At 35.3% G+C, this 120078-nt stretch overlaps 8 protein-coding genes, 3 long non-coding RNA genes and 1 other non-coding gene across 13 annotated transcripts; 8 read left to right on the top strand and 4 right to left on the bottom strand.

Moving 5' to 3' along the window:
• Positions 1–13935: 13935 nt before the first annotated feature.
• On the bottom strand, positions 13936–15088 carry LOC112005815 (F-box protein At5g03100). Its single transcript, XM_065780268.1, has 3 exons — positions 14627–15088; positions 14029–14574; positions 13936–13941 (listed from the first exon to the last, which is right to left on the bottom strand). The coding sequence occupies exons 1-3, from the start codon at positions 15086–15088 to the stop codon at positions 13936–13938; spliced, it is 1014 nt and encodes a 337-aa protein (XP_065636340.1).
• A 24469-nt stretch (positions 15089–39557) lies between these two features.
• Positions 39558–47823, top strand: LOC112019548 (putative F-box protein At1g49610). Its single transcript, XM_024052068.2, has 3 exons — positions 39558–40744; positions 46562–46741; positions 47323–47823. Exons 1-3 carry the CDS (start codon positions 39656–39658, stop codon positions 47665–47667), a joined length of 1614 nt encoding a protein of 537 aa, XP_023907836.1. The 5' UTR covers positions 39558–39655; the 3' UTR covers positions 47668–47823.
• Positions 47824–50367: 2544 nt separating this feature from the next.
• TRNAD-GUC (transfer RNA aspartic acid (anticodon GUC)) lies at positions 50368–50439 on the top strand. Its single transcript has one exon. It is a non-coding gene; the product is annotated as a tRNA-Asp (tRNA).
• Positions 50440–50611: 172 nt separating this feature from the next.
• Positions 50612–62880, top strand: LOC112019542 (anaphase-promoting complex subunit 4). The gene is made up of 19 exons (XM_065780251.1): positions 50612–50954; positions 51085–51196; positions 51527–51618; positions 52349–52432; positions 52844–53083; positions 53845–53925; positions 55407–55558; positions 55663–55823; positions 55915–56015; positions 56119–56193; positions 56750–56929; positions 57961–58043; positions 58129–58227; positions 58969–59073; positions 59410–59548; positions 60173–60400; positions 60488–60637; positions 61192–61273; positions 62648–62880. Exons 1-19 carry the CDS (start codon positions 50886–50888, stop codon positions 62740–62742), a joined length of 2328 nt encoding a protein of 775 aa, XP_065636323.1. The 5' UTR covers positions 50612–50885; the 3' UTR covers positions 62743–62880.
• A 421-nt stretch (positions 62881–63301) lies between these two features.
• Positions 63302–69957, bottom strand: LOC112019534 (calmodulin-binding protein 60 B). Its single transcript, XM_024052051.2, has 8 exons — positions 69374–69957; positions 67841–67916; positions 67372–67430; positions 66225–66718; positions 65863–66023; positions 65577–65780; positions 64947–65187; positions 63302–64498 (listed from the first exon to the last, which is right to left on the bottom strand). The coding sequence occupies exons 1-8, from the start codon at positions 69484–69486 to the stop codon at positions 63948–63950; spliced, it is 1899 nt and encodes a 632-aa protein (XP_023907819.1). The 5' UTR covers positions 69487–69957; the 3' UTR covers positions 63302–63947.
• A 6343-nt stretch (positions 69958–76300) lies between these two features.
• On the bottom strand, positions 76301–79713 carry LOC112019543 (uncharacterized). The gene is made up of 4 exons (XM_024052062.2): positions 79643–79713; positions 78941–79046; positions 77397–77520; positions 76301–76932 (listed from the first exon to the last, which is right to left on the bottom strand). The coding sequence occupies exons 1-4, from the start codon at positions 79711–79713 to the stop codon at positions 76679–76681; spliced, it is 555 nt and encodes a 184-aa protein (XP_023907830.1). The 3' UTR covers positions 76301–76678.
• Positions 79714–80417: 704 nt separating this feature from the next.
• Positions 80418–84223, bottom strand: LOC112019532 (ribosomal RNA-processing protein 17). Its single transcript, XM_024052049.2, has 4 exons — positions 84057–84223; positions 83841–83946; positions 81315–81438; positions 80418–80842 (listed from the first exon to the last, which is right to left on the bottom strand). The coding sequence occupies exons 1-4, from the start codon at positions 84173–84175 to the stop codon at positions 80589–80591; spliced, it is 603 nt and encodes a 200-aa protein (XP_023907817.1). The 5' UTR covers positions 84176–84223; the 3' UTR covers positions 80418–80588.
• Positions 84224–90366: 6143 nt separating this feature from the next.
• On the top strand, positions 90367–91599 carry LOC136070372 (uncharacterized). 2 transcript variants are annotated; one of them, XR_010631629.1, is made up of 3 exons: positions 90367–90727; positions 91093–91166; positions 91305–91599. It is a non-coding gene; the product is annotated as an uncharacterized LOC136070372 (long non-coding RNA). The 2 variants fall into 2 exon arrangements; XR_010631630.1 differs by having other exon boundaries at positions 91093–91183.
• A 2534-nt stretch (positions 91600–94133) lies between these two features.
• Positions 94134–94875, top strand: LOC136070371 (uncharacterized). The gene is made up of 3 exons (XR_010631628.1): positions 94134–94191; positions 94428–94484; positions 94641–94875. It is a non-coding gene; the product is annotated as an uncharacterized LOC136070371 (long non-coding RNA).
• A 181-nt stretch (positions 94876–95056) lies between these two features.
• Positions 95057–96000, top strand: LOC136070370 (uncharacterized). The gene is made up of 3 exons (XR_010631627.1): positions 95057–95236; positions 95669–95737; positions 95818–96000. It is a non-coding gene; the product is annotated as an uncharacterized LOC136070370 (long non-coding RNA).
• Positions 96001–96412: 412 nt separating this feature from the next.
• On the top strand, positions 96413–99623 carry LOC111997724 (uncharacterized). Its single transcript, XM_065780247.1, has 6 exons — positions 96413–96960; positions 97057–97132; positions 97764–97836; positions 98115–98198; positions 98371–98487; positions 99277–99623. The coding sequence occupies exons 2-6, from the start codon at positions 97059–97061 to the stop codon at positions 99403–99405; spliced, it is 477 nt and encodes a 158-aa protein (XP_065636319.1). The 5' UTR covers positions 96413–96960; positions 97057–97058; the 3' UTR covers positions 99406–99623.
• A 7529-nt stretch (positions 99624–107152) lies between these two features.
• Positions 107153–110614, top strand: LOC111996580 (F-box/kelch-repeat protein At3g06240). Its single transcript, XM_065780267.1, has 2 exons — positions 107153–107185; positions 107283–110614. Exons 1-2 carry the CDS (start codon positions 107153–107155, stop codon positions 108156–108158), a joined length of 909 nt encoding a protein of 302 aa, XP_065636339.1. The 3' UTR covers positions 108159–110614.
• The last annotated feature ends 9464 nt before the right edge of the window (positions 110615–120078 follow it).

Raw genomic sequence — 120078 nt, 5'->3', positions numbered from 1 at the left:
ACTGTCTTTTTTATATGTTTCTTTGAGGTTGAGAGAAAAGAGGCTTGGTGGTTGATATTTTATAGTGTTATTTCTAATTAGTCTGAAACAATTTTGCAACCTTTCTCATTCTCATGGAATGTCACTCTAGGCCTGGAGTGATGCTTCTCGTGACATGATATTTTGGCTTTGAATACAAACAAAATGTTATGATAATCGTTTGCACGCTGGCTCAGTTGACTGACTCAAGCATTGCAATTTGCAAAAATCAAACATTAATTGTTTGGTTTTGATATATCACGCATAAAATCACACCCCGAAGCAAAAATTCAACAATAATGTGAAAAAATAAAAATAAAATAACCCCATATAATTTTTCTTGTTTCACTGCAAAATTTGAGAACATCACACTATATATCCTCGTTATATTTTTGCATCTCTCTTTCTTGCTACTGTTGTGAAACTTACATAGATCATGCTAAGAAATTTATTGCTAATTATAAGCACCATGCAACTCTTGGGTACGTAGAGAGAAACTCTCTCCCCCTCAGTAGGAGCTTTTCCCTCTTGCCTAGTACAAGTCCTCTCTCCCTCTTCCTTTACCTTTTTTCTTAGTCTTAGTAGCTTTTAAGGTTTGATTTAACTCCATCAACTTTGGATCAAACCTTCACTGGGGGCTTTTAGCATCTACAACTCTTTACAGAAGGGATCGAAGTTTTCTCCTTCTCATCCACATGATTGGACCTCACAAGGTGTGTGCGCGAGCCTTCAAGCTCTCTCACAGAACTGCTTGGATGTTGGGTTCTGATCAAACACTTGTAGATATGGGAATAATGGCTTTCAAGGTTAGGTTCAAGTCTGGGTTTCAAATGGAGCGGCTTCTTCTCTTTTGTTTTATTTGTGGTGTTCTGGGTCTTGGTGAGTCTGTTTGCTTCAAGTATTTTGGGGGTTGGACCAGGAAAAGCTATGGTTTCATGGAGGTTTTTGAGAATCATAGAGTTGCTAGCTGTGGTGGGCCGGGGGAAGAAAGTTTGAAGGAAGTCACCGGTGTTCAGATTCTGGGGGTTGCTTGTCAGGTGTGGCTGGGTCCGGAGCATGCGCACTTAATAGCTTTGTCAAATTACACAAGTTCCAACAGCACCTTCAGCACCTTGAGCCCAACACCCTCCTCAACTGTGCACTCTCATGATTCCCAAGGGTCTTCTGTGAAGGGTAAGATTGTAATTGTCAAGGTCCCAAGTTTGGGCTCTCCATTATTTGCATCTGGGGCCCACTTTTCACCCAGCCCGTTTTCCACAAATAACCCCTCTCCTTTCAATGGGCTCACCAATTTCCCTTTATGCCCACAGAGGGGGCTATTAAAAAGGGTTGATGGAGCCCAAGGAAAGAAAGCTCAAAATTTTAATATGCAAACACAAGTTTAGTGCTGGGCTCCCGAGTCCATTGGGGAGAGTGAGGTGTAGTTTGCTGTTGTTTTTCCTCCCAGTTGTGTATGCTCTCTCAGTTGTACTTCTGTTTTCAGTATTAATGAATATTTCATATAATTATCAAAAAAAAAAAAAAAAAACTCTTGGGTACGTAGATAACGTTTTGTTATATAGATGATGATGCTTAAGTAAACTGTTCTTTGGTAATAGATGATGACTCTGGAAGATGACAAATCGGAGACTAGTACCAAACTTGCTGAGGCTGCAGCTGAAGATGCTGGGAAGAAGCTGATGACTTGAGCTTAGGGTGTCACGGCCACTTCATCAGTTTCTCTGTGTGCTTAATTGTCTATAATTTCAATGTTTTCAGGCAGTTGTGTATGGCACTTTGATAGTGCATGCATGTGAAATATGAATAGTTCTTGATGATGCCGAAAATCTCACCAGTGAGTTGCACGATACTTGTACGCTCAAAATGACACCTGCACAACAAAAAGAAAAGACCTAATAGAGAGCACCGGTGTGGTGCCGGCCAAATACCCTCCGAAGGTCAAGTTAGATCTTCTTTCAACTCTAGAGTGCTAGAGAGGGGTCAATTATGCGTACCTTGGTTTGTGAGGGTATTGGGGTTTTTATAGTAGTAGTGGATGGACCTTTCTTTCTTGGAGTAGAAGTCTTTTCCTTATAGGAATCCTTATGAGCGTAGATTGCGGAATCCTTTCCTTATAGGACTCTGATACTGGGCGTGGAATACAAGCAACTTCCCTATTACCTATGCGTGGTGACCAAGTCATGGTTTTCACAGATCCGTCGGTCTTGAAACCGTCAGCTTGCATTCTCCCTTCAGCCAAGTTGGCGTCAGCTTCTCGCTGAGTAGCCCAGGCGCTTCGAATCGCCGTCAGTTAGACCTGGAGCATTCAAACCGTCGGTTTGTCCTGATCTAGTCAGCATGCCTTCTTTCGTTACGTTAGCCCAAAAACGTCCGTCGCGACTGACCCGTCAGCTGACGGTTTGTCCTGATCTAGTCAGCATGCCTTCTTTCGTTACGTTAGCCCAAAAACGTCCGTCGCGACTGACCCGTCAGCCAAAATGTGAGCTGACGGGTTAAGCTCACGGCACCTGCTATAATTCTTCCATGTCAGTTCTGATGTAATGGTGGTCGTAGTGATTCTAGTGAAGACCCTTTCAAATGCGCCAGAGGCGTTGGTGTGTCCTAGTAAGTATCCCTAGCAAGGACTTGAGAAATCCCTTAGCCTACCTACACCTAATTCTTAATTTTTCTATTTTTGCTTGCAATAAATCCTGAATCTGTTGAAACAAACAACTACCTAAAATTCAGAAAAACTAATTGATGTCTTAGTATGATGATAAGAAGTAATTATCAAGAATGGAAATCATTGGTTGAAACTATCTCTAAAAATAATAACAATAATAATAACAGCCCAAGATTTCCAGACTTGCTTTGTAATGCATTCGCAAGGTTCTGTTTCTGTTTCGGCGGAAGAAGGTTCTTTGACAGGGCCGAAAATGCTTAAGACAAGCTAGTATATATTTGGGCCTTTTTGTAATGAAAATGATGGTAGGCCCAAGTTTCTTCTGAAACTAGTGAAGCCTAGACTAGTCTAGAGTGTGCAGTCTTGATATGGGCTTTGAGGTTGGATATTGAGATGGATATAGTTGGCACTAGTCCAGCTTCTAATACTTACTCGGCCCACCCACAAGTCCACCTGGGATTACCTAGCTCAGCCTACCCAATTCCAAAGAACAATCAAGTTGAATCAAACAATTGCACTTTTACCTGCTTGATGTGATTACAGGTTGATTGATGACTTTTGCAAGTTTTGATTTGGTTTTTTTATTTTTTATTTTTTTGTATATATTTTTTTAGATACAAGATAGAAATTCTACTCTAATTTAATTTAAGTGTATATATTTGTGAAACTCTCTCCTGGAGACTTGAACCCCCACTCTTACTTTCCATACCCCACAAGTACTTATTTTTGTGGAGTGATCACTACCTTAATTAAGAGAAATTTTAAGATTAATGGAGAAGATGCTAGTAATTGGGACCGGACTTGGTTTAGATCTAGTGCATCTAGTGCACTAGACCTAGTTAGATAGTGACACGTGTCCAAAAGTGGACATATGTCATCATCTCAACAGGTTTAGTACTACTGGATTTAAGCCTAACCCATTGTGACCTATGCAAAAGCAAGAGAATTAAAATTCAAAGTTAACACGTACCAAACCTAAATGACTAAAGTCCAAGTGAAATCCAATGCTACTTAGTTCTAGGAAATTAAGTAATTGATAACTATGCTAAGATTTTTTGTTAATAAAACAAATTGATGCCTAAACAATTTAAGCAATAATTAGATTGATGGCTAAGTAAACATACTAAACATCAAATGAGCCCAATGATAATGCATTAATGATAAAATAAAATAAAATGATTATGTACTAAATACTAAATTAAACTTGTATATATAAAAAAAAAATTAAAGTAACATATTATAAGGAATAACTTATTGGCACGGTCATTTTCTAAAGCCCTACAAAGTAAGAGAATTTAATTACTAATGAACTACAATTAAAAGTGAATGATTTTTGTATAAGCAAGTTTATCAGCAGAGAGTGGTGTCCATTTCTTATAAATTCCTCTATTTATACTTGAGATCCTTAATGGTTAGCGGCAATTATTTCATCACGTGTGTCTCTCTCTTTAGACTTGAATGACACTTGGTGTGATTCTTGTTGTTGCTTGTAAGTTGCCTGTAACTTCTAGGGTTGTTTTGATTGTTTTATGTACTACTGCTAAATTTGAAAACTACCACATATATTCATGATTTTAAAAATAAGACCGCCTGGTTATACTTCGAACCAAACACCGATCGGGTATAGTTTTTATACAAAATTAGAAAATCATAAAAATACTACTATCATTTATGTCCCACTCTAATCTAACTTTTATTTTATTTTTTTAATAAGTTAGATTTTAGTTTTTGTAATACATTTAACTTAAAAGTTATTCATTTTTATTAATTTTTTTTAATAAATACTATGCAAAGGTACCATTTTTTTATTACTTTTATTGCCATTTTTTTTTATTACTTTTATTGGGTCGTACCACCGCCTTTAGGACTTGAAGGATATGTAGAATGCAATGAATTTGAAGTGATCAAGTGCAAAAAAGTAACCAAATGCGAAAGTATAACTATACAAAGAATTTAATAACAAATTTCACATAGGCTAATGTGACAGTTTGTAATTGGTGTGCCATAAAGTAATGATAGCAGTAGTCATTGAATATAATATTTGAACAAAGTTATAAAATTTGTTGTGCATGTATCATTGCTCAACTAAATCATTTGGTTGTAAAGCACTTTATAGCATCGATCCCTATCAACGAAGTCGTAGCTAAGATGTCTAGCCGACCAAAAAAACAAAAAAGGAAGGACAAAGGCAATTGACAATCGGCCTAAGCCACACGGACCCATAGTATTAGTACCTCAAAAGCTTATTACCTTTTCCATTCCATGTCGACTATCCGAGCTCTAGAAAATTTGCCGTGATCACAAGCTGTAACAATCACATGATGGGCTTTTGTTACTATAGTATATTCCTTTTTTAAAAGTTTATTCAGCCACCCCCAAAATTTTTTTTTCTTGTACCTTTGAGCTCCATGGCAATTTTTAGACCACATGACAAGGGTTTTAATTAACTTGAGATTGAATAATCAAAACCGGTTTTGAACTGGACCAGAAAAAAAAAGTTTGTCGTGCTAATTACTTTGTTTGGCTAAACTTTCATCTACACACTTTATATCCACGCTCAAGTTTAATGTTTATCCACGACAGAGGAAACTTTGTCAGTATTATCTACGCATGAACTCCAATCCAATATAGAAAGTTTTTGCCTTCTAGAATTAATATACGAACTAATACTATCAAGAATGTTTCAGAACTTTTTTTTTTTTAAAAAAAAGAATGTTTCTGAACTCATCTTTGCTTTCTTTATTAGCTAGGCAATTTTTAGACTACAATTATATAAAAATACCTAACATATTCCTGATGGGGGTGTCAAAAGATTTTAATGGCTAACAAACACATCAAACGTTATATTAGATTTTGTTAGCCATTAATATAACCCTCGAAGTGTTTGCTAGAACTAAAGTAACCCCTGAAGTGTATACTAAAACATTGTTTGTTTGCAATTATAATCCACAAAGAAAAGACAATTTCTTAGCATACGCTTTTTAAGTTTTAATAACTTGCACACACAGAACAAACTTTCTTAGAACACAATCTATTCCATTCAACTAACTAGCCGATGTCTAGCATGATGCATGTATGCACTACAAATTCATTTAGAAGATTTTAATAAAAAAATATTTTACTACTTAGGTGTAATACTCGTTACGTGTTGTAATATTTAGGAAATTAATTCAAATTATACAACATGCCTTGCAAAGAAGATAAATGTAAATTTTTATTGTTATTATAATTAGGAATATGAACTTATTTCTTAAGTGAATTGAAAAATATTTAATTTATTTCCACTATGTGAAGTACACAATAATTTTTTTATATTGTCGATTGAACGTCTTCTTAAATCATTATTATTATTATTTTTTGCTTGAATATATATCAATTGTTGTCAAGTAATGAAACTCAAGCAAAAATACCATATTTTTAATCAATTGTTTCTCATATAAATTTCTCCTCCTCAAAAAAAAAAAAAAAAAAAAAACTATGAAATTTGTTTTATATAAATATTTAGATATAATTAAAAAGTAAAATAAATGTACTAATCCATTAAACCGTTTTTAATGACATAGCACAAATTTAGGCTACTACAACTTTGATAGTTTTTTTTTTTTTTGATACACAACTTTGATTGTTGATTTATAAATACATATATATATATATATAGATGTATGTGTGTATGTATGTATGTTATTCAAATGAGTTGAAATATGTAAGTTATTGATAGAAGATCACATTGCCTTTTTATTTCTAAATTTTTTAAAAGTTAGTGTACAAATCAAATAGTAATGACATGAATCCCTCTTCCTCATTGTAACTATCAAATTATCCAAAAAAAAGTAAATAACATTGGTTTGACATGCATTTTTTTTCACGTGTGTATTAAGAATGTACATAATCCAATACCATGATTTTAAATATATAACCTCATTAAAAGTTATTGAGTATTGTAACGTTTTGTATTAAATAGTAAACAACGTTTGTTTGATATGAAATTTGACATGCTTGTTTTTTTTGTTAAGGATAATGAGAATATATGTCATCCAACACCATGATTTTAAATATATTAAACTAGTTAAAATTATTAAGTGATGTAACCTTTGTATTAATAGTAAATAACATTTGTTTAGCATGAAATTAGACATGTGTATTTTTTTTTACATGGGTATTAAGAATAATAAGTACGTAAATAATCCGAAACCATAATTTTAAATATTAAATCAATCAAAAGTTATTGAGTGGTATACACTTAGATTAGGATAGAGTAGAAATTTTATCTTCATATATTAAAAAAAAAAGTTATTGAGTGATATAAACATTAACAAAAAGTTACACCAGTTGGTCATATATATATACACTAGTTGGTCATATATATATATATATATATAGAGAGAGAGAGAGAGAGAGAGAGAGAGAGAGAGAGAGAGAGAGAGAGAGAGAGAGAGAGAGAGAGAGAGAACTGTATAAACTACTTATATTTATATATAAATTTTGTATTATTATTATTATTATTATTATTGTAGCGATGAAAGGCCCAGATAAGGATATTAGGCCGTGGGCCGCACCCGAGGAGACAAGGAGCTCGAGGACAGATAAGTTTTAGAGAGATAAGTAAGTTATTGGGATGAGGAGATGTCTGGTCATAATAAACAGGTAATGCTGTTCGAGGAGCCACCCTTCCTCGACCAGCAGAGTGGCAGCCTGAAATCCAACCACCCATCAAGTACTAGGCAATGGGCAACCATGCTTGGGATGATAAGCTTTAGAGAGAAGTGAGTCAATAGAGAATTGAGAAATATCTGGGAAGAAAGCTTGCTACTACCACATTGAATGTTCTGCACTTAACCAACTAGCCACATTAATGTGGAGTGATACCGGAATAGTGACTTCTAGCCTCACAGCTACCACAAAGACTTTAGGAAGGTGCTGATGGAACAAGTATCACGGGATTAGCAATCTGATCTACACGTGGACAGCTAAGATGAAAAAAGAAAAAGGGGTATAAAAGGAGGAGGATTCCATTACAAGAAGGGGCATGAGAAAACCAGAAAAGAAATGACTGTGTAGCCAAGAACTTGAATATATTTGTATAAGTTTGAGAGAAATATAGAAGAACATACGATCCTCAGACCTGACAGAGGAGTATTTTTCCCTTCAAATTGTTTGTCTTATTCATTCTTATACCAACTATCCTACTATGATCTATATTTAACTTATTGAACATTCATTAACAAGCCCACTCTCTAACAAATTTATTGTTTTGGACTTATTGGGCCACTGTCCAAATCTTTGGGCTGTTGATTAACCGCGTCCTTACAATTGGCACCATTTATGGAAATTTGACATTCTTGAGCTTGTTCAATCATGGTGGGTTCAAGGCCAAACTGAGAAGAATCTTTGGGATCACAATGTCAAGATCATCTTCTTAATCTTGAACGAAGGAAAGATCGTTAGGTTAGTGTGCACACAACTTATACCAGCAGGAGTCATTCTAGAAGTGAGAGTCAGTGTCTTATGGGGAGGATACTAGAAACTTGCAATTGGAGATAGATCATTTACGAAGGAAGTTATGTTGTAAGCAAAGGAGGGGGACTCCATCGAGCTTAGGGTCTCAATTTGATGATGATGACAATTATAGACTCAGATCAAGAACTCCTCACAGCGAGTCTTTCTCTTATAATAAAGAGTGTTATTATAGGCGAAGGAGTAGAAGCTCGGCCTATAGGGCTTAGGAATGACGCTATGAGCAAGGCTTTGCGTCAAATCTCAAAATCACCGTTTACACGGAGGATTGAGAGGGCAATGCTTCCTCGGTGATTCACGCAGCCAATGTTTACCATGTATAATGGTAGGACGAACCGATGAAGCATGTCAGTCATTTTAACCAAAGAATGGTGTTCACTTGAGGAATGAGGCCTTAAAGTGCATAGTATTCTCGTCCAGTTTAGGGCCTGTGGCAATGAGATGGTTTGATGGACTGGAGGAGGCCTCCATCAACTCCTTTCAAGAGCTTACTAGGGCATTTGAGGCTTGATTTGTTACATGCAGCAAAGTCCCTCGTCCTTTGGATTCCTTGCTATCCATGACAATGAGAAAGGGGGAGACTTTAAAGACTTACTCTGATAGATATTGGGAAATGTTAATGAGATAGATGGAGACTTTGAGGATGTGGTTGTAAAGACCTTTAAGGTTGGCTTTTGTGCTGAGCACGAATTAAGGAAGTCCTTGAGGAAGAAACCAGCACATCAGCTTATGGATTGGATTGATAAATATAAATGGGTCAAGGATGATCAGTAGTAGGGGAAGGGGAAAGGAAGGGGAAGGGAAGGGAAGGTGAAAGGAAATCCCCATGACCGAAGAGACTTTAGGTTAGAAAGATATGATAGTAATCGGCCCAAGAGAGATTTTGCTGGACATACTGGGCACACTACTGCCGAAGTAGTTAACATAGTGTTTAAGGAGCATGTACACCACATCCTTAAGAAAATAAAGAATGAACCATATTTCAAGTGGCCGAACAAGATGGGAGGAGACCCCATGAAGCGTAATCAAAGTCTTCATTACCAATACCATTAGGACCCAGGACACACTACAGAAGATTGTAGAACTTTACGTGACTATCTGGAGTAGTTAGTCAAAATTGGGAAGCTATAGCAGTTCTGTACCAACCCTCTGGGCAAGGGAGTCAGGTCGGGTTGGCATACTAGAGGGACGCTTCCTCAAGACCGCCCCTGGGAAAAATCAGTGTTATTCTTGTTGCCCTAGGTGGACTGGTGCATATCCATTGGGGGTTATGTCCATAGCAAAACCATATGCTAAGGATTCAATTCCTGAGCATAAATTACGCCTTAATGCTTCTAAATGTTCTTTTTGGCATAAGCTTAGGCAAGTTTTGGGTTATATGGTCACTCATCATGGGATTGAAGTTATACCTTGGCTTGTGAGGGTATTGGGGTTTTTATAGTAGTAGAGGATGGACCTCTCTTTCTTGGAGTAGAAGTCTTTTCCTTATAGGAATCCTTATGAGCGTAGATTGCGGAATCCTTTCCTTATAGGACTCTGATACTGGGCGTGGAATACAAGCAACTTCCCTATTACCTATGCGTGGTGACCAAGTCATGGTTTTCACAAATCCGTCGGTCTTGAAACCGTCAGCTTGCATTCTCCCTTCAGCCAAGTTGGCGTCAGGTTCTCGCTGAGTAGCCCAGGCGCTTCGAACCGCCGTCAGTTATACCTGGAGCATTCAAACCGTCGGTTTGTCCTGATCTAGTCAGCATGCCTTCTTTCGTTATGTTAGCCCAAAAACGTCCGTCGCAACTGACCCGTCAACCAAAATGTGAGCTGACGGGTTAAGCTCACGGTACCTGCTATAATTCTTCGATATCAATATTAATTTTTTTTATAGTAAAACTTGTAGTAGCATGTAAAAAGTGTGGCATTTCTAAGACTTATGTAATAAAATTGTACTAGTATTTAGTATCACTCAATTTGATAGAGTATCAAAATAAGTTTATCAAATTAACAAAGAAGAAACGACGATAAAGATATCTTAGTGCAATAATATAAAAAGTTCAAATAGTTTACCCAATAAAGAGATCTTATTGCGATAATATAAAGAGTTCAGGATGTCACTGTAATTTACCCTTGATATTATATATCTATCCTAGGGCTCTGTATGTGTCAAATACTAATCATCTCGGTTTGTTTCTAGTTTCTAATACCAAAGGATCAAATGAGCAGATATATTTAAATGAACCAAAGTAATAAGATTTGTTTCTAAATTTCATTCCTTTTCTTCAATGTTCAAACAATCAAAACAAGCGCATTAGTACTTCTCCTTTGTTTCAGACCAGATAATCAAATACTCAGTGAAAGCAAGTTTGTATTCAAGTGATGTTTATGGCCTTGGGAATCATGTTCTAAAGACTTCAGCACGCTTGATTTAAATCTGGACATGTGCAAAGCAATTGATATAGATCTAATCAGTGATACTAGTAATAGTACAAAACTACAAATTTTACCGAGTCTTACATATTATATAGTTGGTGTAGCAATAAGATCACATTAATAATTGTCATATCAATTTATAAACATTTTACTTAAGTCTTCAAAAAAAAAAATAAGAACAGAAGGAAATTAGGAATGACTGACAATGTCATTGAAAATTCAAAATTGCTAAGTGATTAAAACCAAATTAAAATTTTGATAAACAACAAAACCACTGTCATTGACCATGAATACATCTAAAGGTAAGCTTAATAACACTAAGAAAACATAAGTACATGACTACAGAAACTATAGCAAATTCATAGTAAGATTTTAATGCTTTGAACCTCAACCTTCATAACTACTGTATATTTATGAGAATCTGCTAGTTTAAGAGGATGGAATAACTTAAAACGATTTTACTAATATGGGAACATAATCACTGCATGAGGAGAGGATCTAGGAAAGCTTAACAACTTTTGAGCCACTTGTAGAAATACCTGTAGCATACCCTTCTCATTTTGCATAACCTGAGGTTTAGTGATAACCATCTTCTCCATCACCTTTGCATTCTTAAGTAGAAATTGTACAACTGAAAAGAATACTTCCTTTATGTGGAACAAACTTGCTCCAAAACCAAAAATCGTGATAGTCTTAAGGCGTAGCAACAAAAACTTGAAATAAATCTCCTTTGATTTCCAATGGCTCATGTCATCATAATTGCAATAATGGAGGTAGTGCCTTTCTAGAAACTGCAGAACAAAATTACATTAGCCCATTTTGAAGTTCAGTTTTAGATTATTGATATTTTGTCATGTTGTTATAGAGTTGACGTAGGAAGGGACCAAAGCCAAATCAGATTTGGAATTCCTGAGTCAACTTTGAACAACTTGGATTTTGAGGATTTAGGGTTAGGTTTTGGTGTAGGTGTAAAAAATGTTGGAATAGTAAAGATTATAGGGTTTCTAATGGGTAAAGGAATAGTAGTATTTGGGGATGCAACAAAGGGGAAAAACTAATATTTGGGTTGCTGTCTCAGGGATACAAACAGTAACTCGAGAACATTATTTTGCCACTTAAGGAGGTATTTGGGGCTATTTGATGGGGTTTTGAAGTTTTAAAGTTGAGGGTTTAAATGGTGACAAATCAATCTGTTTGCTAGGTTTCAAGTTGCTCAAAATTTAAAGATGAAACTTGTAGGCAACACATCAAGAAGAAAATTGTATCACACAAACTTCAAACAAGCTATCCATAGCTTTTAAAATTTAAAAAAGTTCTTGTATAGTATAGAAAGCATTACACCCATGTATATAGATGAATAAAACAGTAATACATATGCCTTGTGGAACAAAAACATTTACGATGAAGCCCAAACTAAATAGGTAAACTCAAATAAAACCAAAGTAAGACCCAATGGACAATTAGTATAGCCCATGTCCAAAAACTAGAAACTTACATAATTACCCGACACTTAAAAATAAAAAATAAAATTCAAGTGAAATTGGCTTGTAATTGCATGCCTGGGCTAGGAGTTCTAGATAGTAACTTTGCAATGAATGACCTCATATTCAAACAAACCGATTTCCAAAAATCTACTACTGCTGTCATTGTTGTAAATGAGAAGGTTTTGAGTAAACAGTCCATGAAATGACCACTTCAAAAAAAGTCAATAATCAACAATTAACTCTTTACATCAAGAAATTAAAGGGGGCCCAAACTCCTCAAGGGAATCATTTTGACACCATAAATAGTTAGACACATTGATCTAAAGAAAAAGATAACAATTAGGAGTAATCCTTCATTGAAGTTCCTTTGATATGACATTCGGGGAATTGGTCCAAGAAAAACATACCTCTAACTCTGTGTAGTAGAGGATATGTCTATAACTGATGTCTCCACATAAGGCAAACTTTGAAGAAGCCTTGCTATGCCAAGGAGGTCCCATTTCTTCATGCTTGTTTTCATTGTTAAACATTTACACTTTAACAATGGAGAAGGCAGTTGCTTCAGTGACATAATAGATAGAACCTAGATCCATTAGAGCAAGAATCAAAGAAAAATAAAGTAAAGTTAATTTAAGAACAAATAATACGACCATTTGCCATAGGTAAAATAAATCACCAGTTAACACTTTAGCTAAAATGTTTTACAGAACACTAATTTACATAATTTTAATATATCCCATGTAGACAACGAAAAAAAAAAAAGAAGAAAAAAGAGAGAGGCCTTTTTGGAAAACCAATACTTTGATTTAGAGTTAACAGATTATCACGACGAATAATCATTATTTGGCAGAAAAACAAGTGACCTACACCTTATCATACAACCAAAAGCAGATGTCTATAACTCACAAGTTCAACTCATGAAATTGGAACAATAATATTATGTCATTAAAACGTGGATTAAAATCAAAATGCTCAGGAGAAAAAGCCCAGCTCGCAATAGAGTATCATCATTTTCCAATACTCTTATAAATCTCAAAATGATTTTTCCTTTGGGTAATAATATAAATTGGGTAAATATGGTCTTCTTATAATATGAATTTTCCAATAATATTAGTCCTTTAATTTTTGCTTCCTTTGTATTCCTCTTGAGTGCTTCGTGCGTTTTTGCATGAAGTAGTCTTTTTTCCAATAGATATTTTTCTTACTTATCAAAATAAAAATAAAAATAAAATAATACGTCCTTTAATTTTTGATTGACTACAAAATGATTAAAATCACAATTTTTTTTTTCTCGAATGAACTCAAGCTCAGCTAGCACCTCCTCCCCATGCAAGGGTTGGATGGAGCGTGAGGTTATGGGTGCAAGGCCCATTGGGTGCATGTGTAACTTACGTATAACTTCTCACTAAGACTATGTTTGGATGAGCTTATTTTGTTAAAAAATAATCTGTGTAAAAGCACAACAGTACCTGTGAAGTTTTAAAAAGTTGAGACTTGTGAGAATACGGTGGGCTTCAAGTTAAAAATAAACATACCCAAAATCTACAAATCAGCCTCAAAGAGACAAGATATCGAGTTCATGTGTGTATACTATAGTAAATGAAAAAGAAAACTAGATGTTGTGCATTATTCTATATGCAGGGATTAGCCAAACAATGAGAAGACCAACAATAAAAAGCTATAATATTCTTGATACATTATAATGTCTCTGCAAATGACAAACAAAAGAAAAACATAGTTCTGTATATGACAAACAAAAGAAAAACCATCCATGAGATAACATCCGCCAACAGTAGATGACTCTCAACAATAAAGCTACAATATTTGATACATTCATGTCTGTACAAATGGGAATCAACATTAGTGATCAAGAAAAACATGAAGTTTTGCATACGACAATTTGAGAGATATCAAGAAAAAACCAACCATGAGATACCATTTGCCAACAGTAAGTTCCCTAACATGATGCAGGCTCTCAAGAAGTTCTCTCTCAGTTTGTTCATACTCCTTATAAGCACTCTCCTGATCCTCCTCTTTAACTTCACAATTGAAATCAAGCTTAGCCTCAACCAACGACGATACATCCTTAATCCGACACTTCTTCATCAAAAAAAACCCCAAAATTTCCAGTGACCTGATTTTTGGAGCCACAATTTCTAATTCGAAGACAGGGTCGGGGCTTCTTCCCACTGAAGAACGCATAAAATAGCTGTATATAACCAATTTTCTCAGACTCTCGGACACTAAATCCAACCGATTGAGCCGACAACAATTATCCAGTTCCAAGTATTCAAGTCTAGGACTACCCATTACCACTTTCTTTATCGCAACTTCACACAACGCAGTGAACCCAATGGTCAAACGTGTGAATGAACTCAAATTCACTATCCCATTAGGCTTAATTTTGCAGAAATAAAAATCCAATTCAGAAACAAACTCATTGGTGTAGAGATGCTGAGGCAATGGGTACGCCTCAGAACCAGAAAAATCAGTGGAAGTTAAAGAGTATACTGAGTTGATCTACCTTGGCAGTTGTGGCGAAACGAAACCAGAGATCGAGGTAAGGCTTTAGGTGTGTCTCGTAGTTGAACAGGACAAAGAAATTTCTGAGCTTCGTAGCTGTGTGTAGGTGCAGGGTATGATCTACGGCACTGGTGAAATCGTCGATGCATTGGAAGGAACCGTCTTCGAAACTGAGAGAGGGAACGGAGGTCCAAAGATAGGACCATCTTTTGGATAAAACGCCGGTTTTGATAGCGTCTTTGGTGGGCAAGAAGCAAAGGATGCTGAGGAGGATGGAGTCTGGTAAGGTGCTGATTCGATCTTCTTCTAAGATTGGTGCATGTTTGAGACGCTTGGTTCGATGATCATCGCTTGATTCCTCTTCTTGTTGTTCTTCAGAAATGAGGTTTCTGTCAGTGTTGGAAGTTGGGCCTCTTTCAGTTCCACCATCGATTGAACCATTGCTTTGGCTTTTTTCCTCCATTTCAGATGTCAGCTTCTTTTATTATATTCTTCTTTAGGGAGATATTAATGGTGCCTTTACACAATTGTATTTGTAATTTTGTACCTCTAGCACTGGCAGTAGAACTTCGAAGTTCGAATTTTTAGATCATCAGACATTAATATCTCCAATATTTTGTAATTTATTTAATTTAAATTATATGACTGTTTGCTTAAGACACGGGATAGAGTTGGAACCATGAGTTGAACAATATTTTTATTTTTTATTTTTTATTTTTTTAGAATGAAAAAAAAAATTAATTGAGCAATCAAATAAAACCAATACAAATAAGAAAAAATTTACTAATAAACCTTAGCATAGCACCAAATCAACAATTTTTTTTTTTTTTGATAGAAACAAAATTATTTTTATTAGTGCTTCAAAGTTAGTAAGATATCATATAGTTTTATCCCAGCTCAATTGATAAACAAAAAAATAAATAATAAAATTATATATAATATACCTATAAAAAGTATATAATATATTTTTTTAAATATAATATATATAATATACCTATAATATACCTATAAAATATATTTTTTAAATATATATTTTATAAGTAGGTCGGGTCGGGTTAGATAGATTTGTGAATCTGCTGACCTACCTGTTCCTAACCCACCGCAACAAAAGAAAAAATTAATAATCAAATCCAACCCACCAACAATTTTGGCAGATGGGCAGATTGGTTGCACATCCCTACATCATGTTGTGGAACACGATCATCAATGAGTATGAGCAAAATGTCATTTCCGACCAATGTGTATGGTGATCTTGTGATTTGGACTGATAATCCTTGTGAATTGGACTGATAATCCTTGCTAGTAGTTTTTTCTTTTATGTTTTGAAAGTGATGCAAATAGGTTAAGGGATAAGAAGATATTTTATGTTGTTTTCTCTTTCTTAGTGGAATTAGAATTTATTTTCTTTTTCAAGTTGAGTTAATATTGTTTTCCTAGTTTAATTAGGATTTTATTTATCTTCTTTTTCATAGTTAAATTGTTTTTCCTTTTTCAAGTAGAAATATGTTTATTATTTATTTTCCTAAAACAAGTATGAAAAATCCTACTCCAATAAAAATATTTTTCCTGGGCTAGTATTCTTGTAGAACTTAGGTTTTGTGGAAGTGTTGCAATACTTGTGTGTTATAGAATATACTTCTACATACATACACTGCATCCAAAAGTATGTCTACGCCATCAACATAAGAACATGAAGACCTGAAATGAAAAAAAATAAAAAATAAAAAATAAAAAATAAAAAACTAGAATGGTTTTGGTGAAGTGGGTAAAGCCATCATTGGGGTGGTTTAAGCTTAATACAGATCATCTATTCAACACAGAATACTTGTGGGAGGAAGAGGGGTTATCTGAGATGCTTTCAAAAATCGGGTTGTAGGGTTTTCTACCGCAATGGATTTTACCACCAGTGTCATGGCGGAATTGTCGGCATTACATGACAGATTGGTTATGGCAAAGAAGCTTGGGGTTGCAAAAATAGTTGTTGAACTGGATGCAAAAGTAGTTGTCAACCTCGACACCAACGGTTCTAAAGCAAAGAAATCAATGGAGAGAATTGTGATGGAATGCAAGAATCTTCTTCAAGATTTCGAAGAGTACATAGTACAACATATATATCTATAGGGAGCAAAATAGAGTTGCTGATGTCCATGGCAAGATGGGGAGTCATTAAATTGATACACTTGCTATTCATTGTCCATATGGCCCTCCTCATCCTCAGGTCAGTTTTCTTTTAGCTTTGGATAATATAAATTTGCACACTACTCGTGTCGCAGTATAAAGAATTAAAGACAAGATGTATGGACACAATCATAACTGCGCATGTATCCATGAATCAAGAAAATATGTTTGAAGTTGTTCTTTGATGTACCATGATATTTGTAGAGTTCATCTTCTTTCAAAGTTTTATAAAAGGAAGAGATGAGATACAATAGTAATGTTTCATCAAGATTTAATAAAAACACTAGTAGATCTCAGAGCAATTCTCCGCAACTCGTCGTGGATTTTTTACTCTTTTCGGAAATATTTATATATGTGTGTGTATATATATATTATTTATATTTATTCAACATTGTAGCTCACATTGTTTATTGAGTCATGGAGAATTAGTTTTGCATCACATTTAGCTTAAAGTACGCTAATTCCTGTTGTAGACTTGTAGGTGCACATCTCTTTGGGCATAGACAAGCACATGAAAGTGACATGGGTTAATGATGACGGATGATAAGTCATCTCCTTCAATTGTTTAGAATGGAACAACATCATATGGGAGATACAATTTTGTAGATCAAGGATAAAGCACCTCTTATAGTTATCTATTCTATAACTTAGGGAAGATACATCACATGTCATTGGGCCTTTTGGAACATAACATAATTTACTTTTATTGATGTTGAGGACAAGTTCTTGAGCTCCAGCCCTAGACCGTTCCATCTCAATTTTCTAGTTACTTTTGTTGTGCAAGGGATCTAGGCCAATCTGGCTAGAACAAATCAACACTAGGCCACATTGATCCGTGTAACTATGATGTGTATATGTTCCCTTGCAACCTCTTATATGTTGGGTGAGAATGCAATCGTTGGCACCATGGATGGTTCCAAAAGAAAAATCATGAAGATGAAAACATTCCATCATTAGAGGATGGGTTTGAATCTTATAATACATGTCACATTGTGCAACGTAGCCTTGTTATCAGACAGCTAAGAAGGAAGGATTACAGAAGAAGAAGAAAGAAAGGAAGAGCTAAACGACACAATAGATGAGCTACAAGTTTATTTAGATCAGAAGCTAAACGGCATGTAGTTTTAGTTGTTAAGTCAGATTGTATCACACGTGTTATAACTAATCTCTACACGTGTTGTAACTAATTCTCCTTGATTCTAGTTAGTTGGTTAAGCCTCTGTTTTGGGGGTTTAGGTTTAGAGATGTATATATACATAGATAGTGTACAGATTCATAATTACATCAATTAGAGAAAACTTTATCATCTTTTCTCTCAAATTTCTTTCTGTGCTTGTTCATTCTTTCATTCTCTTTCTTATCTTCTTTCTAACATGGTATCAGAGCACGAGCCTTCTTCAATGGCGTCGAATACTCAAACTGGTTCTTCTTCTCAGCGAGAGCTAACTCCAATGGAAGATCCACGAAGTCCATTTTTCTTGCATCATGGTGAAACACCAAGTGCGATTCTGGTTACTCAACCATTAACTCAGGATAACTATCCTATGTGGTCCAGAGCAATGAGAATGGCTTTGGATGCCAAAAGCAAACTTGGATTTGTTGATGGTACTGTCAACGCATCAATGGCTATCACACCATTAGAGAAGCAAGCCTGGTCCAAATGCAATTCGATGATCTCTTCTTGGATCTTGAATTCAGTTTCTCCTCACCTTACTGCCAGTGTGATTTACAGAGACACTACATTTGAAGTGTGGAATACTCTCAAGAAACGATTCTCTCAAGCAAATGGACCAAGGATCTCTCAGCTTCAGAAGCAAATCTCGACTATGATGCAAGGTGCTGCTACGATAACAGGTTTTTTTACTGATCTTCAAGCTGCCTGGGATCAATTATTGAATTTCAGGCCTTTGCCTTGTTGCTCATGTGGAAAGTGTACCTGTGGTGTGAATGATAAAATCACAACCTTTCAGCATCAAGATTCACTCATGCAGTTCTTAAATGGCTTGAACGATGCTTATTCTCAAGTCAGAACACAAATACTCATGATGGAGCCTAGTCCTTCCATTGATAAGGCAATTTCTTTGGTGATTCAAGAAGAAAGGCAAAGGTACTCAGGATTTCCTGTTCCTCCTTCGATTGAATCAACTGCTCTTGCAGTTAAGAATTAAGGATTCAATCAAGGAAATTTATATCCAGGAAATAACAAGTATACGAAAGGGGTCAATGCTAAAGGGAGGCCTGTATGTAGTCACTGTGGCAAGCTTGGTCATGTTATGGAAAAATGCTACAAGTTGGTAGGATTTCCTCCAGGCTACAAGCAAAAAGGTAGAGTGGCTATGGCTAATCAAGTCTCGATTGAAGATGATCAAGACAATTCTGGCAATACTGGTGTTCAACAAGTCAACTCTTTTCCTTTCACTTCTGAGCAGTATCAACAACTAATCTCAATGCTCAGCTCTCACCATGCATCTACATCTGGTGCGGCTAATGATGCATTACACTCAGCAAATTCTGCCCTTTCAGGTAATGCGTGTAATACTTGGTCAGATTTTGCTTCCTTAGATTTGCATCATTCAGTTTTTGCTATTAATTCTGTCAATAAAGCTGCTTATGGTACTGATGTATGGATTCTTGACACCGGAGCCACTGACCACATAGTTCATTCTCTATCCTTGTTTACACATATCACTAGCTCCATTTCAACATTTGTTCAATTACCTAATGGTGAAAAGGTCACTGTTACACATATAGGCACAATTCAGGTTACTTCAACCTTGAAACTTGAAAATGTACTTTGTGTTCCCTCTTTCAACTTCAATTTGATTTCTGTCAGTCAATTAACCAAAACACTTCCATGTTGCCTTGTGTTTCTATCAAACTTGTGTTTTATACAGGACCTTATTTGTTGGAAAACGATTGGAGTGGGTGAATTACATGACAATTTGTATCTGCTGCACACTGAATCATCTTGCAAATCTGTGTCAGAAGCTTCTTCAACCCTTAAGTCTGTTTTTCAATCTTTTGTTAACTCTGTGTCTGATTCTATTTCAATTCCTAGTGTTACAAAGCCTTATCTTTGGCACATGAGGTTAGGACATGCCTCGGATAATAAGCTTCATGCTTTACATAGTCATATTCCTGATGTACAAAGTTTTCATAGCAATAAAACTTGTGTTCTTTGTCCTGTTGCAAAGCAGAAAAGACTTCCATTTCCATCTTTTAACCACATTTCAAACAATGCTTTTGATTTGATCCATTGTGATGTTTGGGGACCATTTGCTAAAATTACTCATGATGGTTTCAAATACTTTCTTACCATTGTGGATGATGCCACAAGATCCACTTGGGTTTATCTCATGAAATCCAAGGCTGAAACTAGACCTTTGTTGATTTCATTTTATAACATGATAAAAACACAATTCCATGCCAATATTAAGATCATTAGAACTGACAATGCCCCTGATTTTTTCTTAAAAGACTTTTATGCTATCAATGGTATTATTCACCACCATTCATGTGTTGCCACTCCACAACAAAATTCAGTTATGGAGAGGAAACACCAGCACATTTTAAGCATTGCAAGGGCATTGAAGTTTCAGTCTAATGTTCCTATTTCCTATTGGGGTGAATGTGTTTTGGCTGCTATCCACATCATCAATAGATTACCCTCTAAAATTCTGAACCAGAAAACTCTTTTTGAAAAACTCTATGGCAAACCTCCTTCCTTTGCTCATTTAAAGGTGTTTGGTTGCATTTGCTTTGCCTCTACCTTATCTCACAATAGATCAAAATTTGATCCTAGATCATCATCTTGTGTTTTCCTTGGTTACCCGTTTGGTGTCAAAGGTTACAAACTACTTGATTTAACTACCAAAAGGCTTTTTGTATCAAGGGATGTTCATTTTCTTGAAATTGTGTTTCCTTTCATTTCACTTTCCCATTCCTTTTCTTCTCACACAAACATTCCCTTACCTCACCTTTTCCCTTCAGTAGCTCAACCAGCTGCCTCCTTATTTGATTTTCCTGCTTCTGGGACTCCTACTTCTGTCCCACAGGTTTCCATTCCTGATCATCTCCCCACTCATGATATTCCCTCTAATCTCATTCCTCCTTTAGGTACTATACCTCCTGAGACTTCTGTTTCAGTTTCTGCAGATTTAAAGGTTGACAATTCTGCAGACTCTTCTAATCCCTCTCCTTCTATTCAACCTATTGTTCCTTCCACCATTCCTTCTTCTATTCCTTTAAGGAAGTCTTCCAGAATCACAAAACCACCTGCTTACTTAACAGACTTCAAGTGCAGCACAGTTGTCCATGATAATCACCCCTCTCCTTCTGCCAACAAGTCAGGTACACCCTTCCCTTTGTCTAATTACATCAGCTCCTCAAAATTATCCTCCACTTATGCCCATTTCTGCTTTCTCATATCTGTCATACCTGAACCTACATCTTACCATGAGGCAGCCAAGGATCATAATTGGCAGGATGCTATGGCATCTGAAATTGCTGCTTTGAAAGCAAATCAGACTTTGACCATTACACCTTTACCTCTTCATAAAAGGGTCATTGGGTGTAAATGGGTTTATAAGGTTAAGTATAATGCTGATGGCTCCTTGGATAGATACAAAGCTAGGCTTGTTGCCAAGGGATTCACTCAACAAGCTGGTTTAGACTTCATTGACACTTTTTCTCCGGTTGCTAAGCTCACCACTGTCAAGACTTTGCTTGCAATTTCTGCTGTGAGAGGTTGGCATTTGGGTCAAGTTGATGTGAACAATGTTTTTCTTAATGGTGATCTTCATGAGGAAGTATATATGCAATTACCTCAGGGATTTCACAGCAAGGGGGAGAACCTAGTTTGCAAGCTTAACAAGTCTTTGTATGGTCTCAAGCAAGCATCAAGGCAGTGGTACTCCAAGTTCTCTACAACCATTTTAAAATATGGTTTCAAGCAATCAAAATCTGATTACTCTTTGTTCACTAAGAAGTTTAATCAGACTTTCATTGCATTGCTTGTTTATGTTGATGACATTCTCATTGCAAGTAATGATGTCCAAGCAGTTGAAGATCTCAAAACTTCTTTGAATTGTGAGTTTAAGTTGAAAGGCCTTGGTAATTTGAAATACTTCCTTGGTCTTCAGGTTGCTAGATCAGAAAAGGGGATTTCATTATGCCAAAGGAAGTATGCATTAGGGGTCCTTCAAGATGCTGGTATGATAGGTTGCAAACCCAGCAAGGTGCCAATGGAACAGAATTTAAATCTAAGCAAGCATCAAGGAGAATTATTGGCTGACCCTGGGATTTATAGAAGACTAGTAGGAAGGCTACTATATTTGACCATAACAAGGCCGGATATCACCTATTCAGTTCATAAACTAAGCCAGTTCATAGCTAAGCCTAGAAAGCCACATCTTGATGCTGCATACAAAATTTTACAGTACATTAAAGGGTGTCCTGGTCAAGGCATTCTTCTGTCATCAAAGTCAGATTTGCATTTGAAGGCATACACGGATGCAGATTGGGCCTCTTGTGTAGATACTAGAAGATCTACTACTGGATTTTGTGTGTTCTTAGGAGACTCATTGGTTTCATGGAAATCTAAAAAACAATCTATAGTTTCTAGATCATCAGCTGAAGCTGAATATAGAGCAATGGCCTTGACTGTTTGTGAAATGACTTGGCTGTTAGCTTTGTTGAAAGATTTGGAGGTTAATCATCCACAACCTGGCCTGCTCTTCTGTGATAATCAGGCAGCGATTTATATTGGTGAGAACCCTGTCTTCCATGAGCGTACAAAACACATAGAAGTAGACTGTCATTTGGTTAGAGATAAGGTGCAAGAAAGAGTGATTCGTTTGTTCTTTACTCCTACACATACATAGGTAGCAGACCTGTTTACCAAGGCTTTATGCAGTCAACAACTGAAGTTCTTAATTTCCAAGATGAATGTCTTAAACATACATGGTTCTGAGTCTCATCTTGAGGGGGAGTATCAGACAGCTAAGAAGGAAGGATTACAGAAGAAGAAGAAGAAAGAAAGGAAGAGCTAAACGACACAATAGATGAGCTACAAGTTTATTTAGATCAGAAGCTAAACGGCATGTAGTTTTAGTTGTTAAGTTAAGTCAGATTGTATCACACGTGCTATAACTAATCTCTACACGTGTTGTAACTAATTCTCCTTGATTCTAGTTAGTTGGTTAAGCCTCTGTTTTGGGGGTTTAGGTTCAGAGATGTATATATACATAGATAGTGTACAGATTCATAATTACATCAATTATAGAAAACTTTATCATCTTTTCTCTCAAATTTCTTTCTGTACTTGTTCATTCTTTCATTCTCTTTCTTATCTTCTTTCTAACACTTGTCTTGTCAACACTGTGACATATCTCCATGCCGCATTAGTGTTGAATCCAAGTGAACTAACCATGTTAGCATTCCATGCAACATCAACATCATCGTTGACTGATCAACTATGGACTTTGATAGATATTGGCCACTTTTTAGCCCTCTTTCTCCTTCCCTGCCTCGTTTTTGCGTATGTATAATGTTTGTTTAAATTGATCATATGGTTTTAAAAGCGTTACCCATTTTGTAATTGATGTAGCACTAAGATCACATCCACAATCATATCAATTTATAAACATTTTACTAAGTATAGTCTTAATTCTTAAACACAAAACAAACAAAAAATTAACTAGCAATTGGTTTACTATGTTGTTGATTTGGCACCAATCACATACAATGTAATATCAATTTATAAACATTTGGTAATAAAAAAGAACAAGAGGATTTTGGAAATTCAAAAATTCAAATTGCCAATGCATGTCATTGGAAATTAGAAATTGCAAAGTGATTATAATCAATTAAAAAACTTGATAAGCAACATAACCATTGTCATTGAATGTATCAAATGGCAAGCTAATTAACATCACTAAGAAAACATAAGTACATGACATCTGAAGCTAAAGCAAATTCATATATAGCAAGATTTAGTGCTTTGAATCAAGTACAATGTATATATGAGAATCTTATAGTTTAAGAGGATGGAATAATTAAATTTTTTTATAAACAATGGAATAACTTAAATGGTTTTACTGATATGGGAACATAATCACTGCATGAGGAGAGGATATGGGAATGCTTAACAACTTTTAAGCCACCTCTAGAAAATCATGTAGCATATGTCTCTGATTTTGGATATCCTGAGGTTTAGCAATAACCATTTTCTCTAGCACCCTTGCATTCTTAAGTAGAAATTCTACTACTGAAATGAATACTTCCTTTATGTGGACCAAGCTTTCTTCAAAACCAAAAATCTTGACAGTCTTGAGGCATAGCAACAAAGACTTGAAATAAATCTCCTTTGATTTCCAATTGCTCTTGCGATCATTATTGCAAGACTCAATGTAGCGTTTTTCTAGAAACTACAAAATAAAAGTAAATTAGCCCATTTTGAAGCTCGGTTTAGATTATGATATTTTTGTCATGTTGTAATGAAAATGGACTTTTATCATGAAGCCCAACTAAGTAACTAAACTAAAATAAACAAAATAAGATCCAATGGACAACTAGTATTGCCTATATCCAAAAACTAAAAATTTCTATAATTGCCCCTAACACTTAAAAATATAGTATAAAATTAAATTAAAATGAAATTGGCTTCTGATTGCATGCATGGCAGGCATTATGGATATTAACTTTGGTAATGAATGACTTGTTATTCAAACAAACTTCGGCAATAAGTGACCTCTTATTCAAACAAACGGATTTCCAAAAATCTACTACTATTGTCATTGTTGTAAATGAATAGGTTTTAAATAAATGGTCCACAAAACGACCACTTCAGAAAAGTCAATAACCAACAATTAACTCTTTACGTCAAGAAATTAAAGGGGGCAAAGCTCCTCAAGGAAATCATTTTGAGACCAGAAATACTTAGAAACATTAATCTAAAGAGGTTTATTAAAAAAAATTGATCTAAAGAAAAAGATAGTGATTAAGAGGAGTCATTTATCAAAGTTACTTTTGATATAAGACTTGGGAATTGGTCTAAGAAAAACATACCTGTAACCCTATGTAGTAGGAGGAGATGATGTCTATATCCAATGTTTCCACATAAGGTGAACTTTGAAGCAAGCTTGCAATGCCAGGGAGGTCCCATTTCTTCATGCTTGTTTTTATCGTTAAACATTTACACTTTAACAATGGAGAAGACAGATTCTTGACTGACATTATAGATAAAAACCTAGGTCCATAAAAGCAACAAGCAGAACACATTAAGATAAAGTGAATGTAAGAACAATTAACACGTAAAATACATCACCAATTAACAATTTAGCCAACAAGTTTTACAGAGCACTTGCCCAACAAGTTATAAGGGAAATGTTAACCAATGTTTTTAGGATATTTGTTTAATTAAAAACTATTTTTATAAATATTTTATGAAAATATGATAAAGTAATTAATTTTGTTGACAACTTTTTATATTTTTCATGAAAGTAGTGTTAAAACTTTTCTAATAATATGCACTAACAATTGCCCTAAACACACTCATTAACATGACCTAATTTACAAATATGTTATGTTAATTACGTAGACAATGGAAAAAAGGGCATTTTTTGGAAATCCAAGACCATGCTTTAGAGTTGATAGATTATCATGAAGAATCATTATTTGGCAAAAAAAAAAAAAAAAAGTGCCCTACACCTGTCATGCAACTAAAAGCAGGTGTCTATAACTCAATAGTTCAACTCATGAAATTGGATCATTGATATTACATTCTTTAATTATTGATTGACTAAAACGTGGATTAAAATCAAAATGATCAGGAGAAAAAGCCGAGCTCACAATAGAGTATCATCTTTTTCCAATACTCCTATATATGTGTGTGTGTATATATATATATATATATATCACAAAATGATTTTTCCTTTTGGTCATAATATAACTTGGGTAGACATAGTCTTATTATAATATGATTTTTCCAATAAAGTTTTCTTCTCTAATTATTGATTGACTACAAAATTACTTAAATCACTTCTTCTTCTTCTTTTTCTTTTTTGCTAATGAGCTATATAGTTCAACTAAAATTTTCTCCCTATAAATGTGGTTAATGGAAGACGAGGTCTTGGATTTAAGATCCATCGGATGCCTAACTTAAGTTGAGAGAATAAGGCAGGCCTTAAGTTAAAAAATAAACACACCCTAAATCAACAAATCAACTTCAAAGAGACATGATATCAAGTTCAGCATGTATATACTACAGTAAGTGAAACAAAAAAAACAAAAACAAAAACCAAAAACAGTAGATGTTGTGCATTATTCTATATGCAGGGATTAGCCACACATTGAGAGTACCAACAATAAAATGATAACATCTTGATACATTATAATGTGGAGATCAACATTGGCAATCAATAAAAACATGTAATTTTGTATATGAAAAACTAAGGAGAAATCAACCTTGAGGTAAAATCTGCCAAAAGTAGATGCTGTGCAACATCGTATATGCAGGGATTAGCCAAACAAAAGAACACTAGATGCTATGCACCATTCTATATGCAGGGAATGGCCAAACAAGGAATCCCAACAATAAAAAGCTATAATTAACATCAAGTTTTGAATACAACAAATGACATAAAGAATCAAAAAAATTAACACAGAGAGCTATCAAGAAAAACCAAGCAAGAGACACCATTTGCCAATAGTGAGTTCCTTGACATGATGCACACTCTCAAGAAGTTCTTTCACTGTTTCTTGAGACTCCTTATAAGCAGTGTCCACACCAACTTCACCACGCATTCACATGCTGAAATCAAGCTTAGCCTCAACCAATGACGACACGTCCTTTATCTGACACTTCTTCATAAAATAATACCCCAAAATTTCCAAAGACTCGATCTTTGGAGCCACAATTTCCAATTCGAACACAAGGTCATCACTTCCTACTATAAAATAGTTATCTATGACCAATTTTCCCAGACTCTCGAACACTATATCCAACCGATTAACCCGACAACAATTATCCAATTTCAAGTATTCAAGTTTAGGACAACCCATTAATACTTTCCTTATTGCATCCTCGCAAAACGTGGTTAGCATAATAACCAAGCGTGTGAGTGAACTCCAATGTACCAATCCCTTATGGCCTGTTTGGAAGTTCAAAAAAGGAGGGGGAGCAGAGTAAAGGGAGGGAGAGTAATTCAATTACCTTGTTTGGAAGTTTTTTAAGGAAGGAGGGGGAAGGGTTTGAAGGGGTTTCAACTACCTCTAACCCCTCATTTTTAATTCTCCCAAATTGGAAAGATTTGGAGAGAGAGTAGAGTAGATAAATTATTGACCAAATGAATTTCCCAATTTATCCTTTTTAAATTAACAAAATTACAAATCGATTATATAAATAATCTTTATTTGTTTCCTGAGAAAATTAAAAATAAACAAACAAAAGTGTTGACTGAAATTAATGCTCCGATTATATGAATATGCTCTGATCTTCAACCCAGTTGGTATTGGTCGATGCTAATCCCAAATTGATTAATGCATTGCCAGTGGAGACTATCGATCCCATTACCTCTGCCTACTTCTTCTTCTTCAATGCCGTCGTCCATGTCACTCGCGGCGATCAATCTCGAGTCAGTGGCTATGCACTAGATTGGGCATTTGCTGGGGCTCGGACATTCATCGGTGGCGGTGGCTTTGGATCAGTACGCATTAGGAGCAATCGTCGTCTCGGTTTTCGCGCTCATCGTTGTGATTTATAGCTTCGTCGCCGCGAAGAAAAAGGTCGCTGGAGAGGCGCAAAACGAGGCAGTGAACTGCGTCGCCGCCGCCACCGCTAAAGGAGAATGTAGATCCGCTAACACCACCGACGTTATCATCGTCGGTGCTAGTGTCATCGGTCCGTCAAATTCTCTATCATTTCTTTTTCTCTTCTTTCTTTCTCGGCAACCAAACAGTGCACTAAGCATTTCTTTTTTTTTTCTTTTTCTTTTTTTTTTGAATTATGAAAAATCTACTAAAGTTTATGGATTTGCTTCAACTTGGGCTTGCTATATGTGTTTTGTTCAGGAAATTAACGTGTTAATTACTGAATTTCAGATACATTAGACTAATTTGGTTGATGATTTTTCGTAATATGTTAGTACTTTTAAAAAAAAAATCATAATTTGCAATTTCTCTTGTATTTTTTGAATTTTTTGAATTAGGATTTTTTTTTTTTGCATTTCTTTTTTTTTTTTCTTTTTCTTTTTTTTTTTCTTTTTCTTTTTTTTTGAATTATGAAAAATCTACTAAAGTTTATGGATTTGCTTCAACTTGGGCTTGCTATATGTGTTTTGTTCAGGAAATTAACATGTTAATTACTGAATTTCAGATACATTAGACTAATTTGGTTGATGATTTTTCGTAATATGTTAGCACTTTAAAAAAAAAATCATAATTTGCAATTTCTCTTGTATTTTTTGAATTTTTTGAATTAGGATTTTTTTTTTTGGTATGACCTGTAATAATAGAATTTTTAGATACGCGTTTGTATGTATAAACTGCACTAGTTATTGAAAATCATGGTTTCATGTTTATATTCTAAGATTTGGATGAATGATAATCAGGTTCAAGACTTTACAAAACTGATAAATTAATCATAGACCAATGTTGCAAGTCCATTTTCAAATAGAGGTAAATTTGTCTTTTTAAATCATTTCCTCTCCTCTCCATCCTAATTTTTAAAACATCCAAATAAGAAGAAGAGCTAATTACTCCCTTTCCTCTTACTAATTTTAAAAACATCCAAACAAGGTAGAGGAGAACCATTCTCCTCTACTCTCCTCCCCACTACTCTCCTCCCCTCTACTTCTCTCTACTCTTCTCCCTCTCTAAACTTCCAAACAAGCCATTAGGCTTAATTTTGCAGAAGCAAAAAAACAATTCAGAAACAAACTCTTTGTTGTAGAGATGTTGAGGCAATAGGTATGCATTAGAGTATGCATTAGAAATGCTAAAATCAATAGCTGCAGTTAAATGTAAACTGAGTTGGTCTACCTTGGCAGTTGTGGTGAAACAAAGCCAAAGATTGAGTCTAGGCTTTAAGTCTGGCCCGTAATGGAACCGGACAAAGAACTTTGTGAGCTTCGGAGCCCTATGTAGAATCAAGGTATTATCTATGGCATTGGCGATATCGTCAGTGTATTGGAAATAATCGTTATTGAAACTAAGAGAGGGAACAGATGTCCAAAGATAGGCCCATCTTTTGGATAAAACGCCTGTTTTGATAGCATCTTGGGTAGGCAAGAAGGAGAGGATTCTGAGGAGGATCTAGTCTAGTAAAGTGCTGATTCGATCTTGTGAGATTGGTGAAAGTTTGGGGCGCTTTTTGAATATAACGGGACCCTTACTACTTTCTTCTTCTTCTTCAGAAATGGTGTTTCTGTTAAAGCTAGAAGTATGAGTTGATGAATGATTAAGGAAAAAGAGGATGCTGTCTTCATATTCTTCTTCGGAAAAGGGGTTTCTGTCAGAGCTGAAAGTATGATTTGAATGATTAAGCAAAAAGCATAAGCTATCTTCACTGTAAGCTGAGCTTCTCTCAGCTTCACCATCAATAGAACCATGGCTTTCGCTTTCTTTATCCATTCTCAACTCAATAGCTACTAGACTAGCTATTGATGTGTGCTTCTTATATTCTCTTTTTTGTTTTTGTTTTATTGGGATATTGTTTTATTCCAAAGTTCTATTACGGCATTAATAATACATGACTTCTATCAAACATTTCAAACCAATACCATAGCAAGAGGGTGCTCTCATGCATGTAGTAGTAAGTGGAGTCTTGCGCTTTCTTGCAAGAGTTGTGTGGTCTTCCTGTGAGTAAGGCCAGCTTTCCTGTACCCCCTCACTAGCCAGGGCGAGAGTGGGCTGTCTAACCATGGCAGAAGAGCTTGAGGAACTGTGGAAGAAACTGATGTTTACTAAAGAAGAGGATGAAGATATAGTTCTGGGAAGCAACAATACAAGAGTAGTGAAAGAAGTTGGGAAAAATTGCATTGTGATGAAGGTTCTAACTCAACGAAGAGTTAGCGTGGAAGCATTGAAGAAAAACATGAGAATGTTGTGGAAACCAAACAAGGGGATACAAATTTCGGAGATTGAAGACAATCTATATCTCGCTAAGTTTGGAGATAGTTGGGATAAGAAAAAGGTAATGGAAATGAGACCATGAAGCTATGAAAAACAACTAGTTCTCATGAAGGAGTTTGAAGGGGAGCTGGTTCCTAAGGAGATATCCCTCAAATGGTCCCCCATTTTGGATACAAATCTATAATCTTCCTCTAAAGTGTATGACTAGCGGGACGGGCTATGAGATTGGGGCAAAGATTGAGTGGGTTATAGAGGTAGATGTTCCTGAGAAAAGGGTGCAGTGGGGGAAGCATCTTAGGGTACGAGTAAACATCGATACATCAAAAAAGCTAGTTAGAGGGAAGAAGGTTAGCATTGAGGGCGGTGATGGCAGATAGGTATATTTTAAATATGAGCGACTCCCCAACTTTTGCTACAGGTGTCGCATGCTCGACCATGGTGAAAAAGAATGTCTAGAGAAGAAGCAAGTGAAGGACAGTGGTGGGAGGGGAAGTGCGCAGTATGGGCCATGGCTAAAAGGCGAACCAGGGAAACGATTTAGTAGAGAAGCTGACAGAATGGAGGACAGTGGTGGGTCGGGCAATAAATACAGGAAGGAAGGGAACGGGAGGGAGTTGAGGATACAGCCAAAAAAGAATATAGAGCCAAACCGGAAAACAGGGGTAGGTGGAAAACCAGTTACAGGGATAGGTCGGCTAAGGGAGAATAGTCCAAGTCCAAGCGACGAGGTGTCAGGAGCATCAAGAGAAAGTCTGAAAGGGAAACATGAAAATGGCAAAGTCAAAAGTTAGGTGGAAAAGTAAGAAGGCATTATAGATAAACATAGTATGGTGACTTTGGATGAGACAATGAGATGTGAAGAAACGGACGTAGGGATACAGTGGGAGATAGAATGCATGACGGCAGAGAAGATTCGAAGGAAATAAAAAATCTCACCACAAAAAAGGCCTCTGAAGTTGGTGTCAACCGGGATTAGGCCAAACATGAGCCTAATTGCAATGAGTTTTTATCAAAATAAGGGCTGGACTTCGAAGGAACTAGGCCCAAAAAGTAGGCACTGGAAGAGACTGGCTAGACGAACAAAAGAAACAAGCCCAGGTAAGAAGGTAGGCCTAGCCGGTATAAAGAGAGAAGGACTCGTGCCCTTACAGAAGTTAGACCCTAATATTCTGAGTTTAAAGAAGAGTAAAGGAAAGTGCAAGGAAAGCAAACCCTTGAATGAGGACAACAAAGTGGATGGCGGTGTGGTGGCTGCATGGCAGCACTGCCGAGCCCAATGAGCGTACTAGTGTGGAATTGTTAGGGTTTGGCGTCGTCTCTTGCAGTTAGTTTACTCACCAAGGAGGTGAGATCAAAGAACCCCACCTTGGTGTTCCTTGCTGAAACCAAGGCACAGATTAACCGAATAAAGGGGCTCCAACAAAAAGTAGAGCTAACTCAAGGGATAGTGGTTCCTAGTGATGGTCAGAGTGGTGGCTTAGCCATGCTGTGGAAGGAAGGTATGGTGGTGCACTTCAAAAGCTGCTCCAATTCTCACATTGACGCGGTGGTTATGGAGGAAGACAGTAGAAGTCCGTGGAGAGCTACAAGCTTCTATTGGCATCCTGACACAAGTATGAGATATAGTTCGTGGGATTTATTAAAAGCTCTCCACTCTCAAGCTAAGACGTCGTGGGGTTTTTTGGAGATTTCAATGAGATTGTCCATTTGGAAGAGAAATTAGGGTGGAAAGAAAGGGAAGCAAACCAGATGGAGGCGTTTAGGGAGGCGCTGAGTGTTTGTGGGCTTTCTGACCTGGGCTTTGTGGGGTAGAGGTATACATGGTGCAATGGTAGATTTGGGGACCAACGCACCCTTATTAGGCTTGATAGGATGGTAGCCAATGATAGCTGGAGAGATAAATTTCTAGAAGCAACAGTCTACCATGTATCTATGGCAACATCAAACCATTGTTTACTTGCTTTTATCTTAAAGAGAAGCAAACCCTAGAGGAAAAGAAACAAGCGGTTCTTTTTTGAAGTGATATGGGCAAGAAAAGCAGAGTGCAAAGATGTAATTGAATAGGCTTGGGATCCGTACAGAGAAAATTCGAACCTCCCTATCCAAGATAGACTAATGAGGTGCCAGAAACAACTTCTGCGGTGGAACCAAACAGTATTTGGCAATGTGAATAAGATGCTGAAATAGAAACAAAACCGACTGCAACAGTTGGAGTTGCTCAATTCTCTTAATGACACGGAGGTTGAAATACGTGAATTGAGGAAGGAGATCAACGAGGTGCTTATCAGAGAAGAGATTATGTGGAAACAAAGGTTGAGAGTGGAGTGGCTAAAGAATAGGGATAGGAACACGACTACTTCAAGGCCATCTTCAACTCGAACTGACCAACCAACTTTGGAGCAAGTTTAGGAGCTTTCGAAAAGATGGTTACTCAAGAGATGAACAAGGACCTGCTAAAGGAATTCAAGCCAAACGAGGTCTGGAAGGCATTTAAACAGATGCACCCGACAAAAGTGCTGGGTCCTAACGATATGTCCCTTTTGTTTTCTCAAAAGTATTGGGATATTGTTGGGCCTTGTGTATTAGATTGTGTTCTACAGGCCCTCAACTCAAGCATCATGCCCCACCATACTAATAAGACATATATATGCCTTGTCCCCAAAACAAAGAATCCCCAAAAGATAACCAAGTACCGTCCAATTAGCCTATGCAATGTGTTATAAAAAATTATTTCAAAGGTGCTAGCCAACAAATTGAAGAAGATTCTACTAGAAGTAATGAGTGAATCGCAAAGCGCATTTGTCCCTAGAAGGCTTATAACTAACAATGTTCTTGTCGCCTTTGAAACAATGCATTCCATTAATCAACGGAGGAAAGGAAAGGAAGGGCTAATGGCTATAAAACTCAACATGAGCAAGGCTTATGATAAAGTTGAGTGGTCCTATTTAGAGGCAATAAAGCGAAGAATGAAATTCCAGGAAAAATGGATTTCGTTGGTGATGATGTGTGTGACGACAATGGCCTACTCAGCCTTAGTTAATAGGGAACCAAGGGGTATTATTAGTCCTTCAAGGGGGCTACGATAAAGGGACCCAATTTCCCTATATTTATTCCTCCTGTGCACCAAAGGGTTATCAGCAATGATAAGGAGGAAAGAAAGGAATGGTAACATAAAGGGTATCTCGGTCAGGAAAAGGGCACCCAAAATATCCCATCTTTTCTTTGCGGACGATAGCATTATTTTCTATAGAGCTACGGTTGGGGATTGTACACAAGTCTCTGAGGTGTTGGCAGACTATGAAAAGGAATCGGGACAGAAGTTGAATAAAGAGAAAACCTCGCTCTTCTTTAGTAAAAACACGAGTCCAAAAATCCAGAAGATGGCTAGGGAAACCTTTGAAGCACAGATTGTCCAACAGCATGAGAAGTACCTTGGGCTTCCCCCGCTGATGGGCCGAAGCAAAAAGAAAGCTTTTAATCAGATAAAGGATCAAGTAAGCCGCAAAATTGCTGTTTGGAAAGGTAAGCTATTGTCCAATGCAAGTAGAGAAATTCTGATAAAGGCAATGGCACATACGACTCCCACTTACACGATAAGCTGCTTTAAGCTCCCGGACTCGCTTTGCTTGGATCTGAATTCATTGATGGGAAGATTCTGGTGGGGTCAAAAAGCAAATGAAAGAAAGCTAGCTTGGATTTCGTGGGAGAAGCTTTGTACCCCAAAGATCAAAGGTGGGATGGGGTTTAGGGATTTATAGGCTTTCAATTTCGTGTTATTGGCAAAACAGGGATGGTGAATCCAGAAAAATCCAGGCTCTTTAGTTCATAAAGTTTTCAAAGCGAAGTATTTCACGGAGACTTCTTTTATGGAGTCTCAAATAGGGAAAAGGCCATCCTACATTTGGAGGAGCATCTTGTCTGCTTGGGAAGTAATTAAAATGGGATCTAGGTGGATGATTGGTAATGAAAGGAAGGTGCATATATGGAACGACAAATGGAATCCGGTGGCAGATACATATAAGGTGATAAGCCCAAAAGTTCGGATTAGCGAAGGAGGGGAGATGGTATCGTGTCTGCTAGATGAAGAGAGCAGAGGATGGAATGCCGATCTCATCAAAACTACATTTTTACCTCATGAAGCAAAAGTGATTCTTGGAATCCCAATAAGCCCCGTGGCCCCAAAAGACTCTCAGGTATGGACAAAAACCCCTAATGGAACATTTACAGTCAACGGTGCGTACAAAGTTGCATATAAGTTGCTCAAGGAAGCCAGTAAGGTGAACAGTAATTCTGGATGCTCTGACAACTCCAAAATGCAAGCTCTATGGAAAGCCATTTGGAATCTAATGTGCCAAAGTAAAATTAAGCACTTCTTTTGGAGAGCGTGTAGGAACATCTTGCCTACGAAGCAATGCTTAAAGCAACGAAAGGTTATTACAAATGATAAGTGCGACTTGTGCGATGAAAGGGAGACCACAGGACACACGCTTTGGAGCTACAAAACCACGAGGGACACCTGGGAAGCACTAAAAGTAAAGGATGCTAATCGGACCCCACCTTTGGAAGAGTTCATCGATGTGTTTTGGTGGTTGCAAGAGCAGTCTAGAGTTAGCGATTGGGAAGTCTTCGCTACTACAGCATGGAGTCTTTGGTACAATAGGAATGCTGTTAGACACAATGGACAAGGCAAACAGGGGAGAGTGATAGCAACAAAAGCTCAAAGGTACATTGAAGAATTTCGACCACACATACTAGCGACCCCCCAAAGATCAATCCACCTCCAAAGAAATGGTCTCCTCCACCACTCAATTGGTATAAAGTCAGCGTGGACAGCGCGGCGTTCAGGGACCAAGGGAGTATAGGAGTGGGAGTGGTCATTAGAAATGACCGAGGGGAGGTAATGGGAGCAATGAGTAAGAAAATTCACCTTCCATTGGGAGCAATTGAGACCGAAGCAAAGGCTATGGAAGAAGGCATACTGCTAGCATGGGATCTGGGTCTAAAAAACATAATTGTAGAAGGTGATTCTCTGGCAGTGGTTCAAGCTCTTAATGGCATAACCACCCCTGCTAATTCTATTCAAAAGGTAATCGAAGGCATCACTTGGTGTTTAAAGAGGTTCGACACTTGGAAAATCTCTCATTCGAGAAGAAGCAACAATACCGCTGCACACTTAATGGTTAAAGAAGCCAACTCAATCTTAGAAAATGTTATATGGGTGGAGGAAACTCCCCCACCTATTGTTGATCTGCTATTGTATGATGTAATGTCTATGGACCTTTGTCCTAGTTAATGAAATGAAGTTAGCGAGTTTGTCATAAATAAAAAATACACGACTTTTATCATTTTATGTGTGTCCCTAGCCCAATGGTGCAACCTTGCAGCAGAGGCTAAAGTTTTAGGTACTTTCAAAGTATAAAGAAATGGTGTTTCATCATCTCATATTCATGATGGATCCCACCAAGAATTTAATGAATGAACTCTAGTTATCATGAATGTAAGAGGAGAGGGTACCATTCTTCGTACTCCGAGAATATCTAAGAATTACTCAACTTTTGAACTCATTTTATTTCTATCAAAATAAAAATTGAACTCATAAAATTTCCAAAGGCTAATATAAGATGGAGTTTGTTAAAATTTGGGTTGTACTAGATAAAATTCTTTCGCTTTTTTAACCATTGTACTTCTGCTTTCTGGCACTTAGAATTTTTTAACTCAATCTCATTAGACATTATCTCCTACATTTTGTAATTTATTTAACTTTAATCATGTAACCGTTTGTCCGTTTATGCCTAAAACACCTAAATATTTGATAAAACGGCCAAAAGAGATGTGGTATCCTGAAATTTGATGATTGTAGGTTATATATCATGTCATGGAACACAATCATCAGTGGGTGCGCACAAAATAGGATGATGGCTTTTCATTACTTTTTTTTTTTTGGGTGGTAATAAGGGATTTAATGTAAAACTAAGGAGCAGGAACAAGTTACTGTAGAATTATCCATTACAAAACAACCCCAAGCCATTGCGGGGGCGCTGCAAAATACAACAATTTTTGGGATCTAAGACTTCCCTAAGCTAGCAAGAGCATCCGTACACCTATTAGCTTCTCTAAATGCATGTTGGGTCTACGTATTAGGTATTCTCCACAAGAAATATCTGCAATCATCCACCAAAGGCAACAAACATGAATGAATATCAACAGAGTTGCTTAGAAATGAGGCCACAATCAACACGTCTAATTCAACAATAATATAAGATCGGTAATCTTGTGAATTGGACTTATGTCATGAGCATGGACAAGAGATTACTGACTGCCACATTGATATGAACTTACCTTGATTTAATTTAGTTATCTTTTGCATTCACGGAGAACAAAGTTTTTCTTCAAACTAGCTAGTTTAGAGAGAAACTTCTCACATATTTCATTTTTTGGTCTGAATTTTAATGTTCCTTATGTTCTTAACATGCATATCAAATTGCGTTCAAATCGGATGTTATTTACTATTCGATCAATAAACTACTTTTTATGTACAATTTTAGATCACAAAAACTTGAAATTAATTTTAACATTTGTTTAATGATAAAGTAATTGATCTGTGATCATAAATATATATGAAGAGTTTGTTGAGTTTCTCTCCAAACTAGTTTGGAGAAAAACTTTATTCATTCAAAAATGGGTTTTGCCAATTCCTTTCACATGAATAATTTTACAAATTTTCATTTGGAGATATGGTTTTAGGGACATTTTGTTTATCTTTATATATTAAGAGACTTCAAAAAGTTAGTTATAACTTCAAAAAATGTTGAAAATACCTCTAATTTGATTAGATAATCCTTATTCTTAAAAAATAAAAAATAGGGTTAAAATTGTAATTCAACACAATTCAAAAAAAAAAAAAAAAAACTACTAGAGAAACTTTTTTCCTAAAAAATTAGCACACTCTCTATTTAAATATGAGAAATGATATATCCACAACATTTTCACAACATTTTTACAACAAATCCTAAGTGGCAGGTTGTTACTGGTTGTTATTGTTGGAGTAAAAAAGTAATCTCAGTGTTAGGTTCAAATTTGTACCAATAACAACTAATCACCTGTGATTTGTTGTGAAAGTATTGTAAAAATATTGTGGACGTAGCATCTCTCTTTAAATATATATGATGCACGTTTGCTACATTTTTTCCTAAAAACTAGGACATACTAAACCCAGCAGTTTACTCTATTTCAAATCTTAAATTTTAGTTTCTTAAAAATTTCTTCCTGTATAACCTCACTAATAGATAAATTCAAATTGAAAAATTACATTAAACTCAAAATAAAAAAAGTGCATCATCACACGTGCTATTATACTTTATATATATATATATATATATTTGTATTTGCTCTTTAGTAGTTCACACTACATATTGATCTGAGGTATTGAGGTTTAGTTTTGCTTCACATTTAGGAGAAAGTATTTGGTATCAAATGATACTGTGTCAACGGTATCGAAATCCAATAAGTGTAAAATATGTTAGCAAAAAATAACTAATCTACTAACAAATGAAATATATGTGTTAATGGGTAATTATTTTTGCACATATGTCTCTCATTTATTGGATTTTGGTATGAATGACGTAATATCATTTGATATAAAATACCTTTTCCATGTTTAGTTTGAAGTAAATTTCTTTGGAAATTCCTGATATAGGTGCACATCTCTTTACACATGGACAAGAAAATGCAAGTGACATGGGTCAAAGATGAATGGTGATAAGTCATCTCCTTCGATTGTTTTAGAATGGAACAACATCTTGGAGAAGAGGAGATAAAATTTTGTAGCTCAAGGATAAAGATTATAGTTATCTATTCAATAATTTAGAGAAGATACACATCTCAATTTCCAGTTACATTTGTTGTGGAAAGGACTTTGGTCAAAGTGATCAACACTAGACCACTTTGATCAATGTAGCAATGATGTGCATCTTCTGTTTCCTTGTGACCTCTCATATGTTGATTACATGCAGCAGTAATGGGACACACTGGATAAGTAAACGCAATCGTTGCACCATGAATGACTCCAAAAGAGAATCATGAAGATGAAGACATACCATTATTAAAGGATGGGTTTGAATCTTATAATATATACATGTCACATTGTATAACGTAGCCTTGTCATGCCAACATTGTGACACATCACCATGCCACATTATAGGGACAAAATGGGTTTTTATCCTTTTCGGGCAAATTAAATAGCCTTATGCCTCCCTTCCCAAACTAATTAGAGAAATACCCCTCTTTTGAAACTCAACTTATTCAAAATCGAGTTAAACTCTATAGTGACGTTTTTAAGGACCGATAGTGACGTTTTTAAGGACTGATAGTGACGTTTTTAAGGACCTATAGTGGCGTTTTTTAACTCGACTTCGATGAAATCGAGTTATAGGTAAAAAAAATTGCCTATAACTCGATTTCATTGAAGTCAAGTTAAAAAAACGTCACTATAGGCTCCTTAAAACGCCACTATAAGGTTTCAGATTTTTTTTTTTTTTTCCTAACTCGATTTATCATAAATCGAGTTTAAAAGATGAGCATTTCACTAATTAGTTTGAGAAAGGGGGTATAAAACTATTTAATTTGCCCGAAACGGGCAAAAGCCCATTTTGTCCCACATTATAATGTCGAACCAAGTCAACTAATTATGTGCATTTTGAGCAATGCTACATACACAAAAAATTGACAACATTTTTTTACAACAATTGTGTTTTTTTTTTTTTTTTTACAAGATAGAATTTCTACTCTAGCCTAATTTAAGTGTATATGTGTGTAAAGCTCCCTCTTGAAAACTTAAACTCCGGCCCTTGCCCCCAACACCCCACGAGCATTTATATTTATGGAGTGACCACCGTACCAAGAGTGCGCGGTGGTACAATAATTGAGTTAACAAGCTTGTATCGATTATTATCTTGCTTTCTTTTTTACCTATCACTAATAATGTACCACAAGAGCAGGTATCAAATTTTTTGTATTTCTAGACTTTCTTATGCATTCTATGCCACCTCAACAACATTGTTGACCAATATACTTGGATAGACATGATTATTTAAATAAATAATTGATAGACATTGACCCTTTTTGGCTTCCCCTCCTTATTTTTCTCATTTATTCTAATTTGTGGCCTGTTTATTTATTTATTATTTATTTATGATGAAAGAGAATATTTAAATTAAATATGGTTTTCAAAATTCAAAGCCTAATGTTTATTTATTTCAAACTTTGAATTTTGAATTAAATATGATTAGAAGTAAAATTTTTTGATGATCAAAATTCAGAGTTTACTTCTCCAGACCTCTGCTTTAGATCAAGACACTAATCGATTTTTTTATGTAGACGGAAATTAAATTTCAAATCTCTTATTCAACTATAAGAGACTTTACCAATTGAGAATATTAAAATAATTCTTAAACTTTATGATTTAATTTCACCATTTGAAAACTATATAGTTTAATTTGAAACCACCCATTTTATGTTTAAAATAAAAAATGAAACTACCCCTAAAATATAGGGTTTATAATGTAATTTGCAATTACCCATGAGCCCAATAAAAAAATAAAAATCTTTTCACTACGGTCGGTCGTAGGTCGCTCCTTCGACATGAAAAGTCCTGTTCTTATCGAGAGACTGACAGTTGTAAAACAGATTAACCAATACAACCGAACTGAAGAGAGAGTTGATAATGGAGGCAGAAGCAGAACGAAGCTCAACTTCCAGCGAAGACATCAGCGTCTCCTCCTACGATTCCAGCCTCGTGAAAAACCCCAATTCCGAAGAAGAACAAAGAGAAGAAGAGGAACAGAGTGACTGTAATGATTACGAAGATGTTCATCAAGCTAAGCGTCGCAAATATGTGGCAGTGTTCAGAGACAGCGACGATGAAGATCGAATCAGCGATTTATCGGACTCGATCATCCTCAGCATCCTTGCGTTCTTGCCCACAAAAGACGCTATCAAAACCGGCGTTTTGTCGAAAAGATGGGTTCAGCTTTGGACCTCTGTTCCTTCTCTCAGTTTCAGCGACGCTGGTTATTTCAATAACACTAAAGTTTTCGCCTCTAATGTGGATAGTGCTTTGCTCCTACACAGTGCTCCGAAGCTCTCGAATTTCTTGCTCGAATTCTGGTACAATTCACAGCTTAAGAATCGAGTCGATGACTGGGTTCGTTTCGCCACAGCTGCGAAGGTAGATCAACTCAGTCTTAAATTGTCATCAAATCATTATAAGAATTCTGAGGCATATGTATTGCCTCAGGATCTTTATGCCAATGAATTTGTCTCTGAATTCGAATTTTGTTTCTGCAAAATTTTCCCAACTGGGGTTGTGAATTGGAGTTCACTCAAGCGATTGTGCATTGGGTACACGGCTTTACCCGAAGAGGCGATAGCGAAAGTGCTGATGGGTAGTCCTAAACTTGAATACTTGGAATTGTGTAATTGTTGTCAGCTTAAACGGTTGGGCATAGTTTCTGACAGTCTGAGGAAATTGGTAATAAAAGACCATTTGCGACATTCGTATTTCCCTGCAGTGGAATTGGAAATTGCGGCTCCGAAGATTGAGTCACTGGAAATTCTGGGGAACTTTGATAGAAATAAGTGTCGTATCAAAGACGTGTCTGCATTGGTTGAGGCTAAGCTCGATTTCCACATGTCTATGGGTTGTAGATGTAAAAAGGAAGATGCTTGTAAGGAGTATCAAGACATTGTGAGGGGACTTCTTGAGAGTGTACATCATGTCAAAGAGCTCACTGTTGGCCCATGGTGTCTCATGGTTGGTTTTTCTTGATAGCTCTCTCTGTTGTTTATTTATTTATTTCCTTTCGATCGTTCGTCTTATGCAAAAAAACATGTTTAAAATTGATTGCTAATGTTGATATCAATTTGCAGAGGCATGAATGTATCAAGATTATAGCTTTTTATTGTTGGTAGTCTCATTTTTTGGCTAGTCCCTGCATATAGAATAATGCATGGCATATAGTGTTCTTTTTCACTTACTATACACATCTGAACATGATATCTTGTCTCTTTGAGCCTGATTTGATTGATTTAGGGTCTGTTTATTTTTAACTTAATGACATAGAACAACCATTTTGACATAGTAACAAACAGATGCAATAACAAAATTGAAGATCAGAAAATAAAAGGATAGATGGCCAAAGAGTACAACGCCTATGCTTTGATGATTTGGGTGTTTTGGACTGTTGTCGTTGGGATCTTGTGGCAGGAGTGGGTGGTTTGAAGGTTGGGTTTAAGGGTGAACTGCCAGGTGTGGTTGTTGTTACAGCGTTTGGAATTTTTTATTTGTTATGGCTTTGGTTGGGCTTGGTATAATCGTATAGAGCCTTCTTTAGTCTATACACTTTATGCTCATTTCCAAATTTCACATAACCAGGAGGTTGATCGATAAATACCAATTCCTTCAAATCTCCATGGAGGAATGCCGACTTCACGTCCAGCTGGTAGATAGGCCATGAATTCTGAGCTGCTAATGCAATCACCAATCTGATTGTGTCATGCCTTGCAACTGGAGCAAAAACTTCTTTATAATCAACACCAAATTCTTGCTTATAGCCCTTGGCCACCAAGCGTGCCTTATACTTGTCGACTTCACCATTTTTCTTCAGCTTTGTCTTGTAAACCCACTTCACACCAATTGTTTTGTGCCCTTCCGGAAGATCAGATAACTCCCAAGTGTCATTCTTTTCGATGGCTGCAATTTCAGCTTCCATAGCCTTCCGCCATTTTGATTCTTTGACAGCACTTTCAAACACTGTAGGATCACAATCTGAAAATAGAGCAAAATGAGTGAGTGGGTCTTCAGATTGATCAATTCCGGTTACCTCATAATCATACATCAATGCTGGCCTCCTTTGAACACGATGAGAACATGATTCAGCTGCTGCTTCTGGTGCTGTTGGAGTGACTTCAAAGGCTACAGGAGTTTCATTTTGAGGATTCTCAAATGCATCAGTTGCTGGAGCAAGGTGTTGCTGCTGCTGGTTTACTTCATCACCATCTTCTCCATCAAAACTGGTTGGAATTGGCTCTCCAACTACATTTTTGCTCCATTCCCAGATTTGATCTTCATCAAAAACAACGTCTCGACTGATAAGTATTTTCTTAGTGTTAGGATTGTAAAGCTTATAAGCTTTTGACTGATCACTAACACCAAGAAAAATACATTTTTCTCCCTTGTCATCCAGCTTCTTCCTCTTCTGATCTAGAATATGGGCATATGCAACACACCCAAAAATTCTGAAGTGATCAACAGCTAGTTTCCGTTCGCTCCATGCTTCCTCTGGTGTTATATTTTAAACAGCAAGTGTGGGACTATGAATGCTCGAGTTAACTACTTCAGGCCAAAAACTTTTTGGAATACAGCTCCTAATTAAAAGACTTCACACCATATTTAGAATAGTTCAATTCTTCCTTTCATAAACGCCATTCTGTTGGGGCGTATAAGTTGCTGTAAGTTGCCTCTTTATTCCATGAGTCTCACAGAAACTTGCAAATTCATGTGAATTATATTCTCCACCACGATCTGTACATAGAGTTTTTATGGGACTGCCAACTTCTTTCTCAACTAGCACTTTATAGCTTTTAAAGGCTAGAAAGGCTTCAGACTTCTCTTGCAAAAAATAAACCCAACTTTTGCGACTAAAATCATCAATGAAGGTAAGTATATATCTCTTACCTCCATTAGAGTGTGGAGTTATTGGCCCGCAAATGTCAGAATGAACAAGCTCCAATGCAGCCTTCGCCCTCCATGATTTCCCTTGTGGGAATTGATTACGGTGTTGTTTGCTAACAACACATTCTTCACAAACTTTAGAAGGAGCTGTAATTTGAGGAAGACCAATCACCATATTCCTCTGTTGTAAAGTTTTCAACCCGCCAAAGCTAAGTTGCCTATAGCGAAAATGCCATAGCCATTCCTTCTCTCTCAATCTTGCAGAAAGACATGAGTGAGCGGTGTCATGAAGATACAATGGAAACATTCTGTTGGCTATCATGTTGACTTGAGCTATCAAGCCCAACTTCTCATCTTCAATTCTACAGACTCCATTTTTTATAGAGATTCCATATCCCATTTCTTGTAGCTGACCAATACTGAGTAAATTTGTTCTTAAATCTGGAACAAAGAGAACATTAGAAATAGTTTGAATAGAATTTTTGTTGGTTTGAATTGCTACCTTTCCCTTTCTCATAACAGAGACTGTAGAGCCATCACTGAACTTCACAACATCACGAAAGGCTTCATCCAATTTAGAGAATACAGACTTCTCTCCACTCATATGGTTGCTGCAGCCAGTGTCTAAGTACCACAAAAAATTGTTGTGGGTTTCCTCCTTGCCATGACAAGCCATCAACAAAGACACTTCTTCCTTCTCAGCAAAATTGGACTGCTTTCCACCATCTCTCCTTAGATTAGTACGACACTCTGACTTGTAGTGGCCAAACTTGTGACACCTATAGCATTCAACTCTTGATTTGTCTGCTGACTTTGACTTGGAAGGCGTTGAATGATTGTTGTTGTTGTCATGGCCTTTTCGTCTTCCTTGAGAATCAAAATCTTCTGATTTTTTATTTAAGTGTCTACCATCATTGCCGCCTTTGCCTCTGCCTCTTCCTCGTCCTTGACCTCCTCCTTTTGATGCCAAGGCTTGTAACGCTTGCTCCTCTTTGTCTTGCCAATTCATTTTCTGCTCATGAACCAACAAAGAACTTTGTAATTCATCAATTGACAATAAACCAACATCATTAGCTTCTTCTATAGCACAGACAACAAAATTAAATTTTGGTGTCAAGGATCGAAGAATCTTCTCATCAATGAGAACATCCTCTGTCTTGTCGCCATGGATCCGCATCTTGTTAACGATTGCCATCATTCTTGAAAATAGTCTGTAACTGATTCTCCTGACTTCATTCGAAGTATTTCGAACTCTGAACAAAGTGCTTGAAGCTGCTGCCTCTTAGCCCTTGCTGTACCTTTGTACTTCTTCTTCATGGAATCCCAAATATGCTTAGCTGTGTCTTTGCAAAGAATGGTTTCCAAGATTGAGCGATCAATAGCTTGGAAGAGATAATTCTTTGCTTTAAGATCCTTTAACTTCAACCCTTCAAGCTCTGTCTTTTGCGCATCTGACAGCGCAACACCTGCTGCTGGTTCTGCTACTCCAGAAACAACAACCGTCCAATATTCTTTGGACCTCAAGAAGTTCTCCATGAGCATGCTCCAATGGTCATAGTGACCATCGAAGTGTAGGATGGCTGGCTGCACAAAAGTTTCAGAAGCCATTGTGGAACTCTAACCAAGCTCTGATACCACTGATGTAAAATGAAAGAAGAAAGTGATAAACTAAAACAAAAGGAAACAGAGTTGGACTGAAACTCTACTACTGCATTTGATAATGAAATGGCCATAATATAGGCTAAAAACAAACGGTTACAAACACAAAAATAGGCACCACTAACATCATGCTAAACAACTCCTACAAACTAGGAAACAAATAGAAACAAACTACTGAACTCCTAAAGACTAGGACAACCCAAATCCATTCTAACGTGTGCTGCACTAATTTATTCAACAATATGGATGCTGAAATTGCAGCTATCAAAAAGAATGACACTTGGGAGTTATCTGATCTTCCAGAAGGGCACAAAACAATTGGTGTGAAGTGGGTTTACAAGACAAAGCTGAAGGAAAATGGTGAAGTCGACAAGTATAAGGCACGCTTGGTGGCCAAGGGCTATTAGCAAGAGTTTGGTGTTGATTAAAAGAAGTTTTTGCTCCAGTTGCAAGGCATGACACAATCAGATTGGTGATTGCAATAGCAGCTCAGAATTCATGGCCTATCTACCAGCTGGACGTGAAGTCAGCATTCCTCTATGGAGATTTGAAGGAATTGGTATTTATCGATCAACCTCCCGGTTATGTGAAATTTGGAAATGAGCATAAAGTGTATAGACTAAAGAAGGCTCTATATGGATTAAAACAAGCCCCACAGGCTTGGTATAATCGTATAGAAACTTATTTTTTGAAGGAAGGATTTCAAAAATGTCCTTATGAACATACACTTTTCATAAAAGTTGATGATGGAGGGAAAATGCTCATTGTTTGCTTATATGTAGATGATCTAATCTATACTGGAAGTAATACAGCTATGTTTGAAAGCTTTAAGAAATCCATGATGGCTGAATTTGAAATGTCTAATCTTGGCATGATGCATTACTTTCTTGGCATAGAAGTGTTGCAGTCCTCTGCTGGCATTCTTATTTCTCAAAAGAAGTATGTGGGAGAAATCTTGGACAAGTTTCAAATGAAGGATTGTAATCCTGTGAATACACCGTCTGAGTTTGGTTTGAAGCTAAACAAGGATGATGGAGGAAAGAAGGTTAACAGTACTCTTTACAAGCAGATTGTGGGGAGCTTAATGTATTTGACTGCAACAAGGCCTGATATAATGCATGCTGTAAGTGTCATTAGTAGATACATGGATTGTCCAACAGAGATTCATCTTTTGGCTGCAAAAAGAATTCTTAGGTACTTGCAAGGTACTAAGGAGTTTGGGCTGTTTTTCAAAAAAGGAGAAAAGTCAAATTTGTTTGGCTTTACAAATAGTGATTATGTAGGAGATACTGATGATCGAAAAAGCAAATATGGGTATGTTTTCATGTTGGGAACAGGAGCTGTTTCATGGTCATCAAAGAAGCAGCCAATCGTCACATTGTCAACCACTGAAGCTGAATTTGTTGCAGCAACAGCTTGTGCTTGTCAAGCTATTTGGCTGAAGAAGATTCTTGAAGAGCTACAGTTCAAAGAAGATGGACCTACTCTTATTTACTGTGACAACAGTTCAGCAATAAAGCTCTCAAAGAATCCTGTTCTACATGGTTGAAGCAAGCATATAGACGTGTAGTATCATTTCTTGAAGGATCTCACGAATGATGGAGTTATTAATCTGGTTTACTGCAGAAGTGAAGATTAGATTGCTGATATTCTAACAAAGCCTCTCAAATTTCCAGCATTTCAGAAGCTCAGGGAGCTACTTGGTGTTTGCAGTTCAAAGGACTTTATTTGAGGGATGGCGCTTCAAAGTTTGAGTTTTATTAAACTGATGTTATGTGTGGAACATCAGTTTAAGAGAGGGATTGTTGAATAAATTAGTGCAACACACGTTAGAATGGATTTGGGTTGTCCTAGTCTTTAGGAGTTCAGTAGTTTGTTTCTATTTGTTTCCTAGTTTGTAGGAGTTGTTTAGCATGATGTTAGTGGTGCCTATTTTTGTGTTTGTAATCGTTTGTTTTTAGCCTATATTTTGTCCATTTCATTATCAAATGCAGTAGTAGAGTTTCAGTCCAACTCTGTTTCTTTTTGTTTTAGTTTATCACTTTCTTCCTTCATTTTACATCAGTGATCAATGGTGATGCATGAAAAATCATGTATGGGATTTATTGACATTTATATAAGTTTGTGTTCTGCAAAACATTATAGCTAAATTGTTCACTGGCAATATATTTAACTTAAAGCACATGGTCGTATTCACTTTACCTCATTGCAATCTACTTCTTGCTTTGATGGACCTAGGTTCTATCTATAATGTCAGTGAAACATCGGCCTTTTCCATCTTTGAAGTGCAAACGTTTAACAGTGAAAACAAGCATGAAGAAATGGGACTTCCTTGGCATTGCAAGCCTGCTTCAAAGTTCGCCATATGTTGAGACATTGGTTATGGACATCAAATCCGCCGACAACTCAGGGTCAGAGGTATGTTTTTCTTGGACCAATTTACTTATCAAAAAATGTTTTTCTTGGATTAATTTCCAGAGTTTCATATCAATTATAGTTTGATGAAGGATTACTCCCAGCTCTTTATCTTTTTTAGTTCAATGTGGCAAACTATTTTTGGAGTCACCTCAAGGAGCTTGGAGCCTTGGCCCCCTTTAATTTCTTGGCTTAAAGAGTTAATGTTGGTTGTCAATCTTTCTAAAGTGGCCATTCTGTGGATTTTTTTACTCAAAACCCTCTCATTTGATAATTTTCTTATACAACAATGATGTCAATAGTAGATTTTTGGAAATCAGTTTGCCTGCATGAGAGGACATTCAGTGTTTAAGTTACTGTCCAGAACTCCATAACAACATGACAAAATATCATCATCTAAACTGAACTTCAAAACAGATGTGGTTCAAGTCATAGTCCAGTAGTAGTGACTAGTGACATCATTTGAGGTGTTTGATGTTTGTAGTTCGAACCCTCCCTCCCCCCTCCCACACTATCTATCTATTAAATAAATAAATATATAAATAAGGAACTTCAAAACAAACTAATGTACATTTATTATGTAGTTTCTAGGAAGACGCTACTTCCACACTCGCAAGTTTGATGAAGTGAGCCATTGGAAATCAAAGAAAATCCATTTCAAGTCTTTGCTGCAATACCTCAAAACGGTCAAGATTTCTGGTTTTGTAGAAAGGTTGTTCCACAGAAAGGAAGTATTCATTTCAGTAGTACAATTTCTGCTCAAGAATGCAAAGGTGCTGGAAAAGATGGTTATCAGTGAAGCATTGGTAACACAAAACCAGAATATGGTACATGAATTTCGACAAATGGCTCAAAAGTTGATTAGCTTCCCCAAATCCTCTCCTCAAGTAATGGTCATGTCATGTTCCCATATCAGTAAAATCATATAAAGTTATTCTATCCTGTTAAACTATTGGATTCTCACAAATATATAGTAGTTGTACAGATTACAGGTTCAAAGAACTTAAATCTTGCTAAGAATTTGATTCAACTTCCGTTGCTTTGTACTTATGTCTTCTTAGTGGTATGAAGCTTGTCTTTGGATATATCCATGGTTGTCGGTGGTTATTTGCTTATCAAGTTTATTTTGATTCTAATCACGCAGTTTCAAACTTTCAATGAGATTGTCTAAATTTTCTAATATCCTTCGGTTCTTTTTTAATTGAATCACATATTTTTCCCATATGCCTCACTTGTGCACAAGTGGTTTTTCACTAGCGCATTGATCCACCAAAAAAATGGAAAGAAGAAACGGAATAGGTTGCTTCTGTCTTATGTTTGAGGAATTTTCATATTAACCAGTTTTAACTTGTGGATAGTCTGTATTGAATTCTTTCGGGATCAACTGCACTCCCATTGTAATATTATCAATTTGAAAACCAATTATCATTAAACTATTTTATCTTATCTTATTTTTATATATTTTGCTTTATATTCAATTGATGTGAAAATTTCTACTGTTAATTTGACTGCAGGTGAATTTGTCTTTGCTTATAAAGGTTGAGATCCTCGGCTGCTTCTATTGTGAAGTAAAAACGCAACAGTAACTTTGTAAAAAAAAAAAAAAAAATTATTCTGGACATTTTATAACTTTATTCTAGAAAAGTTAATTGAATCTCAATGAAAATCTCTAGAAAAATTTTGTTTACTAATAATAACCAAAATATAAGAGAAATTAATGTAAAATTTTCACAAATAGATAACAATTTCATTGATAACAGTGAGATGATAATAAAATAATACAACAAAAAGAAAATGATGAAAATAATTTTAATGATTTTCAAACATATAGGGCCTATTTGGTACATGGATTTAAACAACAGTTTTCAGTTTTTAAACAACATTACACGTATTTCTACACACATTTTTACCCACACACATTTCTATAAAATACAAACAACGTTACTAGAATAACATTACCAAACGAGCCCATAATATTTCCAACCATTTTTGAAGAACATAAAGAATGAAAATATTTTTTTAATGATATATCTTATACTAACTAATTAGAGGTCAGGTTTTGGTGCAACGGCAAGTAGGAGAGTTAATCTCTTCAAAAAATTAGGTGTAAGGCTACCACCATGACCTCCCCAAACTCGGTATAGTAGGAGTTTTGTACTAAATACAAATGATATATATTATATTTCTACTAAGAAATTAAAAAGACTTCACTTATCATTGTTTACCTTCTAGAGTCATTCTTTGTATTTTGTCTCAAATATGTATGAGTTCTTCAAATTTTTTTTCCTATTTGGCCTTAAATTTTCAACAATTTCATTAGTGGTGATGTTTGCAAAACAATATGGAAAAATAGCATCTCAAGTTTTTAAGACTCAAGTTTCATGATAGAACTCGAGTCTTAAATGCTCGACTTCTAGAGCTGGCAAACAAAAATTAACCACGTGGAATCCACGTAGAACTCAGGTTTATAATAATTGAGTTCCTCCTCTGCACTTCTTCTTCCTCACCTGCTTCTACATATTATTCTATTGCGTTTTCTAGATCAGCATTTTCCAAATCGTTCTTCTTCTTCCTTTGAATTTCATTCTTCGGTTCTTCAGATTGTCTTCATTTTCATGCATTTTCCAGATCAATTCTTCAGATTGTCTTCATCTTCCAAATCGTTCTTCTTCTTCCTTCGGATCTGGTTCTTCGATGCTTCAGATCGTCTTCATCTTCATGCTTTTTCCAGATCGATTCTTCAGATCGCGTCTTCGATTCTTCAAATCGTCTTTATCTTCATCTTTGTTCTTCAAATACTTCCATAGAATTTGAGTTTGAGAAACTCGAGTTCCACGTAGATAAATCACTCCACCTCAGCACTAGAACTTGAGTCCATAAGGCTCAATTTTGTTACCTAACTTGAGCTTCATAGACTCGAGATACTAGTTTCCTAAATAGTTTCAAAACCTTGCTAATTAATGATATTCTCTTCCAAGATTATGCTAGCCTGCAAATTACCTCTTAATTCTTCTATGGATTCACGATATTCAAAATATTATTAGATACAACAAAATTTTATAACATTTTTCGTAATATACTGAAGTGTCAACTCACTATAAGTCAAATAAAATAATAAAATAATTATATTTGAACCCATCACAATTGAAAATTTATGAAAATATTTAGAGGGTTTGAGTTTGAAAATGCTATTTTTTTTTCATTATAAACCCATTATGTTGTTATTCATAATTGAGCAATAAGGCACACAACTTTTCATAACTTGCTAAGCTGACAAATTCTTATTGGAGCGCAACATTATTTTCATATGAGTTCACCAATTATGAAATATTTTGCTACTACATTTATTTATTGTTTATTTTTTTTAATGAGAAGGTAAATTTGTCCTTATTAAGTGATTATATATAAGTCCCATAAATGCACATACCAATGCCCAATAGAGTCATTAAAACGAACCCTTACAAATATTCGAAGGATGATTATATCAAAAATAACAAAATCCTCTTGCAAAGTGATCCATTCTCTGCAAGCCTATCCCAGTATCCGCAGTCCGCACACTTCTCGGTGGGTTTTGTATTTTCCCAGCTGTTTATATTCAAATAATTAGTTAAAAGCCGTCAACCAACAAGGTCGTTGTAGTATAGTGGTAAGTATTCCCGCCTGTCACGCGGGTGACCCGGGTTCGATCCCCGGCAACGGCGTCTCTTTTTGAAATTGCGTTTTAAAACACCAAAAGTAATTTGAAGTTTTAAGGCCGACATAATATAATCGCCGTAACAAGTCTCCCATTTGATTTTTTTGTTTTGTCAAAAACTAAAACGTTCCATGATCACTCATTTAGGACCGTTAGATTATACGTCTATATATTAAAAATCGAAACCCAAAAAAAAAAGCCCGCCCTCATTCTCACATTTCCAAACTCCTCAGTCCTCACTCACAGTCACAGTTCACAGAGAGCCTCTTCTCTTCTCAGTTCGTTTCTCGTTTTACATTTCTATCTCTTCGTATTTCTTATTCTTTCTTCTCTTCTCAAAAACGACGCCGTCTCCACCGGCTCAGTCGCAGTGTCTTCCTTCCTTCGTTTTCTAGGGTTGCTCAATTTCCTTTTCTTCTTTGTCGCACTCAAAATTTTCGAAGCTTTTTAGCTATGGAAACCGACGAGGATCAGCGTGTGATTCCTTTTCAGCTTCAATTCGACAAACCGGTCGCCTCTCAGGTTTTTTTTCTTCTCTGTTTTCCTTTGTATCTTTCCGACTTTGCGATCAATAATTGACATAAGCTTGTGTTTTTGTGTGTGTGTGTGTGTGTGTGTGGGCATTTTCTAATTTGGTGATTTGTAATGGCAGATAAAGATTGCAGAATGGAATCCGGAGAAGGATTTGCTGGCCATGGTTACGGAGGACTCGAAGATTTTGCTGCATCGTTTCAATTGGCAGAGATTGTGGACGATCTCTCCTGGTGATTTCTCTTTCTTTGTTTTGTTTTCGCTAGCTTTAGTTTAATTTCTACTCATTCTGTTGTAAATTCCAGACTCTTAATTTAATTTCAATTGTTTTCGCTACGAATTCTATTATGTGTGCGTGTATATATTACAAGCTTCGAATTCTATTGCAAATCCCAGACTCTTAAGTTAAGTTGTTGAGTTAATCAATAGTTGTAGTTGTGTATTCAATTGATACTACAATGATAGATATGGGTGTGTGTGTGTGTGTGTGTGTGTTAGTGGATTTGAACTGCGGCCAAATGTGCATTGGTTGTGTACTTACTGAATTTGTAAAACTTCTCTAGGGAGGTGCATAACATCCTTATGTTGGCGACCTGATGGTAAAGCGATAGCTGTTGGGCTTGAAGATGGAACAGTCTCATTGCACGATGTTGAAGTTAGTGGCCTTACTTTATTGCTCTAAATTACTGTCAGTACTCATTACTTGCTTGCCTCACCCAGATTTTAAACATATATTTTTCATTTACTGTTTGGTGAACTACGTAATCATTGAAAGTTTGAAACTAAAGTTATTTCCATAGAATGTAAGCTCACATGCTGCTTATGGTTCTCTTTCCATTTTTCTGTCTGCTGGAAAATCATTCATGGATGCCTTTTAACCAAGCTTGGTTGGTTCATGGTTGCAGTATGAATACTATAGCACCTAGCTTTAGAACCCAACTAAGCCCTCTGACATATAACATGATTGTCATTTGTGTAATAAGAAAACAAATGGGGAAAAAGGTTCATTAGTCTCTAAGAAGCCCCGTGAATAAATTAGTCATTGTGGCAGTCATGCTGTATATGGACTAGATATAGTTTATATGGGCTTTGATTTTCATTGAGTTCTGTCTTTTTTTTTTTTTTTTTAATATTTAAATTTCCCTAATTCGGCTGCATCATATAGCTTTGTTTTTGTGTTGCTTCTATTTTATAACCATACATCTTCTCATTCTCAGGTTATGTTATTTTATTTTTATTATATTTTTTAGTTTCTCTTGTGTGGACATGACATAATTCCTTTTATTATCATGTGCTTGTGTGTAAAACAGTGAAATGTATGCTTAATTTTATCTTATTCTTTGTTTATTCCTTCTCTAACCCCTGGTATTCTTTATGTCAAGCAGAATGGAAAGTTGTTGAGAAGTTTAAAGTCCCATACTGTTGCTGTTGTGTGTCTTAACTGGGAGGAGGATGGACATCTGATTAGAGTATGCTTTCATCTATCTATTTGCATTCCATGAACCTTTTTGATCTTAATGGATAAATTGGATTCTTGAAATGAGTATCATTTTTAGAATTATGGCTGAGTAACATGCCCTTTAGAAAACATATGGTGGATGCTCACTGAGCTGGTATTGTTTTCTAATTCACTTGAAGATATGTTTGAAACTTACAAGTTTTCAGTAAAATCTATTTAGTTTGACATTATAATCAATCAATCGGAGTTCGTGAATATTTTTAAATCTGCTACTACATGATAATCTTATTAATTGAAGCCACTGTGGTTGAAGCCTTTTCTTTCTATTTTCTTTATGGCCCCTCAGGGGGGTAGTGTTTACTTGTTATTTGGTCACAACAAAGATTTTCAATTCCATCCTCTTCTTTAAATTGAGTTTCAGGATGACAATGGTAACATATCAACATACGAAGATCGTACTTCTCGTTTCTTTCCTCCTGCTCCAAGAGTTCCCCGGATGCCTGGAGTGGTATCTGGAGATACTGGCTTTATGGATGACAATGAAGATTCATTTCGAGAGCTGTCAAATTCTTCACATCAACGCTTTAATATCCTGTGCAGTGGAGACAAGGATGGAAGCATTTGCTTTAGCATATTTGGAATTTTTCCAATAGGCAAAATTGTAAGTTATTATCTTTCTTGGAAAATACTTCTAAATCATACTGATTAACCAATGGGATGATAACACTTTCTTGTTATGTGGTTAATGACATTCAGTGGTCCTTGCTGATGACTCTTATAAAGGGTCATGTCATATGATTTCAAGGTGTTGAGCATATAATCTCTATATCTAGCTGTACGATCCACAAAAGGTTCTTAATGCTTTGAAATTTATATAATTATTGTCTTCTTGTTTAATGCATATTTGTTTCCACCCATGGCACTATTTATGTATGTAACTTTTGGCCATCCAAATTGTTAAATGAGTGTCTTGTAACTTTTGAAGAGCTTTTCCATGCTTCATAGAATTTCTTTAACATAGAGATCTAAGGAGCAATTCCATGTTTGAACTACCAAAAAGTAGAATGGGCTAAAGGCAGCCTAAATTCTTCACTTTGTAGTGATTTTTTGTTCTGGGATCATCTTTAGCAAAGAAAAGAAAAAAAGTCTTTACTTGTTAGTTCTTGGCCCATCCAATTATGTACTGTTGTTGTTTTTTATTTTGTTAGTAGCTCATGCTAGCATACAAATCCTCAGTCACAGTTCAGTTACTACTTGATTTGAGTTTGGATTTGACTTGTTCCAGGTTCTTTTCCTTATTTTCATTTTTCCTCTTTTGATAATAATTACATCCAATATACTCCTTTTCAGTTGTATGGTTAATATGCCACTTAATAGACTGTTTTATTTTAAGTTAATTGTCTCTTGACTTTGCATGTTCAGAACATACACAAGTTTTGTTTTCCTACTCCTCTTGTGGGCACTCAAGCTACTTACCGACTTCTTAATGCTTCCATTTACAAGGTATGTGATCCTCATGTAGATGACCTCACAAAATTTATGGCATGAATTTGACAATAAGATGTTTTGTCACTAGTTTGAATATTCATAAATTACCTTTTAATTAATTTTTTTAACTAAATTGGATATTGCAAATACAGTTGATGAGAGACATCTACCTGGGAATGAGAACTTTTTAGCTCATCCGACACAACCAAGTCATGAAACCAACACTCTTGTTTTGCCAGGGAAGGGGCGGCCCTGCGAGGTGGGGGGGGGGTGGGGGGGGGGGGGGGGGGGGGGGTGTTATAAAAGGGGTGTAACCAAGTCATTCTGCACTCATGCAGCTACTACTAATTACATTAGGAGTCCATACAACAGAACTTTGGGAAGCTTGAGAGTACTTTTGTATACTTAATGAGAATAAGAGTGCAAGTTTACAGGCCATTATATTATTTTACCCATTTCAATTTATTGCATGCATTTGACAAAAAGGTTGTACCTAGTGCACAAGGCTTCCACCTTTGCAGGTCTTGGAGAGGTGGTTAGTTTCCCTTTCCCCTAATTTTTGGAAAGACTGACTGCAACACATCACTTGGGGGTACACGCTTGCCATTGCACTAAGATCAAACCTCATGAGACTTTCTTGCCAAAGGGTTAGTTTTTTAAGTGAAGTATGACTTTGATGGGCAAACGATGTAGCTGTCTAAGTTAGAAGGTGACGAGGTTAGAAGGCAAACATTTCCTACAAATGAAATATTGTCATATATTGCCTCTCTGGTTGGTAGAACCATAATGCTTACACAAGTGAAAGTATTTTTTTGGGTCAAATGCTTGTTGATTTCATTTTCTCATTTTCTGTCACCATTTCTTATCATCCATATTGTCAGGTCCATGTGCTGGTATTCAATACATTGGACTATTAACACTACAATTTTGCGATTTCTGGTTCAGAGTTTGTATTACACTAAATTTTTGGAATTTAAGGTTTTATCAGCATTTGCTTTTAAATTAAATGAGATTTTTATTGCTTTAGCCAAGCCCCTCTCCGCACAATTAAGGTATTTGGGAGAATTATGCTTATTTTGTAAATTACCAATTCAGCTGGGACTTCTTGCTCTTGGTGTCTATAAAAGTTAATATATTCTATTCAATATGGATTTAGAAGATTGACATATAAATCAGATGCTCCTTGTTTTGATAGTCTTGCATATCTTGAACCAGGAATTTCTGTACTAGTTTTTCATGTTAAATTGCCTCTCATGGATAAAAGATTAATGCTAAAGAAAAAATAATAACAGCAGCAGTAGCAAATTTCATGGTCTCTTTAGTTGCAAATTCCAGCTGTGGGAATTATTTTATATTCTATCAAACTAAATAGTTATATAGGGTTCTTAGTGTTAGTAATGTTTATAGAAAAAATCCTCTTATACATTTCATTTTTGAAAGCTCACAGATCTAGTTATCAGTGCAATCTGATCTTGTTACATTATTGTTGTCATTAGGTTGCTTTATCAAAAGATCTTTGTCATTTGATAGTCATGTGCTCGGGAGAACTTATTGAAGATAATGATGCATCAGGAGACAGAAGAACGGCTGGACATGGTATGCATGGTTTGCATTCCTTAATGCTCAATACTTCTATATTTTGGAAGAGGTAACTTTGCAGTAGAAAATGCAATTACTTATCTATGCATTTGTTTTCCCTGCATCCATCTGGCCCCTATGTCCCTCTCTCACTCTATCTGTTCCTCACTGTAGGAAAAATGAGCTTCATCAGGTCGCTCAACAAGCATCTAATATTGAGGATCTAACAGAGGTTATCCGGGCATCATTATCAGTAATGTGTAAGCAGTGGTCTGATGCTATGCACACTTTTCATGAGAAGTTTGATCCTTTGTCTACTCTGATTATTGACCATGGTAGCTACTAATAATAACACAAAACCACAGTTCATTGATGTATATCTTATCTCTTCTTTTTTATTTACTGGTTTCTACCGTTTGTACATAGGACTTGACTCATCCCCCCAAGAGGAGTTTCTTAGCCTTTTAGGTGGTGCTCGGACCAGTCCACCAGTTCATCAATTTCTAGTTAACTCTCTTGGTGAAGTGGTATGCTCAGCCTTGTGTAAATTTATTTATTTATTATTATTATTTTTTTTCATGAAGGACATTGCGATTTTGTATTTGATATGGTAAGTTTATTACTCAATAGGGTGCCAAGCGTGTGTCAAAGGTTGTCTGTGGTACTGGAAAAGAACTTCAGCTCATTGTCCTTAATCATCTACAGGTGTGTTATTTACATATGACAAACAATTTATTGCTTGGTACTTTCCATTCATGACATTTCACTGATATATCTGATTCTTTCAAATTGATATATAAGCAATCCTATGAATTGAGTTGGTTGAGTTCATGAATTAGTGTCAAAATGCTTTATTTTGTATGTAGACATCAACAGGAAAAAGATGTACTGTGTAATTTTCTTTAATTTGTAGTAGGAAAAAGTTAATTTCATGATTATTATACTCAGAGGCCAATAGAATTTATAACCATCTTAAAATTTAAAACCAAGATAAATCTTTTTGATAGCATACCGTTGTCAAAAGCTGCATGCAAGTGCAAAGTAATGATTGTTATGTAAAAACTGAAATTGATTGCATTATAACCTTCTTCAACAAGTTACAAAGTAATTAGGTTTTTTTTTTTTTTTTTTCCAAGGCATTTTTCTTTTATAAATAAAATTTTCTAGTTATTATATGGTTAAATTCTATGTGCCTGATTCTTCATGTTCCTTATAAGAAGAGGCTTAATTGGAAACTAAAAGAAAAATATCTATTTTCCAGCCTGCTGCAGAAATTATTGGATTTAGGATGGGGGAACTTAGGGGCCTTTCAAGATGGCGTGCACGCTATCAGGGTGTTGGTTTGGATGAGACACTCATCAATAATGCGACAGAAAAAGCTGGTATGTTACTTGTTCAAGTGGAACGGTTTATGAGAGTGCTTTCATCTGTGGTACAGCAGGTATGCTTGTTTGGGGATCCTTTTGTCTTCCACAGTTAATGTTTTGGACACAAGTATTTTTGGACATATAACTGTTTGATTTATGCAGTAGCTTCCTACTTCTATTGACATTCAAATTCTCTATTCCTTTCTTCCTAAGTTCCCAACCATATATTTCTGACAAAATTGTAGTCAGAATCATCAACTCCTAAGCAATACCTGAACTTTAGAAGGAAAACAAAAAACCTAGATTAGAAACAACTGAATCACTTAAACAAGTTTTAGTTCCCAACTTGTAGGCTTTCTGTTTTATAGTATGTGCGTTTAAAACTTTTGCTTATTCTTATTTACTAATATGGATTCAATCTTGGAACACTCGACTTGATGGCTAGTTAAGGTTTTGCTTGACTTAGTTATGTGACAAAAACTAGACAAAATTGGATGGTTTCTTAAGGTGAATAGCATAATCTTAACAATTGATGAGATTTGATCAGTGTATTTCGTTTTAGTTGAGTCAAAAGTAGTTATTCATTGCCTCTGCTTTAAGAGGTTGGGGGAGAGATTGTATCAGAAGTGCAATTTGTTGATTTAGAGAGTTGGTTTTAGCCTGTGGTGTGTTCTTTTCCTCCATCTCTCCATTATCATATATCTAATGAAAAATATTACTAAACATTGTACAATTTTCATAGTGAATTTTCTGATCTTTATGGATGACCATGCCTATATTCTACATGAGATTATGGAAGCTGTTTCTCAAAATTTGGCTTCTTCCTTGCATAAATTTATGAACTTCACATTATATAATCCCAGTCACCAAGAAGGCTGCAGTGAATGGACATCTCAAGAAGCAAGAAACTTGGTGCTTGTGAAATTAGGAAATTAATATAATATTTATTTTCTGATTTTACTTGTCTTCCAAAAGGACTTTCTATAAATTGTTGGTTGGGCTTAGGAACATAATTCCTTAACTTTGAAAACTGGCCAAAATAACTACCAGGACAATCCTTTTGGATTTTTATCTTGTGTTTGATTCTAGTTGTCTTTTCTTTCAGTTTTCTAATTTCTTCAACTGGCTTCTAAAATGTATAAAGCTACTAATGTCAGAACCCAGTGATCAGCTTCTACCATACAATAGGTTTGCCTTTCTGATTTTTGTTCTTGTTCCATCTAGTTAGGGGCAAATTTTTTGCAGTCATCTTATTTATTTATTATTTTGGCAGTGAGCTTGCTGTAATATTTTTGAAATTTTTATATGATCAAGATCCTGTTAGAAAGTTGCTGGAGCTATCTGAGGCTGATTGCGATGTTGAAATTGAATTGTAAGTTAGTTTTCAACAATTAAAGATTTAATCTGTCCTTAACTTCTGTCACGTACAGCCTTATCTGACATCATTTGGGCATATTATAGTCTGGCTTACATATAACTTACATGGTAATTGCATATGGGTTGACATTTGAGATTGTTTTTGTGTGAAAACAGATCAAGATTATCAATGAACATGTAAGAATGAGTCTCCTGAACTACTTTCTTATACAAAATTCATGGTCTTTGGACCAAATGGGATCTGCTCCCCACCATACATAACAGGCAGAGGGAAAGGTCACAGTTGAATCCCATACGGGTCTGTGACTTATGTATGTCTTCAAAAAAAAAAAAAAAAAAGCTATATTACTGAGAAATCCACTATAATTTTACATAGGAAATTCTTAAGTCACTTTAACTTCTCTAATGAAATCCAAATGAACTACTGGCATTAGTTCCCTAGAAAGCCTTTTCATTTTGCAGTGGATGTGTGTATGCATATCTTTACACATGGTTACATGAATGCACGTCTCTGCATGTTTTCAAATATGTTTATTTTACATAGGAATTCTAAAGTTGCTTCAACTTAATGAAGTAATGCCATTTGTTCTCTAGAAAGCCTTTTCATTTTTGCAGCGGATGTGTGTATGCATATCTTTACACATGGTTACCTGCATTCATGTCTCTGCATGTTATCAAATATGTCAATATGTATTTGCAGTGCTCCTCAAACAAACTGATGTTCTAAATTCTTCAGGGAAACAATGCAAAGAGTTAAGGAATTAGTTCATTTTGGGGGATTTTTAGATTGTGAATATCTGCGAAGGACACTTGCTAAAGAATTTCAGCAGATGGAATCTAGGTATTTCTTTCTTGCTCCTTTTCATTTCCATTAACATAAACATAAAGACGGGTTATATAATCCAGATTGCAAATATTGTTCACTTTTTTTTTTCTTTCCATAAAATGACACTTTCTTAGCAACCCACTCCCCTCTCCCCCACAAAACAAAACCAAAAAAAAGTAAAAGAAAAATGAAGTATAAATTAACATTGAAAGGGAAAAATATGAAGATTTTTGAAAACCAGATTATAAATAAAATTTGTATTTTAACAGACATTAAATCTCTTTAGAGTATAAACTATTTCCGGTTTTAAATCATTTTAGAATTGCTTCATTAATTATTTTATTATTTCAGTTTCAGGGAAGCTTTTCTGATGCCATTTAGCACAATTTCCGAAAAGATACTTTGTGAGAATCTATTGCCACTGTTCTCTCTTCCATCTTCACCAGCATCTACATCTTTCCCTGTCCCTACATCAATATCATACTATGAGGTAATTTTATTCTGTGTGAATTTCATGACATATAGTTATGTCTGAACTTATGTGGTCATTTGGTAATTTATTCAGTTTTTATCCTGTAAAAGCAAGTGAAGGTTTCATGTTTTATAAAGTTAATCATTCTCTATAACAGTGGTTATGACCTAGGATGCATGATTTGAATATCCTACCTATGAGTCGGTTTAGAATTTTTTTTTTTTTTGATAAGTAATAAACTTCATTGAAAATCAATTTAAGGAAAAAAATAAAATAAAACAAGGCTTTCCTTGTTTGCTTAATAAGAGAGTTAGTATGTAGCTTGGGAATCCTATTTAAAGGCCCCAACATTCAGTATTATTATGCTTGATTTGATAAATAAAATTTTGTTGGAATTTTCCAATGGCTTGGTGGTGGCTATAGGCAATTCTAGGTGTTGACTCCAAGCCACCCTAGGTACTGTTTCTTAGGTTATTTGTTCTTTTGTGTCTTTCCTGCGAATATCTTTCTGACTTATGTCCTGCATTAGCATCACACTCTTGCTTTGGCTCTCACTCAGCACTCTGGTATCCTAGGGTTTTATTTTTACAAATGAGTATCTTACTGCATTCCAATGGTCTTATAGTTTTTTTACATCTGCAGGATTCCTCCCATGCCATGTTATCTAATCAGACTAGTCAAAATAGTTTCATTGATTATATCTCTTTCCAAATACCTGAGGAGTCTTTCCCAGAGATTGCCAATTGTATAGGCATAGCAAGAGGGTTTATGAATGATTTGATCAGTGTAAAGAAGGGCTATTTTTCATTGGAAGCTGTATTGTTGGGTGTCCCTGATGGTTATCATTGTGTGGATCTTTCCTTATATAAGGTAAAGACCTTGATTTAACATGTAGAGTCTCATGGTTATCATTGTTGGGTGTCTCTGATGTTGTCTAATGCATTTTTGTTTAAACAGGAAAGTCAAATTGTTCTGTTATTAAATGAAACTACCTCTTCTGAAGGCTCTGGAGATGCCTGTATGATGATTGTACAAGCAAATGACCTTCCATTTGTATCTATTTCAAGGTCCACTAGTCTAGACTATTGGATGTTGCATCAATTAAAGGTAATATAGGTTACCTGTTTCATTCTTACTTCTTGGATTGGATAAACTAAAAAGGACGTCATTGCAAACTATGTAGTTTTTGCGGAGTTGACATGTTTTTGGAATTCTTTCATTCGTCTATTCAAACTCCTCTGTCCCAACAATATGACAGCCCATTTTCTAATGCCCATGCTGCCTTAATTGTAGTTTCTTTATCTTTTGCAAACCTAAAATTATTCATGTTAAAATGCCCTCCATGTGGCATTTGTTAATTGTCTTAAAGTCAAGTATCTCATTTATCTTCTATCAACTTCCTCCTTGTTTAGTTTCTTTTTTAACTTGTGTTTCAATACATTAGTTTTTTTTTTTTTTTTTTTTTTTTTTTTTTTTTTTTTTTTTTTTTTTTTTTTAAGATTTAAAATCTCCCAAGGTTAATTGCATTCCTTCCAGTCAAAGTATTTTTTTTAAAGCTGCTTTCTGGTTAACCTCCAAAATTTTGGATTAAGGCTTTGTTGTTGTTGTTGTTGTTGCTTTGTGGTTAACTAATCAACTTCTCTGCAACTCTGTATGTTTAGGAATCTGTTGTCTACCTGCAAATGGAGAATGAAAAAGTTCGCAGTATTCCTCACTCTGTAATTGCTCCCCTGGCAGTTAGCAGTAAGTGTTTCTCATTTTATTTTTATTTTTTTGTTTTAAGTGTTGTTAAGTTACGCATGCATCCAATGAGTCTTTAATCTATGATCTCACCCTTCACCTTGTACGTACAAGGAGGAGGTACCATTTGAGCTGAAGCTCATTTGGCTCATTTTATTTGGTTGATTTTGTGAAGAACTATAGTCCTAGTATGGGTTCTATCAGGCAGACTGTGACCATGTTGATATGTTGACTAATGATATGAATGTTTATTATATAATTAATGATATCAAAGTTTAGATTCACCATTGAACAGGAGACTAATTGAAAACCTTAAGAAGGTTGCCTGATTTTCCATAGTGATACTGATATTTGACATTTCTTGCAAAATAATAATATTGATGATAATGCAAGAACAGCAGTGTAGTAGTATGGACAAAATACATTTTTCCACCCTAAATTTTGCCTCATTTTCAATCTCCCCCCCCCCCCCCCCAAAAAAAAAAAAAAAAATCAATTTGCTTGATACCCCAATTCGAGATATTTGTATCAACCCCCTACTGTCTAAATAAGGTGTTAGAGGAGATACAAATAGTGTTCTTCATTGCAACCAATGAGGGTAATTTCGTCATTACCTCATTTTCCATCTGTTAACACTTAATTTAGACGGCTGAAGACACATTGATACAATTCTTTTGAATTGGGTGTAAATTATGCAAATGGATGTTTTGGGGGACATTATAAATGGGGTGAAAGTTTATGGTGGAAAAGTATAGTTTTTCCTAGATTTTTTAGAAGAATATTCTTACTTTTAAGAGAAAAAGGTCAGGTGTAAATTGTAATGATTAGGCTGATTCATAACTGAAGTTTAAATAAACAACTATTTTTCCTGTACACTCTGCGGCTAGCTTGTTTTGTTATTGGGATGTCATATTCACTAGTATTGAAATAGTGACTACATGATTGAGTCTTATTCTGTTATAGAGACTACTCCATGTGAATGCTCCAGAAATTGGACCATTACATTTATTTGTGTCATTTCAATTTAAAGCATGCTTATACGTCTCCTGTAAATGCGTGAACTCTTGAATTTTGTCTATAACCCTCACATCATCAGTCCTGTTCCCCATCACTGTCGTCATGTCATCAAAATCTGTTATTGTAATATGGGTTTTACTGACCAATGCAAATACGAAAAAAATGAAAAAGTAATTAATTGATTTTATAATTTTTTTAATTTTTCATAATTTTTTTTTAAAAATAGATAGTTAATGTATGGCTTAAAGGCATACATACATGAGTAAATGCTACATATACAATGATTTTCATAACATTTTATTAATTTTCATTTAAACTCACCATTATCTTTATTGAAAATTATTAAAATTATTGTGACAGCATCACGAGGTGTTGCTTGTGTATTTGCTGCAAGAAAACGTGCCTTGGTCTACATCCTAGAGGAAGACGAAGATGAGGTCTCCGATGCTGAATAATCTCTTATATTTTTTATTTATATTTGTCTCTGTTATATATTTTTTTAAATCTTCAATTACTGCAAAACACTGACGTGTTGTATCATTTGATTAATTTTGTGTTCTGCTTATCATTTGTTATACAGTTTTTGTTTTCAATTGTTGTTTTTTCCTTTTTGTATAACGTGAAAAATAGTGTGTCCTGCATCATCTAACCAAAACAAACCGAACGTGATCGGAAGGAAAGTAGGATTAGAAGTTATGATACTTACAATCCTACAAAACCTTGAGAGATAAAAGTTTGACAATATGAAAAAAAAAATATGTAAAGCTTTCAAGAATGAGAAATGTACGTTCAAGACAGTAAAGTTAGTAGAACGCAAGCCTGGCAGACAATTTCAGCTAATTCTTATCATGCTAGGGTGAAAATTATGTAAAAACTAAAAACCAGTCTCAATAACTTGCTTGTAAATTTACTCTTCCAACATTGACACGGATGATGCATCTCATATAGTAAAGTATCAGAGCAAACCATGCAAGTGACCATCACACAGCATTCAGAAAAGGAGCCACCAAAACATGATCCGGCAATTTTATCACTAGTTCACTATCATTAACTATTATTCCCGTGTTACAATGCAGAATGACATGTTGGATTTTAACTAACATACTACAACTAAGCGCATAATTAAGAATTTAAAAGATACTACAACATGCTAGCCATGGCTGGAATTGAGATAATTTTTTTAACTGTCACTTCTGCCCTGGTCACTAACAACTATGACGGAAAAGACCAACTAAATTTCCACCTGGAATGTTCTCCCGCTAAAATCTTCTTGTTATCTCTTCCATCTGCAGTCATCTTCAGTAGAAACAGCCTAGCTTTGTAGGTCTATTAAACTAGCTGGCCAGAATGTTGAGAGGACATCTAAGTTGAGTAAAACACAACTGCAAAATAGTTGTTAACAGAAGATATAAGCTTACTGTACAGGCTAGCACTGTACAAACTGGCAGGTTTCCAGATATCAGGATTATGACCCAAGGAACAGCAAGAGCTAAAAGTGAAGTCTCCACTCAACAGCTTAAGCCCATGGATATAGTCCCTTTTTTTTTTTTTTTTTTTTCTGAGCCATGTTAGAAACTTCAGCATGACAGGAATCAGGCAGGCAGTGAAGAAGAAGCATATTAACATCAAAACCGGATCAGCTTTGCTGCACAGACCACATCTATGGTTCATCCAACTCAACAAGTTGAGCCCGTCTCTCAGCAGCCTTCTTCCTAACAAAGATGCCCCATCTCAGGGCTGCCTTTAGCTTCAGCCACCCTACAACAGCTTTTCCTGATGACCGAGTCCGATCATCATCGAAGTTGTAGTTTAGAGATGGAGTTCCCATGTATGCTGATGGATAAGGGTACACTTCCTCAGTCATATTCATGGAGCCATGTCCTTGGCCTCCCATGTTAAAGAGACGAAGCAGATGTTGCATATCCTCATTTTCAAGCATTTCATGACTTCTCATACGAATCTCTTCCTCTGAGAAGTAGTCTTCAACTCCCCTACAAGAAGTTAGATTGGATGCACCAACCATCTGAAAGCCTGATGTGGATGTCTGTCGTGGACCAAGGGCCATCACATTTTCACTTCTTGGAAGCTGGGCTTGGTGAGAACTGCCGATCATTGGGTTCTGGAGAGGGATTGAAGTGCCATCAAACTGAATATTAGCATTGAGATTCACATTCTGAGGCTGTAGTGAGAATCTGGTATTATCATTATACCCTGGAAAGAGAGAGAACACAATCAGAAACTGATAGAAGAGCTAATGCATGCACAGGCTGTGAGTCTTTTAGGCCTAATGAGTAATGAAGGATTTTAAGACAGGCACATACAGTGACAATCCACAATGAAAAGCCATTTTTAAAGGGTTGCTAGGAACAGTTTATGGTATAGACATCAAAACAGTTCAGTGTTCTTCATGTCACGACTATTGAAACTCTTTCACATCTGTCCTTAAAACTTCAAATTTATTGTTTCTTTTTTGTTCTAAACTATTGAAAATTTTTCTTTTCTTCAATTAGTGACCCATTAGAACCTTCCAAATTGATTCCATTTTTCTATTTCACTTTGAACTAGAATTTTTACCCAATTAACAGCACTATTGTATTGCATAAACCCACAAAATATTGTAATATAAACTATTATAATTTTATAGAAAAAAAAATTAGACCTCCAACTGTTAGGCCTGCTGAATTCATAGCAGGCTGCTCTGAAGGAACTGGAACAGTAAGGCTTGGTAGGGCGAATTGTTGGTCAAAGGAATTTGAATAATCTTGTGAGTTCACTAAGACCTCAGTTTGAGAAGCATCCAAGCTCTTATTTTCTTTATAGCTAAGAAGAGACTTGCCATCATACTCTATAACATGCATCCAATTTTCATACGCCTTCTTCACCAAGGTGTCCACATAGACCTGCAAGAACCAAAACAAATCTGAGTTTCGAAACTTCCATCTTTTTTCCCAAAACCTAGAAGTCAAGCATTTCTAACAAGCCCATGGGAAAAATAAGAAAGGGCCTGGCCATCATGGAATTTCATTTTAATAAAAGCTGGAATAGGGTGATAGGACATTTATTGCTCATTTAGATTCCAGAAAAAGCTACTTATGGTCTAATTTCTCCCTCCATACTTGAATAGATCCCCAGTGTAAAAACAAAAGTGATACTAATATCATGGACAAATTATGGCGCAGTAAGATTAATGTAATAGGTTAATGCCTAAAAGAACATTAGTCAACCACAAGATGGAACACAAACCAACATGATAATCCAAATTGATATGGGAAAGATGATAAACTATTACCTTTTGACTTTCAGAAAGAGAATCAGCTGCATAATATTGTTCACTGGAAATTAAGCCACAAAATTCATAGATATTGTTAAAAACAACACCAACATTCCTCTCATCTTCAGGATAGTACACATAGAGTTTCCCACTCAAAGCACAAGTTTTTGCATGCTCAACAAGAACATCCCACATCTTATTTGACATGCCACTTCCAAGAATCTACAACATAAGAATAGAAAAATAATTAGAACTGATATATATATAAGGATTTGAATTTGACAGGGAAATTTAGCATTCTCACATTCCGCAATCTCTGTGAGTCTCTAACCACAAGCCGTAGGAAGTCTTCAACTGTACAAATTCCAGCTTTGTTCAGCCTCTTGTGAAATGACCCATCTTTGCCAATTTTCTCCAATCTCCAAACCTCATCATTTAATGCAGGTGGATAATGTTTCTTGTATACTGTAAAGCAAAAAATTGCAAAGTTACCAACAGACGAATGCCTGATATATGGAATAAAACTACAACAGATCCTTAGTCCCAAAATTTTGGGGATGCCTATATATGCATCTGAGGTAATTCAGTCTTATGATTCCTCAGTATCTGCATATGGCCTTTTTTTTCCTAGGTGAATAAAATTATTGGTGCAAATTATGAACTCACATTCTCCTCTGTGATCCTTAACAGTGAAGGCTTCTGTTTTTGCTTCGCGTATACGAATGCCCTCGGAATAGCCTGAGGCAACCTTCAGTCCTAGCCTGAACTTCCTGCTCCTTATCCAGCTTGAGTTGTCAGTAAAGGTTAGATCGCCTAGTGTTCCCACACCTTCCTTCAGTGTTACTTGCAAATCCCCAGTCAGCAGTGGCCTCTTTCCTTCACGCTCTTTCACCACATGGCTATCAAATTCTTCTTGACTCCAGTTTTCATCATCCTCATTATTGAAATCACCTTCAAGCACAATAACATCTAGCTTCACAGCGGATTCTGGGCCAGATGTGACAACATGGCCTGCAATTGCATCAAGCAAAACAATATGAATTGCAGCCCCCTGCTCCCCTTCAACTTTTCCACCAGTAAAGAGAGGAAGAGACAGCCTAGACTTGAAGCGCAGCTGTAAGTTTCTCCCATCAGGCCCTTCTATACGTTTAGGAGAAGACCTGCATTTTCTCAAGCATTACCCGGATCAAATTATTGACATGAATATCTCATCATTAATTCATATAATCACACTATTGGCAGCAATAGATTAGATGCTGGCAAAAGCCAAAAATAACAAAGAAATGCAACAAAGGCCAAAAGAGTAAAACATGTATATAACAAATCTCAGATCCAGACCCAGTGTGGTTTGGCTCAATGGACAAGTTATCAAATTATTGCACCAGAGTATCTAAGCCCAACATCAACCTCCATGCTAAATTACAGCAAGAGTTAATACCGTAGGTGGCAAGAGAGGAGCTTATCATGAACCTTCAGGATCTTTTTTTCTCTCTCTCTCACTTGTCTTTTAGATTTCTTTTGGATCTCTTATAGTAGAGGATATAGATTTGTTTTCCTTTTTTTTTTTTTTTTTGGTTGGGTGGGGGGGTGATAGTTGAAGAAGCCTAGGATTTGTCATGTGCTCATGTTCTTTGTTTTCTGGTCACACACAACAAGAATATATATTCTTTACAAACAGACCAAATATAATATTCATTTGAGGATTTGAAGTGTAAAAAAATTATGTTTGTAATTATTTTAATGAGCATAGACAAGATGATAATAATAATAATAATAATAATAATAATAACAACAACAACAATAACAATAATACCTCCCAGTAAGTTTGGCAGTGCCTAATTTTGCTAAAGCACGCTCCACTTCTTCACTGACCTGTTTAGTGGTAGATATAAGACATCAAAAGCATTACACCAAAATTATAAATCAATATACAAGAATTTCACTTAGCATGTCCAACACTCCAACCAAACAGCATAGACACTTCTTCAATCCTTCAAAGGAGTTCTAGACATGTTGGAAGCACAAAGACCACACAACTGACACATTTTCGGCTAGTTTATAATTTTGAATAAGAAACTGGACCATCAAATGCTAGAGAGACATATTTGACATTAGTAAGACATAGTTTTCCAATAACCAATGAATTTAAGCCCCATGATCAAAATTAATCACCAACTGGGCAGTAGCCAAGTTGAATTTATCACTTCATGGTGAAACATGAAAAAGAAACTATCCTAAATCTTCATGGAAAACAGAAAAATTCATAAGAAAAATTATCTTACAACTCTCCGGAGAATAGGCTCCAATGATGAACAAAGTTTCTGCAGACTATCCACCTTTAGAGCTTCAACAATTACACTGCATGAAATCAGATCTTTTGAGAAACAATATCTGAAGGCTATCAACATTGCATGGGAAATACAAAATGAAAGACATAACACATGACTCCACAATATTACTGTTGAAAATTCAAAGTTAAAATCCAATTCAAACTTTTAGGTACAGAAGCAGGGATGTTTGGACCATGTAAGTCACAACAGAGCCCAATAATATTTTGGGGAAACAAGTAAAAAAATATTAGAAACATCAAAACCTGGAGGAGAAAAAAAAACCATACACATGCGCACACACAAAACTAGGTAAACCAACTTTACTGATGAGAGAACAATACAAAGGTTTACAGTAGATAATCATTAAAGTTAAAAGGACATGATAATAAACTTTGATCAAGAATGCACCTGATTACTTCCGAATAATAACCCATGTAGCCTGAAAAGGCAAGTTACCATGTTGAAGAAGACATATATAGCTACATATATTATCATTCGGTGTTTGCAGCTGATGTAACAAGAACACTCCTATATCAACCTCTTTCTATATTTCCTAGCTGAGGTCAACCCACAACACATCTACGTGCAAGGAAAAATGCATTCACCAACACCCATTTGTTACACAGTTAGAGCACCACAACCCTCAGAAAGCATCACAATCTGGTGCTCTAATACACAACTATTCATAACATCAAAATCAGTATTATACATACACCCTTTTCTCAATTCATGAAACCAACTCATAGCCAAGACCAAATTTACAAAGTTCTTAACTTCTCATTCCTCAATAAGCAACAATTACTCTGCTTATCAAAAGAACACAATGATAATAAGAACAATAAGCAGCAAAATATCAAGAACTAAGTTAGTTTGCTAGAACCCTTCATAGAATCAAAATCAATTTAAAAAAAAATTATTTATTACCTATAGTTTAGAGTGTGTAACAAATTAAACTCTATAGTTTTAAAAAATAGTAATAAATTAAACCATTCAGTTTTAAAAGTAACAAATTAAACCATTAAGTTTCAAAAATTAACAAATTAAACCCTCAAATTACTTATTAAAAAAAAAAACTCTCAAACTATATTAAACCCCAAACACAATACACTTAAGTGGACTAATTTTTAATTTATTACTTTTCGAAATTCCAGAATTTAATTTCTTACTTTTTGAAACCTCATGGTTTAATTTGTTACTTTTGAAATTATATTATATAATTTTTACACTCATTTTAAAATGTAATTTTCTCAAAAGTTTTCTTGGTTCAGTTTCTACTGAGCAAGCTTCACGTTTCCTGTTCAACTACAACCATAGAAGCAAACAAACAATTCAGAGCTGAAAATTTAAACCAAAGAACACCAAACTTAAATTTAACATCTCAGCTTCAAAACTAAACCAATTTAACAAAGCATGAAGTAAAATTTGAATAAGATCAAATAAATGGTTTCAAATTTTGAAGGAAGAGAGAGACAGAGAGAGAGAGACCTCGCTAAAGCAGGTCGTTTCCTATCAGGCTGGCCATCTTCAGCTGAAGTAGAATCCAAGCCTCGCTTCTCTCTCGCCATGCTGTTCGATCTTTCCATATACCTCGTTTGCATTTTTTTCAAATTTTCAAATGTTAACGTCCTTGTTTGGCTGCTGAGAAACTGTGAGAAACTCTTTTAACACCTCTAATATCAACTTTCCAATTACATAACAAACAAACCTATAAGCTTAAAACCAACTTTATCTCCTTCCATAACCAAACATATAAACAGAGTTATTTTACTCCTTTCCTTTTCCGTTTCGGTATTTTCTCAGAAACCAAACAGAAGCTTCACCCGAAACTCAAATAATAATAAACTTATATAAAGTTTGACTTTAATAAGAAAATAACAAAAAGTTATCACGCATGAGAATCCGTCTTGGTTCGTCTTCTTATTTTTAATTTTTCCTTTTGTTTTTCTCAGCAACCAAACGGAGAAGAGAACCAAAATTGAAAAAAAAAAGTGTGTGTGCCGCGGATTCGAATGGATGAGAAAAGCAAAAAAGAGAAAAAGTGAAAAAATAGAAAAGAAAGCGGGAAAGTGAAAAACCTAAGAGAGAAAATAAAAAAATATATTGAGAGTTTTTTTTTTTTTTTTTTTTTTGTTTTTTAGTATTTGTTTTTTTTTTTTTTTTTTGCTTTTGGAGTATGTGAGAAGTTTCGTCGAAGCGTCTGCGAATTTTCGTTGCAAACACTTTCGCAATTTCTTTGAAAGCCACTGCTCACTCTTAAGTTTCTCTCTCTCTCTCTCTTTTTTTTTTTTTTTTCTTTTCTGTTTGTGTGTTTTGGTTTGTCTGTGAGTGTGAGTGCGACTGCGTGTGCTTACAGTGACGGCTGAAGCAGTGAGAATCTCTGTGAGGTAGTTGGACGGTGGTGGGGGCTCAGATATGATGATGAGATCTGGGCCGTTCGATTTTTTGTTTTTGAGGTTTGGGGGAATCTCATTCAATGTTTTATAATGATTAGGCATGTGGGGGTGACAGAGGTGGTGTGGTTTGTGTGTGGGTGAGGATAGGGTTGTGTTGTGTGTGTGCGCTTCTTATATTGATTTGGACTAGAGATGAGTATGCCTTTGAATTTGACAAGGATGGAGAATAAAATTCATCTTTTACACGTTAGTTTTTAGGAAATTTTAATCATTGTTTTAAGGATATTAGTTTATAAACTATTTTTAGAAGCATTTTATTAGGAAGATAATAAAATAATAAATATTATTAATTTTTTTTTTATGTAAATGGTGTTAAAACTTTTTTATTATGGTTTACTAACATTTGCCTTAAAATTATCCGTTAACATGATTCTTATTTTTTTTTACTTAAAACTCAATACATCATACAACACTTATGGGTTGAGTTTTTAGATGGGTATTATAAAATTTTTTTTTTTTTGGTGAAAAGACGATAATATTAAAACTAAGCACTAAATCAAGGTTCAGGACATATCCTATTAAAATACATCCCATTGAGGTCACTCTCAAAAACATCTAAAATGTCCACTACTTTCTTGTATTATAATTGATTAGCTGTGATTGTGCCTATTTTTAATATGTGATATAATGATGAGACATGATTGAATTGAAGGGTGTAAAACTTGAGTTTTACACTACTTTCTTGTAGAGTTTAGTCTTATTATTATGTACCCTCTTACTAATTAAATTTATGATGGAACTTTATCATAAATGTGAAAAGAGGGTGCACCACGTGCTCTAAAAATATCTAATAATCTTCCATAAAAGATAATGACACAATTCTTGTGCACCTTTGAAATTTGCTTATTTCTAGTACCTTATTTGTATAGAGTTTATTAAAAGATACAATTTTGGTAATTTTTATGTTAAATATTTTATAAAAAAAAATTGGAAGTTAGTTTATTACAACAACAAAATAAATGCTAAAAGTAGTTTATTTGCTTAAAAACTAAAACAAAAGCAAAACTTTTCTCAATAATTCCCATACCCAACGCCCTACTGATATGTTCTTTTGTGGATGTTAGATTAAAAAAAAACAAAAAAACAAAAAAAAAGGTAAATCCAAATAAAAATAGTAAGTAGTCACTCACCAATAAAATTATGGTAAGAGTTATGGAACTTCTCATATATATCTTTTTGGTGTGTGAATTTTGAAAATCTAACCGTTGAATTTTATATTTTTTATGTTCTTAACATGCATATCAAATTTCATTATAATCGGATGTTATTTACTATTGAATCAATTAACTTATGTTTTATACACAACTTTAGATTACAAAAACTTGAAATTATAATATTTATTTGATGACATTGCAATTAACCTTTGATATTCTTAAAACTTTGTAAACATTAAGGATGTAATAAGAATATGCAATCTAATGATTAGATTTTCAAAATTTACACTATATATAAAAATATATGATGAATTTGTAAAATTTCTCTCCAAACTTGGAGAGAAACTTTGTTTTTGGCAAAAATTGTAATAGTTGAAGAACCTTCTTTTTTTTTTTTTTTTTTTTCTTCTTTTGGCTAAGAAGTTGAAGAACAATTTTGAATTTGAATCACGGCAAAGAGTAAATTGAACAAAGATAAACCAGAAAGAAATGTCCTGTGGACAGGACAAATAAAAACAAGGAAACAAAGTTCGAATTTACTTTTTCTTCTGACCAAAATGAGAATTTCTTGAATTTTTTTTCTAAGGGTCAAAAATATCAATTAATTACACGCCTTAAATTAGATTTCAAGTCAATGGTTTTGTTGGTGAAGCATCGAAGTGACAAGATAGAAAGGTGTATGCGTGCACTGTGTGTTTTTCTTTTTATTACACCAAAAAAAAGGGAAAAAAAATCCAAAAGAAAGAAAAAAAACCACACTACATTATACAACGGCATGGTTAATTTTATCAGCTTATTTTTATTACTATTTATGATTTTATTGTACTTTTTGATATTATTTATAAAATTTATTGTATTATTTTAACTAAATTATACTTTTATTTACAGTACTTTTTATAAAAAAATTTTAATTTCAATTAAATAAGTGGATCTTCGTTAATGTAAAAATATCTAACTCATGACCTAAGCAAAAAACAAAAAATCCAAGCATTATTAACTTTAAGAGCGTAGGCCCTCGTAGCACGGTATAGGATAAGAACAAAAGTCTTAGCCTACTTTTTTCATTTTTTTTTGCCAGAAGTCCTAGCCTAATTAGTCCACAACATAAGATTCGAAGAGTAAAGAAGTCTTGTGTTCCACAGTATCTTAAATTTTTCTGAAATTATAAATTTAATATTGAAAAGAATAAAGAAATAAAACTTATTACACACGGTATGCGCATCCGTACAAGTGTTTAACAACACTAAAATTGTGAGTCTAACGCACGATTTCAAACACGTAATTTAACAGATGTGAATGCATACAAATGTGTAATAAACACTGTTCTAAAAAAATAATATCATTAAAGTGTAGTTATATACAATATGTTTCCATTTTTTTTTTAGCTATGTGCATCCTCAAGGGTTGATCAATGTCCTCCTCTAACATGTGCACTCTCTCATGTGTTGCTCTGTTGCTGTTTTTTTTTTCTTCACGCAAAAAAGTGGGGACTTTTCTTTCTTTCTATTTAACTGTTTTGGCTCTACATTATGGTCCTACTGCATGAACACATTAAAGCAATATCTATTAACACTCGTACTTTTCTTTGAATATTAGGTTTTTATGGTTTTTTTAATATTATCCTCTTTCAAGTGTGACGCTTTTCAAGATTCTTCGGCAGTTTATTCATCCATCAAAGCATAAAATAATTTATCATAGCATAGCATAGCATAGGATAGAAAGTGGTGGAAGTGAATTGCTCAAGTTATCCAAGGTGTTAATGCACAATGGATTGAAAACTATGCCTTATATTCTCTTTTTTGCCTTCCCCTTTTAAGAAAAGAATGGTTCAAATGAGCATATAATTTATTCTTAACATTGACTTTATGTTTTTGAGTTTATAATATAATCAAATGACTAGGTCGTAAATGAATAAAATAAAATTTGGTGTATTTTTTCTACATTATATCAACAAATTTGAACTGAAAGAAAAGAAATATATAATTTACTAATATATCATTCACCTTTGATTATTTTCTTCTTTATGGTATAAATAAAATTGGTAATTCACTACTATTTCTTTAAAAAAAGAATGAGTTTTTCTTTCATTTTTAGAAGAAAAAAAAAGAAAGATTAGAAGTGAAATTATCTCCTAATCATTCAATTCATTCATACCAAACTACTAGACAAAAAAAATGGATAGAATATCTCTTCAATTATTTTTGTTCTATTCCTTACTGTTCTCTTTCCTGTAAGGAAAAGCCCTGAGTTGAAAGTACTGACAGCTGATATTGGCCACGAGTCATTATGCACAAAAATGCGACAAGAATTAATGAGCCCTTGGCTCTATTCAAGGAGAGCTAAAGAGACGAGAAAAAAACCAAGACCTAGAGATTCTAGTCTACACGTCGTAGCAAAGCATACAAGTCCTGCACCGGTGCCACTGTTTTTCTTCCTAAATGAAACCTGAAAGTTTATGACATATATACTAAAGTTTATAGATATATATATATATATATATATCAATCAAAGGGTTATGCTATAAAAACATGATGATACTTTCAAAATACCATGACATACTTTCAATGTGCCAGTTCTTGTGAGCAATTAGAAATTGGTTCTTCTACTACCGCAATATTTGTCACAAGTTATTTAAGTGATCGACAGTAAATAGAGAATAAAAATTTTAACATTAACCTATAACTTTTTTTAACCAATCACATAGAATAATTATTTTTACATTAATCCATATCTTTTTTTTTTTTTTTTAACCGATCAAAATCGAGTACTTTATAAGTTGTTGGCAAAACACTGCTAACACAACTGAAATGCCACTAATTTTTTTCCCCTAGATGAAACCTGAAAGTTTATGACATATATGCTAAAGTTTAAAAATACATCAATCAAAGGGTGGCAACTTGCATGCCATTCCAATAAAAGCTTATGCTATTAAAACATGATACGTTCAAAATATCAAGACAGAATGCTAGTCCTCGTGAGTCGTGACCAAGCCGTCAAACAAGAATGAGGGAGTAGAAATAAATTCTTCTACAAGATGTTATCTTGTGAGATAATGGGCGCATGCGCCGGTCTCACCCAAGATTTTTTCTCCTTTTACTACAACAATATTTGTCACAACTTATTGAAATAATCATAGTGCCAATCCTTGTGACCAAGCCTGCAATCAAACAAGAAGGAGCGAAGTGATCGATAGTAAAAATAGAGGATAATTATTTTTACATTAACCTATAACTATTTTTTTTTTTTATATTGATCTCGATCGACAACTGTATAACTTGGCCAAAAATTGCTGGCACAAAACTGAAATGCCACTAATTTTTTTCCCCTAGATGAAACCTGAAAGTTTATGACATATATGCTAAAGTTTAAAAATACATCAATCAAAGGGTGGCAACTTGCATGCCATTCCAATAAAAGGTTATGCTATTAAAACATGATACGTTCAAAATATCAAGACAGAATGCTAGTCCTCATGAGTCGTGACCAAGCCGTCAAACAAGAATGAGGGACTAGAAATAAATTCTTCTACGAAATGTTATCTTATGAGATAATGGGTGCATGCGCCCGTCTTACCCAAGATTTTTTCTCCTTCTACTACGACAATATTTGTCACAACTTATTGAAATGATCATAGTGCCAATCCTTGTGACCAGGCCTGCAATCAAACAAGAAGGAGCAAAGTGATCGATAGTAAAAATAGAGGATAATTATTTTTAGATTAACCTATAACTTTTTTTTTATATCGATCTCGATCGACAACTGCATAACTTGGCCAAAAATTGCTGGCACAAAACTTTGTTGTCAGAAATTGAAAGACCGCAGCAGTACTATTATGTCTGTTCTTACGGACTTTTATGTCTTAATGCACAACTTCCATATTAGCACAAAGCGTTAACACAAACATTTAAGCTGCCATAACTGCAAAGGGGTCCATTACTTTGAAACTCCAAGTGTGTATCTAATCTGAGATACATTACGACACAACGTGGCTTCCTGCACTGACCCAGGACAGAAGAATTTGACCCCTCTTAATCTAGCATCACTACATAACAACAAAAGGTTGCTTCCCGTTCTGTCCCATTGTAGGTGAAACCAGGAAAATGGCAATCAAAGATTCAAAGTCTTTTTCTTGTCTTTGTTTTGATTGTAAAATATTATGTCAATAGTAATCACAAAATAGTAAAATCCAGGCCTGGTTGATAGGCAAGCTTAAACTCACATTTTCATATTTTAAACAACATTATACATATTTTTACACATTTTTTCATCTACATGTATTTCAAAAAACTCCAATCAATATTACTCAAATTACTCTGCCCAAACACCTAATCCTGTTTTTGACTCAGAAGAGGTTTTTAATAAAGGACAACTATCCTTTAAAGGGGTTCAGTTTTGGTCGTGCACGTATCATATTGGGTCCTGTGCACTGATGTACTGGATCTAAGCTTTATTCAGGTGAATGATGATGGATAATATATGTACCTCCAAACACCGCTAAAGAAAAGGAATCTTTCAAAATATCAAATGCACGTGTTCTCAGCTGAAACGTCCCTTAATAATGCACAAGGCCTTGGCAATCAAATTTATGTAGGGTCAAGAAGCATAAATTCAATAAGATACAAGACCCAACACAGTGTTCCAATCTTTCTGTATGTTCTCTCAGTTTCAAGAAATAAAACTCTATCGTTTTTTTCAAAAAAAAAAAAAAAAATATACAAAACCCAACACAGAGTAATGCTACAGAGTACGACCACAATAATTTTCATAACTACTGTGTCAATAATTTGTTATTCATACAAGACCTATAACTGACAACAAATTATTGTATACCATTAACAGCTTGTCTTCTCAGCAATGGTGAAATGTGTTTTGAAATACATTTGATATAGGATGAACAACTAAGCATAATCTTCAATCCAATGCAGACTCTCTTGTTGACATGGTGCAGATATAATTAACGACTAGTTAATTTTTTTGGTTGAGGTAAAAGCAAACGATAAAAAAACAAGATATAAATTAAACACTTTTCAGAATAATCAAATGATAGACATTGTGTAACTCAAGGTCAATGGCTCAGCTATCGTATAACAAAACCTGGAAACCAACCAAAAAAACTCAACACAGCCAAGTCATTAAACTTATAATCAGTCAATAGAGAAGAACAGGTTGATCCAAGCAGAGAGCTAGCGCATCTTTTTGTTCTTGTTCTTCCCCTTCTTTTTGTCTCTTTTATTTTGAGGCTTTGATCGTGACTTTGTTCTTGCAACTCTCTTGAATGCTTTCTTCTTAGTCACAGGCACAGTGTGCTTCTTATCAGCACCAGCTGGTCGCGGCACTGCTGCCTCTGTTTTGTCACTTGGCAAGATTTCTTCTTCACGAGAAATCTCACATGTTGTTACTGTGACTTTCATGTTGCCATTGTCATATGTTGTCATCCCTATAAAAAAAAAATGATCAAAACCGAGCCCAAATATTAAATGATTAAAAAAACATGAGCTTGGATTACATACATAATACTCTGGTACATTTCTTAACATTTATAATAAGAGATGAATTAGAGGAGTCATCGAAATATTCATGTCCCACCCTTTGAGCCCTCTTAGCATTAAATTAATCACAAACAATGAGATAAATGCAGGCAATTCTCCCAATTCTGAAATGCCCCTGAATGCTAGCTTTGTTGCTAATATCAGAAGAAAGAATTATGTTAAGATTTTAACCCAGATAAGTGATCGCAGATATTGTTTAGATTTGTAACGATGCTGCTAAGTCAAAAGAGAAATATTGAATAATTGGGGTGTGCCTGGTAGCCCACCCAAACATACTGGACCCAACTATGCACAAAAGCATTATATGCAATTAGCTTATATATGTGTGAATTCAGTCAGTCTTCAAAAATACCAGAAACAGATGCAATTGGCTCCGTTTCTTCATCTTCTTCATCGTCCTCCTCATTTTCATCAGGCACTGAATCATTGGCTGGTGGAGCTCCACCATAGAGAACCAGTTCTTTTTCCAATTTCCTCTGCCAAATTAGTTAGGTAGCAAAGATACAACAATTAGAACAAACTTACCAGGAGAAAAAGACATTTAATAAAACTACATGATTCAAAGCAGCATACAAGTCAGTCTTAAAAACCATGACGAGGAGCATGGACATTAGCAGGTAAGACTGCCACACTAATCTCTCACAACTTCTCTCAACCTCAACCATCTTCCTTCTATGATCCTCTATTTCTCTTAGGAACTTTAACACAAAAATGTCCCCATGGAAGCCCCTTGAATTCAGGGTTCCCCCAAATAACTTGAGCAGTTGCAAGAAGCATGAGAGCTTGTGAAGAAGAGTACTTTGGCTTTATACTCTACCAACTTATTTTATTTCTTAACAGTAATTCGGCAATGGTTTCAAAATAAATAAATAAAATGGCCGGGCATAAAGTTAGGTCTTGTGAGTGGGTTGCATATTTTGACTTTGCCTATGTCAAATTCTGATCCTTCATATCCCTTTAATTCTCAATGCATCTATTGCTTTGTTATGGATGAAAATCTTACAATCGACACATACAACCCCCATGTAAGGAGCTCAATTTAAATTCAATCTCCCTAGCAAAAACAGCTAGGTGGTGGTATTAAAAGTTTATGGCTAAAAAAGTAAGGAAATACTTGGACATTTGATTGACAATGAGTTACTTTTTTTCTTTTGATAAGTAATGAGTTACATTTTTTGATAAGTGAGGTTTGGCCTCAACGAGAGGGAGATGGTTAGATTCAAACTAGTGACCTCTGGCTTCACAAGACAGGGTCTACAGGTCAATTGCGCTACCCCAACCTTGAGATAGTGCATTATATATCAAAAAAGCATATCATTATATATACATACACATATTTATACCAAAATAATGTAGAAACTTCTTAAGCTACCAAAAATTTGAACCACTTTTGTATGAAACTATTGGCAACAACAACTAAGCCTTAGTCCAAAATTTTAGATTCTGTTATAACCTTATAGGTCCTTAACAAACTAGTCATGGCCAGCTACATATATCCTTTTCCGTCATTCTATTATATCCAAAGTCATAACCTATGTCACTTCCTTAGCTGACATGTTCTTCTTTACTACTTCTATTAATATTATTTTTCGTCTTTCTCTACCTTTTATCCTTCCCTTAATTGAATTAACTCAATCTTTCCCACTAATGCATTAATCACTCTCCTCTAAACATGCACAATCCATCTCAAGCAACTCTTCCCCTTCTTTTCATCGAATTTCCACATTTTATGAATATATTTTGCTTCTTAACATCCCAAACATTCATTCACACACACACACACACTGGCTTATTGTGCAAATTCTTAAATACTCATACACATCTCACTTCCAAAAATACATGATAAGTATCTAACTAAGTAGGAAAAAAAAAAAAAAAAAAACTAATCAGAAGAACCTTTTTGCGCAGCTCAATACGCTTTTGCCTTTGGGCCTCCTCTTGCTGCTTATTAGCTTCCTTTCTCCTTTTCTTCTTCCTCTTGTGAAACCCAGTCACATAGTCCCTTTCTCATACCAAATAAATAACAATTTAATCATAATAATTTTAGGGTTTATTATAACACAAAACTGAAATGCCACTATTTTTTTTTTTCCCTAGATGAAACCAGAAAGTTTATAACATATATACTAAAGTTTAAAAATATATCAATCAAAGGGTAGCAACTTGCATGCCATTACAATAAAAAGGTTATGCTATTAAAACATGACGCGTTCAAAATACCGACACAAATTGCTGGTCCTTGTGACCGGCCGTCAAACAAGAATGAGCGAATAGAAATAAATTCTTCTATTCCCACAATATTTGTCATAACTTATTGAAATGATCAATAGTGCCAATCCTTGGCAATCAAACAAGAATGAGCGAAGTGATTGATATTAAATAGAGGATAATTATTTTTACATTAACTTATAACTTTTTTTTTTTTTAATTTATATATTATCAATCTCTATCAACTACTTTATAAGTTGGCCAAAAATTGCTGGCACAAAACTTTATTGTCAGAAACTGAAAGACCGCAGCGGTACTATTATGTCTGCTCTTACGGATTTTATGTCTTAATGCACAACTTCCATATTAGCACAAAGCGTTAACACAAACATATAAGCTGAGATAACTGCAAGGGGTCCATTACTCTGAAACTCCAAGTGTGTATCTAATCTGAGACCCATTACGACGCAACGTGGCTTCCTGTACTGACCCAGGATAGAAGAATTTGACCCCTCTTAATCTAGCATCACTACATAACAACAAAAGGTTGCTTCCCGTTCTGTCCAATTGTAGGTGAAACCAGGAAAATAGCAATCAAAGTCTTTTTCTTGTCTTTGTTTTGATTGTAAAATATTATGACAATCGTAATCACAAAATAATAAAATCCAGAATCCTGTTTTTGGTCGTCCACGTATCATATTGGGTCCTGTGCACTGATGCACTGGACCTAGGCTGTATCCCCTTCTAAGATGAATGATGATGGATAATATATGTACCTCCAAACACCGCAAGAGAAAAGGAATCTTTCAAAATATCAAATGCACATGTCTCTCAGCTGAAAGCCTGAAACGTCCCTTAATAATGCACAAGGCCTTGGCAATCAAATTTATGTAGGGTCAAGAAGCATATATTCAATAAAATACAAAATCCAACAGAGAGTAATGCTACAAAGTACGACCAAAATAATTTTCATAACTACTGTGTCAATAATTTGTTATTAAGTCTCATACAGGACCTATAACTGACAACAAATTATTGTATACCATTAACAACTAAGCATAATCTTCAATCCAATGCAGACTCTCTTGTTGACATGGTGCAGCTATAATTAACGAGTAGTTAATTTTTTTGTTAAGGTAAAAGTAAACAATAAAAAAACAAGATATAAATGAAACACTTTTCAGAATTATCAAATGATAGACATTGTGTAACTCAAGGTCAATGGCTCAGCTATCATATAACAAAGCCTAGAAACCAACCAAAAAAACTCTACACAGCCAAGTCATTAAACTTATAATAAGTCAATAGAGAAGAACAGGTTGATCCAGGCAGAGAGCTAGCGCATCTTTTTGTACTTGTTCTTTCCCTTCTTCTTGTCTCTTTTATTTTGAGGCTTTGATCGTGACTTTGTTCTTGCAACTCTCTTGAATGCTTTCTTCTTAGTAACAGGCACAGTGTGCTTCTTATCAGCTCCAGCTGGTCGTGGCACTGCTGCCTCTGTTTTATCACTTGGCAAGATTTCTTCTTCACGAGAAATCTCACATGTTGTTACCGTGACTTTCATGTTGCCATTGTCATATGTTGTCATCCCTATAAAAAAAATGATCAAAACCGAGCCCAAATATTAAATGATTAAAAAAACATGAGCTTGGATTACATACATAATACCCTGGTACATTTCTCAACATTTATAATAAGAGATGAATTAGAGGAGTCATCGAAATATTCATGTCCCACCCTTTGAGCCCTCTTAGCATTAAATTAATCACAAACAATGAGATAAATGCAGGCAATTCTCCCAATTCTAAAGTGCCCCTGAATGCTAGCTTTGTTGCTAATATCAGAAGAAGGAATTATGTTAAGATTTTAACCCAGATAAGTGATCACAGATATTGTTTAGATTTGTAACGATGCTGCTAAATCAAAAGAGAAATATTGAATAATTGGGGTGTGCCTGGTAGCCCACCCAAACATACTGGACCCAACTATGCACAAGTGCAGTATATGCAATTAGCTTATATACGTGTGAATTCAGTCAGTCAATTGCAGAGTTCAAAAATACCAGAAACAGATGCAATTGGCTCCGTTTCTTCATCTTCTTCATCGTCCTCCTCATTTTCATCAGGCACTGAATCATTGGCTGGTGGAGCTCCTCCATAGAGAACCAGTTCTTTTTCCAATTTCCTCTGCCAAATTAGTTAGGTAGCAAAGATACAACAATTAGAACAAACTTACCAGGAGAAAAAGACATTTAATAAAACTACATGATTCAAAGCAGCATACAAGTCAGTCTTAAAAACCATGACGAGGAGCATGGACATTAGCAGGTAAGACTGCCACACTAATCTCTCACAACTTCTCTCAACCTCTACCATCTTCCTTCTATGATCCTCTATTCCTCTTAGGATCTTTTACACAAAAATGTCCCCATGGAAGCCCCTTGAATTCAGGGTTCCCCCAAATAACTTGAGCAGTTGCAAGAAGCATGAGAGCTTGTGAAGAAGAGTACTTTGGCTTTATACTCTACCAACTTATTTTATTTCTTAACAGTAATTCGGCAATGGTTTCAAAAAAAAAAAAAAAAAAAAAAAAAAGGCCGGGCATAAAGTTAGGTCTTGTGAGTGGGTTGCATATTTTGACTTTGCCTATGTCAAATTCTGATCCTTCATATCCCTTTAATTCTCAATGCATCTATTGCTTTGTTATGGATGAAAATCTTACAATCGACACATACAACCCCCATGTAAGGAGCTCAATTTAAATTCAATCTCCCTAGCAAAAACAGCTAGGTGGTGGTATTAAAAGTTTATGGCTAAAAAAGTAAGGAAATACTTGGACATTTGATTGACAATGAGTTACTTTTTTTCTTTTGATAAGTAATGAGTTACATTTTTTGATAAGTGAGGTTTGGCCTCAACGAGAGGGAGATGGTTAGATTCAAACTAGTGACCTCTGGCTTCACAAGACAGGGTCTACAGGTCAATTGCGCTACCCCAACCTTGAGATAGTGCATTATATATCAAAAAAGCATATCATTATATATACATACACATATTTATACCAAAATAATGTAGAAACTTCTTAAGCTACCAAAAATTTGAACCACTTTTGTATGAAACTATTGGCAACAACAACTAAGCCTTAGTCCAAAATTTTAGATTCTGTTATAACCTTATAGGTCCTTAACAAACTAGTCATGGCCAGCTACATATATCCTTTTCCGTCATTCTATTATATCCAAAGTCATAACCTATGTCACTTCCTTAGCTGACATGTTCTTCTTTACTACTTCTATTAATATTATTTTTCGTCTTTCTCTACCTTTTATCCTTCCCTTAATTGAATTAACTCAATCTTTCCCACTAATGCATTAATCACTCTCCTCTAAACATGCACAATCCATCTCAAGCAACTCTTCCCCTTCTTTTCATCGAATTTCCACATTTTATGAATATATTTTGCTTCTTAACATCCCAAACATTCATTCACACACACACACACACTGGCTTATTGTGCAAATTCTTAAATACTCATACACATCTCACTTCCAAAAATACATGATAAGTATCTAACTAAGTAGGAAAAAAAAAAAAAAAAAAATGTAATTCGGCAATGGTTTCAAAAAAAAAAAAAAAAAAAAAAAAAAGGCTGGGCATAAAGTTAGGTCTTGTGAGTGGGTTGCATATTTTTACTCCGCCTATATCAAATTCTCATCCTTCATATCCCTTTAATTCTCAATGCATCTATTGCTTTGTTATAGATGAAAATCTTACAATTGACACATACAACCCCCACGTAAGGAGCTCAATTTAAATTCAATCTCCCTAGCAAAAACAGCTAGGTGGTGGTATTAAAAGTTTATGGCTAAAAAATTAAGGAAATAACAGCTAGGTGGTGGTATTAAAAGTTTATGGCTAAAAAATTAAGGAAATACTTGGACATTTGATTGACAATGAGTTACTTTTTTTTTTTTTTTGGGGGGATAAGTAATGAGTTAAAGCATATCATTATATATACACACACATATTTATACCAAAATAATGTAGAAACTTCTTAAGCTACCAAAAATTTGAACCACTTTTGTATGAACCTATTGGCAACAACAACTAAGCCATAGTCCAAAATTTTAGATTCTGTTATAGCCTTATAGGTCCTTAACAAACTAGTCATGGCCAGCCACATATATCCTTTTCCGTCATTCTATTATATCCAAAGTCATAACCTATGTCACTTCCTTAACTGACATGTTCTTCTTTACTACTTCTGTTAATATTATTTTTCGTCTTCCTCTACCTTTTATCCTTCCCTTAATTGAATTAACTCAATCTTTCACACCAATGCATTAATCACTCTCCTCTAAACATGCACAATCCATCTCAAGCAACTCTTCCTCTTCTTTTCATCGAATTTCCACATTTTATGAATATATTTTGCTTCTTAACATCCCAAACATTCATTCACACACACACACATTGGCTCATTGTGCAAATTCTTAAATATTCATACACATCTCACTTCCAAAAATACATGATAAGTATCTAACTAAGTAGAGAAAAAAATAAAAATAAAAATAACTAATGAGAAGAACCTTTTTGCGCAGCTCAATACGCTTTCGCCTTTGGGCCTCCTCTTGCAGCTTATTAGCTTCCTTTCTCCTTTTCTTCTTCCTCTTGTGAAACCCAGTCACATAGTCCCTTTCTCATACCAAATAAATAACAATTTAATCATAATAATTTTAGGGTTTGGTTCACGGATTATTACTGTGAGAGAGAGAGAGAGAGTGTGTGTAACTTTATATAGTTACCTGAGATCTTTCTCGTTGAATTTGACGGAGAGAGCTTTGTTTTTGAGAGCCCTCTTCCTTATATGACGGCCTTGGGGCCGTGCGAGCTGCACTGCCTCCTCTTCAATTTCTTCCACCATTGCAGCTTCTCTGGACTATAGCGCCGCTAGCTGTTGATTGTTATGGGGTTTTTTAATTTGCAGGGTTTGCGGTTCGGGTTTTCTTAAGTGGGTTTGGTTATGGTGAATTTTGGTCCAGCCCAAAATAATTAAATGGGTTTTGTATAGGCTACAGAAACTAAGACTTTGAGCTAAAGTTTTAGCCCAATAAAATGGATAAAGAGTACCCCAAAGCTCCACCTTCCAACATATATTTATTGCGATCAATGCCATGGATCTGGATATCACGCCCCCAACTAATGAGTACAAAGTTGTGAGAATTACGTGTTTGCGGGAGGATACTAGTGTGGCTGATATTTACACTTCTAATAATGGTGAATGGCACTGTTTTACTTTCCCACCAAGTGCTAAACTTAATATTGTTCAAGAAGTGACTGTCCCAGTTTCTATGAATGGGGGATGGCACTGGCTTGCTGCTAAGAAGAGTCAAAACCCCAAGCAGCATGTTTATCACTATTTTATTCTGTCTTTCAATTTGGGTGATGAGAATGTTTTTCATGAAGTGCCTGTGTCTAAAGTTTTAGAAATAGAAGAAAATTATCAATAATCATTAAAGGGGAAAATATTGGGATGCTTAATGGATTGCTTGCTCTATACGGACTGGTGGAGCCAATACTGGAGTTTGACCGCTACTGTTTTTGGCTGGCAAAACAGCATAAGTCTTGATGACAATGGTCAAGGGCTCCTTCATGCCTTCCCTTTGGATTTTTTTATAAAATAACTATAAAATCCAAACAATATTATTAGTTAAGCAACGTTTTAAATATATTTCCTTTTTAACAATTCGACTTCAGAGGGTCGATTTTTGGGTTACAAAATCAACTAAATTGGACTCAATTTTCTTGTTTTAAACAGTAGATGAGTGGCTAATGTAGATCAGAAAACGACTCCAGTGGAGTCGTTTTACAAGCCCAGAAAAACGACTCCAGTGGAGTCGTTTTCTAACCCAGCAAATTCCACGCGTCCCTCATCGCACCCTACAAGAAAAACTGAAGTTCAAAAACTTAAAAACAAGTTCAAAACACACTTCTGTCACGCTACTCTCACTCAGTCTCTCTCACACTCTCAGTCGATCACTCTCACTCTCAATCACCTCTCCGTCGCTGTCGCCGTCTTTGTCACTCTCAATCCCCTTCAAAAAGAAAAAACTAAGTTCAAAACACTCTCAGTCGCTCTCACTCTCAATCCCGTCTTTGTCGCTCTCACACTCTCACTCTCAGTCTCTCGCTCAGTCATCTCGCTCCGTCGCCGTCGGTGTTGCTCAGTCCCTCTCACTCCGTCGCCGTCGCTGCCTCTCACTCTGTCTCCGTCGCCGTCGCTGCCTCTCGCTCCCGTTGCTCCGTCTCCGCCTCGCTCCGTCACTCCGATTACCTCACAAAAAGTAAGGACTCTCTTTTTTCTGGGGTTATTGGTAATGCATGCATTGATTGTTCCTTATTGTTTCCTTCAATAACACCAGACCAGTTTGGATATGTTAAACCGTTGAAAAATCATTTGGATAAAACTATTAGGATTTATGAGTTTTGGCTAATTTCATGACAAATTTATTTGTATTTGTTTGTTTTATAATTGTAATGTAATTTGTGAAAATAATGGTTGAAGGTTGAAGTTTTCATACTGACATTTGCACAATGGTGTATTTAACTAGACTTCACGGTTAATAGAGTGTCCTACATGTCCCACACTCATTGAAGAATCTGATTTACAGATTGTAGTAGTAGTAGCAATACCTATAAAAAAAAATTGTAATAATACTACAGTTACCATTTTGATTCCAAAAAATCTAAGTGATTAGTTTCCTATATCATTCAAAACACTTTCGATATTTAGTTTTCATATGGTTACTAAAGAAATTTACCTTTATTATATTATTATTTAATATATGCATACTGTGGGGCCAGAAAACCGGGTAGCCCTGGCCCACTCCAAGCCTGGCCCAAATGGCCCACGCCGAGGATGCACGATGGGTCCGAGGATGACCCTGTCCTCGGGCGTCCGAAACCTTGGAAAAACACGAGGACCACCCTACCAAAGGACTCCTGGAATATCCGAGGAGGAGAGGGCCCAGTGCCACGCATTGGCAACAGAAGTACGGAGAAGGGGCAAGCCCTAGGCGAACTATCACCTCGGCATTGAATACGCTCACCTAACCCTTCTGGCCGCATTAATGGGGATGTAACCCTTTAACAGGGCAACATTGATCAGGGTGAGCCACCTGAGCATGGATATGACTTCTGATGGGACAGACGGTCAGAAGGGAGGCCAATAGATGATCAACAGAAGGAGGAAGAGAGGAATATATAAGAAAGGGGAGCAAGGTGTAAGGGAGGAAAAAGGGAGGAGGAAAAACCTCCTCGGCCATGGGCCGAGGAGCATTCCCCAGTTGTAAATTGGTCTTAGTGTCTTCCAATAAAAGAAAAGTAGTTTATGCTTCATGCACGTCGGCGAGCGCCTAAACCTTCGATCCATTCTCTACAAATTCATTGTTCTGGGTTCGTTGGGCCTGGGGAAACCCATATCTTTTGGGCTACAAAGACAGACCCTACACATACTATATGTTCTATAGTTCCACTGTGACAAGCAGTGATAAGACCCAGAGACTTAAGTCATAATGGGACATATTCCATTTTAAAGAGTGTTGAATTTTTGCACAAGTAATGAAAAAGCAATCAAATTACGTTGCACTTTTCAGAAGTTAGAAAATTGATATGTAAATCCAAATACACCAAAGGGCCCACAAATTCACTTTGCACAAGTTAGAAAATTGATATGAATCGAAATGGACCTAAAATAATGGGCCACAAATGAAGGGTCCCATCCCATCATTTGTGCGGTAGAAATTTAAAGCATCAAAAAACCGACTAAGCTCAAACAAACAAACTCAAAGTCATAGCAGGTAGTCAACACAACGCAATACAATAAAGACGGTCCATTTCCTATAAATTAGCATCCCATTATTAGCATTTCGTATTACATAACAAAATCATAAACAAGTTTTTATTTTTATAAAAGCATGATGATGATGAATTGTAATGTAATTTTTAGTTGTTTTTTTTTTATTAATGTTACTTATTATGCTTTTTGTGAATTTTTGTGGGTTTGGAAATATGGGTTATAATTGACTTTGATTTATTGTGTTTTAAGGGCCGTCATGATTTTTAGTTCCAATGTAAATGCTGTGTTTTTACAGTTTGGTTTATGAATACTCGATGAGTAGCAGGTTTAGGTTAGCTCAACTGGTAGAGTCTTTTGACGTGTTTGAATCGTGCCTAGACTAAAAAGAATCTAATTTGACGTCTTTGTCAATGGTAAAGAACAATCAATCGGAGAACCCAACTCAGTTAAAATCATATGGTATCTATAAATGCTTTTGAAAGGAGTGTATACGTTAAGAAAGGGTTTTATGTGTAAGCTAAAGATTTTGATTGTACATTTTAATTCTTCCATTGCCTTAAATGCCTATCTTCTTACTGTAAAACAAGGAGAATTCAGCTCTTTAGTTGGTATTGATCATGACTTGCTGAGTTACATTTTAATTGATCATGATCCTTGTCAATTTATGTTCAACATGTGCTTATATATACTCTTGACTCCTTAAACTTTGTGCAGTATGGCTGCTGTTCCTGCTCAGAGTCGTGATGAGTTTGGACCTAGTCCTAATGAGAATTCGGTGTTAAGGTTTCTAACAACTCATCAATCATGCGCTGTTTGGGAAGGCAAGGTAAAATTAAAAGCGACCTCGTGCTGAATATTCTCTTATTATCCTTTTACATTATGTTGATTTTTTTTTTTTTTCATTTCTAAAATTCTAAGTTTGTCAATGGTATTACTAGGTTTGAATGCATAGTCATGCCTATTAGTTGGGTTAAGTTAGATTGGTTGACTGTTGCTATGAGAGAGATGATATATATATATATACTCGATACAGGGTATAATCCTTTGTTACTTGGAGTTGGATGCATAAGTTGATGGCTCATATATAATAATTAACATCCCTCATCCCTAGTCTTTGTAAGTACTCTTTATACAGTGAGAAACTAAGAATATTGTTTATTCTCTGAATAAAGACAAGATATTCATTTTGTGGCATGAAAGAAACCTATCTATGAGCTCCAAGTTATTTTGGTTTAGCTTTAGAAACATTCCCATGTAGGGTCCCTAACATATTATAGCCCCCAAAGCTTAACTTGATTTTTTATTTTAAAATAAAGCATGTGAGTCGTATATTTTTATCTCAACTTTTAAGAAGTATAAAAAAAGAAAAGAAAAGGTGATGTTAGATATTTTACAAATTTTATTTTTAAGTCTTAAAAATTGTTGTGTCACCTATCATAATAACTAATTCAAATATTCATTTATTATATTGTAGTTGTGGACTTGCCACCAAGTTACTTTTTTTTTTTTTTTTAGTTTCTTAATTTTGTTTCCACAACAATGTGTACGCTTTTTGTAGTAAAATTTGTAAAGATTTGAGATTTGGGAGATATAGTTGTTATTGCTTTATTGGTAGCTAGTTGAGTTTTATAAATGCTATTATGTAGCTACGCAAGCAATACTTATTAACTGTAGTTGAAGAGATTGACCTAAACTCAGGTGTAGTCTTAGGGGAAGTGCAACTCCACTTTCAAAATTACATAGGTCCCCCACGAGTAACAACAAGAGCGTAGCCATGAATTTTTATTGAAGAAGGCCGATTTTTTACATTGATATAGTAAACATAATTTATAAGTCTATTAAATACAAAATTATCAACTTCAATATATCATCATATTCTTAAACATTAATGAACATAAAAAAGCTATTTAATTCATTTTTCATGTATCCAAAAAGAACATGCATAAAGACGATTTTTCATGTAATAAAAAAAATTCATTTTTTATAAAAACTATCATATTATTTGCCAAAAAGTTCATCATTTATTCTATTATAAAGTCTTATTTTTACTAGTTTCATAGCTACAAAAACTTGTTTTATAGTTGCCATAAAAATTGAAAGAATCAACACATAACAAATTAATCTATCAATCACATTCTAAATGTTAGACATCCCGAAATTTCTAATCCCCCACATAGCTCAAATATTGTCCCCCTATTTATGAAAATCTGGATGTAAACTTTGTCCATTTCGAAAATGAGTTTTACATTGCTCTCTTTGCTGGACTTGGTCGATGATGACCATGGCATCATCTACTCAAAGATGAGTGCGTATAAACCAATTCCAACAGAAAACATAATCGCACATTGACAAGCCAAAGCTTCCACTTCCTCCACTGTTTGTGGTAGCAAGATTTCTTGTGATAAGGCCCCAATAACCCTTGCTGCTTATTTGTCATAATTGTCCTTGAAAAATTTGGTTTTATATGTTTGCAATCAGTGTTTAGGAAGTTGTAAATTTGATTGTATTGTGCTTATAATAGATTAACTCTTTTAATATAATTTTTGTATGTATGGGACAAGATAATAATTTCAAATGGGTCTTTTTATAATTAAATATTACATGAATAATATTTGGTTATTAATTATCAATTTAGTAAATGTTTGATAGCTCTACACTATGCACTAGCATTCAATCAAATGTATCAAGTGCATTGCATCCTTTTATTTTGCTGCCGTTGTTGCTTTCTTTTTTTGGATGATATTTTAATTTCTCTTCATAATAGCTTTATTTTTGTTTTTTGGGATCAATAGTTACAATCACATATATAAAGGTTATGACATACTGCATCTCATCACTATGGTTCTATCATGTGCAGGATCCAAGGGTACTGAAATGTCGTGGTCGTAATGACGAGCTTAGAAAACGACGCCCCATAGTGGTGGATGATCGCATCATCGACATTGTCAGGAGAGTTGGATTTATTGGGCTATATAGGACTCCATGTAGAGAGATTGATAATAATTTGATAACGGTTTTAGTTGAGCGATGGCGGCCTGAAACCCACACCTTCCACCTGCCATGTGGTGAGACAACAATCACATTACAAGATGTGGAAGTTATTTTCGGGATTCCAATAGATGGTGATGCAATTGTTGGAGTAACTAACCTGACATGGAAAGCTGAATGTCAGAGAATGCTTGGAATTCCTCCTACTAGAAATGTGCTTAAAGGACAAAGGATCCTAATTAACAAGCTACTAGAAAAAATTAACCATGGGTTGCCTAATGATGTAGCAGAGGTGGTTGTGCATCAATATGCACGGTGTTATATTCTAGCACTATTGGCAGACACAATTTTTGTCGACAAGTCCGGCGATAGGGTGCATATGATGTGGGTGCAGATGTTGAAAGACCTTCGCAATCCACCTCAGTACAGTTGGGGGAGCACTTGCCTTGCATGGTTGTACAGAGAGTTATGCAGGGCAACCGACAGTGGTGCCAATCAGATTGGTGGGGCGTTGCTACTAGTTTAGTATTGGGCATGGTTCAGACTCCCTTTTTTGTGCCCAAGGAAGGAGGACCTCCCACCAGATGATGCATATGGCCCACCATTTGCACCTTCTCCACTGTCCATTAAGTAAGTCTCTTCCTTGACCGATTCTGAAAATTGAAAATAGATCCATAATTTTAAATGACATGACATATTGTTAGACATAGAAAATAAAATTTTAACCTTGATATTCCTCAAATCTTGAAAATAAATAGGATTTTTATTTATTTTTATATATCGTTTTACAACCACTGAGGTCATATGTTATTATTGATGTATAATACAAGTGTTATTAATTTCTAGCTCCACCACTAATCATATGTTTAGATAATCATTATTTGGTATAAAGTTAGTGGTATGTAATGTTAAATTTACGATTACCCATCATTTATTGTTGTTGATTACTTTAAATTCTCAATTCCAAGTATTGACTCTCTCTTTCTTAATTGTAGGACTGTGTGGGTCATGACCACGAAAAATAGCCCCCAAGAAATCTGTCTGGTTCGGTACCGTCAGCTATTAGATTGTATGCGTCCCAACCAGGTACCCAAATTGTGTTCCTTCTATTGTTTATGACTATTGTATTTACTGCTTGTAAAATAGCGCATAGTCAAAAATAATGGAACATTGCATAATGTGCTGCCCTTTTATTTGGTTATTTTAGGTGGTGTGGGAACCATATCAAGATGACTTAGCCCACTTGCCTCCGTTCTGTGTCGCAGGAAGGGATGTATGGACGACGAAGGTGCCGCTTGTATGCTTCTGGCTAGTAGAGAAACATACACCGGACCGTGTTCTTCGTCAGTTTGGGATGATACAAGAAATCCCCCCATATGTTGATACTGACGACGCCCTTCATGACATAGACCTGAAGGGGAAGATAGAGGTGAATTGGAGGGACAAACATGATGGCCATATCCGAGTATGGAATAGTCGAGCACAATCTCTATGTCATGGAGCACAACCACAGGGTCTTATGTCGCCTGCTCATCCATACTTCGGTTGGTATGATAGGGTGACTTGGAGGTTCGTCGACCACACTTCCGCTTCACTTCTTATTATGGTAATCGCTTCGACCTTTCTTTTCAATTTTTGTTGCATATCATAATTTTTTTGTTAGATGTACTAACTGTATTTTTGTACTTGCAGGTTGCAAGTCACAAGCAAATGTTGACGCAATATATAGTAGGCAGTCCCATGTACAAACATATCTTAGCTGTACTTAAATATGTGGAACGCCTTCATCGTATAACTGCCAAACTTCCTTTGGAAGAGACCGATGGGGCAAATCCAGATGCAACAGAAGATACTGGACGACCAAGCACGAGCTCAAATCGTGCCAGCCATAGCCATGGTCAGCGTGGTGCACCCCATCAGGTTGTCAGTAGGTCGGATCCCTCTCCACCCCCACATGCATCCCCTATGCCAGAGTTCCCTCCACCCCCACATGCATCTCCTACCCCAGAGTTCCCTCCACGTCCACATGCATCTCCTTCCCTAGATATCCCCCCACGTACTGCTTATGTAGTTCCTGACCTAGAGATCCCTCTACTCACTACTCATGCATCTTCTCACCCCGAGATCCCTTCACACACCCCCACGTACATTTTTTGACCCCGCTCATCTTTCATTTACTCCGCCATCCTTTGATCTTGACTATGATTTCAGCCAGTCGCCACCTATCATGCACACTTAATCCCCCTCATACAACATTGGTCATATAGACCATGTACCACCCCATAGTCACTCCATGTCATTCATGCCCACTCCTAGACTGCATATAGATCCCATGACTATGGGCCTCACTCACACTTCATCTGCTACACCATCCTCCCCCGTAGTTGTAGGATCTTCAGTTGTTAGGAGTCAAGCAAATATGCCAGATGTGCATGTTGAGACTAAGCCGGTAGTTGTTAGGTTATAGTCACCCCCACAAGATCGACCTAAATGCACAACAAAAGCACCTCCTTGTGGGATAGGTGGTCACAAAGCAGGACATAAGGCTGGCCCCCACGGTATGACAACTCATTTAATGTAATGAATATTGAGTAATTGTTGTTAATGCTATTATAATTCATCTAATCTATTGTTTGGTTGTAACTCCATCTTTGTAGCAACGCGAGGAGCCTCACCAAGGAGACGCAGTACCCCCTCCCCCACCTACCAATCATTATAGGAGACAGCACAAACGTAAAATGCATTAGGATCAGCACGCCATTTGCATCAAACGCAAAAGTTGTATCCTTATTATGCCCTTTATATATTTTTTTTTTTTACGCTGAAAGTGCCCTTTATAGAATAAACTTCATGTAAGACTTGTTACTTTAATATAAATAGTCACACCTGGACTTTACCTTAACAGATTTTTTAGGTTAATAAAATATTCTCGGAGAATGTATTTGAAGCTGTTTTTTGATTTTGGAGCTGTAGCATATGTTGGGGAAAGCACCCTTTTCCCGCTTAAGTAAGTATTGCTTTCGATATGTAGTACACAATGTTCTCACTTGTGGGACTTGTATTTCTTGCATCTTAGGAATTCAAACTATCTTGAACAAGTTTAAATTTTATGGAAACCATGAATGTAGAACTCAAGGATTATCATTAAAATGTTTTACATGAGAAAAATTGTAAATGATGCTTGTAAAGTTTGTTAGTCACTCTAATTGGGAGGATACTTGCTATTACTAGATTTCTCAATGTTAGCAACTTTCTAACAATAGCATGAAATTGTAAGGCTTGCTTGGATCAAATTCAAGAAAATTTAAAATTATGAAATTTTGGCCCAATTAACATGAATCTGAAATTTCATAGTGGGATTAATGGATTATACCCTTTTTTGTTGTGTTGTAATAATATCCAAACGGAATGTGACTAAATCTATAATGTGTTGAAATGTATTAATTTTCCTTTACCATAGTTGATTGCTAAAGCCCATCCACAATGTGGAATGGGGTGTGGAGAGATGATAGCTTGCTAATGTTGAAATCTCTATCAAAGGGTTTGGCCCGTTTGGGATTTATTTTATCACGTAACCACCCTAGCTTCGTCGCCACTTCTGCCAAGGTAAAACACACACACACACACACACACACACTCTCTCTCTCTCTCTCTCTCTCCTCTTCTCTCTCCCAAAAAAAGGAAAAAAATTTAACTTTTGATTTAGTTATGCTTTCATTTGTAATAATGAAACAGGATGGTTGCATTTGTTGGTTTAATATGCGATGCAAAGATGTACAGCTTGTAATGGAAATTGGGAAGGAACCCATTTCTTCTTTATGTTTCAAGTTAGGTATTTATGTATTGGTTTTTTTTTTTTTTTTTTTTTTTTTTTTTTTTTTTAAGTTTTTATTCATTGGGTATTAATTTCTTGAGTTCAATTTATAATTGATTTCTTTAATACTATGAATATTGGTGATATGTTTGGTATCTAATTCAGTTTACAGTCAGGTTTATGATCAAAGTTCACATTAGTGATTGTTGTTGACTCAAGGAATGAAGATATCATTTATGCCTCTTCAAGAATGGAAGTCCAGTGTTTTGATGTGCATATGGTAATCCTTTCTCATATTTAACCTTTTGGGTTTACTTCTTTTTTTTTTTCTTTTTTTTTTTGGGTTTTAACTAATATTATGCTTGTGCATCAGTATGAGGTTTAGTGTAAAATTTAGAACTTTATATATAGCCTAGTTTGTCAATGTTTCATGATTATGTACTCTTAGTTACTGATTTACAGTTGATTTTGTCATTGTTACCAACAAGCTGTTTTTTTCTTTTTTGTCTCTTGGAGGCCACCTCATGGAAGCCACTACAGAGTTATAGTTACAATAAAGAGGAGATAAATCAGGTAGGAATTTTCATTGATGCTTTTTAAGATTTGAATTAGATTTTTTGTCCTTATGTTACGTTTTGACCCTTGTATCTGTATGTTACTTGTGTTTTAATGTTAAATCAGTGAATTGAAGTTCTACTACTCATATGGAATACTACCTTTTACTTGCAGGATGCCTTGAGAACTTTCTTACTCCGAAAGCTTGATAATCTTGCAAAGGATGATAAATGCCATATAACAATGATCTCCACTTGGGCTACTGAATTGTACTTGGACAAGGTTTGCTTCTTTCTATACTGAACTGTACCGAGGCAATCTCTTTGCCTTATTAGACTACTTGGTATGTTAAGGCTCCTAAGAGGGTTTCTTTCTTTGTTTGTACTGCACCATTATGTGGGCATAGTCCCTTAATAAACCACCATTACGTACTAAAAAAAATGCGAGAAAACCATTTTTGAGACATGTGAAACAAGATTAGGAGTTTTAGTTATCTTCAACATCACATGTCTTGTATCATTTGAAAATATATTATCCATCCCTTGACTACAGTGATTGCAATGCATGGATTATAATGTTGCCATTCTTAAAATTAGATTTACATTTCATCAATTATTTGTAGATAAATCGGCTGCTCTTGGAAGACACTGCTGTGGTTAATCATGGTTCATAGTACCAATAAGTTATTAAAGAGTTCCGTACTTTTCTTGGTGATTGCAAGGGCGCAAGTGCGTATTAGATGAAGCAACTACAATGAGACTTCTGGAAAGGTAATTGTTAATGCAATCTGCTATAAATTGTTTGCCACCCTTGAATACATGTGTCTGAACTATTCTTTCTAATCTTATTCTCTGCCCCCTGCACCCACCACTAAGGGGGAGGTGGGGAGGTGAGGGTGTCACATTTGCATTTGTTCTCATTAGCTTAAATCTCATATGTTCTATGACGGTGTATTGTAAATAAATCTATTAGAAAAGTGCACAAAGGGACGCAAACCCTAGTACAGGGGAAGCATACAAAGGAAAAACCGAAACAAAAGGGAAAAAAAATCAATTAACATTTAAAATTCAGCTGATATAAAAAATCCAGAAAATTAGTCAAAGAAGTTGAAGTGTTAGTGCGAGCTACACACAAATGTTTACTTTGGGTCTGATTAAAGTTTTATATATTTGATATTGTATGATATATCTCTCCAAATGCAGCTTGAGGGTAATAATGCCTGAGTTAATGGTGACAAGGAGAAAGATGATGGTCGTGGTAAATCACTTAAGGTATACAGGATAATTCATTTATATCTTCACCACTCAACCAAATTTCAAAATTCTTGACTTTGCTATGTGCTTCGGTACAGGCAAACAAAGAGGAAGATGAAAAAATGAGGACAAGGTCGACAAACGTTGCAGCCCGTGCTGCCGTTGGAGGAGATGACATGCTTTCAAAATGGGAACTAATGGCTGAGCAAGCCCGGCAGAAACGTGAAGGAGGGGTGGATACATCTGGTTCTCAACCAAGTAAAGATGTGAGTCGCAAGCCTTTATCAACAATGTATTGAACAATGTATTGAACAAGGATGCAATATATATTTGGATAGAATAGAATGGAGAAATAGGATATATATGGCCAACTCTACATAGTTGAAAAAGGATCCATAAATTTTACTCTAATTTAATAGGAATTCAGGTTCACTTGCAGATGTACGGACTCAGATTGATCAGCTTTGAACCCTGAAATTGCAGATCTTAAAGAGAAGCTTATTGCTTGCAAGACAGACCGTATTGAGGTTTGAGAAATGCATTTTGAATTGCTGTTAAGTAGAGTTACAGCAGAGGGCTCACTCAGATATTCAGTAGATTCCTGCTCTTGTTTCAGAACTTGAGAGCCTCAGACGAGAATATCAGCACTGTACGTTGCCTAACTAATAATAATGTTTGGATTTTGTAGTTATTTTCTAAAAAATCCCTACCATTTGTCTACTTTATGCCTTTGGTTGAGTGAAAATTGTCCACTTCTGGACGTTTTGACATTTTGGGGTCTTCCAATTCTAGCACAATTCTAAACTTTCTTCGTAAATAAAAAAGCCCTCGGACTGATTTCCTTCTTTTAATGCAAAAAAAAGTCCTCTCTTTATTACAAAAGCTTAAAAGATTGTGGCTTTATAGTCTCTTCAAAGGGAAGGCACACTCGCTAGTCAAAAGCCTCTCTTTTTATTTTTTCGTTCTTTGTTGTTCCACTGGCCGTAGATTTGTGAGTTTTATGCAACCACTTCAGCTCTGCTATGTTCAGACTCTATTCTGTTTTCAGCAAAATATGATCACTTTGTGATTACTTCCTAGAAGCTATGTTTTGCTGAAAGAGTGAAAAAGCAAAAGAAGAGAAAGTGGAAGTTTTGGAGTCTAATTGGTGGTCTTTGGTTTGGTCTTTAGCATTAGTCGGCCTAGTTGTTCTCTCATATACCCCATCTGGGCATTTAATTCTTTTGTTCGGGAGTGAAGTGGTAACTGTTCTTTGCTCTTGTTTTGCTATTTAAGCTTTTCTTACTTCTGTGAAATGCATTTTGTTTTACCGAAATCACTGTTTGGGATGGTTTCAGAGATGGGTTTTGAGGGGAGTGGAGGTAGTAAACTGCTGGGACTGAGAGTGACCCCAATGCACAAGCATTCAAAGAGGTATCTATCTAACTGTTGGGTCATTTAATTCTTTTTGTTAGTTTGCGATCATTCTGCATATACACTTTCAAAATTTTGGTATGCTACTCAGGTGGGGTGCATTAACTGGAATGACGTCTGAGATGGGTTAGAGGGGACATTAGAAACTTGAGCTTTCCTTTTAAAATGGCTAATTCCCTAAATAGCATTTGGTTGAAATGGAAACCAATGGTTCAGAGCTTCAAGAAAGGGTAAAACTTGGGTGTTTTTTCAATTAAATCCATGAATATGCACATTTAGGCATGTAATCTTTTGTTTCCCAGCTAATTTGTAGATTGTGATTCCCACTTGTTTTCTGTGTCCATTATTTTCTTCTAAGGTTTGTAAAGCATGTTAATCAATCAGTAATAGTAGGTATGGAATGTAATTAGAAACTGGTTTGAGAAAGGCTTAGGGACAATAATAATTACACAGACCCCAATGGAAGGAAGGTTATTTTGTAGACTAGCAACGTATTTTGTAGCTTGGGGTTGTTCATGTGAAGAAAAATGTTTATGAAGTGGCCTATAATTACTATGATAGACTTCAAATCCTGCCTTCTCAAAAATCTGTTTCTTTTGACTTTTTTGTGTACACTCTTGTGCTCTGACAGCTTTCCTGATAAGAAAAGAGTTGGGGGAGATAACCTGGATGGTTCCTTTGAAGCCTCAGACCGAATAAAGATGGTAAGATTGGTTACTCCTTTCATCATTCAAGGAATTATCCACTTCATCTTATTATTCATTTGATTGTATTTCGCTCTGCATCTTAAGAGCCCATCCAGAACATTTGTAATCCTTAGTAATTGAGATATAAGGCCTTGTTGGGCTGAGTTGATACCTTATACTAAGCAAATGATCGTTTTTTATAGCTCTTATGCAGTGCTCTCTCAGTGAGTTTTACTTGTAGTAAATAAGTACACACGCAACTCTTGCATTTCTAATTTACTCCAATCTGGTTTCAGGATATGGGGCACTTAGAGGACCATATCAAAACCAATAAGAAGCAATCCCCTAAGGCTGAAGTTCAAAATTCTTTAAAGCAAGAGGTATGGAAGTGAATTTTTTCTTCTTAATAACCACGTTTTGAAGAACCACAAGACTTAAATCTAATCCTTTTCCTCGGTCATTGGCTCTATTCAGCCGATTGCAAATAGGCTCCATCTTTATAGCTATGATTTCTACTAGTTACTTATTAATTTTAAAATATGTGGCTAGCAGATTCTACAACTTGAGAAGAGATTACAAGACCAATTTGAGGTCCGCCGGGCATTGGAAAATGCAATGGGATATAGGTCTTCCTCTCAGGATAATACAACTGAAACAGTAATGCCCAAGGTATACCTTCTTGCCTACCTCTCCCAAACACTGATGTAGATTTGTTTTGGAGAGTAATTTATATAACTTTTCTTGCTAAAGAGGGTGTCCAATGCTCTTCGAACACTTGACTATTCCCTTGAGTGTGTGTAGCCATTTTATCCTACAAACACCAAGTAATTACCGGGAGGAATCCCTTGGGGGTGGTCCCAAGATGCTGGTTGTGGTTTTTGAACTTATGACCTCATTGATCTAATGAGGCCTTAGGAACCACTAGGGCCTTGGGGGTTTTGGAGAGTAAATTATTATGAACTACTTATACAGTTTAACTGCAGTTTCACCATTTATGTATTTTGTCTATAGCGTAGTTGTAAATTTTATCCCAATATCTTAAGGTGTTGCATTATCTCATTATATTTCTTAATCATTTTAACCAAAATTTCATTTACCAAAGAGAGGGAAAACCGGGAAACCAATACTGTGAACAGTCAATATCTATGGAGAATTCCCACTTTCTATTTGATTATGTGTTTTTGTTTTTGTAATTATGACTTAGACACCATGTGTTATCTTATCCATAAAGGTACCTGTGACTACTGAATCATATGCTCCAATATTTTGATTTTTATGGTTTAATGCTACTACTAATTGTCATAATTTTTTATGATGCCCTTGTATAACCCGAGTTAACCATGGAATCATGTATAATTCCTATGTTAATTACAACCTCTGGTTTTGGTTTTCCTTTTGCTTAATAGCTGCATTTTCATTTTCATACTGTAATTTAACGCTACTTTTCGATGACTCCAGCCAGCCACAGAGTTAATCAAGGAAATTGCAGTGTTAGAGTTGGAAGTAGTGTATTTGGAGCAATATCTTCTCTCCTGGTGTTCATCGCTGCCACTCCTCATTATCTCAACGTTTAGTGTATTTGACTAGGACTTCACCTCCAGCTGATTCTTTGTCTAAGGCTTTACGTGCTTGTCATTCCCAACCTTTGTCCATGATGGAGGTAACTTGAGTACCATCACATAACCATCTCTACTCTCTAGTTGGAGCTTGGCTCCCCTAGGACAGCCAATTGCATAGATCCACGCTACATCAAAAGATGTGTTAATTTTTTTAATTTTTTTTTTATTTCCAGAAATATATCCTATTAATTTCAGTTTTTTAGTGATTGGAAAATGTATAGTAATTTCAATTTATAATGAATGTAAATTATTAATATTTACCAAAAAAAAAAATTAAAGGAACATGGAGCCTGGAGCATTTCCTTAATTTTTGGAGTTGTCGTGGTTTTTGTTTGGCAGTTATCTTGTCAAATAAAAAAAAAAAATATATTTATGGCAGTTATCAATTTTTGTTTAATCCTAAAATTTAGCCACTTACTACTCATCCATACAAAAGTTAAAAAGAACCTAAATTTAAAATTAGCAACTACTTTTAAGCACTTTTTGTAATGTAAAGTGGGCAACCTGGGTCGTTTTTTTGACAGGTTTTCATTATAATAAAAAAAAATCTTAAATATTTATTGACCAATCGTTTTACCAATGTGACAATATATGCTGACCCTCTTTTTATTTTTGTGTTGGAATGGGAGGAGAAAATGAGATATGTAATGTGTTGCTATTTGAGAGAGAAATTGTGCTGCTTCGTGTGCTCCCTTTCTAGTTAAACAAAATACCAAAGCAGATTTTCACCTTGAATATTGCATAAGAATATCTGCACACCAGTTTTAAGCATTTTTTATATTCATGGTTCCTTATTAAATGAGGACTAAAATTAGAGAGCAAACTCTTTTGTTTTCTATTCAGCCAAAAAAAAAAAAAAATTTGCTTTCTAGAATCCATTTAGTGATTTCAAAATTAAAAATTCTCCATTACCTACTCATATTGGTAATGTTAAATATCATTATCTAGATTGCATTCCAATGAGTACACATATATTTGGAAGTTGACCTCCACATTCATGAACAGCTTCTTATATTCCACAAACAAATAAAATATTTGTGCATTACTGTAAAAATAAAATAACCCTTCTATTTCAGTCTCACCTTTCTTTCACATATCACTCTCTTTCAGATATATATTTATGTTTCTGGAATATGGTTAGATTTGCTTCAAGTTGATTAGAATATTGTTGCTTCCACTCAAATAGTGGTGTGAATATGATTAGTAGTAGCACCAGCTCTAACATAACATGTCTTACAATCAACTTACATGTTGAAGCCAGAATTAAGGACTAGTGTTTAGAGCATATAACTGAACAAAACTGATCCATTTTTGAGACTTTCCCCCACCAAAAATAAAAGACATAAATCAATTGGATCAATAGTTTTGCACCATTTTTGTAAAGCACTATTTTACGTGGGAGTTAAATCAATTGGATCAATCTCACCTTTCTCCCCCATACCACCGCAACCATAACCGCCCCTGCCCCCGACTCTGCAATCGCCAGTACCACTGCCACTGCCACCGCCACATAATTGCAAATATTTGTCTAATGTAACAATAATTTTTTTTTAATCCCAAATTATATATATATATATATATACACATACATATACATTTTTTTTTTCATCCTAAAACAATTTCTAATAACTTAACAACTAAACTTATTATGAAATTATTGTAAAACATTGTAAAGGTAACATTTATTATATAAAATATTAACTCAACAAAAAATTTAAAAAAAAATTCTTTTTCTTTTCATTTATTTTTCTCTTAATTCACCTGTCAACTGTCACTCTCACGTCTCATCTCATTGTCCAAACCTTAAAAAAAGCTCCCCTCCATAATAATATAATATACTTCTTCTCTCCTTTTTCATTCTTCTTCTTTAGTTATTACTATTTAAGCGTCAGTTGAAAAAGAATAAGTTGCATGAAATGCACCTATTACTATTTAAGCGTGGTTGGTTACGTAGGAAAAGCTCTTGTTTATGTTGCCTTAGAAAGTAGCCTTAGAAAGAATCGTTGTTTTATTTCTAAAATTGTGTTGCTTGAACAAGTCCTCTAACAACATATTGGCTAAAGTATTTGGGAGTATTCAAATCAGCTGCTACATATATATATATATATATATATATACACAGCTGATATATAGATCTGCCTGTTGATGGTTCATTCTATACCAGTACGTAAATTTGCATTGCTTGTTTCTCTTGTGTTCTTTGCTATAGGTTCAATAGTTCAAGCCTTTTGTATAGAGTTCTTAATATAAGATTAAAGTGTATCAAGTGTTGCTATAATAAACACATTTTTTAACATATGATCCTGCAATCCTAAATCTTTTTAGCTCAGGAAAAAATACATCCACCCAAAGGAAAGACTTTCAATTTCTAACAGTTTGTCAAAGTAACACCCGCTTGCTAAAATCTCCCGCCATAGTTGTTGTATCACTATATTCACCAAAAGCCCTTCTACCAGTGGTGAAAACATTGCCCACAATCAAATCCTTGAGACAAAATGACAGATTTAGTTCCTCAACATAATTTTAAGTCTCTCTTTCACACAAAATAGGAAAAACAAGTTCATTAAATTATCCAATGATAATTCATTAGATATAGAATACTTCGATTACAAGTTCATTCAATGATAAAAAAATATAACTGTCCGCATACAACATAGTGCTAATAATTGTCCGCATACAACATAGTAGTAATAATTGTCTGCATACAACGTAGTAGTAAGTTAAAATACACAATAAAGAGAACCTCAATTTACATCTAGAATGCCAGTCCAAGAGCGAGTATCTGCATGCCTGACAAAAATTCAAATATTGTCGTTAGATACCAAAAGCCAAAACATACGCACTAATCTATGCAACTTGGCTAACTTCGACAATCATGGCATTTTATATAAAAGCAAGGCTAGAGTACCTGTTATGTTTTGCATTGAATTTGTAATAGTTAGTGAGTTTCTTGCTCTGTTGATACCTATTTCCTAATTTTTGTGGTATAAATATGCTCAGCAATCAATGTACTACATTGCAATGCCTTCTGCTCTGAACAATATGAATTTATGGCACTTTTGGCAATTCATGCAGTTCTATACAACAAATTTGGCATAGATCATGGAAGATACTAATTTGTTGTTTGAAAGTACAATGAAGAACTGAATTTTTTTGTTATTTTTATTTTGGGTTCTTTCTTTTGGTGGTGGGTCAAATAGGTTGAAGTGGATTAGATATGAAAGAAATTTTAGAAATTCTACTAGTAGCCCTAAAATCATTGGTTTTATACATGCAAGATTGGTTTTAATATCTAGCCATTTTCTAATTTAAATATGCTAACATCAAGGCAACAACATTTAATTGATGTCCATAATGGCATTTTATATGAAAGCATCACTTACCTAGTTTGGATTATTCTCGCTTGTCGAAGCCCCACGGGAAAGTGGACATCTTCTACGGTTATGCCCATGTTGATGACACAGTCCACAGCTCTGCTTTTGTTGAATCTCCCTCAAGTCAGAATTTGGCCTTCGGGTTCCCGGTTCTCGCCGAACCCCATCCATCTCATTCCGTATCCTAGATGCCACAGGTCGACCTTTGCCCCGCAACAGGTTTGGGTCAGGCACCCACTTTGGACCGTCCATATCCCTCCACAATGTATCTGACAGTGGCACCACAAATGGATGTGAGTAGGTGCGAATGGCATTCTCCAAACTATAACATGGGTCAATATATGTAGTCGCATCTTGCCCCAAGTGCTGAAGAGCTTTAATTGCATGAGAACAAGGATCTTTCGATTTTGCCACTTTCCACAACGACATGTTCTGGCTATTAGGTTTACTTCATGACTATGGTGTCCCCCTCCAGAGCTATTGATGTTGTATGCAGTAATTACTTGATATATACCATTCTGATTATTATACGCTGCTATTTGGTGTGAAATAGATTTTTGCAGGTTTTTTTGATAGATTTCTAAGACATATTTACTCCATACCTTGGCAATTGAGAGATCATGAGTAATTTCTTTATGTCGATCATGGAAATACGCAACAAGTTTGCTGTGTGTGAATTCAACCATTGCAGCAATGGGTAGGCCACGGGCACCTTTGAGTACTCCATTGAAGCACTCCGAGACATTGGTTGTCATAGCCCCATAACGGTATCCACCATCATATAGCTGGGTCCACATTTGTAAATCCTCTTTCATTAGATATGTGTATGGCATGATGGATGAGTCGGGCTCACTTTCCTGCCGCTCGGTTCTCTGTTTCTTCCTAAGGGCCTCGATCTCGGCTTCCTTGATAGGTTGCATGTACAACTCAAATTTAGCTTCCTGAGTAGCATACCCCGCTTGCAAGGCCAATGACTTTAAAGTGGCGTCCTGAAAATGTGTGTTGAAGTTGCTAGCAACATGTCGAAGGCAATATCTATGAACTACTCGTACTCGTCCATCATCATCTCTAGGCCAGTTTGCAATTGCATTTTGAATACCCTTATGTCGGTCAGAAATTATGCATATGTCCTTATCTGCTATCACATCCCCCAGTGCATTCCTGAGGCATTCTAAAAACCACCTCCAACTAGGCCCTGACTCTTTGTCCACAACGGCAAAGGCGAGAGGCAAAACCTTGTTGTTGGCATCGGTGGCCATTGCAATCAACAACACCCCTCGATATTTACCATACAAATGGGTCCCATCAATACTGATCACTGGCTTACAATGTCTAAATCCTTCAATGCATGGAGCAAAAGCCCAAAATACATAGCGCAATATTGTATCACCGAACTCGTCCCTAGGTATGGTGTGATACCAGAACTGGGTGCCAGGTTCTTGATCCAAGTATGCCAACAATAACTTTCTCAACCTTTGGTAAGACTCTTCCCAATCCCCAAATATCTTTGCAATAGCTCGTTGTTTCGCATCCCATATCTTATAGTAAGAAAGCTTATGCCCATAATACTTCCCTTTAATGAAATCTCTGAGGTGATAAATTGTTGCCGTGTGTTTTTCTTGCAACAATGGAACAAATTCTGCTGCAAGAAAATTACAGTTCATCATTCTACCATCAAGGGCTATGGCAAGGGGTGTACAACTGTGAGGACCCCTATAAGATGTGACCATCCATAGACCACGTTCAGGCTTCTCGACTGCCCCAACATACCACATGCATGACTCATCGACGCAATTCACAGACAATCTACTTTTGGTCGACCTACTAGTGATAATGTTTCTGTTATGCTTTGCGGCGTAAATTGTTAATGCACGCTTCACCGCCTCTTTATTCGCAAAAATCAACCCTTTCGCAAAATTCATGTCTGCATTCCAAGAAGAACCAAATGCATGCTGAACAACTTCAGGATCAACCATATTTTCCCAAGTATTTTCATAAAATGATGAGGCAGGAGGTTCATAAACAGGGGTTGTATTTGTAACATGCTGAACTCTAACATTAGCGTCTGCATCATCTTCATCACATTCAGCCATATCATCGACATCAGGAATTGGAGAAATTTCATGATCATCAACACCCATGTCAAAGTCACCATTATCAATCCTCTCTTCGTACTCATCTCTATCGTCAGGATCTTCCCCAAAATAGTCTTCATCTTCATCTTCAACTACTGGAACTGTAGAGGATTCACCTCGATGTGTATAAAATTGATCTTCATATCTATTTCCAAGTTCGCTCTCAATTGTTACTGGTATCTCTTGAAAATGGGGTGTATAGCCTCCCAATGTGGTGTATTGATCATCTAGGACTGCCACTTGTAGAGATGTAGTTGTTTGTACAATTTCTTCCTCTACGCCGACTTCCGCACGCGGCTCCAAAGTGACATACAACTCAAAATCTGCTGTTTGTTTCCATTTCTGCATCTTACTAAACATGAATTTCACATGTTTGTCCTCTGTTATCTCCATATATCTGTAATTAATGCGTTGATTGAGGACTTCATATGGAGAACGGAAAATAATATGTATGTCATGCAAAGCAGAGTTCACTTGCAACTCTTCCATAATTTTTACTTTCAGCTCATTCAGGGTCTTTAGCTTATGGCGTATCATCATATAGTAGCACTGCATACCCGGACCTTGAAATGAGGATCCGTCATAAGGGTTGGTATTGGTAAGGGGTCCACCGTAGTATATAGTTATAAGGATCATTGTGAACCTATAGATCATCAAGTGCAATTGTGTTAGTTACAAATTCATAACGCTCAATCAACATTAATCACAAAACTTTGCGTATGAAATGCCAACAATACTAACCTCAACCAAATTTGCATATACTCACCTTTAGTAATCTTACAAAAATAGTCATTACCAAATTCATATTCTTTATAAATTTCAAATCATTCTAGGGACATGACTTTCAAAACCCATTCAAATAAGTTATGATGAACAAAAATATTATATACCAACCAGTTATCCATTGAAATCTTTGTTACAAATACTATCTTAGATATCAACTCATAATCCATTTCATATCCATGATAAAGACCTAAAACTACTAAATATACCTAACAATTGATTACAATATTTACTACTAAATATTCCCAATACATCACAATAGTAATTTAAAAAAAAAAAAAAACTTAGCATATTATCACAATATTTACTACTAAATATTCCAATACATCACAATAGTAATTTAAAAAAAAAAAAAAAAAAACTTAGCATATTATCACAATATTTATACTAACAACCAAAACAAATATTCTCATATGTTGTAATAACATAATTAATCACAATATTTTGTACTAAATATTCCCAATAATCACAATATTATTTAAAAAAAAAAAAACTTAGCAAATAATTTATTCACAATATTTACACTAACAAAAACAAATTCCCAATATGTTGTAATATCACAATATTTAGTTATAAATATTCCCCATAATCATCATAATATAATGTTGTATTAAAGTATATAATGTATTCATGATCTTAAAGTATTCATGATTTTATAAATGTGTGTATAATTGTTAAAAAAAACTAGCAAATAACAAAAAAAAAAAAATTACAATATATTAACAATTTAATCACAATATCACTAACAAATAACAAAAACAAAACTTTTCCTAATATGTTTTAAAAATTTTCTTCAAAAAAAAAAAAAAAAACTAGCAAATCACATTACCTGAGATGAGAAGTGTTGTGTGAGCAAGTGAGGGAGAAGAGCTGTGAAATGATGAGCGTTGTTTGTTTTAAGAAGAGCTGAATGTAGTGTTGTGTGAGTGCAAGTGAGGGAGAAGAATTGTAAGATGATGAGTGTTTGTTTGTTTTAAGAAAAGCTGATATGTTCAAAAAGTGCTGAAGGGTGACCCGGGTAAGAAGGAAAAAAGTCCCCAGTTAGGACCCATGGCAACACGTGGAGAAGGTAGGATAATTCTTAGAAATCGATTTCAGAGAAGACGATTTCGCTGTGCACTCTCTGCCATGGATGAGACTGGGATGGGACGTCTGGAAAAGGGGGAACAGGATGTACAGAAGTCGACTCTAGAGGAGACGACTTTTATGTATAAAAGTCGACTCCAGAGAGGACGACTTCTATACATAGAAGTCGACTCCTCTGGAGACGATTTCTATGTATAGAAGTCGTCTCCAGAGGAGTCGACTTCTATGTATAGAAGTCGTCCCCTCTGGAGTCGACTTTTATGCATAAAAGTCGTCTCCTCTGGAGTCGACTTCTGCCTAACGTACCCGCTTCCCTCCGCTTCAGCTGCTGGTGAAAATGGGGAATATGCACAGGGAAATCGACTCTGAAGTACTCGAATTGTTAAAAATGCAAATAGTTTGAAAGTTTGCCTAACTAATGATATAGTTTGGGATTGATAGTTAATTTCTTAAAAATCCCCCTTCAGTCCCCAAACGGAATATACCGTGTGGTCGGTACTTGTAATGGCCTGTTCTGCCTTTCCGATGATAAACTGTCATACTCAAACTGTTTATGTCTTTGGAACCCTTGTGTTAGAAAGTTAGTTCACCTTCCTATTCCCAATGTCACCTACGCCACACACGGTGGCTTTGATGCTACTATTGGGTTCGGATTTGATCCCAAAACTAATGACTATAAAGTGGTGAGGCTGGTGACCTTACTAGATAGTCTTGACCTTGAACATTCTCGACCCGAGGTTGAGATTTACTCACTCTCCACTGGTGAATGGAGAATGCTTAGTGCTAGTTTGGTTCCCAAATGTGCTTTGAGTCGTCGTGAGCCACAGGCATTTGTCAATGGGGCTCTGCATTGGGTTGCTTTTAGGAGGGCTGATGATAACAACCTTCAACATTTTGTTTTGGTGTTCGATTTGAGCAACGAGGTCTTTCGCGAAATACTTCTGCCAGAACTTCCAGATTATACAAGTAAATTTGCGGGTTTGCTGTCAGTTTCTGTTTCTGCGTATGGGAATTCCATTGCCTTGTTTCAAAATGGCTATTTTAGTTTGGTAAAGGGGTGTCAAACTGGTGATTTCTATTTGTGGGTCATGGAGGAGTATGGTGTTGCGTCTTCGTGGACCAAAGTTTTAAAAATTGTGGAGGGTTTACCAAGGCCAATAGGTTTTAAAAGGAATGGTGAGGTTGTATTGTTATCATATGATGGGCAACTCGTATCGTGGGTTCCTTGGAGCACAGAGTTCAAGCATCTTAAGATTATTGGATATGAGGATACTTTTGTTGATTGTTATGTTGAGAGTCTAGTTTTGCTTGACAACGCTGCCAACGGTACAGTTACATACTGAGGAAACTCGGTAAGATGCATTTCATGCTTATCTTCTTCTTTAATTCATGGTTTTTCATTTTATTCTTTACATATATTTGGCATTGATAATACATTAGATATGAATATATAATGTTTGATATGGTACTGTTTTATAAATTCTTAAGCTGATTGATTACCTTTTAATGAAGTGGCTTTATTGTTAGGATAAATAGCTTATCAAGGTTGTGGTCGGTGATAGTTGAGTACATACCATGTATTCTTAAAAACTTTTGTACTTATTTCAAATTCTCTTTAATGTAATAATAAAGAAAAAGGAGTGCTCAAAGTAGCTTTGTGGGTGGGAGACAAATCCTTGACTCGGTTCTTATTGCGAATGAGTGTGTGGATAGCCGAAGGAAGAGTAGGGTTCCTGGAGTCATTTGTAAACTTTATATTGAGAAAGCTTACGATCATGTGAATTGGGAGGCTTTGCTGTATTTGCTGAATAGAATGGGCTTTGGAGTGAAGTGGTGTAAGTGGATCCGCACTTGTATTTCCACAGTTCAGTTCTCTATTTTGATTAATGGGTCTCTAGCTGATTTTTTTTGGTAGTTCAAGGGGTTTAAGACAAGGGGATCCGCTATCTCCTATGCTGTTTTTGATTTTGATGGAGGTGTTTAGTAGGATGTTGAGAAGAGTGGAGGGAGCTTGCTTGATCCACGGTTTTAAAGTTGAGGGTAGGAGAGGTGGTGGGGAATGTGTTTCACATGTCTTGTTTGTAGACGATACTATCCTATTTTGTGATGCAGATGTGGAGCAAATTCTTCATATTCGGTTGTTGTTACTCAGTTTTCAGGCGGTAACAGGTTTAAAGGTAAATGTGCACAAGAGTGAAATGGTTCCAATTGGGGAGGTTGGTGATGTGCATGCCCTAGCGGAAATTTTGGGCTGTAGAGTTGGAACTTTGCCTATGTCTTATCTTGGCATGCCGTTGGGGGCTTCGCATAAGTTCCCTTCAATTTGGAATCCTATTTTGAAAAAAATTGAGCGGAAATTAGCCGGGTGGAAGAGATTGTATTTGTCTAAGGGGGGTTGTTTGATGTTACTCGAGTACGTTATCTAGCCTTTCTACCTATTTTCTATCTCTATTCACCATTCCTACTTATGTGGCTAATAAGATTGAAAAGTTGCAAAGGGACTTTCTATGGGGTGATAGCAAGATTCATCTGGTAGGTTGGGATAAAGTTTGTGCGCCTATAGCTAATGGTGGTTTGGGGATAAGGAAAATTACTACTTTCAATAGGGCCTTATTGGGGAAATGGCTGTGGCAGTTTGGGAAGGAAGAGGGTCGGTTATGGAGGAGGGTGGTAGCGTCAAAATATGGGGAAGAATGGGGGGGATGGACCTCAAAGCGAGGTATGGGAGTTCATGGGTGTGGTTTGTGGAGAGGTATTCGCATGGGATGGGAGGATTTTAGCAAGAATTGTCAGTTTGTTGTTGGGTTGGGAAATAGAGTGAGATTTTGGCAGGATGGGTGGTATGGGGATCAACCTTTCCAAGTGGCTTTCCCAAGGCTGTATGGTATTGTTATTGATAAGGAGGCATCTATAGAAACTTCTTTGTCAAGGCAGGGGGCGGAGGATAGAAGATTTTGGGATGTTCGTTTTATTCGAGAATTTAATGATTGGGAAATGGATGAAGGGCTGCATTTTCTTGGTATATTGGGAGCTAATATTCCTCCAATGGATGTTAGAGACCGGATGAGATGGAAGTTGAAGCCTAATGGGGAGTTTGACATTCGGTCGTATTATAACAAATTGCGAGATTCTCCCTCAATTGTCTTTCCTTGGAAAGAAATATGGAAAGTAAAGGCCCCTAGGCGAGTTTCTTTTTTTGTTTGGTGTGTAGCTTGGAATAAAATCCTAATGGGTGATAACTTGAGAAGATTGAGGGGATTGGATTTTGTAGACTGGTGCATTATGTGCCGGCATTGTGGAGAGACGGTAGACCACTTACTTCTTCATTGTGAGATGGCTTATCGGTTGTGGAGCTTTGTCTTAATAACTTTTGGTTTGTCTTGGGTTATGCCTAGATCGATCTCAGATTTGCTTTTTGGCTGGTGGAATTGGTTGGGGAAGCATTCGTCTCAGATTTGGAACTTAGTTCCGCTGTGTATCCTATGGTGTATTTGGAAAGAACGGAATCGGAGGACTTTTGAAGATTTGGATAGTTCTGGTATTTAGATGATTGCCTCTTTTAGTGGGACTCTTTTTAATTGGTCTCGGGCTTGGGGACTCACGACTAGTGACTCTCTCCCCTCTTTTCTTAGCTCTCTTTCTCTTTTGTAATTTATCTGTTGTTTGGTTTTCTTTTTTGTTTTTTCAGTTTTCTTTTTCTTGTATTTTCTAGGTTTGCTCTATGTTTTTCATGCATAGAGTAGACATTCGTATATATAACGTTCTTACTTATCAAAAAAAAATTATCAACTTTGAGCAAGCTTATTTATTTATCCAAGTTCAATGTTTTCTGCAACTTATGGTTTACAATGTATGCGTAGAAGGGCTCAAAATTTTTCTTTGATGGCAATTTTATGGTGGCCTCTTTTAACTTAATGTTTTCAAACATACTAAAAGTTCTTCACGTTCTCCTTGTATTATATATGTAAAAGTTTCTCATTCTGTCAAATTTAATTTGTTTATGCTAAAGATTTTTCTTTTACATTTTAAAATCTTCTATTGCAGTAGATGCCTATCTTCTTGCTGAATTTACTGAAAAACATTCCCATAAAGAAGTGTTCATTGAGAAAGCAGCTCACCAGCCAGTATTGCTTGCTTTGGGTGATTGAGAATTGAAAATGAACTGTCTATACTCTTCTCCTGGATCTATTTTGTTATCTTTCCTTACTTAGCATGATTTGCGTCATTTATTTAGTCCCAATAAAGTAGTTAGGCTTAGAAGGATTGTTTCGTTGACCCCATTTCATCCCATTGTTTGTATTACAAAATTGTACGAATTAGAAACAAAAGGCCAATACCACTGGAAAAAATAAAGAGAAACTAGCTAAATAGAAGACATCAACTTAAAACTACTAGGTTAGTTTGGGCGACATTGCAATATTGACTTTTGGAGACTTGTGCTGCATTGCCTGATCTGGTGAATTTGGATTTTTGAGTGAAAGGAATGCTAGGTGTTTTGAGGGTTGTGAACGGTCTTTGCTAGAGATTAAGTCTTTTTTCTTACATACTCTCTTTGTATGGAGTGTGGCTCTGTCGCATTTTTCTTGTTTTTCCCTTTCTACTTTACTTGATTGTTGTAATTTTGGTTCTTGATCTTTGTCCCCACAGTACATCCCCAATGTACTCGGGTTGGCTTCTTTATTAATATAATTTTTCGTTACTTATCAAAAACAAAACTACTATTGTATCAATGCTTAATTTGTATCTGGAATTTGAAGAATTTAAAATTTTTTCGTTTTTCTTCTTTTTGAGACTTGGTTAATAAAGCTTGACCCATGGTTATCAGCTCAAGCAATTTAACAAATTTTTATACTCAACCTATAACTTGGATCCATAAAATTCTTCTTTAATGTGCTAAGTTTATAAAAAAAATTTATTTGCACTTTGGCCTTGATTTTTCTTTGTGGTAGACTTACATGTTTTCTAGCTAGTGACAAGTAACTTATTTTCATTTGATGTCTAATGATAATTGGTTGAATTGCTTTGGAACTGTAATGAATCTACTATAATTGCTTGGGGGCCAAAGAGGACACTTACACTTCTACCTATCTACATGCTGATGACTTGTTTGTACACTTGGTTCTCAATTTGGAAAATTATGCTGTTAATAGATCAGTAGAGTTGTGCCACTTGCTAAATCATTTGAGTGGGTAGTCGTAAAAGCATGACTGTGTCCTGAACAATATAAACTATGCTGGAAAAATGAATTTTAGATTAATCAATGCATCTGCACAGTTTCTTATCAAATTCTATTGAATGGTTCCCTGAGTAAAATTCTTTCCCTCAATATGGCTCTAGGCAAGGGGATCCACTTTTGCTTTATAATTGCATTATTTTTGTTCAAGGTACCTAATGATATGCAACATAGTGTTTTGAAAATTTTGAGGTGGAATTGTTTGTATTTTTTTCTAGAGACATTGTGGGGAGCAGGTAAATTTATTTACTAAACTGGAATTTCATCTGTGCTCATCTAATAAGAAAGATCAGGGGATAGGAATTAGGATGTAGAAAATGGGTCCTTTGAATAAGGTTTGATAGCAAAGCAGTCTGTTATAAAGGAGTTATTTGTAATAAAAAATGTTTGCTGCATAAGGAGTTAATGGCTAAGTACTGTAAAGGAAAGCATTTTTAGCTTCAGGTTTAAGCGCTCTGACTATTGGGTTGGAAAGTTGTCCTGTCTTGTAGATAATCAGCTTTGGCTTAAACTAAATGGTATATTGGAGATGGCACTTCAGTTTCGCTGAATCATCTACTTGGTTTAAGTTGAAGGGTAGATTGAAAAATGAGAGTTTTTATGCTAACTGTAGATCTAATTGATCGTGACAGATAACAAATTGTGTTGGAAATTTTCTCTCACTAGGAAACTTTACCAACCTACAGTGGCAGGTGAACTATGTAAGATTTCATTGTATAAGGGGAAATTTTAAGGACAAGTTAATCTGGCCACACTCTAATTCTGGTCTGGACTTTATAGTGTTTTCTTATGAAGAAGACTACACTTTGGAAGATAATTACGGTCCTGTTGTTTCTGCTTAGCTGAATTCCTTTCGGGCCATATTTGAGAGTTTGATATTACCTTTTATACGTCTTATTTTTCTGTGGAAATAATTAATAATGATTTGTCTGTGAAGTTAGACCTAAATTAGAAGACAAGTTGTAGTTTCTGATTCATGTGTGATGTCTTGTGAATATGAGGAAATTTTGAATCATTTGTTTTTCTCTTGTCCAGTTGCAGGAGCACTTTGGTTTTGCTTTAGTGTGTGGAATTAGAGTGGATTTTTTTTTTAATACATTTTAAAAAAAAAAAAAAAAATTATGGGGGTGGGGGTAAGTTAGAATAGGTTCCTTGCAACCCCAATCAGTGAGGGTTAGGTTAGAGCGATGGCTACATGTTTTCTTTGAAAGTAATGCAGTTAATTTTCTTGTTATGGAGGTTACTAACTTTTGCATCTAGTTCCTTTTACTTTTCCCTCATTTAGGTTGTTGTTTCTCTACTATATAATTTTTCTGGTTAGGAGGCAGCGATAAGTCGTAGGCATTGGAAACCTTTCCTTATAGACATCCCTTTCATCCCACACCAATGATGTGAAGGTGGAATTTAATCCAAAATCCTAACACAAGTCCTAAAAAAATCTACCAGGAAGCTAAGTTAACGCAAGTCCTAACACAAATGCTGAAATTTGTTTCATCTTATAATGTGCTAATGTTCTTAGTTTTTTCTTTTGGTCAAAGTTATCTTTTACTAGCTAATAGCTAAAGAAATAAGTTTTTGGTGTTATATGAATGAAAATAATACATTGAGTGATCAATTATTGTTGAGTCAGGAATATCAAAAAATTATTGTTGAAGAAGGGATAGCCCTACAGGTAAGACACATTGAACACACACACACATACCCTTAACTTTTTTATTTTTTATAAACGTATACACCTTTAACTAATAGCCAGGGATGTATTACTTAGAGCATATTAACGAATAAAACCAACCTTAAATTTTATAGTGTTTTGTGGTCGCATGGTTGGCTTTGGCTTTATTTTCAAATGTTTTATCTTGCTTGTAAAAAACAGTTGATGTCATATTATATTTATAATAATATTATATTCATATTATGTCTTCTCTTATTAATTGCCCTTTATTAAGTACCAAGATATCTACTTATTGTATAATTGTATAATTGTTGGCATGAGAATAATTGTTGTCCCCCACCTTCCTTGGTACACATGTTCATGTGGCTTGGACTACTTGGTACGTAATTTCCCCAAAACCACAAAATATTGGTGTAGGTTTTTTCCTTATGGTTACTACACTAATTAGTGTTAATTTATCTATTTCTAGTGTTAAATGGAAAAGAAGAATGCACTTACAGTTCTTAATTTTTTGCAGAAACTTGTGCAATCATGGTTGGTGATTAGCTGTGAATAAGTAATAGACTTTAACTCAGTAAATGAAAAAATTCAACAAAACTTTTTGATGTGTTTAAATTCTTAGTTTGAAATTAGTTCATTATGTCACAATGGTTATTTATGTTGAACACCTTTTGTGGCTACACTATTCTTATGTTAATATTTCTAGATGGTTTGCTGTTTGGTTTCAGTGTATTCACATAAATTATTCAGCACTTAACTTTGTCGGCCATTACTGTACTGTGATAAAGATGCGAGTGTTATGCCTATTTTAAACATTGAATTAGAGGCCATATTTCAATGCAAGGTAGCAACGTTGGACCTGACATTTTATAAGCAACAAACAACCAAATTAACTTTGAAAACACCTTCCACTGGACAATGCTATTTCAATACTAGATGCATATTCTTATATTCTGTGGCATAAGAAACAGCCTGATGAAAAATCTGTGATGAAACCGAGTTTGTCCCATTGACATGACTTTCATTTCAAGTAATCTGTGTCAACATGACGGTTCTTGGACGCTCTTATCCAAGTGGTGGGTGTGCATCATTTAACTTTTTGGCCAAAATTGATGGAATGATTGTTGGACAATGCCAAGTCTATCATATACGTATTGGATACTCTAATGCAACACCTCATGGTCCTACGGGCATAAATGAACCTGCATTATTGTTTAGTATTTTGAAATTATGTGTTTTTGGGAAAGTGTTAGTTTTAAAAAATTCTAATGAAATTGGGATTTTTTTTTTTATATATATAAATAAAGTGTTTGGTAAAAGCTGTTAGAAAAAATAAACAATAAGTCGGCTTATAAATGCATCCCAAACGCGCATGAATCTCTAGTAATTAATAGTTTCTAAGAACTAAAAATCGTAGCAACAATAATACATTCCATTCAACACTAGGAAAAAAAAAATATGAAGTTCAAAAACAAAAAGAAAGAAAATAAATAAATTCAGCATCTCTTTTTTTATATCAAATTCGACAAGTAATTTCTGTGAACTGTGTTTTCTAAGAAGAAATTTCTATCAACTTGAGAGACGAACACTTTACTAATTTTGTAGTTCTTGGACACTCCAATCCAAAGTGGTGGGGTGCATAATAGTCTTTCCCATCATTAAGTAGCGTATAGCCAATCTTGACCGAATCATTCTTGGAAAATGCTACCTAAACGTGTTGGATACTCTCATTCTTAGAAAAGTCCACCCAAACATTTTTATTTTTATTTTTATTTTTACGGATACAACCCAAAACGTGTTGGATATTCTAAATCCTGCTTACACAAAAAACTACCCCTATCTTGGATGGATATTTCATTGATTCAAAAATACCCCTGCAGCCATAGGTTTAAAAAGAGAAAAAACTAAAAGACAACCCAATAAAAATGCATCCCTAACTCTCATGTACAACATTGCCTACATAATAGGACTATTTTCTCGTTGGTTTTCAAATTTAATCCGAACTTCAAATTTATTCAATCAAGAATTTTAATTTTTAATTTTTACAATTTGTTTAGTAGAGGATTCTACTAACCACAAGTAATTTATCCTAAACTCTCAATCATGGTTTTTCATTTTATTTTTAAAAAACCTCATGTTTTAGGGTAACAGAAATTGAATGTAATTGTAACACTTGAAAAGAAATTTTCTACGACGGTTATTATGTTAAAGTGTGACAATTTTGATTTTCTTTTAATGGGTGCAGATGTCATGGCATATCCAATCTAACCATCTTGCCATCAAATTTTTACTACTTATCAAAAAAAATTTATGAGACAATTTTTCATTACATGTAATAGGTTTCCTTTTCTTGAAAATTAATAAGACACTATCTCTAATTTAGATATATCTCACACATTTAAAAAAAAAAAAAAAAAAAAGAGATATAACTCATACACGTTAGACACATTTCCTAAAAATTAGTACACACTATCTCTATTTAAAAATATCTCACACCTTTCTTTTTATTTTAGATTGTCTCTCCATTTGTTCCCACCCTTATTTTGGTGGTAGTTTAGTACCGCAAAAAGAATAAAATTCTATCTTTGTTTTTTTTATCTTTGTGTTATTTATTTCACTGTGTTTACAATGGTAGTTGTTGTATTTAGTTTAATATGTTAATAATTATGGTTTTTTTCCTTCCTTTTTTTCTAAATTAATTTTTATGAATAGGTTGTGAGTGGGATTGCTCCATTGGAGTCCAATATGATATACGTGGAGTAAAGATGGGCAGGTGGCCCTGGTAGAAATTAATAGCTTTTAGCCAATCTTAACCAAATGATTCTTGGAAAATACTCTCCAAATGTGTGGGTGCACAAAAAAATTAGCTGGTGTCTTAATTTATTGATAGAAATAACCATCAAGAAGTGGAGGGGACATCATAAATTTAAATTCTACTATATTTATAAAAAAAATTTCAATTCCTCAAAGAAATAAATTCAAGTAATTTGTGTTAACATGACGGTTCTTGTACACTCCTATCCAAGTGGTGGGTGCATCATTTAACTTTTTGGCCAACATTAATGGAATGATTGTTGGACAATGCCAAGTCTATCATATACATGTTGGATACTCTAATCCCACACCTCATGGTCATGCAGGCATAAATGAACCTGCATTATTGTTCAGTATTTTGAAATTACGTTTTTTTGAAAAGTGTCTGTTTTAAAAAATGCTTAATGAAAATAGGATATTTTTTTTATATAAATAAAATGTTTGGTAAAAGTTGTTAGGAAAAATAAGTAATAAGACGGCTTATAAATGCATCCCAAATGTGCTTGAATCTCTAGTAATTAATAGTTTCTAAGAACTAAAAATCATAGCAACAATAATACATGCTATTCAACACTAGAAAAAGAAAAATATGACATTCAAAAACAAAAATAAAGAAAAGAAATAAATTCAATCTCTTTTTTTATAGTCAAATTCGACAAGTAATTTCTGTGAACTGCTTTTTCTAAGAAGAAATTTTTATCAACTTGAGAGACAAGAACACTTTACTACTTTTGCAGTTCTTGGACACTCCAATCCAAAGTGGTGGGGGTGCATAATTGTTTTTCCCATCATTATGTAGCTTATAGCCAATCTTGACCAAATAATTCTTGGAAAATGCTACCTAAACGTGTTGGATACTCATATTCTTGGAAAATTCCACCCAAACATTTTTAATTTTATTTTTACAAATACAACCCAAAAAACGTGTTGGATATTCTTAATCCCGCTTACACAAAAATCTACCCCTATTTTGGATGGACATTTCATTGATTCAAAAATGCCTCTACAACCCTTGGTTTCAAAAACAGAAAAAACTAAAAGACAACCTGATAAAAATGCATCCCTAACTCTCATTTACAACATGACCTACATAATAGGACCATTTTCTCGTTGGTATCAAATTTAATCTGAACTTCAAATTTATTTGGTCAAGAATTTTAATTTTTAATTTTTACAATTTTTTTAGTAGAGAATTCTACTAACCACAAGTAATTTATCATAAACTCTCAATCATGGTTTTTCATTTTATTTTTAAAAAACCCATGTTTTAGGGTAACGAAAATTGAATGTAATAGTAACACTTGAAAAGAAATTTTCTACGACGGTTATTATGTTAAAGTGTGACAATTTTGATTTTCTTTTAATGGGTGTAGATGTCGTGGCATATCCAATCTAACCGTCTTGCCATCAAATTTTTACTATGTATCAAAAAAAAAAAAAAAAAATTTGAGACAATTTTTCTTTACATGTAATAGGTTTCCTTTTCTTGAAAATTAATAAGACACTATCTCTAATTTAGATATATCTCACACATTTTTTTTTTTATAAAAAAGAAAGATATATCTCATACATGTTAGACACATTTCCTAAAAATTAGTACACACTATCTCTATTTAAAAATATCTCACATCTCTCTTTTTATTTTAGATTGTCTCTCCATTTGTTCCCTCCCTTATTTTGGCAGTAGTTTAGTACCGCAAAAAGAATCAAATTCTATCTTTATTTTTTATCTTTGTGTTATTTATTTCACTGTGTTTACAATGGTGGTTGTTGTATTTAGTTTAATATGTTAATAATTATGGTTTTTTCCTTCCTTTTTTTCTAAATTAGTTTTTATGAATAGGTTGTGAGTGGGATTGCTTTGCCATTGGAGTCCAATACAATATATGTGAAGTAAAGATGGGCAAGTGGCCTTGGTGGAAATTAATAGCTTTTAGCAAATCTTGACCAAATGATTCTTGGAAAATACTCTCTGAATGTGTGGGTACACAAAAAAATTATCTGGTTTCTTATTTATTGATAGAAATAATCATCAAGAAGTGGAGTGGATATCATAAATTTAAATTCTACTATATTTATAAAAAAAAAATTCAATTTCTCAAAGAAATAAATTCAAATAATTTGTGTCAACATGACGGTTCTTGTACACTCCTATACAAGTGGTGGGTGTGCATCATTTAACTTTTTGCCCAAAATTGATGGAATGATTGTTGGACAATGCCAAGTCTATCATATACGTGTTGGATACTCTAATCCAACACCTCATGGTCCTGCAGGCATAAATGAACCTGCATTATTGTTCAGTTTTTTTTTTTTTTTTTTGAAGTGTCAGTTTTAAAAAATGCTTAATGAAAAAAAAAGTGTTTGGTAAAAGCTATTAGAAAAAATAAGCAATAAGTCGGTTTATAATGCATTCCAAATGTGCACGAATCTTTAGTAATTAATAGTTTATGAGAACTAAAAATCATAGCAACAATAATACATGCCATTCAACACTAGAAAAAGAAAAATATGGTATTCAAAAACAAAAACAAACAAAAGGAAATAAATTCAACATCCCTTTCTTTTAGTCAAATTGGACAAGTAATTTCTGTCAACTACTTTTTTCTAAGAAGAAATTTCTATCAACTTGAGAGACAAGAACACTTTACTACTTTTGCAGTTCTTGGACACTCCTATCCAAGTGGTGGGGGTGCATAATAGTTTTTCCCATCATTAAGTAGCTTTTAGCCTATCTTGACTGAATCATTCTTGGAAAATGCTACCCAAACGTGTTAGATACTCTCATCCTTGGAAAATTCTACCCAAAAATTTTTATTTTTATGGAAACTACCCAAGCATGTTGGATATTCTAAATCTTGCTTACACAAAAAATCTACCCCTATTTTGGATGTATATTGCATTGGTTCAAAAATATCTCTACGTCCTTAGGTTTAAGTAGAGACAAAACTGAAAGACAATTCAGTAAAAATGCATCTCTAACTCTCATGTATAACATTGCCTACATAATAGAACCATTTTCTTGATGATTTTCAAATTTAATCTGACTTCAAATTTATTCGGTCAAGAATTTTAACTTTTAATTTTTACAATTTAATTAGTAAAGAATTCTACTAACCACAAGTAATTTATCCTAAACTCTCGATCATGGTTTTTCATTTATTTTTAAAAACTCCATGTTTTAGGGTAACGGAAATGGAATGTAATAGTAACACTAAACAAAGAAATTTTCTACGAGGGTTATTATGTTAAAGTGTGACAATTTTGATTTTTTTTAATTGTTGTAGATGTTGTGGCATATCCAATCTAATTGTTTTGCCATCAAATTTTTACTACTTATTAGATAAGTACACACTATCTCATACACTTTAGACACATTTCATAAAAATAAGTACACACTATCTTTATTTAAAAATATCTCACACCTCTCTTTTTCTTTTAGATTGTCTCTCCATTTTTTCCCATGCTTGTTTTGGTGGTAGTTTAGTACCACAAAAAGAATCAAATTCTATCTTTGGGTTTTTTTTTTTTTTTTTTTTTTTTT

The sequence above is a fragment of the Quercus suber genome, unplaced genomic scaffold (assembly GCF_002906115.3).
Source record: "Quercus suber isolate HL8 unplaced genomic scaffold, Cork oak 2.0 scaffold_229, whole genome shotgun sequence".
In the NCBI taxonomy this organism is placed as follows: Eukaryota; Viridiplantae; Streptophyta; class Magnoliopsida; order Fagales; family Fagaceae; genus Quercus; species Quercus suber.
This window is presented reverse-complemented; position numbering and strand designations above follow the sequence as displayed.

What these genes read in the sequence shown, in the direction of transcription:
- LOC112005815 (XM_065780268.1), bottom strand. Translation starts at nt 15,088, where the DNA reads ATGGAGGAAAAAAGCCAAAGCAATGGTTCAATCGATGGTGGAACTGAA. An exon ending in GTTTCGCCACAACTGCCAAG is followed by an intron (nt 14,575 to 14,626) that starts GTAGATCAACTC and finishes TCTGGTTCTGAG; the next exon opens with GCGTACCCATTGCCTCAGCA.
- LOC112019548 (XM_024052068.2), top strand. Translation starts at nt 39,656, where the DNA reads ATGGAGGCAGAAGCAGAACGAAGCTCAACTTCCAGCGAAGACATCAGC. An exon ending in TTGGCCCATGGTGTCTCATG is followed by an intron (nt 40,745 to 46,561) that starts GTTGGTTTTTCT and finishes TGATGGACCTAG; the next exon opens with GTTCTATCTATAATGTCAGT. An exon ending in CCGACAACTCAGGGTCAGAG is followed by an intron (nt 46,742 to 47,322) that starts GTATGTTTTTCT and finishes TTTATTATGTAG; the next exon opens with TTTCTAGGAAGACGCTACTT.
- LOC112019542 (XM_065780251.1), top strand. Translation starts at nt 50,886, where the DNA reads ATGGAAACCGACGAGGATCAGCGTGTGATTCCTTTTCAGCTTCAATTC. An exon ending in TCTCATTGCACGATGTTGAA is followed by an intron (nt 51,619 to 52,348) that starts GTTAGTGGCCTT and finishes TATGTCAAGCAG; the next exon opens with AATGGAAAGTTGTTGAGAAG. An exon ending in TGCGATGTTGAAATTGAATT is followed by an intron (nt 58,228 to 58,968) that starts GTAAGTTAGTTT and finishes TAAATTCTTCAG; the next exon opens with GGAAACAATGCAAAGAGTTA.
- LOC112019534 (XM_024052051.2), bottom strand. Translation starts at nt 69,486, where the DNA reads ATGCAAACGAGGTATATGGAAAGATCGAACAGCATGGCGAGAGAGAAG. An exon ending in TAAGGATCACAGAGGAGAAT is followed by an intron (nt 66,024 to 66,224) that starts GTGAGTTCATAA and finishes TTTGCTTTACAG; the next exon opens with TATACAAGAAACATTATCCA. An exon ending in ACTCACAGAGATTGCGGAAT is followed by an intron (nt 65,781 to 65,862) that starts GTGAGAATGCTA and finishes CTTATGTTGTAG; the next exon opens with ATTCTTGGAAGTGGCATGTC.
- LOC112019543 (XM_024052062.2), bottom strand. Translation starts at nt 79,713, where the DNA reads ATGGGTCTCAGATTAGATACACACTTGGAGTTTCAGAGTAATGGACCC. An exon ending in GCAGTTATCTCAGCTTATAT is followed by an intron (nt 79,047 to 79,642) that starts GTTTGTGTTAAC and finishes GGTATGAGAAAG; the next exon opens with GGACTATGTGACTGGGTTTC. An exon ending in GCCAATTGCATCTGTTTCTG is followed by an intron (nt 76,933 to 77,396) that starts GTATTTTTGAAG and finishes TTTTTTTTATAG; the next exon opens with GGATGACAACATATGACAAT.
- LOC112019532 (XM_024052049.2), bottom strand. Translation starts at nt 84,175, where the DNA reads ATGGTGGAAGAAATTGAAGAGGAGGCAGTGCAGCTCGCACGGCCCCAA. An exon ending in GTATTGAGCTGCGCAAAAAG is followed by an intron (nt 81,439 to 83,840) that starts GTTCTTCTCATT and finishes CTAATTTGGCAG; the next exon opens with AGGAAATTGGAAAAAGAACT. An exon ending in GCCAATTGCATCTGTTTCTG is followed by an intron (nt 80,843 to 81,314) that starts GTATTTTTGAAC and finishes TTTTTTTTATAG; the next exon opens with GGATGACAACATATGACAAT.
- LOC111997724 (XM_065780247.1), top strand. Translation starts at nt 97,059, where the DNA reads ATGGGTTTTGAGGGGAGTGGAGGTAGTAAACTGCTGGGACTGAGAGTG. An exon ending in ATGCACAAGCATTCAAAGAG is followed by an intron (nt 97,133 to 97,763) that starts GTATCTATCTAA and finishes GTGCTCTGACAG; the next exon opens with CTTTCCTGATAAGAAAAGAG. An exon ending in AAAATTCTTTAAAGCAAGAG is followed by an intron (nt 98,199 to 98,370) that starts GTATGGAAGTGA and finishes TGTGGCTAGCAG; the next exon opens with ATTCTACAACTTGAGAAGAG.
- LOC111996580 (XM_065780267.1), top strand. Translation starts at nt 107,153, where the DNA reads ATGGGGAATATGCACAGGGAAATCGACTCTGAA. An exon ending in ACAGGGAAATCGACTCTGAA is followed by an intron (nt 107,186 to 107,282) that starts GTACTCGAATTG and finishes ATCCCCCTTCAG; the next exon opens with TCCCCAAACGGAATATACCG.